A 144,179-nucleotide genomic window follows, 5' to 3' on the forward strand; every position below is an offset into this window, starting at 1 on the left:
TGCCTCCTGTCACTACTACTGTAGGGTGCCTACTGTCACTAATACTGTAGGGTGTCTACTGTTACTACTACTATTGGGGGCCTACTGTCAAAACTACTGTAGAGTGCATATTGTCACTACTACTGTAGGGTGCCTCCTGTCACTACAACTGTAGGTGCCTACTGTCAATACTATGGTAGGGTGCCTACTGTCACTACTACTGTAGGGTGCCTACTGTCATTACTACTGTAGAGTGCCTACTGTCACTACTCCTGTAGGGTGCGTACTGTCACTACTACTGTTGGGTACCTACTGTCACTTCTTCTTTAGGGTGCCTACTGTCACTACTACTGTAGGGTGCCTACTGTCACTACTACTCTAGGGTGCCTCCTGTCACTACTACTGTAGGGTGCCTACTGTCAATACTACTGTAGGGTGAATACTGTCACTACTAATGTAGGGTGCCTACTGTCACTACTCCTGTTGGGTGCCTACTGTCACTACTCCTGAAGGGTGCCTACTGTCACTACTCCTGTAGGGTGCCTACTGTCACAACTAATGAAGGGTGTATACTGTCACTACTCCAGTACTGTGCCTACTGTCAATATTACTGTAGGGTGCATACTGTCACTACTACTGTAGGGTGCCTACTGTCAATACTACTGTAGGGTGCCTACTGTCACTACTTCTGTTGGGTGCTACTGTCACTACTACTGTAGGGTGCCAACTGTCACTACTACTGTAGGGTGTCTACTGTCACTAGTACTTTAGGGTGCCTACTGTCACTATTTCTGTAGGGGGCCTACTGTCACTACTAATGTAGGGTGCATACTGTCACTATTACTGTAGGGTGCCTGCTATCACAACTACTGTAGGGCGCATTCTGTCACTTCTCCTGTAGGGAGCTTACTGTCATTACTACTGTAGTGTGCATACTGTCACTTCTACTGTAGGGTGCATACTGTCACTAGTACTTTAGGGTGCCTACTGTCACTATTTCTGTAGGGTGCCTACTGTGACTACTACTGTAGGGTACCTACTGTCACTACTCCTGTAGGGTGCCTACTGTCACTGCTACTGTAGAATGCCTATTCCTAGTACTACTGTAGGGTGCCTACTGTCACTACTACTATAGAGTGCCTACTGTCACTACTACTGTAGGGTGCCTACTGTCACTACTACTGTAGGGTGCCTACTGTCACTACTAATGTAGGGTGCATACTGTCACTACTACTGTAGGGTGCCTCCTGTCACTACTACTGTAGGATGCCTACTGTCACTTCGACTGTAGGGTTCCTACCGTCACTACTCCTGTATGGTACCTACTGTCACTACTACTGTAGGGTACCTACTGTCACTTCTACCGTAGGGTGCCTACTGTCACTACAACTGCAGAGTGCCTACTGTCACTACTCCTGTAGGTTGCCTACTGTCACTACTACTGTCGGGTGAATACTGTCACTACTCCTGTAGGGTGCCTACTGTCACTACTACTGTAGGGTGCCGACTGTCACTACTCATGTAGGGTGCCTACTGCCACTACTACTTTAGGGTGCCTACTGTCACTACTACTGTAGGGTGTCTACTGTCACTACTATTGTAGGGTGTCTACTGTCACTACTAATGTAGGGTGCATACTGTCTCTACTACAGTAGGGTGCCTACTGTCACTACTACTGTAGGGGGCCTACTGTCACTACTTCTATGGGGTGCCTGCTGTCACAACTTCTTTAGGGTTCCTTTTGACACTACTTCTGAAGGGTGCTACTGTCACTACTACTGTAGGGTGCCAGCTGTCACTACTACTGTAGGGTGCCTACTGTCACTACTACTTTAGGGTGTCTACTGTCACTAATACTGTAGGGGGCCTACTGTCACTACTAATGTAGGGTGCATACTGTCACTACTACTATAGGGTGCCTACTGTCATTACTACTGTAGGGGTGCCTACTGTCACTACTACTGTAGGGTGCATACTATCAGTACTACTGTAGGGTGCCTACTGCCACTACTCCTGTTGGGTGCCTACTGCCACTACTCCTGTTGGGTGCCTACTGTCACTACTCCTGTAGGGTGCCTACTGTCACTACTCCTGTAGGGTGCCTACTGTCACTAATACTGTAGGGTGCCTTCTGTCATTACTACTGTAAGGTGCCTACTGTCACTACTACTGTAAGGTGCCTACTATCACTACTACTGTAGGGAGCATACAATCACTTCTCCTGTAGGGTGCCTACTGTCACAACTACTGTAGTGTGCCTACTGTTACTACTCCTGTATTGTGCCTACTGTCACTACTACTGTAGGGTGCCTACTCTCACTACTAGTGTAGGGTGCCTACTGTCACTACTACTGTTGAATGCCTATTGTTAGTACTACTGTAGGGTGCCTACTGTCACTACTACTGTAGAGTGCCTACTGCCTCTACTAAAGTAGGGTGCCTACTGTCACTACTACTGTAGGGTGCCTGCTGTCACTACTACTGTAGGGTGCCTACTGTCACTGCTACTTTAGGATGCCTACTGTCACTACTACTGTAGGTTGCCTACTGTCACTACTAATGTAGGTTGCCTACTGTCACTACTAATGTAGGTTGCCTACTGTCACTACTACTGTAGGGTGTCTACTGTCACTATTAATGTAGGGTGCATACTGTCACAAGTACTGTATGGTTCATACTGTCACTACTACTGTAGGGTGCCTACTGTCACTACTAATGTAGGGTCCATACTGTCACTACTACTGTAAGGTGCATACTGTCATTACTCCTGTAGGGTGCCTACTCTCACTAGTACTGAAGGGTGCCTACTGTCACTACTACTGTAGGGTGCCTACTGTCACTACTCCTGTAGGGTGTCTACTGTCACTACTACTGTAAGGTGCCTACTGTCACTACTACTGTAGGGTGCCTACTGTGACTACTACTGTGGGGTGCCTACTGTCACTACTCCAGTAGGGTGCCTACTGTCACTACCACGTTAGGGTGCCTACTGTCACTACTACTGTAGGGTGCCTACTGTCACTACTCCTGTAGGGTGTCTCCTGTCACTACTACTGTAAGGTGCCTTCTGTCACTACTACTGTAGGGTGCCTACTGTCACTACTACTGTGGGGTGCCTACTGTCACTACTCCAGTTGGGTGCCTACTGTCACTACCACTGTAGGGTGCCTACTCTCACTAGTACTGTAGGGTGCCTACTGTCACTACTACTGTAGGGTGCCTGCTGTCACTACTACTGTAGGGTGCCTACTGTCACTACTACTGTAGAGTGCCTACTGTCACTACTACTGTAGAGTGCCTACTGCCTCTACTAATGTAGGGTGCCTCCTGTCACTACTACTGTAGGGTGCCTCCTGTCACTACTTCTGTAGGGTGCCTACTGTCACTACTCCTGTAGAGTGCCTACTGTCACTACTACTGTAAGGTGCCTACTGTCACAACTACTGTAGGGTGCCTACTGTCACTACTACTGTAGGGTACCTACTGTCACTACTCCTGTACGGTGCCTACTGTCACTACTACTGTAGAGTGCCTACTGCCTCTACTAATGTAGGGTGCCTCCTGTCACTACTACTGTAGGGTGCCTCCTGTCACTACTACTGTAGGGTGCCTACTGTCACTACTACTGTAGGGTGCCTATTTTCACTACTACTGTAGGATGCCTACTGTCACTACTACTGTAGGGTGCCTACTGTCACTACTAATGTAGGGTGCATTCTGTCACTACTCCTGTAGGGTGCCTACTGTCAATACTACTGTAGGGTGCATACTGTCACTACTACTGTAGGGTGCCTCCTGTCACTACTACTGTAGGGTGCCTACTGTCACTACGACTGTAGGGTTCCTACCTTCACTACTCCTGTAGGGTGCCTACTGTCACTACTACTGTAGGGTACCTACTGTCACTTCTACCGTAGGGTGCCTACTGTCACTACAACTGCAGAGTGCCTACTGTCACTACTCCTGTAGGTTGCCTACTGTCACTACTCCTGTAGGTTGCCTACTGTCACTACTACTGTCGGGTGAATACTGTCACTACTACTGTAGGGTGCCTACTGTCACTACTACTGTAGGGTGCCGACTGTCACTACTCATGTAGGGTGCCTACTGCCACTACTACTTTAGGGTGCCTACTGTCACTACTACTGTAGGGTGTCTACTGTCACTACTATTGTAGGGTGTTTACTGTCACTACTAATATAGGGTGCATACTGTCTCTACTACAGTAGGGTGCCTACTGTCACTACTACTGTAGGGTGCCTACTGTCACTACTTCTATGGGGTGCCTGCTGTCACAACTTCTTTAGGGTTCCTCTTGTCACTACTTCTGAAGGGTGCTACTGTCACTACTACTGTAGGGTGCCTACTGTCACTACTACTTTAGGGTGTCTACTGTCACTAATACTGTAGGGGGCCTACTGTCACTACTAATGTAGGGTGCATACTGTCACTACTACTATAGGGTGCCTACTGTCATTACTACTGTAGGGGTGCCTACTGTCACTACTACTGTAGGGTGCATACTATCAGTACTCCTGTAGGGTGCCTACTGTGACTACTACTGTAGGGTGCCTACTGCCACTACTCCTGTTGGGTGCCTACTGTCACTACTACTGTAAGGTGCCTACTGTCACTACTCCTGTAGGGTGCCTACTGTCACTAATACTGTAGGGTGCCTTCTGTCATTACTACTGTAGGGTGCCTACTGTCACTACTACTGTAAGGTGCCTACTATCACTACTACTGTAGGGAGCATACTATCACTTCTCCTGTAGGGTGCCTACTGTCACAACTACTGTAGGGTGCCTACTGTTACTACTCCTGTAGAATGCCTATTGTTAGTACTACTGTAGGGTGCCTACTGTCACTACTACTGTAGAGTGCCTACTGCCTCTACTAAAGTAGGGTGCCTCCTGTCACTACTACTGTAGGGTGCCTACTGTCACTACTACTGTAGTGACAGTAGTAGAGTGCCTACTGTCACTACTAATGTAGGGTGCTTACTGTCACAACTACTGTAGGGTGCCTACTGTCACTACAAATGTAGGGTGCCTACTGTCACTACTACTGTAGGGTGCCTACTGTCAATACTACTGTAGGGTGCCTACTGTCACTACTACTGTAGTGACAGTAGTAGAGTGCCTACTGTCACTACTAATGTAGGGTGCTTACTGTCACAACTACTGTAGGGTGCCTACTGTCACTACTCGTGTAGGGTGCCTACTGTCACTACTACTGTAGGGTGCCTACTGTCACTACTACTGTAGGGTGCCTACTGTCACTACTACTGTAGGGTGCCTACTGTCACTACTACTGTAGGGTGCCAAATGTCACTACTACTGTAGGATGCCTACTGTCACTACTACTGTAGGGTGCCTACTGTCACTACTACTTTAGGATGCCTACTGCCACTACTACTGTAGGGTGCCTCCTGTCACTAATACTGTAGGGTGCCTACTGTCACTACTAATGTAGGGTCCATACTGTCACTACTACTGTAGGGTGCATACTGTCACTACTCCTGTAGGGTGCCTAGTGTCAATACAACTGTAGGGTGCATACTGTCACTAGTGCTGTAGGGTGCCTACTGTCACTACTACTGTAGAGTGCCTACTGTCACTACTCCTGTAGGGTGCCTACTGTCACTAATACTGTAGGGTGCCTACTGTCACTATTCCTGTAGGGTGCCTACTGTCACTATTCCTGTAGGGTGCCTACTGTCACTACTCGTGTAGGGTGCCTACTGTCACTACTACTGTAGAATGCCTATTGTTAGTACTACTGTAGGGTGCCTACTGTCACTACTACTGTAGAGTGCCTACTGCCTCTACTAAAGTAGGGTGCCTCCTGTCACTACTACTGTAGGGTGCCTACTGTCACTACTACTGTAGTGACAGTAGTAGAGTGCCTACTGTCACTGCTAATGTAGGGTGCTTACTGTCACAACTACTGTAGGGTGCCTACTGTCACTACAAATGTAGGGTGCCTACTGTCACTACTACTGTAGGGTTTCTATTGTCACTACTAATGTAGTGTGCATACTGTCACTATAACTGTAGGGTGCCTACTGTCACTACTACTATGGGGTGCCTACTGTCACTACTACTGTAGGATGCCTACTCTCACGACTTCTTTAGAGTGCCTACTGTCACTATGCCTGTAGGGTGTCTACTGTCACTACTACTGTAGAGTGCCTACTGTAACTACCACTGTAGGGTGCCTACTGCCACTACTACTGTAGGGGGCCTCCTGTCACTACTAGTGTAGGGTGCTTACTGTCACAACTACTGTAGGGTGCCTACTGTCACTACAAATGTAGGGTGCCTACTGTCACTAGTACTGTAGGGTGTCTATTGTCACTACTAATGTAGGGTGCATACTGTCACTATAACTGTAGGGTGCCTACTGTCACTACTACTGTAGGATGCCTACTCTCACGACTTCTTTAGAGTGCCTACTGTCACTACGACTTCTTTAGAGTGCCTACTGTCACTACGCCTGTAGGTTGCCTACTGTCACTACTACTGTAGGGTGCTTACTGTCACTGATAATTTAGGGTGCCTACTGTCACTACTACTATAGGGTGGCTACTAACACTACTACTGTAGGTTGGTTACTAACACTACTACTGTAGGGTGCCTGCTGTCACTACTACTGTAGGGTGCCTACTGTCACTGATAATTTAGGGTGCAAACTGTCACTACTACTGTAGGGTGCATACTGTCACTACTACTGTAGGGTGCCTACTCTCACTACTACTTTAGGATGTCTTCTGTCACCACTAATGTAGGGTGCCTACTGTCAATACTAATGTAGTGTGCCTACTGTCATTACAACTGTAGGTGCCTACTGTCACTACTACTGTAGGGTGCCTACTGTCACTACTAATGTAGGGTGCCTACTGTCATTACAACTGTAGGTGCCTACTGTCACTACTACTGTAGGGTGCCTACTGTCACTACTACTGTAGGGTTCATACTGTCACTACTACTGTAGGGTGCCTACTGTCAATACTAATGTAGGGTTCGTACTGTCACTACTACTGTAGAGTACATACTGTCATTACTCGTGTAGGGTGCCTACTGTCAATACATTTGTAGGGTGCATACTGTCACTACTACTGTAGGGCGCCTACTGTCGCGACTAATGTAGGGTTCATACTGTCACTACTAATGTAGGATGCCTACTGTCACTACTACTGTAGTTTGCCTACTGTCTCTACTACTGTAGAATGCCTATTGTTAGTACTACTGTAGGGTGCCTACTGTCCCTAGTACTGTAAAGTGCCTACGTCCTCTACTAGTGTAGGGTGCCTCCTGTCACTTCTGCTGTAGGGTGCCTACTGTCACTACTACTGTAGGGTGCCTACTGTCACTACTACTGTAGGGTGCCTACTGTCACTACTACTGTAGGGTGCCTACTGTCACTACTACTTTAGGATGCCTACTGTCACTACTACTGTAGGGTGCCTACTGTCACTACTACTGTAGGGTGCCTACTGTCACTACTACTGTAGGGTGCCTACTGTCACTACTACTGTAGGGTGCCTACTGTCACTACTACTTTAGGATGCCTACTGTCACTACTACTGTAGGGTGCCTACTGTCACTATTACTGTAGGGTGCCTACTGTCACTATTAATGTAGGGTGCCTACTGTCACAAGTAATGTAGGATTCATACTGTCACTACTACTGTAGGGTTCCTACTGTCACTACTAATGCAGGGTCTATACTGTCACTACTACTGTAAGGTGAATACTGTCACTACTCCTGTAGGGTGCCTCCTGTCACTACTACTGTAGGGTTCCTACTGTCACTACTAATGTAGGGTGCATACTGTCACTACTACTGTAGGGTGCCTCCTGTCACTACTACTGTAGAGTGCCTACTTTCCATTAACAGCCCATTAATTATTTAAGTGATTATGCTTTCTAATATTTATCCATAGACACTAGTTCTTCCTTGTGTTTCTAATTATCACTTTTTATTAGTTTCCCTCTTTTCTTTAAAGTGGGTGGTCCTTCGTAATTGATTTCATTAATTTAATAATTAAATAAATTGAGTCAAGCCCAGATTTCCCACAGGTGGGCATGTGAAGGCGTAGACCAACAATGTTTATGCCTTCACATGCCCACTTGGGGATTGTGCGATAGATCGAATATGAATGGGGAAGACATAAGTCGCGAATGCGAGCAACTTGATGGGCACAAAATAATATGTCGACAGGATGCGATGTGTAAAATGCCAAAAGAAGGCCAAATTATGCCATTGCGGAAAGCATGACGTGTGCAAAGGTTTTGAGATGTCACTTACTAGTGTGTGAGGGTCTGAGAGACAGATCGCACGTCGTCGCTTAAGGGAAAGAACTATATTTTTGACTTGTGGAGAAAATTCCACAGAAATCATTAGGAGTAACGAGTGTTGAAGCAGAAGGAGGACGAATAGTGGCGTGTTCTCGAATAGTTCCAACGAAAACGGGCGACTTTTTTTTTTTTTTTTTTTTTATTTTGATAAAAGAAATATACAAAGTATAGCACAATATATACATGACATGAACCTAAGAACAGAACATAACAAAAACATAATCATAAACAGGCATAGAAGAGAACATTGCATAATAAGACCCCAGAAACTCCAGGGACACAAGTCCGAATACACATAAACATAGAAACGGACACACAACAAACGGACGCATACGGACATGGAAAGACAACTAACATATAAAGAATAAACCAGACACATTATAAATACACAATGCACACAATTACAGAAATAACACAAAGCATAAGCACATCGCACACAAATCATATAAGTAACATAAAAACAAACCATGGCCAAGGCCCAGGCACCACTATATGACAACCCCAAGAAAGAATCCGGGGCGAACAATGCAACACAGAGATACATGTACCCTAAACAAACACACTTCCAGGAAGAACAGCAATCAAACCAACAAAATGAGTAACAAAACAGCCGCATGCAACTCACTCAAGGTACAAGCAACGGCCCACGCAGGAGCCAACATAGAAGCAAACCCACACTCACACTCAACCCCACACACCAAACCGAACACACAACCACAGGAGCAACCACACACACACCCAGCACGACTCCCCCGAGGAGGCCCACCGGAGGGCCGGGGATCTAGGATGAAAACAGAAGACCACTCACCCAAAAGCAACCCCACGCACATACCCACCCGTGAACCAACCACGGAACTCGCTCGGAAACGCACGCTGCACCCACCACCACGTGAACCGCAAACGACCCCTCAAAAACCCCAAAAGCCTAGCAACCCCATAACCCTCCCTCCGACCCACCCACACACAATACACAAAGTCAGCAACAAGAAGACAAAGCGTATTACGAACACGGCGCGACCTCCGCGGAAAGGACAAAAACAAAAATCTCAAAAGGTCACCCCGACACCCAGGTCCACAAACCCCAACCAACACGTCCCGAAACCAATCAAGCAAACCCCGCAACCGCCCGCAAAAATAAAAGACATGCAACTGCGTCTCAGGGAGCCCACAGTGCACACACGCACGCAAACCCAGCATGCACAACCGTGCATTAGTCGCCAACGACAAATGCAAGAGCCGAAACAACAATTCCCGCTGTTGCGGAGCCAGAAACCGAGCCCCCAGCGCCGCCCACACATCCCCCCAATCCCAACACGGGAACAAACCCTCCACCCGCGGTGGAACACGACGAAACAAAACCCGATACACCGCCTTGACCGACAAGGACAGGAACCCCGGACAACGGCATACCTCCCGAAGAATTGCCACCGCCCAAGAGTAAACCGGGGGGGTACAGACCGCCGCCTCCCGACAAACACCAAAATCCACCAAATAGCTAAACCTAACAGAGCAAAAATAAACACACCAACCATTGAGGCCCCCCACCCAACTCAAACCCCTGACACAACGAGACCCAAAAGAGCGCCCGAGCCCTCGTGAACACATCAGGAATGCCCACCCCACCCTCCCGCACAGCCAACACCAACGTCGACCGGCGAATTGGGTGGTAACGACCACACCACACATAACGATAAACCTGGCGCTCCAACCCGAAAGCCAGCTTACGATCCAGGGGGAAAACCCGAGCCACGAACCAGACCCGGGACAAAACTTTGCAATTCACAAGCAACGCCCGTTGATAAAGCGTCAACGGGCGCACAGCCAGCAACCCAATCGCAACACCGACACTCCGGGAAACCATATCTCAATTGCAAGCCAAGGACCTCTCAAAGGAAGCGAACCAGGTAAGCCCCAAAACCCGCATAGAAGTGACAACCGGAAACCATGACCCCACCCACACAAGGCGAGAGGACCACCCACCAAGACCCATAAGACCGGACTTCGCACGATTCACCTGTGCCCCAGTGGCCAACTCGAACCTCTCAACCACAACCTGGACCGCCCCAACCGACCCCTCCGAGGCCAGGAACAGTAAGGTATCATCTGCATAACCGCAGATAGGCAACCGAAGACCCGACGGCAAACGGGGGGGGACGATCAACGGGCATCCCTTGATCGCCCGAAAAAACGGCTCCTGAAAGACGATATACAGGAGCATCGAAAGCGGACAACCCTGCCGCACCGAGCGACGCACAGGGAAAGAATCACTCAAAAACCCATTTACACAGACCCGACTACAACATTGAGCGTACAACATACGCACCCAACGAACAAACAAGGGCGGAAATCCCAGCCTCCCCAACACGCGAAACACAAAATCGAGCGACACACGGTCGAAAGCCTTCGACCAATCCAGACAAAGCATCGCTGCCGACATGCGAGCGTCGGACACGTACAAGAGCACATCTTGAAACAATGAATTGCAATGCAACAAGGAACGACCCGGAACACCACAAAACTGCTCCACAGAGACAACAGACGCAACAACACTGCGACACCGACCAGCCAAGACCTTAGACAGGATCTTGTAGTCGACATTCAACAAGGTAATGGGCCGCCAGTTTGAGAATAACCGTAGATCGCCCGACTTCGGGAGAAGCCGCACAATCCCAACGCACTGAGACATAGGCAGAACGCACTCCCGAAGACAAGACTGGACCACCTCCAGCAGGACATCCCCCAACACATCCCAAAAGGCGACATAGAACTCAATAGGAAGACCATCCGAACCCGGCACCTTCCCGGAACGAAACGACCGCACCACCACAAGCAGCTCCGCCAAGGAGACCTCTTTCACCAGACCAGCACACTCCGCAACCGACAACCCAGGAAGGCACCGACCCAAGAAATCCTCCGCAAGTGCGGCGTCCCCAGCCACCTCTGCATACAGCGCAGCCAACTCCTGCCGAACATAGTGCAACACCCCACCAGTGTCCGAAACAACCATCCCATCAGGCCGTTGCAAGGCCGTAAAGAACAGAGTCCCGCGCGGCCCGTACATTACTTAAAAGAAATGGAGAAATCCGTTCCCCGTCGACCCTCTCACTTACACGAGCCCTCACACGCACACCCTCCGCCCACTCACTCCGCAACCCGCATATACGCGCCTTGCAGTCCACAATCTTATCAAAACAATCAACACCAGCATCGTACCTTACATACAACCTCGACAGCTGCGCCTGCAACAACCGCAGCAACCCAAAGCGCCCAGCAGCCTCGCGCTTAGCAACCACGCGAAAAAACAAACGACACTGCTCTTTACACCACTCCCACCACTCCAAGAGAGAGAGAAACTCACAACGCCGGGCTCGAATCCCGACCCACCAACACCGAAACTGACGACAAACACGCGGAGAACGCAACAACCCACAGTTTAGCTTCCACCACCCCGCACCGACCCGCACCTGACTGGGTACCCCAACCCGGACCACCACCAAACTGTGGTCGGAGAATGCAACCGGGACAGTGCGAAAATCATACACCGTACATTCCCCACCATTGACATACACCCTATCGATGCGCGAACGCACCCCACGTGCAGCAAAAGTAAACGACAACCCTCCACCAAAGAGCACGGCAGCGTTCCGGAAACCACATGAACGCACCACCTCCAGCAGCGCACCCGAGACATTCTGCGGACGGGCGCTACAACAATCCCGCGCACTCGTCACACAATTGAAGTCCCCTCCAAAAATCATGCCCCGCGTATCATGGCGCAAGAAAGGAAGAAGCCCCACCCGAAAAAACTCCTCCCTCTCCCGACGACGCGCTGCACCCGAGGGGGCGTACACCGTCAAAAACGGAATCACGACCCCCAAAAACTCCACCCGCACAAACAACACCCGCCCATCCTCGTCCAACTCCGTGTGAAGCACGGAGAAGGAGGCTTTACGAGAGAATAACATAAGGGTCCCCCCGAAAGGCGTCCTCGGCGAGTTGAGCACCACATGATAATGCACGCTTAGACACTGCAACACAGACACATCATGCACATTATGCTCCTGTATGAGAGCCACATCCACACGTTGCTCCTGCAAAACATCCAACAGGCCCAACTGGACCCCAAGAGCATTCAAACCCCGAACATTCAAGGACGCACAAACTACAGAGGGCGCCATCGGAACAACCTCAGGACACCCCCAACCCGTCGCGACACACAGGCCGCACTTCATCCTGGACCCCAGGGCGATCACAATGAACACCGTCAGTCGCCGTACCCAGCCCCACGGACGAACCCTCTGCTGGATCCGCAGAGCCCCCACCAACCGGAACAAGGGCCGAAGACCCCCGACAGGTACTCTTAGACAACACGACCACCAGGTCCCGGTCACCGCGATGAGCCACCCACCCAGAGGTGCCACCATCAGGAGGCGCAGCTGCCGTCACTGGAGGCACCACAGAAGAAACCTCCTTGATGTCCTCGCCCGCAACCTCCATCGCAACACCGCCCTCCGCCCACAACCGACGAGGCGATGTATCCTGAGCCGAACGACGGCGCTTCACATGAGGCTGCTGATCGTCGGTACAACGACCCCCAGCAAGGGGTGCTCCAGAAGAACCCGACGCGGGCGGGCCCAAAGCCGAAGCAGCACGGGCACACACAGCAGCAACCTCCACAGCATGGGGCCACAGCTTACCACCACGCCCGGAGACCGGAGCAGAAGGAGCAGGTCCAGAAAGCGGGAGAGCACACTCCAGCTCACAGGGGGCATCCACCACGGACGCCGAGGCAATCGCAGCTGACGAACCACTGGATAAGGCGACCTTCGTAGACGACAAGGGAGTCGACGCAGAGTCAGAGGGCAGGGAGGAGGACACACACCCCACCACCCCAGCATCCCCGGGCAGCAGACAATCGTCAGCAGGGGAAGCAGGCACCACACCAACAGCAGCAGCCGAGGACCGCACAGAAGCCTCCGGCCGGGGATGCACCTCCGCCACCACCGAACGAGGAACCCCCGAGGTAGGAGCTTCCGTTCCCACAGAGCACACTGGGGAAGCAGACGTACTATGTCCCGACCAAACAGGGACCGAGGGAGCACTCGCTGAACCCGCCGCAGGAACCACCCCAGGCACCTCGCCAGGGCGAGAAAGCGATGAGGAAGCCCCCCGCGTCTCCAAAGGGGGGAAGTCACCCTCCAAGAAAACGGAGGGAGCCTCAGCCCGAGGAGCATCACAGCTCGCTGCCACATGGACCTCAGCACCACACCGGAAACAAGTACGAGTCTGTCCCTGATAGAATACTCTGAGCGAGAGCCCACGATACAGAAGACGAGCTGGTACCGGTGACGTAATCTTCATACCTAGCGTACGAATGCCCATACGCAGCCCGCTCAGCCGACCTGTACGCAGATGGTTGAAACGATGAAACTGCACCTTTCCATATTTTCCAAACACAACCCGCAGCTCATCCTCAGAGAACGTCACCGGTACACCATGCACACTCACGTACTGCACGGCCCCCCAGGGATCCGAAACGGCCACAGACACAGCCGCGTCGGTGACTGGAACAGAGTGGCCGGCCCAACGCGCCACAAACTCCTTGTACAGCGAGCTCCTGCAGAAGGTCATCGCCACTCGCGTAGGGGAAAGCTTTTCCAGCCCTATCAAATCCTGGACATCCGCTTGAAGCACATCGACGACAGCAACTTCTACAATCGCCCAGTCCACATCCCCTGAGAAGTCAAGGCACGCCGTGTCCACCCGCCGTACGCGGGACACTCCACCAACCACCATACCACCAGCCGGGCCCTCCGGCCAGCGGGCGCACCACACCACAATCCACACCCGCCCCCACTCAGCACCAGGCGACAACTGGCAGGTCAAACGAGCACGTCCTGGCCCTCTGGCGGCCAGTGAGCGAATCCAAAACGGGCGACTTGAAGCCTGTTGGGTGGTTGTTCCCTGATGATCCAGTGTGTGTGTTTATTTCATGAGGACCGTTTGAGCAGGTGTGCCCAGATAGGTACCTGTGTTCTGACCCTCCGCACTCAAGTCAAGACTTAAAAAGAGTCAATAACGACAGTCAGAAGGAAGTTTTGTGGGCGACTTGGCAAAGTGCTAAATACAGGAACGACGTCGTGTCACAAACGTCGTTCCTGCAGTTTTTTTTGCAGTAAGAACCTTTTTAACTATCGTAGGTTGCTTGTTGCAGAAAGATCAAGTGCCCAGTTAACTTATGTGATGTTCAGAAGTGTAAATTAGAAATGTTTGCAGAAATAATGAGATGATATAAGGAGTTTAAAATGAAATGACATAATGAAGGCCGAAGCGGAACATATTCGCACAGCAGTGGTTGTTGATTGACTAAAGGGGGCTCACAGCAGATGGGGCTTGTAACCCTCGCACTGCAGACCTGAGAGGAGGTATATGGGTTTCTAGGAGGAATTTAATTTGACAAATATTATAGTTGTTTTGATGGAAGATTATTTAATTACTTTTGTTGTGATAAAACTACAGGTTCATGTATGGTGAAATTACAGGCTCGTCCATGGATGATGTAGCAGCGATATGTGGGGAGCTGAAAGGGAATTGAATGTACTTGGGAACCCACTGAGGGATAGTGCTAGTGTTGATTTGCAGGAAGATAATCACTAAAGTTGGTTAATAATAGAAGATGACCTTCTGTGAGAGTTTTTGAACTTGTGAGTTTGGAATACAATGAAATTGGTATAAGGAATTGAGCTCGGAAAATTTCTAAGAATTTTCTTTATTCTTTAACCTTTATTCCTGTCGTGATATTCAATTAGGTCGCCTGAGGAAGGACTTGCTTAGCTAACACACCAGTGTAGTAAGCAGCTCATTCCTCACTTTGGGACCATGTATGAACAATTGACTAGGCGCGAGCAAACGCCGAGACCCCAATGAAAATTGAAATCCCCTCCACTTTGGCCGACAAACTTCGCTATTCGCCGAAGCGAATCTAACGAGTAGGTCAAAGGCTCTCACAACAATAATTTATTGTTGTGTGGTGCCGTATATTTTGTCCAAAACTCAGAATCAGTCTCAATATTATTAGTCGAGTGTGAAGAACACATGCATAACAATAATAATGTGTGGGGTGTAACGAAAAGACAGTGTTAACTATAACAACTTAGTTTATTCGATAAAGTACTAACTACTACAACAAAACAAAAAGAAATGTCAATGACGTTACTCGAAATCCTTCCTGTGACACTATCAATGACAGCTAGACACCAGCCCCTCGGACTGCATAATGAACTAACTCGAACATAAGCGTGACCACAGAGGAAGCAACAAGAAACAAGAACTAACAGATCTATAATGACAACTACAACAAATGACACTGAAGGTTCTGAAACACGTCTCCAGTAACCTCCTAACTGTTCTACGCCTCAGTGCAGTCTACACCTGCAATGGCAGTTGCAATGCAATCCAATCAGTAGTCTTTCAATGACAACAATAACTAATGGGTTCACTGGCAACTCCAGCACCCTTCCTCAAATTAATCCTTACGTTAACACTCCGTCCCACGGACGATCAACAATCAATAACAATTGATTTACGTTAATAACACAATAATATTTACGTTTATTTAATAACTCTTACAACTGTCACTAGTAACGCGGAAATTACACAACACTCTACCCGTCGAGCATTCAGTGAGAAAATTCCATGAGTCTGGCCCTAGCTTCGGTAGGGAACAGACGTGTTGCTTCGGCGCTCCAGCAATTGGTGTTGTTTGCCAGTTTCGGCCGGTTGGGGGCGGGTGTGTCTCTGCCCGAATGTGCTGACGTGGCGTTACGATGGGGGTCCCTCTACCCCCTGTCGTCCGGGCTCAGTCTGTGGGACTAGAGTTCTCTGTGCGGGCTGGTTACCCGGAGATTGCGCTGGCTTGTGATATGCTCTCTGTACCTGTGTTTGAGATTTATGGGGTCGAGTTGGTAACGGCCCGTAGGGCGATTGTGAAGTTCACAGAGGAGGTGGCGTATCGCGATTTTCTCCGGCGATACAAGGGGCGGACACTACCCCTGCCGGATGGTGCGGGCACTGTAACCCTCTCTGATAGAAGTGGTGCACTTACTTACATCAGTGTGCATGGAGCTCCCTTGAAGTTTCCAGAGGCTCTGCTACGGCGGTATTTCGGCCGGTTTGGCGCGGTAGTTAGTGTGAGGGTGAACGTGGTGTCTTCTAGTCCTCTTAAGGGTGTGCGGTCTAACATTCGCACCCTGGGCAGGAGACTCCGGGCGGATATTCCGTCCTCTGTGTGCCTTATGGGGTACAACGTTCGGGTGTTTTACGGCCGCCAGCCGCGGACGTGTTATCGATGTGATCTTTTGGGCCATCAGGCTGCTGCTTGTTCTGTGCCTGCTGTGGCACCAGTGAATCTTTTCAGTGAGGAGGATTTTCCGCCACTTCCTGTGGGGGATGATTCGGTGGATGTGGACGTCTCTTCGGCTGAGGAGGTGCAATCTGTTTCGGCTGTTGCTACGCCTGTTGCGCCCCCTGTTGTTGTCACCTCTCCCCCGGTGGTTGTGTCCTCACCTGGTGCTCCGCCTGTTCCGGCTGGTGTTCCTGAGCCTCTTCCGTCTGCCGTTCCCGAGCCTCTTCCGTCTGCCAGCTGTTCGGGCCCCTCGTCTTCCAGTTCTTCCTCTGCTGCGTCTGTCCTGGTCCCTGCACCCTCGCCGTCTGTGCTAGGTGATGGGGTGGCTGCGGTGCCACCTGCTGTGTGTGGTCTGGTTCCCCCTGTGGTAGAGGCTGCTGCCGTTCTGCGTCGGGCGTCGGTTCGTCCGACTGGTGGTGCCCGTGTTTCTGGGTCCGCTTCCGGCTCTGACGATATCTGGCAGGAGCTCAAACGTTCCAGGCGTTCGTCTACGGCCTGGGCTGATGTTGGGGACTTCGGTGACTGTGGGTCTTCTAGTGTTGATGGCGTGGATCCGGCTGAGTCGTTGTCTACGCAGGTGGTGGTGGGGGAGGTTCATGTGCCTGCTGGTGCTGATGCCCGTGTCTCGGGTGTGTCTTCTGTTTCTTCCCCATCCGGGGACTCTCCGCTATGGGGTGTGGTGGCTTCTGCTGCCAGGGATGGTGCGGATGCTGGTACTGGGCGTGGCCCGGTGGTGACTTTACGTAAGGATCCGCCCCGCCATGATTCCCTGCAGTCGTCTGGTGGTGTTCCCGTGGCCGCTGATGCCCCTGTGGTGATGCCCTCTGTCGGGCCCCCTCCTGCGGTGTTGTGCTTTAAGGACCTGGAGGCCCGGGTTGCAGAGTTCCTGCTGCTTGCCCGGCCAGAGGATTTTTCTGATGGACGGGTTCCGTGTTTATGGGATAGGGTGGTGGTTACTCGCGTCCGGAGGGACACCGTGTGGGTCCCTTTCTGCGGGTGTTTGTTGCCAGGGTTCCGGTCTGCATGGCGCCCCCGGTGTTGGGTCGAGCCTCCTGGACGACGTGGCTGCTTTGGGAGGCGTTCAATATGCGGTTCCCACCGGACAGACTCACGGGCCTGCATGTACACTTACCGTAGTTGTTGTTTTTGTTGTTGTTCATGGCTTGTTGTGTGCTGTGCGTATTGTCTTGTTTTGTGTTTTATTCTCAGTTCTTCAGGCCAGTGCATGTATGTTGTTGTGTTTGGTTTTGTTTAATTCTTATTATTGTTTATTTTGGCCTCGCCCTTTGGTTGCGGGGCGGATAGTATAGGTATATTTTGTTTTATGCAGTGTTTTTTGTTTTGAGTTGTTACTGTGCTTGCTTGTTTGCCATTGTATAATGTTTTGTGTCTTGATGTGTGCTGTATTTTTCTATGAGTTTATCATGTTTGTGTTTTGTTGTGCTATGCTGTCGGCCCTTCTGGCTGGTGGTCTATTGTTTTATTTTGTTCTGTTCTGTATTCTGTGTTGTTTTTATTGTATTTAATTTGCATGCTTTGCATGTAAAAATAAAAAAAAAAGTGAGAAATTTCCATTAATCCCTGTACTACCAGACAGCTGATTAATCTCTTTACTAGTTACGTTAATTTACGTTAATCGGTTACTAATCACTCAGCGATGGTAAACTCTGATTTACAATGTCCAAAGTGCTAAGAGAACGGTAATCACTCGTGATTACCTTTAGAGTAATTAATTACTATCCTCAAGATCAATAATTAAACAATTAAAATACGCAACCTTTCACACTGGCTCAGCAATTTACATTAAGGTATGAATTCCGTCTGAGCCTTCCATACTCAGACCAATTCAGGTGGCTAATAACAGTAATTAGCACCACGTTTACGTTATTCTAAAATGACGTTACTTTTCCCACGAGTCAATCAAGTGCCGGTACTTCCGGGCAGATAAATAACGACGTTACGTTAATGGAACAATGTAGCCTTCGTGTGAGTCGATCAAACAAGGATCGAGGTTAATTACTTTGACTTCCTGAAACACGTCAATTACCAGGCCCACTGACCGTTAATTACGACAGACAATACTCTAATTCTTATCTGGCTGATGGCTAGGCTCCTTGAGACTACCGTAGCTGCTTGCAGGAAAGTAAATTAACCCAAACGTATTCTACGTTACTCAAATTGTCAAAGAACAAATTCTCTTAAAGCAATGGGCGTTCCCTTGGTTACGTTATATTAATTGCCTGCAATCACCCCACTGAATACTGGACTTCGATGTCCTACCAGATAACCAGGAGAATATATGTGTACCCAAGTACTCGTCTACAGCCGAGTTCACCCACGACAATGACAAATAACACTAACAAATCACAGTGATTTACGTTACAATCCGGTTGCAATGACAATACTGCAGAACCTAGTAAAATAACATACAGGACATGAACCCTCTAGAACACTGCCCCACGATGACTTTACTGAACTGCAATCACATACGGTGATGCTCAACACTAGCAACAATCACCATCAAATAACAACCCCTTTGCAATAACACACACGGCAAGTACTCTAATTTCCAAATATTAGAATACTGCACACACTTACTGTTGCAAATGACCCCAGTGCTCTCAATAACCCCTAGAACATAGGTCCCAAATTTGCAATCACCACACAGTAAATAACACATTAACACTGGGCACCGTGACACTACGATTATATATATATATATATATATATATATATATATATATATATATATATATATAATTACTGCCGACACATGTATCCTACAGCTATCAAACGTTATTGGGAACACTAAGGAGATCTCGCACTTCTAAATCACATGGGTGAGTGATTTATCGATCACGCATGTCGATAAACACCCTCGAGAGTTACATTACTCGACAGAGTGATGGCGGTCTCTCCAGACAGCCTCGTCACTCACCAAATTCTACCAAAATTACGTTAATACTGCAACCACAATACATATATATATAAATCACACTTGTCACCGCCCTGGGAACAATACTAGAAATTTAGACTACACTGTGGTACACTCCACAATAATCATTGCCAGGAGTCACTGACGTTACACACATACTCAGTGTTGGAATTCCACACCTGCAAGACTACACATGGAAATGATATCACTCCGTCCCACGGATGATCAAAAATGATTTAATTACCACAATGGAATAATATAATTATTACATGGCCATCCTCTTAGTCGTTGGTTAATCTATGTATACTCTGTTCTCGTGTGTACCCACACACACACACTGTACGTCTGTGTACACAAGACATAAGTCCCTCTGGACTGACAAGATGACAATAAAGGGTGATTATCTCCTCACCCACACTTCACTTCACCCCACAGGTGCTGCGTGACAATGTGACGGAACACTTGACCTCGAATTCAAGCTTTTAGGGACTAACTGATCACCAGAAATACACACATAGGTACTTACTCATTCATACTGCCGGCTTACACACCATTCCCATACATCAGGCACCCCGCTACGGGTGGCTGGCTCACTCACAGCAGTAGTAGGTGGCATAGGCGGCGGTAGTACCTCACGTGGTATTTTACGTACAATTGGCGCGCACTCGAGCTCTCCCCTCACAACACGGCTCGGTTCGCACCCTCCACCCACCGGTGAAGTGAAGCGTTCGTACCCAAGTGATGCACACAACGATAGCGTCTCACACAAACATGGGAAATCTGCCTTAACACTGACACGAATTTCCCCGTTCCCATCGACTGCTACAGAGCACTAGTAAGTCTAATCATCACTGGTATGGGATCTACGAGTCTGTTACTGCTCGTATGCACATTACCCCACAATCCCAGATCACTGTACTTCTTCCCACTGTACACAATGTCTTTCTCCCCTCCAAGCGACGACTTCGGCCGGATTCTGTGACGACCGCTGTCGTTGGTGAAGCAGTTGAGTAGTCCAGCCACCACGGAGCCCTATACTCAATTTGGCCGAATTGAGTACAGGAAGCGTCTTGACAGAGTGGCAGCTGGGTTCAGAATGACGCTCACACCGACGGTTCCCGCGTCCTCCTCGAAATAACCAATGAGAGGAAGGCATACAGCGGCCTACCCCTCTCATCCAATCAGCGACGGTGTAGCATAGCCCCTAGGGCAACTCCAAGATGGCCGACCAACATGGCGGCTCAAGATGTTTACTAAGATGGCGGCTGTTTCCATGACGACGACTCAAGTGGCCAGCGAGCGCGGGAGGCCCACAGCTCACCCACGCCTGCGGCCTAGCTGTTCCCGCGCAAATTGGAGTCTCGCTCCAAGCCATACAAGAGATGATGCTATCGGTTCTAGCACTGTCCACAGACGTGCTACACCGGCCAGGGTAACATTTCTGGACTGCTGATGACTGGGGCTCTCACGTGAGCGCAAACACTAGATGTTTCGGTTGCTGGTTACCAAATTTAAGTCCGCCCACTTAACAAGTGCACTTAACAAGTGTACTGGCTCCCACAGGCATAAGAGCACTATTGCAAGTGAGCTGGTGAACCATCTCCTCACACCTTCAACACAAAATAAAGAGAGTTGAGAGGTCGTAAGTATATGTTTGCAAGCAAAACAGGTACATGTGGTATGTCTGACGCGGTGAAAGGTGACAGCGTTGATTCTTTTTAATGTTAATTTACATGTAAAAGCCTAGCCCAGAGGGCGAGGTGACTGTTGAACAGAAAGTTGCTGAGGAGGAGCCAGCAGCAGCCTAGTAGAGACAATTATGTTGGGTACTAATTATGTGGAAGTATAATATCATATGCATTAACACCTGGGAAAGGAGAGAGAAATAGTTGCAGGCCTGACAACACCGCACATAAAACAAATGGGGACTAGAAGGAAGTCACCCAAGCTAAGGAGAGAGGGCGTAAGACATTGTTGCTCAATTTGTGTGTGAACACATGATGATGGGCCAGTTCTGAGCCAAGTCCCAATGATTGTGACGTTAAGCTCCTCCGTATTTTCGGATTTTTACCAGGTGGCTCTCCAGTCCATGCTCCGCTGGTGCTCTGGTGTTAGTAGTAGTGCAGAAAATATTACTCTATTTTATTTTATAAGTAGCTCCCTGATAAGATGGAAGTCCTTTGATAATTTGGAGGCCCTCATACGCACCCCTGTTTTTGGAAAATATATATATTAATAAATGGAACTCGAACTAACACGTGAAAGGGATTCAAATTCGAAACAGTGTGTCCGGCAGTCACATGGTTCCAGTGTTATCCACCCGCAAATATAATATTCTCAATTGATCTCAGTGTGGGAATTAGAAATATCACAGTCATATTATCAGTGTGAAAAATATAAGAAGCTCATAATATACTCAATATATCACGAGTCGTTTCTTTTACCTTAAAGGTCAACCTGATCCCGGATTAATTCGTTTGTGTGAATTTTGGCTCCCATGACAGAAACTGACATTTACCTATAATTTGTCTGGCTTCAACAAATGATTTATATAATGTTGCAGTATTTCACATGAATTGCTCTGAAACAGTTTCTTCTATAGTTATTACAGTACATATTTCATAACATAATTCCCATATGCCTCATTTACTCCTGTCTGAGTATCCACAACAGTATCAGTTCCGTCTCACCCTCTCCGTCCCAGGACACAACAGTACCAGCTCCCGTCTCACCCACTCCGTCCCAGGACACAACAGTACCAGCTCCCGTCTCACCCACTCCGTCCCAGGACACAATTGTACCAGATCCCTTCTACCCTCGCCGTCGCAATACAAAGCAGTATCGGATCACGACTCGCTGTACCCGTCGTTCAACTCGACATTACCCACTCTTGTCTTACCCTCTACATCCCAGTAAAAACACGTAGCGGCTCCTGTCTCACCATCTACGACCTAGGCTAGAAGAGTTGCTGTTCCTGTCTCTCCATCCATTTCCCAGGACACAAGCGAACCAGCTTCTGCCAAACTTTCTGTCCCTGGACACAACACTATGGTGAAATGAGAGCCACAAATTTTGAGTCCAGAGACAGGGATGACAGAGACGGTCCAGAACTGCTACAATTGTACCGAGGATGCTTTGAAGGTTTAAATGCAGGAAGTTATTTCTCTCACAATTCAGCAGCGGAAGTCAGTAATGAATGACTCTGTTGGAGTCATCTTGTTGAAAAATACATAAATAAATGTTTATTCAGGTAAGGTACATACATACAAGAAATTTTACAAAAATAGATAGATTTATACATAGAGCTAATACATACAATGCCTAAAGCCACTATTACGCAAAGCGTTTCGGGCAGTACAGGTAAAAGACATCTGGTACAATCTGGGAACAGTATTCCTTTACCCCTCAAGTCTGAGGAACGTGCAAAATGGCCACGCCGCATTACTGGATAACACTGGAACCTTTAGACGTCGGGACACATGGTAGGACATAACACTTAAACCATCAGACTGCTGAACACATAGTGGTAGATAACACTGAAACTATCAGACTGTCGGACACATTGAAGTTAATAACACTGGAACCATCAGACTGCTGGACATATAGAGGTGGATAACAATGGAACCATCAGACTGCTGGACACATAAAGGTGGATAACAATGGAACCATCAGACTGCTGGACACATAGAGGTGGATAACAATGAAACCATCAGACTGCTGGACACATAGAGGTGGATAACAATGGAACCATCAGAACACTGCTTTGACATACGTGAAGATCATCGTTAATACGTATTGGACCGAGTGACATACTGACTCGCTGACTCTACAACAATATTATTGTGATAGAACCCTCTGACACTACAACCAATTATGTTGCAATAACACTCTGACACTACCATCTAGGCACTACCATGTAGGCACAACCCTCTGACAATACCACCTATTATCTAGACCAAACCCTCTGACACTACCACCCATTATATAGGCACAACCCTCAGAAACTAACACCCATTAGGTAAGCTCAAGCCTGTGACAATACCATCCATTTTCTAGGCACAACCCTCTGACAGTACCACCCACTATATAGGCATAATCCTCTGACTCTACCACCCATTATGTAGGCACTCTCTGACACTAACACCCATTAGGTAGGCACAACCCGCTGACACTAACACACATTATGTAGGCAAAACTATTGTGGTTGGTGTTGTCGTTGATCCTTCTTTATGGACAACCCAACCCAAAACTCGGTAGAGTGCTTTTACTTTACCAGGAGATCACCCTAGGTGCCTCTGGCTCTTGGAGAGGGGCTCAACGTCACACGTTTAGGGGATGCAGCTCCAATACTTAGCCTCGTTGTCACGTGCACACACCCACTCAAGCCGCTGTGACTCCCCACTCTCTCCTTATGTGATATGATCTCCTCAATACCCTTTGATTTATTATTATTTCGTTCTACCCTGTCCACAACTGTGGTTCTTGGTTCTTTCTCTCTCTCTCTCCTTCTTTCCTACTTCCTGGGAAGCCTCACTAGGACAAGGGCAAACACCAGCAAATTTGAATACATTTACTGGACAAAGCACATACACAACACATATAATAATAATAGGTCGTTATCTAGCAGATACTTTACTTCTGCTCTCATCGCTGCTTCTTTCTCCGGGTTAACTCTGTGCGGGTGCTGCTTGATAGGGTCAGCACTCCCTACATTTACTTCGTGCACCGTTCCGCGGTGTCTTCTGGGCACATCTGTGAATAGCGACTTATTCCTCTGGAGGATCTCCACTAGTTCCTGGCGTTGGTCATCCTCCAAATGACCCAGACGCTCACCTATCTTGGCCAGGCTTTCCGTATTCGATATCTTCGCGCCATCGGCCCTCTTTAACTTACAGTTCTCCTCTTCTATTCCTTTGCCGTCTCCCACACAAAGCTCAGTCATCAGTGACGGGGTTTCCATCTGTTCTTCATCGCCTAGAGGCTTATCTCTCTCATAGTACCTCTTTATCATGTTCACGTGGCAAACCTGTGACTTCCTCGGACGATCTGGCATGTGTATTACATAATTCACATCCCCTAGCTCCTTCTGGATGGTATATGGTCCACAAAATCTCGACTCGTATATACTTCCTTTCACCGGCAGTAGGACTTACACCTGATCTCCTCCTTGAAATCTCCTGCCCTTCGCCTTCCTGTCGTGAGGCGTGAGGCTATCTCACCATCTCTGCCTGGGACGTTCTCAAATTTTCCTTGGCCAAATCTCTGGCCCTAGAGAGTCGCTCTCTAAAAGTTTTCACATATCGTCCCACATCCACCTTAGGCCTATCCACAGTGAGCTGCTCCTTCAGCACGCCCACTGGGCTCCTCACGGAGTGCCCGTACACCAGTTGAAATGGGGTGAATCCAAGCGATTCTACTACCGCATCCCTGATGTTGAACAACATGGATGGTAATGCCTCGTCCCAACTACTCCCTCACCGCAGTATATCCTCAACAAGCTCTTTAGCATTCCTTGCAAACGTTCCAATGCTCCCTGCGACTGAGGGTGATACGGTGACGAGTGCACTTGCTCTACCCTCCATCCTTTCACAGTTTCCCTAAACAACTTCGACTGGAAGACACTCCCCTGGTCTGTCTGGATAACCTTGGGCATTCCTACCCATGCAATGTAGTTCTGTAGTCTATCCAGAATGGCTCTCGACGTCACTCTTCTCAGGGGGATCGCTTCGGGGAAACGGGTGGCTGTGCACATTATGGTCAGTAAATACTCGTGGCCTTTTCTGGTCCTTGGCAACGGACCTACACAGTCTACCAAGACTCTCTCAAAACGCTCGCCAAATGCCGGTATTGGCTTTAAAGGTGCCTTTGGTATAGCCGGAGCCAGCTTACCTGCACGTTGGCACGCCAAACATGTCCTACAATACTTCTTTACATCCTTCCACACGTTCGGCCAGTAGAAGTGCTCCTGCACCTTATTTAAGGTCTTCTTCACCCCTAAGTGCAATGCCATATCTACGGAGTGGGCTAGTTCTAGCACTGCCGCCCTAAATTCCTTCGGCACTAACACTTTGTGCTTCTAAAACCATACCTTATCTGCGCCGGCTTTGTCCGGTCGCCACTTCCTCATTAGTACGTCATTGTCTATGTAGTAATACACGGGGGACTCCAGACATGAGTTTCCCCCTTTCGCCTCCTTGATTAGGTCTATAAACTCCTCTTTCTGTGCCCTAATCAGGTCCGCTCGGTTCATGCTGAACCTTTCAGGTAGGGTCATCTTCACTTCCTGTCTCCTCGAATCCTCATTCTCCTGGGCTGGATCTTCACCGAACAGCCCAGACATGTCCACGTTGACCTCCTCCCTTAGTTGAGTCGACACTGCCATATCATCTTCAGTGTCGACCTCGGCGGCTACTTCCGACTCTGTCACTACACAGGCCGGGTATACAATGACTTGATTGCCCTCTGTTTCTCCTTCGAGGATGCTGGCTTGATATACCTTGTCCGGTGTCCCCCACTCGTACCATGGTCCTTCTGGTACTCCTCCGGCACAGCTTTTACTATCAGCTCTGGCAACACCTTGGACCCACACAAGTCATTCCCCAGGATCACTTGGACTCCTGGAACAGGTATGTTGGGGCACACTCCCAACATCACCTCCACCGACAAATAATCTGACTTCAACTGGACAGTACACACGGGCATGTCACTCTTAGACAACAACTCATGTACCTTTATCCTCCTACTGCCAGCTAACAGTCGATCGTTTCCGATTAGGCCTCTCATAATCAAACTCTGATTGGCTCCAGTATCCCTGAGGATACTAACCTCCACCTCGGGTTGACCCTTTATGCCTACCCAACTTTTACTAATGAACGGCCTATACCGCTCGTTCATCAAATCTACCTTCTGTGGTTTGTCTTGTTGTACATCAACGTACTTCTTCCGGAGATCACACGTGGTCAGGGTCACGACTCTCTTGCCCTGCCGACAATCGCGCATCATGTGACCTGATCTGTTGCACTTGTAGCACCTCATTTGGGAGAAATCTCTCCTATACGCCCCCGAGTGGCTCTGACTCTGCCCACTCGTATTGGAGTTCCTCGGGCCAGACGTACTACTCGTACTCTGTGGAGCTTCATTGGACTCTTGTCTCCTCTGCACATTTTTATTTTCCTGCTTACCTCCAGTAGGCAGACTCAGCAACTTTCCTTCCTGGGGCTTAAAACTAGCTGGTCTGCTTGTCTGCTCCCCAAAACTTCTTCCTCCCCAGACTCCACCATGTCTGCTATTGCTGCGTCTCACCTCGCTTCTCACTCTGTTCTCCCTCAAGCTCTTGTATGCTTCAGTAATCATATGTGCTCTATCTGCGGCATCTTTCACTTCCTTTACCCCCGCTCCTTGGATCTTGAACTTTGTTTCGGGATGCATCATTTCTAAGAACTTCTCCATGACCATCAATTGCTTCAGGTCAGCGTAAGATCTAACTCTGGCAGCCTCAATCCATTTCTGGAATCGTCTTTCCAGATCCCTTGCTGTCTCAGCAAAAGTACATGCTCCAACCTTCACCATCTCTCTGAAGCGTTTCCCATAAGCTTCTGGGGTTAGCTGAAACGAACGCAGTATGCTGCTCTTTACTGTGGCATAATCCTGGCACTCTTCCAGTGACAATTGGGTGTATGCCACCCTGGCTGCACCGGTCAATCTTAACTGGACCAGCTAGGCCCATTCCTCCTGTGGCCACTCCTTGATGCTGGCTACCTTTTCAAAGTGCTTAAAAAAGCTCTCTGCCTCTTTGGGAACAAACAAGGGAATGTCCTTCTCCCTAACCCTAACATCTGGTGAGTGTGATACCTGGGTGGTGCTCTCTGGCAACTCATTTTCAATCCTTTGTTCAGCCAAGGTTCTATTCGCTTCTATGTGCATTTGTTTTGTTCTCTCTTTTTCTTTTTCGACCTGGGCTTTTTCTTTCTCCACCTCTAGTCTTGCTTTCTCTTTTTCTATCTCCAGTCTGGTTTTCTCTTTTTCCCTCTCGGCTTCATTTTTCATCTGGAGTTCTAATTTCATCTTTTCCAGCTGGAACTGTCTCTCCTCACGCTGTTGTTGCATCTGGAGCTCTAACTGGAACCTTTCCAGAATTCTATTCCTGCTACTGCGGCTACTCTTACTGCTCCTACTCGATCACTTCATCCTGCCCATCATCCTCCTTTCCACTTTCAGCTCTGTGGTGTTTGTGTGTTACTGAGGAAGTCTTGGTTGTAGGGTGATGTAAAGTCATGACTTGGTTACTGACTTTAATACTTAATATGATTACATGACTAGTAGCTACCAAGCTTGGCGGGCGTCCTGTACGCTCTTGTTTACCTTCACTCTCTCTGGCGTCTGCTCCGCCACACATAGATAACGGATGGTACCATTTTCTGTGAACATGACATCCCTCCTTTTCTTTAAAAAGAATGAATACAGGATGTCTACCATGCTTGTAGCACAAAGCAAAGTTATTGACACAAAGTAAGTTATTACCATATCAAGAGATACTGCATACATTTAACATTAATTAAGCACACAAAGAATTTAAACAACTTAATCTTTTCCACAAAGGATTTCAATGTTAAAAATACATATGCAATGTTAAACAAACATGAAAGAAACTGTACTAGAAAGTTACAAAATATTGAATGAGATATCTGCATTATTCAAACAATATTAAATTTAGTTTAGCATAAACAGTAAATACTTTTCATTACATAGGAACACAATTAATCATCAAATCGTGTAGGGCGTTTAACATGACGTTTAGGACGAGAGTCCTTAAATGCAATAACATCCCTTGATGAATTGTTTGTCAGGTTATAACTATTTTTTCTTTTTCTTTTGCACGACTTTGCACTTCATCATTTTCTACACTAGTTGGAATCACTTTGAAATAAGCCATATTACGTGTTATACTATGATCTCTATTTTTTTTTTTTTTTTTTTTTTTTTTTTTTTTTTTGAGATATATACAAGAGTTGTTATATTCTTGTACAGCCACTAGTACGCGTAGCGTTTCGGGCAAGTCCTTAATCCTATGGTCCCTGGAATACGATCCCCTGCCGCGAAGAATCGTTTTTTCATCCAAGTACACATTTTACTGTTGCGTTAAACAGAGGCTACAGTTAAGGAATTGCGCCCAGTAAATCCTCCCCGGCCAGGATACGAACCCATGACATAGCGCTCGCGGAACGCCAGGCGAGTGTCTTACCACTACACCACGGAGACTGCTCCGTGTATAGGTAACAGCTATTACTAGCTGTTACCATAGTTCCTTTTACACTAATCACTTTATATGGTTTTGTATCATACGGCATATCTAACTTTCCCTCTTTTTTCTTTTTAACGAGAACAGTGTCTCCAACCTTTATGAACTGTTCCTTTGCACGTTGATCGTGAGCAATTTTCATTTTGCCCTTGGCTAGTGCATCCTTCTGAGCGAGACGTTTATCCGTTACCTCGGCTGGCATGACGGGTAGTGCGATTCTCATAGGACGTCCAAATAAAAGTTCGCCAGGCGACTTGCCCAGTGTTCCATGTGGTGTTGCACGGTAGTTCCTGAGAAAAGCATACATAGCTTGTTTCCAGGATCGTCCTTCGGCATGAGCACAGCGTACCGCTTTCATGAGAGGTTGCATGAATCTCTCAACTTCTCCATTTGCTTGGGGATGTAGTGGCATCACACGGCGGTGTTTGAATCCAATATGCTCAGAAAAGTTGACAAAGTCTTGTCCATTGAATGGCGGTCCATTGTCCGTCTTGACAACTTCAGGAATGCCAAAGTTTGAAAAGATCTTGTCAAGTTTCGGGATGACGGCCTTTGCAGATGTGGAATTGATGATTTCTACTTCTGGATAACGTGAGTGATCATCAATGACTACCATCAAGTACTCTCCAGTTGGTAGTGGTCCGCAGAAGTCCATTGATACTTCCGTCCATGGTGCAGCAGGTAGTGGTGAAGGTTGTAGAGGTGTTGGTCTTGAAGTATCCACTGCAGCTTGGCAAGGGACACAGGCATCATGCATATCCTTTGCTTGACGATCAATGCCAGGAAACCACACCTTTTCTCGTAGCAGCTGTTTCGTCCTAACAAGACCTTGGTGTCCTTGATGTGCAAGCTTCAGAGCACGTTGCTGGAGAACAGCTGGAATCACGATACGAGTACCTCGCAGCACAGTGTCGCGTTGTTGCGTAACACTTAATTCTGTCTGGATGCGTTCAAGTGCTTTGAATGCATCTTGGTCAACTCCTGAGGGTGGGATGCGTGGAAACTTTTTCTTAGTCAATGCATCCACTGTTGCTTGCAGAGTTGGGTCCTCTAGGGTTGCAGTACGGATTTCATCAAGAGTAAGAGCCTTAGGGACTGCATCACAGGTTACAGAGTGTACATATTCCTCGGCAACTTGCTGATGCTTGGTGATGGTGAAACTGTTGGCAGGATGTCGACTGATGTAATCAGCGGGATTGCCTGCACCCGGCTTGTATTTCACCGTAAAGTTGTATGGTTGCAGACGAAGAGCCCATCTCTCAATGCGAGCTGGTGGTTTGGACTTTGGATTATTGAAGATGGTCTCCAACGGTTTGTGGTCAGTGACTATCGTGGTGAAGGGTGCACCAAGCAGATACACATTGAAGTGTTCACAGCCCCATACAAGAGCAAGAGCTTCCTTCTCTGTCTGACTGTATCGTTGCTCAACATCTGTGAGAGAACGGCTGGCGTAGGCAATTACTACTCTGGAATCTGGTTGACCAGGTTTGTGTTGGGCTAAAACAGCACCTAAACCAACAGGACTAGCATTCACCGTTAATTCAGTGTCCATTGATGGATCAAAGTATGCAGCAGTCGCATTCTCTACTAGTGCATCTTTCACAGCATCAAATGCATTTTGCTCGATATCGCTCCAGTACCATGATGCATTTTTCTTCAGGAGCTCACGTAGAGGCTTCGTAATGGTAGCAAAATCTGGAATGAAGCGAGAACAGTAGTTTGCCATTCCCAGAAAACTATGTACTTCAGTGGACGTTGAAGGAGGTGCAGCATTCTTGATATCTGCAACTTTCTTAGGATCTGGAGACAGACCTTTGTCACTAAGTACATGTCCAAAGAATTCAATTTTATGTTGATTGAACTCACACTTTGCTCGGCTTAACGTCAAATTCTTTTCTCGTAAGCGTTGCAATGTTGCACGAAGAGCTTTGTCGTGTTCAGCTTGGGTACGGCCATAAACAATGATGTCATCAGACATGTTGTCAGCATTAGGTATGTCTTGCAATACCTGGCTGATGATGTGCTGGAATACCTCGGCAGCACTGTTAATACCAAAACTCAGGCGCTTGTACCTATACAGACCTCGATGTGTCGTAAACGTTGTGATGAAGCGGCTCTCATCATCAAGTTCAAGCTGATGATAGCCCTTGTTTAAATCTAACTTGCTGAATATTGTTGCACCATTCAAGCGGTAGATCATATCATCTACAGTGGGTGTAGGATGGCGTTCACGCATTATTGCCTTGTTGGGAACACGCATGTCCACACAAATGCGTATCTCATCTGGATTCTTCGGCTTTGGTGGAGTGACAATTGGGCTTACCCATGGTGTTGGGCCTGTTACTGGTTCAATGATATCTAGTTCTATCAGCCTATCCAGTTCAGCATCGACTTTCTTGCGAGTATGGAATGGTTGTCGGCGATGTGGTTGGGCAACTGGAATTACATCTGGGTTGATATGCAGATGTACTTTGCTATCAGTATAACAACCTATGGATTTAAATCGATCAGAAAATTCAGCAACAATACCATCAACATTGTTTGCAGATTCCACTGCTACAGCATTAGAAAGCTGAAGTAGCCCCAATTTGGTTGAAGTCTTGTAACTGAGTAAAGACTCCTTTGCATTCCTAACAACATGGAATGTAGTAATGAGCATTGCATTCTTTGACTTAATCTCTGCAGTTAAAGTTCCAATCACTGGCAAGGCTACCTTTGAAGCATAGGCAGTGGCTTTGCCATTATAGTTCTCAAGCTTTGGGAACTGTTTTTTAAATTTCTTATAGTGGCACTCAGCAATGGTATCAATGTTTGATCCAGTGTCAATGAGAACCTTGAGACAAATACCAGCAATGTATACACATGTCTCTGGGTTGTTTGGAAGATCATTCCATTCTGTGATTGCTTGTACTCCATAAGTATAATCACATTCACTGTCATCTGAGACTGGTTGTAATGAAATGTTGTCTTGTACATTGTTAACATTCTTGATTTGAGGTGCAATATTGTGTTTACCACCTCGACCCCTATGACCTGATCCTCGTACAGTGCTTTTATTCATTGACTGTGGTTTCTTTAGTGCTGAACGACACATAGCACCAAAATGACCTAGTTTTCCACACTCATAGCACTTCTTACCTTGAGCAGGACAAACATTATCTTGGTGTGGGTAGTCTCCTCCACAATTGTAACATTTATTGTTGACACCCTCTGATGTGGGTCGTTGTGACTGCTTGAGCCTTGTTCCTTGACCCCAGTTGTGACGTGGTTCTCGGCTAAATTTACTGTTAGGTTTGCCATGATATCTTCTTTGATCACGGTGTCCTCCCTGAACCTTACGTACCTCATCACTGTTAGTAACAGTGGCAGCACCGTTATTGGCACTGCACTCCATGACACGAGCATCACGTGCAGCATCTTCCATTCGACGAGCAATATCCAGTATCTTGGTAAGAGAACTTTCATCATCAACAAGTTCTAGAGCTCTTCGACGGAGACGTGTAGATGTGCATGTTTCAATTATTTGCTGTTTGATTTCTTTGTCAACATCAGCAAACTCACAATGGGCTGCTAAACCCTGCAGACGTGTGTGGTATTGATCCACAGTTTCATTAGAGAGTTGTTTTGCTCTCCTGAAATGCATAATTTCCATAGCAGTATTTTGCCTTGGTTTTAAATGCTCTGTTAGTTTGGCTTTGGCAGTGTCATAATCTTTGGCACCACCAGTGTCTTTCAGTGTGTCAAAGATGTCACAAACTCTATCACCTGCATAATGAAGTAGAAAGGCACGCTTTCTTTCAGCACTTTTGATGTCAGAAACTATCAACAAATTTTCAAACTTTTTAAGCCATTTGACCCACCTCTGTGACAGGTTTGTCTGGTCACAGTCAGGATCAAATGCAGGAAACTGAGGTATATTTGCCATTTTTACTGAATAAATGTAACTTATCACTTAAATGTTCCTCAGAATATTAAACACTTACTGCACTGTATATGTTAGTCAAGAATTCACTGTAATTACTTTAATTTTGCAAAGCACACAAGCATTTTAATGCAAAAGTTCACAACAGTGCACAATATAGCAGCAACTGACTTCTTACCTAGCCCTTGTGTACATGTGTTGTTCCTACTCACAGCAGCAGCACAGCAGTTGGCACAGCAGTTGGTACAGCAGCAGTTGGTACAGCAGTTGGTACAGCAGTTGGTGCAGCAGTTGGTACAGCAGTCAATTCAGTGTGATGAATTTTGTAGCACGAAGCGTCGTTTCGTAACCAAAACATCAGGTTTTGTACACATCAATGCGTCGTTTCGTACACAACGTCGGCAGATTCCTCAGTACACAGTTTCTTCAGCACAGCTTGGGTAGCACACAGCATTGGTTAGCACACAGCATCGTTTAGCACACAGCATTGGTTAGCACACAGCATCGGTTAGCATACAGCATCGGGTATGGCGCTCACAGCTTCTCTTCCTCCTCCAGGCAGCATGCTTCTCTCTTGTGTTTGAAACTGAACAAATACCTGCGTTCACAGTTCATCCTCGTCGCCAATGTGGTGTTTGTGTGTTACTGAGGAAGTCTTGGTTGTAGGGTGATGTAAAGTCATGACTTGGTTACTGACTTTAATACTTAATATGATTACATGACTAGTAGCTACCAAGCTTGGCGGGCGTCCTGTACGCTCTTGTTTACCTTCACTCTCTCTGGCGTCTGCTCCGCCACACATAGAAAACGGATGGTACCATTTTCTGTGAACATGACAAGCTCCTTTCTGGGCTCCTTGTTCTGTCGCTTCACTCTTGGCTCTAAACTGCCTCAAGATCTCATCCTTCATCCCAGCTACTTTAGATGCTTTCAACCTGATGCCACATTTTTCCACTATTTGTTTTAATTGATCCCTCGTGCAACCTTCCAAGTCCTCAGGCTTTCCTGACTCCACAAACGCTTGCACCTTATCCATCTTGTCCCGTGAGTCTTCCCAAGAGAGGGAATTTACACCTGCGGTCACACAGTTTATCTATCTCAACAAAGGGTGTACGAATCCACTCTTGCACAGGGTGTGGGTGTGTCAGTTCACTCTCCCGGACAGGCCCCCATTTATTATTGTGGTTGGTGTTGTCGTTGATCCTTCTTTATGGACAACCCAACCCAAAACTCGGTAGAGTGCTTATACTTTACCAGGAGATCACCCTGGGTGCCTCTGGCTCTTGGAGAGGGGCTCAACGTCACACGTTTATGGGATGCGGCTCCAATACTTAGCCTCATTGTCACGTGCTCACACCCACTCGAGCCGCTGTGACTCCCCACACTCTCCTTATGTGATATGATTTCCTCAATCTCCTTTGATTTATTATTTTTCCATTCTACCCTGTCCACAGCTGTGGTTCTTGGATCTTTCTCTCTCTCTCCTTCATTCCTACTTCCTGGGAAGCCTCACTAGGACAAGGGCAAACACCAGCAAATTTGAATACATTTACTGGACAAAGCACATACACAATACATACACACATATAATAATAATAATAATGAATCCTACACTCTATACTATTTCAGTCAGGTTGCACACCAACACCATCAGAACCCTATCATCTGCTTATCAAGTGGTATCCTATCTCCTGACTCTCCACTCCAGGAAACAATTCAAGGTTGCCACAACGTATCTGGAAAGTGTTTGAAAGGATTGGAAACGTTTGTTTTCACGCATCATATACGTTCTTTGGTGTGGAATTAAATAGGTTACCAAAACTTATAACCAAAACCTACGTATCTAACACTAATTTGAAACGTTGTGACGCCTTTTGTACCCTAATTTGAAACGGTGTGACAGCTATTGTACCCTAATTTATAACTTTGTGACGCCTTTTGTACCTAATTTGAAACTTTGTGACCCCTTTTATAAAGTGTTTCAAGTTAAAATGCGCATATATAAATACAATAGGAAATATAAAAATATATTTCTACATTTGGTAAAATAAAGCATCATAATAAAGGTGGGTTCATCATTGTTATTCATTTATCATTTGTAGAAGCGTAGTGTATATACAAGAGCCCGTCGGGCGTCACGCCTCTATACAAGAGCACCGAGCGTCACTCCTCTATACAAGAGCCCCTATACGAGAGCACTGGGCGTCACGCCTCTATACAATACCCCAGGCCGTCACGCCTCTATACAGGAGCCCCGGGCGTCACGCCTCTATACAAGAGCCCCGGGCGTCACGCCTCTTTGCAGCAGCCCCAGGCGTCATGCCTCTATACAAGAGCCCCGGGCGTTACGCATTTATACAAGAGCCCGCCGGGCGTCACGCCTCTATACAAGAGCACTGGGCGTCACACCTCTAAACAAGAGCCCCGGGCGTCACGCCTCTATACAAGAGCACCGGGCGTCACGAGTCTATACAAGAGCACTGGGTGTCACGCCTCTATACAAGAGCCCCTGGCGTCACGCCTCTATACAAGAGCCCCTGGCGTCACGCCTCTATGCAAGAGCCCCGGGCGTCACGCCTCTATACAAGAGCCCCGAGCGACACGCCTCTATACAAGAGCCCCGGGCGTCACGCTTCTATACAACAGCCCGCCGGTCGTCACGCCTCTAAACAAGAGCATCGAGCGTCACGCCTCTAAACTGTATAGGTGCTCTTGTATAGAGGCGTGACGCTTGGTGCTCTTGTATTGAGGTGTGACGCCCGGCGGGCTCTTGTATAGAGGCGTGACGCCCGCTGCTCTTGTATAGACTCGTGAGGCCCGGTGCTCTTGTATAGAGGCGTGACGCCCAGGGCTCTTGAATAGAGACGTGAGCCCCGGGGGTCACGCCTCTATACACGAGCCCCGGGCGTCACGCCTCTGTGCAAGAGCTCGCCGGGCGTCACGCCTCTATACAAGAGCACCGAGAGTCACTTCTCTATACAAGAGCCCCGGGCGTCACGACTCTATACAAGAGCCTCGGACGGCACGCCTCTATACAAGAGCCCCGGGCATCAGGCCTCTATACAAGAGCACCGGGCGTCACGCCTCTGTACAAGATCCCCGGGCGTCACGCCTCTATACAAGAGCGCTGGGCGTCACGCTTCTATACAAGAGCGCAGCTGGCGTCATGTCTCTATACAAGAGCACCGGGCGTCACGCCTCTGTACAAGATCCCCGGGCGTCAGGCCTCTACACAAGAGCGCCGGGCGTCACTCCTGAATACAAGAGCCCCGGGGTCACGCCTCTATTCAAGAACCCAGGGCGTCATGCCTCTATGCAAGAGCCCGCCGGGCGTCACGCCTCTATAAAAGAGCCCGCTGTGCATCACGCCTGTATACAAGAACCCCGAACGTCACGCATCTATACAAGAATCTCGGGCGTCACGCCTCTATAAAAGAGCGCCGGACGTCACGCCTCTATAAAAGAGCGCCGGACGTCACGCCTCTATACAAGAGCCCCAGGCTTCACGCCTCTATACAAGAGCACCGAGCGTAATGCCTCTATACAAGAGCCCCGTTCGTCACGTCTCTATACAAGAGGCCAGGGCGTCACGCCTCTATACAAGAGCACTGGGCGTCACGTCTTTATACAAGAGCCCCGGGCGTCACGCCACTATACAAGAGCTCCGGGGTCACGCCTCTACAGAAGAGCCCCAGGCGTCACACCTCTATGTAAGAGCGCACCGGGCGTCACGCCTCTATACAAGAGACCCGAGCGTCACGCCTCTATACAAGAATCCCGGGCGTCACGCTTCTATACAAGAGCCCCTACACAAGAGTCCCGGGATTCCCGTTTCTATATAAGAGCCCCGGGCGTCACGCCTCTATAGAAAAGCCCCGGGCGTCACGCCTCTATTCAAGAGCATCGGTCGTCACGATTCTGTACAAGAGCCCCGGGCGTCACGCCTCTGTACAAGAGCCCCGGGCGTCACGCCTCTATACAAGAGCCCCGGGCGTCACGCCTCAATACAAGAGCACCGGGTAACACGCCTCTATACAAGAGCCCCGATCGTCACGCATCTATACAGGAGCACCAGGCGTCACGCCTCCATACAAGAGCCCCGGGCGTCACGCCTCTATACAGGAACCCCGGGATTCATGCCTCTATACAAAAGCCCCGGGCGTCACGCCTATATACAAGAGCCCCGGTCTTCACGACTCTATACAAGAGCACCTGGCGTCACGTCTCTATACAAGCAACCTGTCCTCTTAAAAAGAACGTCAACATTTGCCGTTTGACTCTACGGCTGTTTTTGGACGTTATTTTGTGTATTATCGCTTCCATGGACTATCTCTTGTTATACAATGAAATACCACACTCTTATTATTCTATAACTCACTGACTATGCTCTGATATTTGTTCTTCAAGTAAAAATATATATATTTTTGCCTTAATTAGGCTATAATCCAGAAAATTCCAGCCAATCGATCTTTATATTTAGGAAAACATCTAATAAATTTGGAAATGAATTTTTCGTTCGCCGACAGTTGCCTGTTACTATTTAACCCTCTATGCTTTAATGTCGCTGGTCATTGTGACTTTCCCAGGATTTATATAGGTTTCGTAGTAGCATTTAGTCAGACTACAGTAATTTAACTAATGGGAAACCTCTATAGTTGTCGTAAATTAATAATAATCATTTATCAAATAATAAATTAGCAAACATATGCAACATTTTATGTTACGACTTTTCGGGTAGGCCGTTCTGTTTGTTTACAACCCCAATGGTTCAAAATACACAATACTTTTAATATATAAGTGACTAAGTATGCTCTAATATATGGTCCTCAATTAAAATTATCGTGTTTTTTTGTTAATTTGTCCATAATGAATAAGATTCCTTACTGTTGATCTTTATATTAAGAAAAACATCTAAACAAATTGGTATTGTGTTTTCGTTCAGATAAAGTTTCCAGATACTATTTCCTAGTTATCAATTAATGTAGGTGGATATTTTAATTCGCGGCTACCAGGGGCTTTCTCCCATTATACAATATAAATGTACTCACTAACTATTCTCTGGTATCTGTTCTTCAAGTAAAATTACCTATTTTTTTGTTTAATTAGTCCATAATTCATAAAATTCCTTCAGGTCGATCTTTATATTTAGAAAAACATCTAATCAATTTGGAATTTAATTTTTCGTTCACCTACAGTTACCAGCTACTATTTCATTGTTATATTTTATGTCGCTGGTCATTACAATTTTCCAAGAATTTAAACAGCTAAACAGCAAGTAGCATCTTGTTAGAGTACAGGAATTTACCTATGGAGAACCTCGATAGTTGCCGAATATTATTTATGATTATATATGTAATTTAAAATAATGAATTATATACCATTTCTTATGTTACGTCTTTGGCGGTTCTGCGGGTTTACAACAGAATTGTTTAAAAATCACACTGTTTTAAATGTATGAGTCACTAGTATGCTCTGATATATGTTCTGCAATGAAAATAAAGATTGTTTTGTTGTTAATTACTCCATAAATGTGTAATGTGTTAATTCAGTCTAAAATCTTTTTGCAACGTTTATATGCGATATACGTAGCTGGAAACTACCTAATATTTAAAAAGAATAGTTACAACATTCTATTAATATATAATGTTGAAATAAATATCACACAAAGTCTGTATATCTTTTTTAGATGTCTTATAAATTTTCTTTTAAAATAGTATTAATAATTTTTATGAATCTTGAGTAAAAATTATGTTAATTATTATTAATCTAATTGTTATTATTTTAAATAAAAGAATTGCAAGTATTCGCATAACCACGGGATCTCTGTGTATGAATGCACGGATTTGTTTTTGTTATAAGATGGACGCCTTAGAAAGCATGGTGTAGGTCACCTGTGGCTCGCATCCGATCCCACGATCGTCGTCGCCCCTAAATCAACACAACAGGTATTTAGTATTTACGATTATAATAAGTAATATTTCTTTTATAATAATATTGCAGCAGGTGGTGTAGTGGTAGGACACTCGCCTGGCGTTCCGCGAGCGCTATGTCATGGGTTCGTATCCTGGCCGGGGAGGATTTATTGGGCGCAATTCCTTAACTGTAGCCTCTGTTTAACGCAACAGTAAAATGTGTACTTGGATGAAAACACGATTCTTCGCGGCGGGGATCGTATTCCAGGGACCTGCCCGAAACGCTACTCGTACTAGTGGCTGTATAAGAATGTAACAACTCTTGTATATATTTCAGGTTAGGGGCTAGGCATTTACACTCTTAGGTCAGCAAACTAGCTAGAAGGTTAGACCATTAGACTCCACTGGTCAATCGGGGCCCTGCATGACTCAGCTTATCCTAACCTAGCCCAGCTTAAACCATCTTAGCATAGTTCATTCTAGCTGTGCATAGTGCTTGCACAGCCTTGCTTATCCTAGCTTACCTCTTCCTAGCCTACCGTAGCCAAGCCTATCCCAGTATACCCTTACCTAGTCTTGCCTAGCCTAACCCTGCCTTGCTTTTAAACATGACTAGTCCTTCCTACCCTAGCCAAGCCCTGACCAGCTTAGCCAAGCCAATCCCTGCCTAGATTTAGATTTAGACTGCCTAGATTTAGAGCTCTGGCCTTGCCTTTTTATTAATATATAGAGGGTACCACCTCTGGTTGAGTTTGTAGGAACCCTCCACTTATAGGGTTGAGGGTTCCATATATATATATATATATATATATATATATATATATATATATATATATATATATATATATATATATATATATATATATATATATATATGTCGTACCTAGTAGCCAGAACGCACTTCTCAGCCTACTATGCAAGGCCCGATTTGCCTAATAAGCCAAGTTTTCCTCAATTATTATTTTTTCTCTAATTTCTTCCTTATGAAATGATAAAGCTACCCATTTCATTATGTATGAGGTCAATTTTATATTTTTGGAGTTTAAATTAACATAGATATATGACCGAACCTAACCAACCCTACCTAACCTAACCTAACCTATCTTTATAGGTTAGGTTAGGTTAGGTAGCAGAAAAAGTTAGGTTAGGTTTGGTTAGGAAGGTTAGGTAGTCGAAAAAACATTAATTCATGAAAACTTGGCTTATTCGGCAAATCGGGCCTTGCATAGTAGGCTGAAAAGTGCGTTCTGGCTACTAGGTACGACATATATATATATATATATATATATATATATATATATATATATATATATATATATATATATATATATATATATATATATATATATATATAATATAAATAATGTGTGTGTAAACATGCCACGTGTGTGTAAATCACAAAAATTAACACTTGATGAAAAATGTGACAGTGTCAGACCACGGAGGAAGAATTGAAACAGGAATTTCCTTAAGTACTTTTATATATTAATACATCTTCAGAAGGAATAATTTTTTATATAAATTAAATTAAAAAAAATCATTCCTCCATGGTCTGACACTCATATATATATATATATATATATATATATATATATATATATATATATATATATATATATATATATATATATATATATATATATATATAATGTGTGTGTGTGTGTGTACTCACCTAGTTGTGCTTGCGGTGGTTGAGCTCTGGCTCTTTGTCCCGTATGTATATTTATATATATATATATATATATATATATATATATATATATATATATATATATATATATATATATATATATATATATATGCCTGAAATGCTGCGTGTACTAGTGGCTTTACAAGATAGTTCTTATAAAGATAGCATTTTGTGGTTATTCTCTATATCTGGTTCACCTAACAGTAAATAAGTACCTGGGAGTTAGACAGCTGATATGGGCTGCTTCCTAGGGATGTGTGTGTGTGTTTGTATTCATGTTGAATTTTACAAAGTAGCAAGAGATGTTTGTAAAAAAAAAATCAAATATTTTTGAAAGTATAAGTAGATTTGATATTTTTCTTTAATTGTTTATGTCTGCTGTCTTGCCTCCTTTATAAAATGGCATCATTCTTGCTTTTTTAAGGATATCAGGAAAAGTAAGGCACTCCAGAGATTTGTTAACTCCTTCCTAGTGTTGCCTAGCCCAGCCCAGCCTAGACAAGGCAGGCTGGGCATCCTAGCCTCACGCAGCTTAGCCCCAACCTACATGTAGCATCCCAGTCCATCCTAAGTGATCATTACCTTACTGGCTGTGTTTTCTCTTCAGCCCTGAATGTAATGTGATGGAACATAAGCAGATACATATCAGGTCTTAGAGAATCTGTACTTCATACATTTCTTAATAATGTCTCACAAATATTTATATAATTAAAAAAAATTGTATAATAACTTCATATTATTCTTGCAATTTATTTTTGCATTTTTTTTATACAAAATTTACATTTTAAAAGATTACCTCTATTTTTAGATTGATGACTTGAAGACTACAGTGCCATCCACAGCAAATCATGGTCTTAAAATATCTCCTAGCAATGACAAGACCAATTTTCACAGAGATCAAATTTTTGCTAAGCAGTAGTCACAGGTAAATATATATTATATATATAATATTATATATATAAAATTAATTACTTCATTGCTCAAAGCACCTTTAGACATTCTGAGAGTTGTGCTATTTTATTAATTAATTAATTAGGCTATATTTTAATGTTTTGTAATGTTTTCATTACTTTTTTTGTTTTGAAATATAAATTGTTGAGTTTTGAAACATTTTAACATTAATTATACCTGAATATTTATAAACAAAAAAATACCAGAACTATGTCCTTGACAATTGCACTAAGAAGTCTTTGCCAAAATCAGGTGCTCAGTGCAGTAGTTAAAAACTTAAAAGTTGTACCACCTCTGGTGCAAGATTAGGGACCCATAGCCTCAGAGAAGAAAATAAAGAGTACTCAGAGAAGGCCTTGAATAATAGGCAGGCTGTTTGTGTGTGTTTCGACGGTAAGCTTGCTGACACCATATGTAATTACCTAAGTGTAGTTACAGGATTAGAGCTACGCTCGTGGTGTCCCGTCTACCCAGCACTCTTTGTCACATAATGCTTTGAAACTACTGACGGTCTTGGCCGCCACCACCTTCTCACTTAACTTGTTCCAACCGTGTACCACTCTGTATGCGAAAGGAAATTTTTGTATATTTCTTTGGCATCTTTGTTTAGTTAGTTTAAATCTATGACCTTTTGTTCTTGAAGTTCCAGGTCTCGGGAAATCTTCCCTATCGATTTTATCAATTCCTGTTACTATTTTGTACATAGTGATTTTATCACCTCTTTTTGTTGTCTTCTAGTTTTGGCATATATAATGCCTCTGACCTCTCCACATAGCTCTTGCCCTTTAGTTCTGGGAGCCACTTAGTAGCATGTCTTTGCACCTTTTCCAGTTTGTTGATGTGCTTCTTAAGATATGGGCACCACACAACCGCTGCATATTCTAGCCTTGGCCGAACAAAACTCGTGAACAATTTCTTTAGTATTTCGCCATCCATGTATTTAAACGAAATTCTGAAGTTAGAAAGCGTGGCATAGGCTCCTCACACAACGTTCTTTATGTGGGCCTCAAGTGATAGTTTTCTATCTAGAATCAACCCTAGACCTCTTTCTTATATCAGAATTATATAAAGATTTCTCACATAATTTGTAGGTTGTGTGGGATCTATGTTCTATTCCACATTCCATAACATGGCATTTATTCACATTAAATTTCATTTGCCAAGTGGTGCTCCATATACTTATTTTGTCCAGGTGTTCTTGAAGGGCATGACAATCATCTAAATTTCTTATCCATCCCATTATCTTAGCATCATCAGCAAACATGTTTATATAATTCTGTATTCCAACTGGTAGATCATTTATGTAGACAATGAACATTTCTGGTGCATGTACTGTGGTACTCCACTTGTGACACTTCTCCAGTCCGATTGCCTCTGATTACTGCCCTCATTTTTCTATCAGTCAGAAAATTTTTCATCCATGTTAGAAGCTTACCTGTCACCCATCCAAAATTTTCTAGTTTCCAGAACAACCTCTTATGTGAAACTCTGTCGAAAGCCTTTTTTATGTCTAGATAGATGCAGTCGACCCAACTACCTTTTTCCTTTAAAATCTCTTTGGCTCAATCATAGAAACTGAGTAAATTCGATACACAGGATCTTCCAGATCGAAAACAATACTGTTTGTGTGATATTATATAATTTCTCTCCAGGTGTTCTACCCATTTAGTTTTCATTATTTTTTTTTCAATCTTTTCACTGTTACACTTGTCAATGATTCAGGTCTATAACTGAGAGGGGTGGGGTCTTCCCTGTTGCCACTTTTGTAGATTGGAACTATGTTAGCCTTTTTCCACATGTTTGCTATGACTCCTGTATACAGGGATGCCTGAAAGATCAGGTGAAGTGGAAGGCTGAGCTCAGATGCACATTCTCTCAGAACCCATGGTGAACCTCCATCTGGACCAACTGCTTTGTTCTTACTTAGCTCCTTTAGCATATTTTCCACTTCATCTCTAGACACCTCTATACGCTCTATGATGTTCTCAGACATTCTTATTGTGTCTGGTTCTCTTAAGATTTCATTTTGTATAAACACACTTTGGAACTTTTGGTTTAATGTTTCACACATTGCATTATCATTTTCTGTGAATCTGTTTCCTATTTTCAACCTCTGGATATTATCCTTTACCTGCAATTTGTTGTTTATGAATTTGTAGAATAGGCCCAGTTCTGTTTTACATTTATCCATTATCCCTTTTTAAAAATTTCTTTCTGCCTCTCCCCTTACTGCTGTATAGTTGTTTCTCGCATCTTTGTATCGCTGGTATGATTGGGGGTTTGGCTTCTTTCTATATTGATACCTGCTTGATGGGGTTCTGCTCTTCTACTCCCCAAGCCCGGCCCGAGGCCAGGCTCGACTTGTGAGAGTTTGGTCCACCAGGCTGTTGCTTGGAGCGGCCCGCAGGGCCACATACCCACCACAGCCCGGCTGATCCGGAACTTCTCTTAGAAAACAGTCCAGTTTTTTCCTGAAGATGTCCACGGTTGTTCCGGCAATATTTCTTATAGTCGCTGGGAGGACGTTGAACAACCGCGGACCTCTGATGTTTATACAGTGCTCTCTGATTGTGCCTGTGGCATCTCTGCTCTTCACTGGTTCAATCTTGCATTTTTTTCCATATCGTTCACTCCAGTACGTTGTTATTTTATTGTGTAGATTTGGGACCTGGCCCTCCAGTATCTTCCATGTGTATATTATTTGCTATCTCTCTCGTCTCCTTTCTAGAGAGTACATTTGGAGAGCTTTGAGACGATCCCAATAATTTAGGTGTTTTATCTCGTCTATGCGTGCCGTATATGTTCTCTGTATTCCCTCTATTTCAGCAATCTCTCCTGCTCTGAAGGGGGAAGTGAATACTGAGCAGTACTCGAGACGGGACAACATAATTGACTTGAAGAGTACAACCATTGTGATGGGATCCCTGGATTTGAAAGTTCTCATAATCCATCCGATCATTTTTCTGGCTGACGCAATATTTGCTTGGTTATGCTCCCTAAACATTAGATCGTCGGACATCATTATTCCCAAATCCTTGACATGCTGTTTTTCTACTATGGGAAGATTCGATTGTGTTTTGTACCCTGTATTATGTTTCAGATCCTCATTTTTGCCATACCTGAAATTTATCACTGTTAAACATCATGTTATTTTCTACTGCCCAATCGAAAACTTTGTTGACATCTGCTTGTAGTTTTTCAATGTCTTTCATTCCATTTTTGTGTCTTTTGGTCTGTGGCCCTCTCTCAATTTCTGTTGAACCAATCCTGTTTTCTGGCCCTGCATCTCTGTTTTGGTATGAATGTTTGTGTGCCTTCATTGTATATTTTGCAAAATTTGGCATACATTTAATTTACTTCCCGGTCTAGCAACAAGTCTGCCTAATTACTTATTAAAAAAAATTTGAAGTTCCCCATAGTGACCTCTCTCTCTCTTGAAATCAAGTTTATCAACTGTTTCAATGTCCCCATTTTCTGTGTGTGTGTGTTTGGAGGCTAAGCTTCCTGATACCATGTGTGTGTGTGTGTGTTTGGAGGCTAAGCTTGCTGATACCGTTTGTGTGTGTGTGTGTTTAGAGGCTAAGCTTGCTGATACCATGTGTGTATTTGGAGGCTAAGCTTGCTGATACCATGTGTGTGTGTGTTTGGAGGCTAAGCTTGCTGATACCATGTGTGTGTGTGTTTGGAGGCTAAGCTTGCTGATACCATGTGTGTGTGTGTTTGGAGGCTAAGCTTGTTGATACCATGTGTGTGTGTGTGTGTTTGGAGGCTAAGCTTGCTGATACCATGTGTGTGTGTGTGTGTGTGTGTTTGGAGGCTAAGCTTGCTGATACCATGTGTGTGTGTGTGTGTTTGGAGGCTAAGCTTGCTGATACCATGTGTGTGTGTGTGTGTGTTTGGAGGCTAAGCTTGCTGATACCATGTGTGTGTGTGTGTGTGTGTGTTTGGAGGCTAAGCTTGCTGTTACCATGTGTGTGTGTGTGTGTGTTTGGAGGCTAAGCTTGCTGATACCATGTGTGTGTGTGTGTGTGTGTTTGGAGGCTAAGCTTGCTGATACCGTTTGTGTGTGTGTGTGTTTAGAGGCTAAGCTTGCTGATACCATGTGTGTATTTGGAGGCTAAGCTTGCTGATACCATGTGTGTGTGTGTGTGTTTGGAGGCTAAGCTTGCTGATACCATGTGTGTGTGTGTGTGTGTGTGTGTGTGTGTGTGTGTGTGTGTTTGGAGGCTAAGCTTGCTGATACCATGTGTGTGTGTGTGTGTTTGGAGGCTAAGCTTGCTGATACCATGTGTGTGTGTGTGTGTGTGTGTGTGTGTGTGTGTGTGTGTGTGTGTGTGTTTGGAGGCTAAGCTTGCTGATACCATGTGTGTGTGTGTGTGTGTGTGTGTGTGTGTGTGTTTGGAGGCTAAGCTTGCTGATACCATGTGTGTGTGTGTGTGTGTCTCTGGTCATGTCCCTCTGAACATATATCTCTTTGTAGTTCCTTGTATACCTCAGTTTGCTCTTCTTTACTAGGATGTCCTCTTTGATGTCCTCGCTCTTGAATACTACCTTCATCAATCTCTTTTTGTCTCTGTTGTACTGGCAAATCCGGAAAAACTGATTTTCCGGATTTCTCGTTCAGCCCCTTCCATTCCTATCTCCTTTAATACCCCTGCCACTACTGTGTGGCAGAGATAAGCCTACTATCTCCTTTAATATCCCTGCCAACTACTTTGTGTGTGTGTGTGTGTGTGTGTGTGTGTGTGTGTGTGTGTGTGTGTGTGTGTGTGTGTGTGTGTGTGTGTGTGTGAGTGTGTGTGTGAGTGTGTGTAATTACCTACTACCTTCATCAATCTCTTTTTGTCTCTGTTGTACTGGCAAATCCGGAAAAACTGATTTTCCGGATGTCTCGTTCAGCCCCTTCCATTCCTATCTCCTTTAATACCCCTGCCACTACTGTGTGGCAGAGATAAGCCTACTATCTCCTTTAATATCCCTGCCAACTACTTTGTGTGTGTGTGTGTGTGTGTGTGTGTGTGTGTGTGTGTGTGTGTGTGTGTGTGTGTGTGTGTGTGTGTGTGTGTGTGAGTGTGTGTGTGAGTGTGTGTAATTACCTAAGTGTAATTACCTATGTGTAGTTACAGGATGAGAGCTACACTCGTGGTGTCCCGTCTTCCCAGCACTCTTTGTCATATAACGCTTTGAAACTACTGACGGTCTTGGCCTCCACCACCTTCTCACCTAACTTGTTCCAACCGTCTACCACTCTGTTTGCGAAAGTGAATTATCTTATATTTCTTCGGCATCTGTATTTAGCTAGTTTAATGACCTCTTGTTCTATGACCTCTTGTTCTTAAAGTTCCAGGTCTCAGGAAATCTTCCCTATCGGTTTTATCAATTCCTGTTACTATTATGTATGTAGTGATCATATCACCTCTTTTTCTTCTGTCTTCTAGTTTTGGCATATTTAATGCCTCTAACCTCTCCTCGTAGCTCTTGCCCTTCAGTTCTGGGAGCCACTTAGTAGCATGTCTTTGCACCTTTTCCAGTTTGTTGATGTGCTTCTTAAGATATGGGCACCACACAACCGCTGCATATTCTAGCTTTGGCCTAACAAAAGTCGTGAACAATTTCTTTAGTATATCGACATCCATGTATTTAAAAGCAATTCTATAGTTAGAAAGCGTGGCATAGGCTCCTCGCACAATATTCTTTATGTGGTCCTCAGGTGATATATCTAGAACCACCCCTAGATTTCTTTCTTTATCAGAATTCTTTAAAGATTTCTCACAAATTATATAGGTTGTGTGGGGTCTATGTTCTCCTATCCCACATTCCATAACATGGCATTTATTAACATTAAATTCCATTTGCCAAGTGGTGCTCCATATACTTATTTTGTCCAGGTCATCTTGAAGGGCATGACAATCATCTAAGTTTCTTATCCTTCCTATTATCTTAGCATCATCAGCGAACATGTTCATATAATTCTGTATACCAACTGGTAGATCATTTATGTAGACAATAAACATCACTGGTGCAAGAACTGAACCCTGTGATACTCCACTTGTGACATTTCTTCAGTCTGATACATTGCCTCTGTGTGTGTGTGTGTGTGTGTGTGTGTGTGTGTGTGTGTGTGTGTGTGTGTACTCACCTAGTTGTACTCACCTAGTTGTGTTTGCGGGGGTTGAGCTCTGGCTCTTTGGTCCCGCCTCTCAACCGTCAATCAACAGGTGTACAGATTCCTGAGCCTATCGGGCTCTGTCATATCTACACTTGAAACTGTGTATGGAGTGAGCCTCCACCACATCACCCCCTAATGCATTCCATTTGTCAACCACTCTGACACTAAAAAAGTTCTTTCTAATATCTCTGTGGCTCATTTGGGCACTCAGTTTCCACCTGTGTCCCCTTGTGCGTGTTCCCCTTGTGTTAAATAGACTGTCTTTATCTACCCTATCAATCCCCTTCAGAATCTTGAATGTGGTGATCATGTCCCCCCTAACTCTTCTGTCTTCCAGCGAAGTGAGGTTTAATTCCCGTAGTCTCTCCTCGTAGCTCATACCTCTCAGCTCGGGTACTAGTCTGGTGGCAAACCTTTGAACCTTTTCCAGTTTAGTCTTATCCTTGACTAGATATGGACTCCATGCTGGGGCTGCATACTCCAGGATTGGCCTGACATATGTGGTATACAAAGTTCTGAATGATTCTTTACACAAGTTTCTGAATGCCGTTCGTATGTTGGCCAGCCTGGCATATGCCGCTGATGTTATCCGCTTGATATGTGCTGCAGGAGACAGGTCTGGCGTGATATCAACCCCCAAGTCTTTTTCCTTCTCTGACTCCTGAAGAATTTCCTCTCCCAGATGATACCTTGTGTGTGTGTGTGTGTGTACTCACCTATATGTACTCACCTATATGTGCTTGCAGGATCGAGCATTGACTCTTGGATCCCGCCTTTCTAGCTATCGGTTGTTTACAGCAATGACTCCTGTCCCATTTCCCTATCATACCTAGTTTTAAAAGTATGAATAGTATTTGCTTCCACAACCTGTTCCCCAAGTGCATTCCATTTTTCTACTACTCTCACGCTAAAAGAAAACTTCCTAACATCTCTGTGACTCATCTGAGTTTCCAGTTTCCACCCATGTCCCCTCGTTCTGTTATTATTACGTGTGAACATTTCATCTATTTCCACTTTGTCAATTCCCCTGAGTATTTTATATGTCCCTATCATATCTCCTCTCTCCCTTCTTTTCTCTAGTGTCGTAAGGTTCAGTTCCTTCAGCCGCTCTTCATATCCCATCCCTCGTAGCTCTGGGACAAGCCTCGTCGCAAACCTCTGAACCTTCTCCAGTTTCTTTATGTGTTTCTTCAGGTGGGGGCTCCATGATGGCGCGGCATACTCTAAGACGGGTCTCACGTAGGCAGTGTAAAGCGCCCTAAAAGCTTCCTCATTTAGGTTTCTGAATGAAGTTCTAATTTTCGCCAGTGTAGAGTACGCTGCTGTCGTTATCCTATTTATATGTGCCTCAGGAGTTAGATTAGGTGTCACATCCACTCCCAGGTCTCTTTCTCGAAACGTTACAGGTCGGCTGTTCCCCTTCATTGTGTACTGTCCCTTTGGTCTCCTGTCACCTGATCCCATTTCCATAACTTTACATTTACTGGTGTTAAACTCCAGTAGCCATTTCCCTGACCATCTCTGCAGCCTGTTTAAGTCCTCTTGGAGGATCCTACAATCCTCGTCTGTCACAACTCTTCTCATTAATTTTGCGTCATCTGCAAACATTGACATGTATGATTCCACTCCTGTAAACATATCATTTACGTAAATTAGAAAGAGGATTGGTCCCAGCACCGATCCTTGAGGTACTCCACTTGTTACTGTTCGCCAGTCCGACTTTTCGCCCCTTACCATTACCCTCTGGCTCCTTCCTGTTAGGTAGTTCTTCACCCATACTAGGGCTTTTCCGCTTACTCCTGCCTGCCTCTCAAGTTTGTATAGCAGTCTCATGTGCGGTACCGTATCAAAGGCCTTTTGGCAGTCAAGAAATATGCAGTCTGCCCAGCCTTCTCTGTCCTGCCTTATCCTTGTTACTTTATCATAGAATTCTAAAAGGTTTGTTAGGCATGATTTCCCTGTCCAGAACCCATGTTGGTGCTTGTTTACAAACCCAATGCTCTCCAGGTGCTCAACAAGTCTTAGCCTAATTATTCTTTCAAGAATTTTGCAGGGGATGCTTGTCAGTGATACGGGTCTGTAGTTAAGTGCCTCCTCCCTATCACCCTTTTTGAAAATCGGTACGACATTTGCCTCCTTCCAGCAACTGGGCAATTCTCCCGACATAAGTGACTCATTAAAGATCATTGCCAGAGGCACGCTGAGAGCCTGCGCTGCCTCTTTGAGTATCCACGGTGATACTTTGTCTGGTCCAACAGCTTTATTTGCATCCAGTGTTGTCAACTGTTTCATTACATCCTCTGCTGTCACCTCTATATCCGATAGTCTTTCATCTTGGGTAATCTCTTCTAACAATGGGAGCTGCTCAGGCTCGGTTGTGAACACTCCATGGAATTTTGCATTCAGTACCTCGCAGATTTCCTTGTCGCTTTCTGTATATGCCCCTTCTGTTTTCCTCAGTCTTGTCACTTGGTCATTTACCGACATCTTCCTTCTTATATGGCTATGTAGTAATTTTGGTTGCTTTTTCGCTTTGACTGCAATATCGTTCTCATAATTCCTTTCCGACACTCGTCTTATGTTAATGTAATCATTCCTAGCTCTGTTACATCTAATCCTGTTGTCCTCTGTCCTTTGTCTTCTGTACTTCCTCCACTCCCTCCTGCTTCTCACCTTTGCTTCCTGACACTGTCTATTAAACCATGGGTTATTATATTCCCTCCTGCTTTTTTCCTTTATTGTTGGAATAAATCTATCTTCAGCCTCCTTGCATTTCAATATGACTTGGTTCATCATACCTTGCACTGTTTTTCCTCTAAGTTCTTCCTCCCACTGCACTTCTCCCAGGTAGTCCCTTATCCTTCTGTAGTCCCCTTTTCTGTAATCAAGTCTCCTTTCCCGGACCTCTTGTCCTTTGGTCACAATTTTAAGCTCCATCATGTAGTCAAAGACTAGGACACAATGGTCACTAGCTCCTAGTGGTATTTCATGTTCCAACTGCTCGATGTCTTCTACATTCTGAGTGATAATGAGATCTAATAGGCTGGGCGTATCCCCTCCTCTTTCCCTAGTATCTTCTTTCACATGCTGTGTTAGGAAATTCCTGTCAATAACGTCTACCAGCTTCGCTCCCCAGGTCTCCTCCCCGCCATGGGGATTCATCGTTTCCCAATTTATCTCTCCGTGATTTAGGTCCCCCATGACCAGCAGCTTCGCTCTCATTCTATGCGCTAAAGTTGCTGCCCTCTGCAGTTCATCCATACATGTCTTGTTGCTGTCCTCGTACTCCTGCCTGGGCCTTCTACTGTTTGGTGGGGGATTGTAGAGTATCAAGATTACAATCTTCTTCCCATCCACTGTCAGAGTTCCATGTATGAAGCTTGTGCTTTCATTGGTACCCGGATTTTCCAGCTCATCAAACTTCCATTTCCGCTTTATTAGTAGTGCCACTCCTCCTCCCTGTCTCTGTGTCCTTTCTTTTCTTATCACCTGGTACCCCTCTGGAAAGATTGCATCCGAGATCATGCCATTTATTTTAGTTTCCACTATTGCCACTATGTCTGGGTCTGCCTCACTAACTCTTTCTTTTATCTCTTCTGCTTTATTGGCTACCCCATCAGCATTGGTGTACCACCCCTTGAGACTCTTCTTGGAAACTCGGGTGTCAGAGTTCCCCCTTTCACCAGGGGTCTGGGGGGAACTGTGGGGTGTCTGGGGGGCAAGTGGGGGCTGTGGGGGTGAGTGGGGGGGTGCTAGGGGGGTGCCTGGGAGTGCCTGGTAGGCGAATGGGGTCTGGGCATCTAGGGGGGTAGGAAGGGCATAATGGGTCTGAAAGTTAGGGGTCTGAATAGCATAGGGGGGTTGAGAAATAGAGTGAGACTGAGAGTCAGATAGAGGTTGAGAGGTTGGGGGGAAGAGGGATACAGAGGGCGGAGAGCTGAGATGAGAATGGAGCATGGGTGCTGGGAGTGGAAGAGAGGGTATATTAGTTAGGGGGGAATCGGGGGTAGGTGGGGGTTTTGGGGTAGAAGAGGGGAAGAGGGAGATGGGGGAAGGTGTTAGGGGGTCACAAGGTGAGGGGGTTAAATGTGGGCTGTAGGTGCATAGGAGGGGTGAGGGTTGGGTGGGGTTTCGGGGTGAGTGGAAGAGGGGTGCAGTGGAAGCTGGGATGGAGTAGATGGAATTGAAGTCAATGGGGTAGAAGGGGCAGGGGAGTGGGAAGGGGTATTTGGGGAGGGGGGATGGGAAGGTGGGTTTGGGGAGGGCATGGCTTGACCCACTGGGGTCGCTGACAAGTGTGATGTAGCAGGGGCAGGGGAATCGTTGTGGAGGTGCAAATGTGGAAGGGACAGGGGGGTTGTGGGAGGCTGAGGCAGGGGGGATGTATAGGAGGGCTGAGTTGGGGAGGATGCGACCTGGGAGGTGACCTGGGAGGTGCCCTGGGAGGTGACCTGGGATGTGACCTGGGAGGTGAGACTATTTCGGTGTCGTTGTTGCCATCTATTTTTGTGGGTTGTTTGCTCATCTTTCGTCATAAACCTCTCTATAAACACATTGTAATGGGTTTCACTTCCTCTGAGTAAATGCTTGCTCCTCATTATGTACTCCACTGCCTCCTCATTGGAGAATTGCACCAGAACAGGTCTATTCTTGGTACAATTGTAAGGTCCAACCCGTCGATTGATATCCACCTCGCGTTCTGCCATCTCTGCTCCAATACACCTCAATATCTCGTGCAATTCGTATTTTTCTGTTTCTATTCTCTCTTGTCTTGTTGGTGCCCTAGATTCGAATAATCCATGTATTATAATAGACCGTCTCCTCAGTAATTCATTGTCATGCTGGTAGCCTGTCCCCTGGGGATTCCCCATCCCAACCGCAGTCACTAACCCATCCCCCATTACTCCTCTATCCTTAGCCATGCTGCTAATCCTTCCTAATTCGTTTGTGATATGAGCACATTCCCTCTCCCAGTCCTCTCTTCCCTTCCTAATCTCTTCCTGAACATAGAGCATAAATTCTTGTTTCTGCCTCTCTACCGCATCCTGTATTTGCTGAAATACCTCACTTTTAATCCCCTGGATTAGATCCTCCAACCAATCACTCCTTCTCTCTACAAATTTCCCTATTAATTTGTCTATAAATCTGTCCTCCTCCTCATCCCTGCTGGTGATTGACCTTGAACCCCTTCTAGTCATTGCAGTAACAATCTAGCCAAAAAGGCGCTCCTCAATACCTTGCACAATCTGCCAACACAATAGGTGAGTGAATCTCCAATCGTCGTCCCACGTGGTGATAGAAGGGTTGCTGCGAGGTGAGGTCACGCGGTCAGAGGTCGGTGATGTCTGCTGCTTCCACACTGCACAGTATTTCCTCACTATTTTGAATTACGCTAATTAAACTGTTTTTCTTCACTACCTTATGGCTCTGGTCAAAACCCAAGGTTTTTTCATTCACTTGTACATTCACTTATAGTCTTTTTCACTTCGAAGTTGCCTGATTACCCCTCCCACTCCACTAGTGACCCAGGAGCTCCCAACCCACGTCCACCCAACACGATGGTCACAAGACAAGTGTGTGTGTGTGTGTGTGTGTGTGTGTGTGTGTGTGTGTGTGTGTGTGTGTGTGTGTGTGTGTGTGTGTGTGAGTGTGTATGTGTTTGTGTGTGTGTGTACTCACCTAGTTGTGATTGTGGGGGTTGAGCTCTAGCTCTTTGGTCCCGCCTCTAAACCGGCAATCAACAGGTGTACAGATTCCTGAGGCTATTGGGCTCTATCATATCTATACTTGGAACTGTGTATGGAATCAGTCTCCACCACATCACCTCCTAATGCATTCCATTTGTCAACCACTCTGACACTAAAAAAGTTCTTTCTAATATCTCTGTGGCTCATTTCGGCGCTCAGTTTCCACCTGTGTCCCTTAGTGCATGTGCCCCTTGTGTTAAATAGCCTGTCTTTATCTACCCTATCAATTCCCATGAGAATCTTGAATGTGGTGATCATGTCCCCCCTAACTCTTCTGTCTTCCAGCCAAGTGAGGTTTAATTCCCGTAGTCTCTCCTCATAGCTCATACCTCTCAGCTCGGGTACTAGTCTGGTGGCAAACTTTTGAACCTTTTCCAGTTTAGTCTTATCCTTGACTAGATATGGACTCCATGCTGGGGCTGCATACTACAGGATAGGCCTGACATATGTGGTATACAAAGTTCTAAATGATTCTTTACACAAGTTTCTGAATGCCGTTCGTATGTTGGCCAGCCTGGCATATGCCGCTGATGTTATCCTCTTCATATGGGCTGCAGGAGACAGGTCTGGCGTGATATCAACTCCCAAGTCTTTTTCTTTCTCTGACTCCTGAAGAATTTCCTCTCCCAGATGATACCTTGTATTTGGCCTCCTGCTCCCTACACCTATCTTCATTACATTACATTTGGTTGGGTTAAACTCTAACAACCATTTGTTCGACCATTCCTTCAGTTTGTCTAGGTCTTCTTGAAGCCTCAAACAGTCCTCTTCAGTCTTAATCCTTCTCATAATTTTGGCATCGTCAGCAAACATTAAGAGAAATGAATCTATACCCTCCGGGAGATCATTTACATATATCAGAAACAAGATAGGACCGAGTACAGAGCCCTATGGGACTCCACTAGTGACTTCACGCCAATCGGAGGTCACCGTAACTCTCTGCTTCCTATTGCTTAGATACTCCCTTATCCACTGGAGCACCTTACCAGCTATACCTGCCTGTCTCCAGCTTATGTACCAGCCTCTTATGCGGTACTGTGCCAAAGGCTTTCCGACAATCCAAGAAAATGCAGTCCACCCAGGCCTCTCTTTCATGCTTAATCTGTGTCACCTGGTCGTAGAATTCTATTAAGCCTGTAAGGCAAGATTTACCCTCCCTGAACCCATGTAGGCGATTTGTCACGAAGTCCCTTCTCTCTAGATGTGCTACCAGTTTTTTTCTCACGATCTTCTCCATCACCTTGCATGGTATACAAGTCAAGGACACTGGCCTGTAGTTCAGTGCCTCTTGCCTGTCGCCCTTTTTGTATATTGGGACCACATTCACCGTCTTCCATATTTCTGGTAGGTCTCCCGTCTCCATTGACTTACTATACACTATTGAGAGTGGCCAGCAAAGTGCCTCTGCACACTCTTTCAGTACCCATTACGAGATCCCATCTGGACCAAGAGCCTTTCTAACATCCAGATCCAGCAGGTGTCTCTTGACCTCCTCTCTCGTAATTTTGAACTCTTCCAAGGCCGCCTGGTTTACTTCCCTTTCTCCTAGCACAGTGACCTCACCTTGTTCTGTTGTGAAGACCTCTTGGAACCTCTTGTTCAGTTCATCACACACCTCTTTGTCATTCTCTGTATACCTCTCCTCGCCTGTTCTAAGTATCTCTACCTGTTCTTTCACTGTTGTTTTCCTTCTGTTGTGACTGTGGAGTAGCTCTGGTTCGGTCTTGGCTTTGTTTGCTATATCATTGTCAAAACTTTTCTCTGCTTCTCTTCTCACCCTGACAGACTCATTCATGGTTCTCTGGTATATTTCTCTGCTTTCTGGTGTTCTGTTATTCCGGAAGTTCCTCCACGCCCTTTTGTTCAGTTTTTTTGCTTCCATACATGCCCTATTATACCATGGATTCTTCTTTTGCTTCTCGGATTTTTCCTTGTGGGCCGGGATGTATCTGCTTACCTCCTCCTGACACTTTTGGGTGACGTAGTCCATTATATCTTGTACAGACTTAGCTCTGAGGTCTGTGTCTATTATAGACTGTGGGTTGGTTGGTGTTGTCGTCGTCGATCCTTCTCTATGGACAACCCAACCCACAACTCGGCAGAGTGCTTATACTAGGAGATCACCCTTGGCGCTTCTGGCTCTTGGAGAGGGGCTCAACGTCACACGTTTAGGGGATGCGGCTCCAACACTTAGCCTCGTTGTCACGTGCACACACCCACTCGAGCCGCTGTGACTCCCCACTCTCTCCTTATGAGATATGATCTCCTCAATCCCCTATGACTTACTAGTATTACCTCTTACCCTGTCCACAGCAGTGGTTCTTGGTTCTTTCTCTCTCTCTCTCCTTCTTCACTACTTCCTGGGAAGCCTCACTAGGACAAGGGCAAACACCAGCAAATTGTGACACATTTACTGGACAAAGCACATACACGATACATACACACATATAATAATAATGAATCCTATACTCTATAATATCACAATCAGGTTGCACTCCAACACCATCAGAACTCTATTATCAGCTTATCAAGTGGTATCCTATCTCCTGGTTCACCACCTGATACTATTAACCTCTTCAAGTTGGTCAAGCCTACATACACTGTTGCACTATCAGCAAGATAACATATATATATAGAAAATCAGCATTTGAATGCAATAACATATACCAGTATAAATGTTCATTGATACTTCAGTATAAAAAACTCCTTGACGTAAGAATGCCAACAGTCACTCACCTCTCACTGCGTCTTGCACGCTACTGACAACCAAACACTATCAACTCCCTACAAGTAATCCACCAGAACTTCCCCTTCCACCTCTGGAAGTTCACAACCCTAATATCCTTAGGTTCTTCCGGGCTTCACTACCAGGATCCTCTGCAGCTCCTCCAGGCTGCTATCATGAAGTTTCCTTGAGTAACTACGGTGCTTCACCCTTCTGCTAGGTTCCTCCACAGCTCTCTTGGCTGCTACACCATGAAGTTTCCCCGAGCAACTATGGTGCTTCTCCACCTCTGCAGAAGCACGTGACACTCCTCTTCACTGCTGCTTCTCCTCACAGCTCGAGGTCCTCTGCTCCGCTACCTTGGAGTCTCATCAGCTACTTCATCTGCTGGCTTCGAAGTTCTCAGCAACTTCTTCCCCAAAGAACAAACCTGCAACCCATCGACACTCCAATAAAATGTTCCCCTTTAACACATAAACAAAAAATATTCACACAATATGTTTGCCTCAAACCTCTATCTGTTCTCTACATACAGTGAGAGTGGACTCCCCCGTTTTGGGCGGGTCCATACTCCACCTCGCCTGGCGGCGGTCCTCACTCGCTGGGAGGGTCTTCCTCCGTCAAGAGCCAGGCTCCCTCAGTCGTCCGCCAGCGCTCAGAGGGGGCGGACGTCGCTCCGTGCTCCTCCCTCTCCTATTTCAGGCTTTCTGCCTTATTAAAACATGTCTAACTTATAAATAAACATCGCTACTGTCGCTGGGCACACGACCAACTATAAGCAATCACTATGAACTGGCGTATATCGTGCTTACCACAGATTAACTGGTCGAGGGTGCTTTCCCTCTGACGGCGTCTGGTCAGGGCGCTCCACACAGCCCACGAAAATGCCTCTGAGTAGCTTATTAACTCTGCTCGTCGACCAGGACTTGATACCACAACGTTCCCAGCTCGGTTCCACAGCTGGCACGTCTACACACTTCTCTTCTCTTCGAGATATATCACTAGGGGTTCCCTTCTGGCGGGAGCTCACGGAGCGCAGCTTTCCCCTGCGATGTCTGGCACTCAAGTGAGGTCAAGGTCCTCCGGAAGCGAGCCTCACGCCTCCAGCATAATGTCCACATCTCCTAGCCAGTCATTTATCTATTTCCTTACTTACTGCCCATAATCTTAAATTGTTTTACATATCCAACCAGCCATTTTACATATGGGTTATCACCTCAATATTTGTTAGACCTTCTAATCAGGTCAGGCTTGCTGAATAACTCTCAAGAAGGGAGACTCGTTTCTCCTGCAGGCTGAGATCATAACACTCCCCTCCCCTTATTTTTGAGAGTTATTCCAGTGGCAAAGCTCGGGATAATACATCCGCCACCACACTGTCTCGTTCTTCAACCGATATACTCTCTTAGGAGTCTACAATTAATTCGTTGCACCTTGCAACATCCGGCTCACAACTCTCCAGAAACATGGTCTTCTCACAAACGATTTGACTTCTCTGGCACCTCTTGGCTAGGCTGTCCCCCTTGGACGCCTGCAATCCATTGGTCCACTCTACTTACTGTCTCCACCCTCCGTTTCCTCGTCTTCTTCTCTTCACGTCCAGAGTCAGACATCTGCTGTCTGTACCTCCTCTGTCGTCTTCACACTTCCATCTACTGCCATTATACTTTCGTCTCCTGTCATCATACTTCACTCCCTCGTCTTCACCGACGCTCCTCCCTTTCGTCTCCTCATATATCCGAGACCTCATCCTGTTTGACTTCCATCGAGTCCTTGGCTTTCTTCTATCCATCCATGCTTGCATCATCATCCTCTTCCCACACTTTTCACCTCTATACAACTCCATTTCTTCTCCTTCAACTCTTCTTCGTTCCCTAAAAGTTTCTTCGGGCACTGTACTACCACTAACAGCACTCGACTGTACATGTCGCTTTACCTCTCCTTGTGTGCTCGTAAGCATCTCTCCACACATACTGTCTCTTCTCCTTTCATTTCCTCGGTTATTACTCTTCTTCACTATCTCTCCTCCACGTTGTCTGTGAAACATGTCAACTCTTGACATCTCAAACAACTTAACTCCACTATCCCTATGCCTCTGTGCTCGTGGACCACTTGACGCTCTATTTCCGTCCTCAGTATGTCCACATCTTTCCTCATTCCTACTCAGCACAGTTGCATTCACCTTCCGACTCTTAATTTCAGCAGTCTGGGCTCTACTCAGGTCCGCTCTCTTCACATGATTCTTCTTCGGCTGGGTCATCCTCACTTTTGACCTCACCAAGACTTCATTTTCCTGGGCTGGACCTTCATCAAATAGCCGTGCTATATCTACATCGATCTCTTCCACCGGCTGAATCGACACTGTCTCACCTTCTCCAGTGTCTTCCTCGTCGGCCACTTCTGCCTTCGTCACTACCGAGACAGGGTACTCAATGGCTTGGCGGTCTCCTGACGCATCTCCTCGGATGTCAGTCAGGTTCACACTCTCAGGTGTCCCACCCGTGCCGTGGCCTTCTGGGCACTCCTCTGGCACAGTCTCCGCCATGACTCTTGTCAACACCTTTGTCCCGCACAAGTCATTCCCCAGGATCATTTGGACTCCTGGAATAGGTATGTCGGGGCAAACTCCCAACATCACCTCCGCCGACACATATTCCGACCTTAGCTGGACAGTACAAACGGGCATGTCACTTTCAGACAATAACCCATATACTTTCATCTTCCCACTGCCAGCTAACCGTCGATCATTCCCAATCAGGCTTCTCGCAATCAAGCACTGATTAACTCCGGTATCCCTTAAGATACCAACTTCTACCTCAGGTTGGCCTCTTATACTGATCCAACCTTTGCTCATGAACGGTCTATACCTCTCGTTCACTAAGTTCGCTCTCTGTGGTTTGTCTTGGAACACATTAGTATATTTACTTTGGGGGTCACACATGGCCAGGGTCACAACTCTATTGCCCTGCCGACAATCTCGCATCACGAGACCCAATCCGTTACAATTGTAACATCTCATCTGGGAAAATTCTCTTCTATATGTACCAGAGTAGCTCTGACTCTGCCCACTCGCATGAGAATTCCTCGGGCCAGGTACACTACCTGCACTCTGTGGGGTTTTACTGGACTCTTGATTTCCAGGATAACGATTAGTTTCTCGTTTAGCTCCTCCATCTTCACTTTCAGATGAAGTGCGCGACCTACTCTTCTGAGTTTTAGGGTACTTACTTTTATGTGCCCATTTATCAAAATTTTTCTCACCCCAGACTCTTCTGGGTCTCTCATAATTTCTTCCTCCCCAGACTCCATTGGATCTGCAATTGCTGCGTCTCGCCTCGCTTCTCACTCTGTTCTCCCTCAAGCTATTGTATGCTTCAGTAATCATATCTGCCCTATCTGCGGCATCTTTCACCTCCATTATCCCTGCTTCTTGGATCTTGAACTTTGTTTCGGGATGCATCATCTCCAAGAACTTCTCCATGACCATCAGTTGCTTCAGGTCAGCGTAAGATCCAACTCTAGCAGCCTCAGTCCACTTCTGGAATCGTCTTTCCAGATCTCTTGCTGTCTCAGCAAACGTACATGCTCCAACTTTCACCATCTCTCTGAAACGCTTTCTATAAGCTTCTGGGGTTAACTGAAACGAACTCAATATGCTGCTCTTTACCGTGGCATAATCCTGGCACTCTTCCAGTGACAATTGGGTGTATGCCTCCCTGGCTGCACCGGTCAATCTTAACTGGACCAGCTGGGCCCATTCCTCCTGTGGCCACTCCTTGATACTGGCTACTTTCTCAAAATGCTCGAAGAAGCTCTCTGCCTCTTCGGGCACAAACAAGGGAATGTCCTTCTCCCTAACCCTAACATCTGGTGGGTGTGATACCTGGGTGGTGCTCTCTGGCAACCCATGTTCAATCCTTTGCTCAGCCAAGGTTCTATTCGCTTCTATCTGCATTTGTTTTGTTCTCTCTTTTTCTTTTTCGACCTGGGCTCTTTCTTTTTCGACCTGGGCTTTTTCTTTTTCTTTCTCCTGTTCCAACTCCAGTTCTCTTACTCTGGTTTTCTCTTTTTCTATTTCCAGTCTGGTTTTCTCTTTTTCCTTCTCGGCTTCATTTTTCATCTGGAGTTCCAATTTCATCTTTTCCAGCTGGAACTGTCTCTCCTCACGCTGCATCTGGAGCTCTAACTGGAATCTCTCCAAGCTCCTATTTCGGCTACTCCTACTACTGCGGCTACTCTTGCTGCTCCTACTCGATCCCTGGGATCTCACTTCATCCTGCCCATCATCCTCCTTTCCACTTTCAGCTCCTTTCTGGGCTCCTTGTTCTGCCGCTTCATTTTTGGCTCTTAACTGCCTCAGGATCTCATCCTTCATCCCAGCTACTTTAGATGCTTTCAACCTGATGCCACATTTTTCTGCTATTTGTTTCAATTGATCCCTCGTGCAACCTTCCAAGTCCTCAGGCTTGCCTGACTCCACAAATGCTTGCACCTTATCCATCTTGTCCTGTGAGTCTTCCCAAGAGAGAGAGTATACACCTGCGGTCACACAGTTTATCTCAGCAGGGGTGTACAAATCCACTCTTGGACAAGGTGTGGGTGTGTCAGTTCACTCTCCCGGACAGGCCCCCAATTTATTATAGACTGTGGGTTGGTTGGTGTTGTCGTCGTCGATCCTTCTCTATGGACAACCCAACCCACAACTCGGCAGAGTGCTTATACTAGGAGATCACCCTTGGCGCTTCTGGCTCTTGGAGAGGGGCTCAACGTCACACGTTTAGGGGATGCGGCTCCAACACTTAGCCTCGTTGTCACGTGCACACACCCACTCGAGCCGCTGTGACTCCCCACTCTCTCCTTATGAGATATGATCTCCTCAATCCCCTATGACTTACTAGTATTACCTCTTACCCTGTCCACAGCAGTGGTTCTTGGTTCTTTCTCTCTCTCTCTCCTTCTTCACTACTTCCTGGGAAGCCTCACTAGGACAAGGGCAAACACCAGCAAATTGTGACACATTTACTGGACAAAGCACATACACGATACATACACACATATAATAATAATGAATCCTATACTCTATAATATCACAATCAGGTTGCACTCCAACACCATCAGAACTCTATTATCAGCTTATCAAGTGGTATCCTATCTCCTGGTTCACCACCTGATACTATTAACCTCCTCAAGTTGGTCAAGCCTACATACACTGTTGCACTATCAGCAAGATAACATATATATATATAGAAAATCAGCATTTGAATGCAATAACATATACCAGTATAAATGTTCATTGATACTTCAGTATAAAAAACTCCTTGACGTAAGAATGCCAACAGTCACTCACCTCTCACTGCGTCTTGCACGCTACTGACAACCAAACACAATCAACTCCCTACAAGTAATCCACCAGAACTTCCCCTTCCACCTCTGGAAGTTCACAACCCTAATATCCTTAGGTTCTTCCGGGCTTCACTACCAGGATCCTCTGCAGCTCCTCCAGGCTGCTATCATGAAGTTTCCTTGAGTAACTACGGTGCTTCACCCTTCTGCTAGGTTCCTCCACAGCTCTCTTGGCTGCTACACCATGAAGTTTCCCCGAGCAACTATGGTGCTTCTCCACCTCTGCAGAAGCACGTGACACTCCTCTTCACTGCTGCTTCTCCTCACAGCTCGAGGTCCTCTGCTCCGCTACCTTGGAGTCTCATCAGCTACTTCATCTGCTGGCTTCAAAGTTCTCAGCAACTTCTTCCCCAAAGAACAAACCTGCAACCCATCGACACTCCAATAAAATGTTCCCCTTTAACACATAAACAAAAAATATTCACACAATATGTTTGCCTCAAACCTCTATCTGTTCTCTACATACAGTGAGAGTGGACTCCCCCGTTTTGGGCGGGTCCATACTCCACCTCGCCTGGCGGCGGTCCTCACTCGCTGGGAGGGTCTTCCTCCGTCAAGAGCCAGGCTCCCTCAGTCGTCCGCCAGCGCTCAGAGGGGGCGGACGTCGCTCCGTGCTCCTCCCTCTCCTATTTCAGGCTTTCTGCCTTATTAAAACATGTCTAACTTATAAATAAACATCGCTACTGTCGCTGGGCACACGACCAACTATAAGCAATCACTATGAACTGGCGTATATCGTGCTTACCACAGATTAACTGGTCGAGGGTGCTTTCCCTCTGACGGCGTCTGGTCAGGGCGCTCCACACAGCCCACGAAAATGCCTCTGAGTAGCTTATTAACTCTGCTCGTCGACCAGGACTTGATACCACAACGTTCCCAGCTCGGTTCCATAGCTGGCACGTCTACACACTTCTCTTCTCTTCGAGATATATCACTAGGGGTTCCCTTCTGGCGGGAGCTCACGGAGCGCAGCTTTCCCCTGCGATGTCTGGCACTCAAGTGAGGTCAAGGTCCTCCGGAAGCGAGCCTCACGCCTCCAGCAAAATGTCCACATCTCCTAGCCAGTCATTTATCTATTTCCTTACTTACTGCCCATAATCTTAAATTGTTTTACATATCCAACCAGCCATTTTACATATGGGTTATCACCTCAATATTTGTTAGACCTTCTAATCAGGTCAGGCTTGCTGAATAACTCTCAAGAAGGGAGACTCGTTTCTCCTGCAGGCTGAGATCATAACAGTGTCCCAAGGTATTTCCCTTAGGAAGCTTCTCATCTCCTAATAATTTCCCTTTCGGTATGCCAGCCTTTTGTTTCCTAGTTCTTTTTCGGGGGGGATAATTTCAATAAGTTCAATACACTGTGATCACTCATTCCCAAGGGCGCTTCCATCTTAACTTCCCTTATATCCCACTCATTTAGGGTAAATATCAGATCAAGCATTGCTGGTTCATCCTCTCCTCTCATTGTTGTTGGATCCTTGATGTGCTGGCTTAGAAAGTTTCTTGTTGCCACATCCAGCAGCTTAGCTCTCCATGTTTCTGGTCCTCCATGCGGGTCTTTGTTCTCCCAATCTATCTTCCCATGGTTGAAGTCTCCCATAATTAGTAGTCCAGATCCATTCCTGCTAGCAACAGAAGCTGCTCTCTCTATTATGTTAATGGTGGCCATATTGTTGCTATCATATTCCTGTCTGGGTCTTCTGTCATTTGGTGGTGGATTATATATACTACGACTATATTTTTTTGCCCTCCAGTTGTTATTTTTCCTATTATGTAGTCACTGAAACCTTCATATCCATGAACAACCAACTCCTCAAAATCCCAGCCTTTTCTTACCAGCAGGGTTACACGTCACCACCACACCAGTGTGTGTGTGTGTGTGTTTGTGTGTGTGTGTTTGTGTGTGTGTGTGTGTGTGTTTGTGTGTGTGTGTGTGTGTGTGTGTGTGTGTGTGTGTGTGTGTGTGTGTGTGTTTGTGTGTGTGTGTGTGTGTGTGTGTGTGTGTGTGTGTGTGTGTGTGTGTATACTCACCAATTTGTACTTACCTATTTGTGTCTGCAGGATCGAGCATTGACTCTTAGATCCCGCCTTTCGAGCCCTCGGTTGTTTACAGCAATGACCCCGGTCCTATTTCCCTATCATATCTAATTTTAAAATTATGAATAGAATTTGCTTCCAAAATCTGCTCCTTAAGTGCAATCCATTTTTCCACTACTCTCAAGCTAAAAGAAAACTTCCTAACATCTCTGTGACTCATCTGAGTTACCAGCTTCCATCCATGTCCCCTCGTTCTGTTACTATTCCGTGTGAACATTTCGTCTATGTCCATTCTGTCAAACCCCCTGAGTATTGCCAGTGTAGAGTATGCTGCTGTCGTTATCCTATTTATATGTGTTTACTAGTTGTGTTTTTTACGGGGGTTGAGCTTTTGCTCTTTCGGCCTGCCTCTCAACTGTCAATCAACTGTTTACTAACTACTTTTTTTTTTTTCACACCACACACACACACACACACCCCAGGAAGCAGCCCGTGACAGCTGACTAACTCCCAGGTACCTATTTACTGCTAGGTAACAGGGGCACTTAGGGTGAAAGAAACTTTGCCCATTTGTTTCTGCCTCGTGCGGGAATCGAACCTGCGCCACAGAATTACGAGTCGTGTGCGCTATCCACCAGGCTACGAGGCCCCCTTGCCTCAGGAAATATGTTAGGTGCAACGTCCACGCCCAGGTCTCTTTCTCGCGTCGTCACAAGTAAGCAGATCCCCCTTTATTGTGTACTGTCCCTTTGGTCTCCTGTCACCTAGTCCCATTCCTATAACTTTACATTTGCTCGTGTTGAGCTCCAGTAGCCATTTCTCTGACCATCTCGGCCACCTGTTCAAGTCCTCTTGGAGGATCCTACAATCCTCATCTGTCACAACTCTTCTCATAAACTTTGCGTCACCAGCGAATATCTACATGTATGACTCTACTCCTGTAAACATGACGTTAACATATATTAGAAATAGGATTGGTCCCAGCATCGATCCTTGAGGTAATCCACTCGTTACTATTCGCCAGTCCGACTTCTCGTCCCTTACCATAACTCTTTGGCTTCTTCCTGTTAGGTAGTTCCTTATCCATGCATGGGCCTTTCCTCCCACCCCTGCCTGCTTCTCGAGTTTGAACAGCAGTCTCATGTGCGGCACTGTATCAAAGGCTTTTTGGCAGTCCAGAAATATGCAGTTTGCCCAACCTCTCTGTCCTGTCTTATCCTTGTTATTTTATCATTGAATTCCAAAATGTTTGTTAGGCACGATTTCCCTTTCTAGAACCCATGTTGATGTTTGTTCACAAACCTAACGTTCTTCAGGTGTGCAACCAGTTGTAGCCTAATTATTCTTTCAAGAATTTTACAGGAGATGCTTGTCAGTGATACAGGTATATAGTTAAGTACCTCCTCCCCTATCACCTTTCTTGAAAATCGGTACAACATTTGCCCTCTTCCAGCAATTGGGCAATTCTCCCGAAATAAGTGATTCATTTAAGATCCTTGCCAGAGGCACGCTGAGGGCCTACGCTGGCTCTTTTAGTATCCACGGTGATACTTGTCGGGTCGAACCGCTTTAGTTGCATCCAGTGTTGTCAACTGTTTCATTTCCTCCTCTGCTGCCACCTCTATATCTGATAGTCTTTCATCTTGGGTAATCTCTTTTAAGAATGGGACCTGCTCAGGCTCGGGTGTGAACACTCCATGGAAACTGGCATTCAGTGCCTTGCAGATTTCCTTGTCACTTTCTGAATATGCCCCTCTGTTTTCCTTAGCCTTATCACTTGGTCGTTCACCGATATTTTTCTTCTTATATGGCTGTGTACTAATTTAGGTTGCTTTTTCGCTTTGATCGCAATATCGTTCTCATAGATTCTTTCCGATGTTCTTCATATGTTATGTAGTCGTTCCTAGCTCTGTTACATCTGATCTTGTTGTCCTCTGTCCTTTGTCTTCTGTACTTCCTCCACTCCCGCCTGCTGGCCATTTTTGATACCTGACACTGTCTATTAAACCATGGGTTATTATATTCCCTCGTACTTTTCCCTTTACTATTGGTATAAATCTCTCTTCGGCCGCCTGGCATTTCTGTATGACTAGGTCTCATATCTTGGGCTGTTTTTTCTCTAATTTCTTCCTCCCACTGCACTGCTCCCAGATAGTCCCTTGTCCTCCTGTAGTCCACTTTCCTGTATTCAACTCTCCTTTCCCAGACCTTTTGTCCCTTGGTCACAAGTTTGAATTCCATCATGTAGTCAAAGACGAGGACTCAATGGTCGGTGGCCCCTAGAGGTATTTCATGTTCCAAATTCTTGATGTCTAATATATTCTGGGTGAAAATCAGGTCTAATAGGCTCGGTGCATCTCCTCCTCTTTCCCTTGTGTCTTCCTTCACATGTTGTGTTAGGAAATTCCTGTCTATAACATCTACTAACTTTGCTCCCCACTTTTCGTCCCCTCCATGGGGATTCCCTGATTCCCAATTTATCTCTCAATGATTTAGGTCCCCCATGACCAGTAGTTTCGCACTCATTCTGTGAACTAATGTTGCTGCCTTCTGTAGTTCATCTATGCAAGCCTTGTTGTTGTCATCATACTCCTGCCTGGGTCTTCTACAGTTTGATGCAGGATTGTAGATTACCAAATTCACAATCTTCCTCCCATCTGCTGTCAGAGTTCCATGTATGGAACTTGTGCTCTCAATGGTAACCCGATTACACAGGTCTTCATACTTCCATTTCCGCATTATTAGGAGTGCCACTCCCACCCCCCCCCCCCTCCCTGTCTCTGTGTCCTCTCTTTTCTTTTCTCCTCCCTTGGTAGCCCTCTGGAAAGATTGCATCCAAGATCATGTCATTTATTTTAATTTCTACTATTGCAACTTTGTCAGGATCTGCCTCACTAACTCTTTCTTTTATCTCTTCTGCTTTATTAGATACCCAATCAGCATTGGTGTACCATTGAGATTCTTCATGGAAACTCCGGTACCAGAGTTCGCCCGTTCTCTGGGGATCTAGGGGGATCTGGGGGGGGATGTCTGGGGGGAGGGGTGTTTGGAGGGTGAATGGTGGTTGGGGGATCTGGGGGGGGGGGAATGGGCTCTGTAGGAGTGTCTGGGGGTGAATGGGCTCTGTAGGGGGTGCTTGGAGGGCTGGGCATCTAGGAAGGAAGGTAGGTAGGAAGGTCTGGGGTAGGCCCTGGGTAGGTAGGTATTGGGTAGGAAGGGCATACTGGGTCTGAAGATTAGGGAGGGTCTGAGAGGCATAGGGAGATTGAGAGGTAGCGTGAGGTTGAGAGTCAGATTGAGGTTGAGATGTTGGGGGGGGGGGTGGAAGAAGGATAGAGGGAGTGGGGGGAAGAGGAAAGACTGGAGCATGGATAGTGAGAGTGGAAGAGAGGTTGTATTAGTCAGGGGGAACTCAGGGGTAGGTGTGGGCATTGGAGCAGAAGGGAGGAAGAGGGAAATAGAGAAGGAGGTGAGGGGGGTCCCCCCATACCCCACGGGGGGTCCACGTGACCTCCCTCGCAAGGGGAGGGGGTCACATGGAAGGAGAGAGGCTAAGGAGGGGTGAGGGCTGGGCGGATTTTGGGGGTTGAGGGGATGAGGGGGTGGGCGGGTTTTGGGGGTGGAGGGGATGATGGTTGGGGGGGTTGGGGGGTTGAGGGGATGAGGGGTTCCTTGGAATGTGGGATGAAGCAGATGGATTTGAATGCAATGGGGTCAGGGAGGTATTGGGGAGATAAGCAGGGGCTGGGGATGGGAGGGCTGATTTGGGGAGGGCTTGACCTGGAAAGCAAGTGTGAGCTGGTTAGCACGGGGTGAGTTAGCACTGGGGTGGGTAACTATGTCCGAATGGGAAGAGTTGTGTTGTGGAGGTTGGCTCGCCCTGTGGGCTATCTGTTCATCTTTTGTCATGTATCTGTCAATATACATGTTGTAATAGTTTCCGCTCCCTCTGAATAAGAGTACTGCCTCTTCGTTAGTGAACTGTACCAGTACAGGTCGTTTCTTGTTACAGTTGTAAGCCCCAATGCAGCGATGAATTTCCACTTCACTCCCCACCATCTCGGCTCTAATATCTCTCAAGATCCCCTGTAACTCAAAATTTCAATCGCCATCCTTTCCAGCCTTGGCTTCGAGTAACCCATGAATTATGATTGACCTCCTCTTCAGTGAAACGCTGTCATGCTGGTCGCCCTTCCCCCTGGACAATCCCCATCCCTCCCACACTCGCTCCTCCATCCCCCACTACAACCCCTTCCCTTGCCAATGCTTCCCTTATTCCTGCCAAATTCCGTTGCAAGCCTTGTTATTTCACTTTCCCATGCTACTCTGCTCTTTTTTTATTTTTTCTTGAATATAGTCAATAAAAACTAGTTTTTATCTTTGAACTTTTTCCAGTAAAGATTTCACTTTTAATCCCATGGATTAGATCTTCTATCCAAACATCCCTCTTCTCTACAAATTTTCCAATCATTTTCTCTACAAATCTATCCTCTTCTTCAATCATAATACTGCTGGTCCTAGACGCCCTTCCTGATCTAGTCATTGCTATAATCCAACCTTACCCACAGGGGTTCCAAGTACCTTGCCGACCTGCTAACACAATATAGGTGAGTGAGTCTCAGAGCGTCTCCCCGTGCAGTGTAGAAAGGGTTGGTGCCGGGGTGAGGTCATGTCGGTCCCAGTTTGAGGCTATGAGGTCTCACATTCAGTGTGGGGTTTGCTCCACTCTTCACACTCCCACAATGCGTTCAAAACCTATTTTCAATTACACTATTTCTACTGTTTTTCTTCACTACCTTATGGTTTTAGTCAAAATCCAAGTCTTTCATTCACTCTTATACACTTTTTCACTTCGAAGTAGCCTGATTCTCCCTCCTACTTCACAAGTGTCCCAGGAGCTCCCAATCCACTTCCATCCAACACGACAGTCCCAATACAACTGTTGTGTGTGTGTGTGACCACAACACTTGGTCACAATCCAAGTGTTGGGTTGGGTTGGGTTCACAACCCTTGATCGTGTGGCCACAACACAACTGTCGTGTGTGTGTGTGTGTGTGTGTTTACTAGTTGTGTTTTTACGGGGGTTGAGCTTTGCTCTTTCGGCCCGCCTCTCAACTGTCAATCAACTGTTTACTAACTACTTTTTTTTTTTTCCACACCACACACACACACACACCCAGGAAGTAGCCCGTGACAGCTGATTAACTCCAAGGTACCTATTTACTGCTAGGTAACAGGGGCATTCAGGGTGAAAGAAACTTTGCCCATTTGTTTCTGCCTCGTGCGGGAATCGAACCCGCGCCACAGAATTACGAATCATGTGCGCTATCCACCAGGCTACGAGGCCCCCCCCCCCCCTGTGTGTGTGTGTGTGTGTGTGTGTGTGTGTGTGTGAGTGTGTGTACTCACCTAATTATGCTTGCAGGGGTTGAGCTCTGGCTCTTTGGTCCCGCCTCTCAACCGTCAATCAACAGGTGTACAGGTTCCTGAGCCTATTGGGCGCTATCATATCTACACATGAAACTGTGTATGGAGTCAGTCTCCACCTCATCACTTCCTAATGCATTCCATTTGTTAACCACTCTGACACTAGAAAAGTCCTTACTAATATCTCTGTGGCTCATTTGGGCACTGAGCCCAAATGAGCCACAGAGATATTAGAAAGTGTCCCTTAGTGCGTGTGCCCCTTGTGTTAATAGCCTGTCTTTATCTACCCTTTCAATTCCCTTGAGAATCTTGAATGTGGTGATCACGTCCCCCCCTAACTATTCTGTCTTCCGGCGAAGAGAGGTTTAATTCCCGTAGTCTCTCCTCGTAGCTCATACCTCTCAGCTCGGGTACTAGTCTGGTGGCAAACCTTTGAACCTTTTCCAATTTAGTCTTATCCTTGACTACATATGGACTCTATGCTGGGGCTGCATACTCCAGGATTAGCCTGAAATAGGAGGTGTACAACGTTCTGAATGATTCCTTATACAAGTTTCTGAATGCCATTCTTATGTTGGCCAGCCTGGCATATGCCACTGATGTTATCCTCTTGATTTGGTCTGCAGGGAACAGGTCTGGCATGATATCAACCCTCAAGTCTTTTTCTCTCTCTCTGACTCTTGAAGAATTTCATCTCCCAGATGATACGAAGTATCTGGCCTCCTGCTCCCTACAGCTATCTTCATTACATTACATTTGCTTGGGTTAAACTCTAACAACCATTTGTTCGACCATTCCTGCAGTTTGTCCAGGTTTTCTTGAAGCCTCAAGCAGTCCTCCTCTGTCGTAATCCTTCTCATAATTTTGGTGTCGTCAGCAAACATTGAGAGGAATGAGTCTACACCCTCTGGGCGATCATTTACGTATATCAGAAACAATATTGGTCCGAGTACAGAGCCCTGCGGGACTCCACTGGTGACTTCACGCCAATCTGAGGTCTCACCCCTCACTGTAACTCTCTGCTTCCTATTGCTTAGGTACTCCCTTATCCACTGGAGCGCCCTATCAGTTATTACTGCCTGTTTCTCCAGCTTATGCACCAGCCTTTTATGGGGTACATTTTCAAAGGCTTTCCGACAGTAAAAAAAAAAAAGCAGTCTGCCCATCCATCTCTTTCTTGCTTAATCTTTGTCACCTGATCGTAGAATTCTATTAAGCCTGTAAGGCAAGATTTACCCTCCCTGAACCCATGTTGGCGATTTGTCACGAAGTCCCTTCTCTCTAGATGTGTTACTAGGTTTTTTCTCACAACCTTTTGCATCACCTTGCATGGTATACAAGTTAAGGACACTGGCCTTTAGTTCAGCGCCTTTTGTCTGTCACCCTTTTTGTATATTGGAATTACATTAGCCGTCTTCCATATTTCTGGTAGGTCTCCCGTTTCCAATGACCTACTATACACTATGGAGAGTGGCAAACAAAGTGTTCCTGCACACTCTTTCAATACCCATGGTGAGATTCCATCTGGCCCAACAGTTTTTTTCACGTCCAGCTCCAATAGGTGCTTCTTGACCTCATCTCTTGTAATTTTGAACCCTTCCAAGGTCGCCTGGTTCGCTGCCACCTCTCCTTCTTCTATTGTAAAGACCTCCTGGAACCTTTTGTTGAGTTCTTCACACACCTCTTTTTCATTCTCTGTGTACCTGTCCTCACCCGTCCTAAGTTTCATCACCTGTTCCTTCACGGTTGTCTTCCACCTAATGTGACTGTGAAGTAGCATGGTTCGGTCTTGGCTTTATTAGCTATATCCTTTTCATATCTTTTCTCAGCTGCTCTTCTGACACTAACATACTCGTTCCTTGTTCTCTGGTATCTCTCTACTTTCTGGCGTTCTGTTATTACAGAAGTTCCTCCATGGGCTTTTTTTCAGCTTCTTTGCTTTCATACATTCCATATTAAACCATGGATTCTTCTTTTGCTTTTCGTTTTTTTTCCTGTCGGGCCGGTATAAACCTGCTTACAGCCTCCTGACACTTTTGGGTGACATAGTCCATCATGTCTTGTACGGACTTGGTTCTGAGTTCTGTGTCCCTAATGTATATCCCTTAGGAATTTATTCATCTCCTCATAGTTTTCCTTTCGGTACACCAGCCGTTTGTTTCCCAGTTCTTTTTTTGGGGAGATAATTCCTAGCTCAGTCAGGTACTCACAGCTCAATACACTATGATCACTCATTCCCAAGGGGGCTTCCAACTTAACTTCCCTTATATCCGACTCATTTAGGGTAAATATCAGATCAAGCAAAGTTGGTTCATCCTCTCCTCTCATTCTTGTGAGTCCCTTGAGGTGTTGACTAAGAAACTTTCTTGTTGCCATGTCCAGCACCTTAGCTCTCCATGTGTCTGGTCCTCAATGTGGGTCTCTGTTTCCCCAATCTATCTTCCCATGGTTGAAATCTCCCATGATTAGTAGTCTGGATCCGTTCCTGCTAGCCACAGAAGCTGCTCTCTCTATTAAATTGATGGTGGCAATTTTGTTTCTATCATATTCCTGTCTGCATGTTCTGTCGATCGGTGGGGGGGGGGGGGGAGGGGGTATATAAGACTACTACTATCATTTTCTGTCCTCCAGTTGCTATGGTGCCTGATATGTAGTCACAGAAACCTTCAAAGTTCTGAATTACCATCTCTTCAAAACTCCAACCTTTTCTTATCAGCAAAACTATACCATTTCCTCCTTTCCCTTCTCTCTCTTTCCTCACTACATAGTAGTCCTATTGAAACACTACATTTGTTATGATTTTCGTTAGCTTTGTTTCTGTGAGTGCTATTGTGTCTGGGTTTTCTTCTAGTGTCATTTCTCCGAGTTCATTTGTTTGATTTCTAATCTCATCTACATTAGTGTATATTGCCTTGAAGCTCATTTTCTTCTGTTCATTTTCTTGTCCCCTTCTTGGCGAGCGTTCTGCTGGTGGGGAAAGCTGTTCCCTGGGTGAGAAGATCTGTGAGGTGGTTTGCAGGGTCTCAGAGGATTTTGTGGTGGAGGGTGGGGATTCAAGGGAAGGGGGGATAGCTAGGGTGTGGGGTAAGGAGATAGGGGGAACATGGAGGATACGGGGTGAGGGGGGGGGGAGGAGGGATAGGGAGGGTATAGGATGAAGGGAGAGGGGGGGACACGGGGGAAAGGCGGGAGGGGGTACCGTGGAGGGAATGGGGGAGGGGTAACAGGGTCAGAATGGGGTGGGGAGGGGGGGGGGGAGCATTTGGGTGGGGGCTGGTAGGGTGAGGGGAAGGGAGGGTTACCATGTAGAGGGGTGTGGTGGTGTTGCCCTCCCCTCTGGTGTTGCTTGGGTGTTGGTTGTGGTTCCCCCTCTTGTCTCTGGGACTGTTGTGTTGGTGGTTGCGATTTCCTGGTTTACTACTTTCTTCCTGCGCTTCGTGCTTGCCTCAGGTGCCCTGGCTCTCTCCTCCTTCGTCCCGTCCCTCTGCAGGAATACTTTTTTTTATTCCTCCACATACTGCAGATGACTCTTCCTTTCTAGAATAACCTCCCTCGTGGTCTCGTTTGTAAACATCACCTTTACCAGTTGGTTTCTGTCCTTGTTGTAACAGCTCAACCTGAAAACCTTCTCAATGTTTTGTTTAGCCCCTTCCATCTGTAACCCATTCAGAATCCCATGTACTGCCTCTCTTTACTTGCTATTCCATTCCTGCCTGTTGGATCCTTCCTGTTCTTTGATGTGTGTGTACTCAGCTAGTTGTACTCACCTAGTTGTGTTTGCAGCGGTTGAGCTCTGGCTCTTTGGTCTCGCCTCTCAACCGTCAATCAACAGGTGTACAGATTCCTGAGCCTATCGGGCTCTGTCATATCTACACTTGAAACTGTGTATGGAGTCAGCCTCCACCACATCACTTCCTAATGCATTCCATTTGTCAACCACTCTGACACTAAAAAAATTCTTTCTAATATCTCTGTGGCTCATTTGGGCACTCAGTTTCCACCTGTGTCCCCTTGTGCGTGTTCCCCTTGTGTTAAATAGACTGTCTTTATCTACCCTATCAATTCCTTTCAGAATCTTGAATGTGGTGATCATGTCCCCCCTAACTCTTCTGTCTTCCAGCGAAGTGAGGTTTAATTCCCGTAGTCTCTCTTCGTAGCTCATACCTCTCAGCTCGGGTACTAGTCTGGTGGCAAACCTTTGAACCTTTTCCAGTTTAGTCTTATCCTTGACTAGATATGGACTCCATGCTGGGGCTGCATACTCCAGGATTGGCCTGACATATGTGGTATACAAAGTTCTGAATGATTCTTTACACAAGTTTCTGAATGCCGTTCGTATGTTGGCCAGCCTGGCATATGCCGCTGATGTTATCCGCTTGATATGTGCTGCAGGAGACAGATCTGGCGTGATATCAACCCCCAAGTCTTTTTCCTTCTCTGACTCCTGAAGAATTTCCTCTCCTAGATGATACCTTGTATCTGGCCTCCTGCTTCCTACACCTAACTTCATTACATTACATTTGGTTGGGTTAAACTCTAACAACCATTTGTTCGACCATTCCTTCAGCTTGTCTAAGTCTTCTTGAAGCCTCAAACAGTCCTCTTCTGTTTTAATCCTTCTCATAATTTTAGCATCGTCCGCAAACATTGAGAGAAATGAATCGATACCCTCCGGGAGATCATTTACATATATCAGAAACAAGATAGGACCGAGTACAGAGCCCTGTGGGACTCCACTGGTGACTTCACGCCAATCGGAGGTCTCACCCCTCACCGTAACTCTCTGCTTCCTACTGCTTAGATACTCCCTTATCCACTGGAGCACCTTACCAGCTACACCTGCCTGTCTCTCCAGCTTATGTACCAGCCTCTTATGCGGTACTGTGTCAAAGGCTTTCCGACAATCCAAGAAAATGCAGTCCGCCCAGCCCTCTCTTTCTTGCTTAATCTGTGTCACCTGATCGTAGAATTCTATCAAGCCTGTAAGGCAAGATTTACCCTCCCTGAACCCATGTTGGCGATTTGTCACGAAGTCCCTTCTCTCCAGATGTGTTACCAGGTTTTTTCTCACGATCTTCTCCATCACCTTGCATGGTATACAAGTCAAGGACACTGGCCTGTAGTTCAGTGCCTCTTGTCTGTCGCCCTTTTTGTATATTGGGACCACATTCGTTGTCTTCCATATTTCTGGTAGGTCTCCAGTCTCTAGTGACTTACTATACACTATGGAGAGTGGCATGCAAAGTGCCTCTGCACACTCTTTCAGTACCCATGGTGAGATCCCATCTGGACCAACAGCCTTTCTAACATCCAGATTCAGCAGGTGTCTCTTGACCTCCTCTCTCGTAATTTCGAACTCCTCCAAGGCCGCCTGGTTTACCTCCCTTTCTCCTTGCACAGTGACCTCACCCTGTTCTATTGTGAAGACCTCCTGGAACCTCTTGTTGAGTTTCTCACACACCTCTCTATCATTCTCTGTATACCTGTCCTCGCCTGTTCTAAGTTTCAATACCTGTTATTTCACTGTTGTTGTTGTGTGTGTGTGTGTGTGTGTGTGTGTGTGTGTGTGTGTGTGTGTGTGTGTGTGTGTGTGTGTGTGTGTGTGTGTGTGTGTGTGTGTGTGTGTGTGTTTGTGTGTGTGTGTGTGTGTGTGTGTGTGTGTGTGTGTGTGTGTGTGTGTGTGTGTGTGTGTGTGTGTGTGTATTAGTCAAGTTATGCCAGCGTAACCAAGAATTACTTAGTTTGAAGCTATTTAGCCGCCAGTCGTCTAATACAATAACGTCCACATAATCTTTTATTATATTCATATTAAATGAATTGAGTGTGTTGTTGCCAGCACTCGAGAGAGGCCAGGAGCCACTTGGTTGTTGTTACCAGCACTCGAGAGAGGCCAGGAGCCACTTGGTTGTTGTTGCCAGCACTCGAGAGAGGCCAGGAGCCACTTGGTTGTTGTTGCCAGCACTCGAGAGAGGCCAGGAGCCACTTGGTTGTTGTTACCAGCACTCGAGAGAGGCCAGGAGCCACTTGGTTGTTGTTACCAGCACTCGAGAGAGGCCAGGAGCCACTTGGTTGTTGTTACCAGCACTCGAGAGGGGGCAGGAGCCACTTGGTTGTTGTTGCCAGCACTCGAGAGGGGGCAGGAGCCACTTGGTTGTTGTTACCAGCACTCGAGAGGGGGCAGGAGCCACTTGGTTGTTGTTGCCAGCACTCGAGAGAGGCCAGGAGCCACTTGGTTGTTGTTACCAGCACTCGAGAGGGGGCAGGAGCCACTTGGTTGTTGTTACCAGCACTCGAGAGGGGGCAGGAGCCACTTGGTTGTTGTTGCCAGCACTCGAGAGAGGCCAGGAGCCACTTGGTTGTTGTTGCCAGCACTCGAGAGAGGCCAGGAGCCACTTGGTTGTTGTTGCCAGCACTCGAGAGAGGCCAGGAGCCACTTGGTTGTTGTTGCCAGCACTCGAGAGAGGCCAGGAGCCACTTGGTTGTTGTTACTGTGAGATTTTTTTCTACGCCTACCTCCCTTAGGAGGTGGACTACAAGTTTAAAGGCTGCTCACGGCAGTTAAGCATGAGTCCAATAGAAAAAGGAAAAGCGGGAGCACACCGCCAGGCCTCCACCACTAGGGGTGAAAACCTGTCCACAATAGGCCGCTGGCTCCTCCTAGTTAAACAGGACGTTAAAACTAATAAAGGGTAACCGACGGGTTCTCACAATCAAATATTTATATTTGATGTGGCGCTATGAATTGGAATTCGAATTCCCAAGAACAGCCGTCATATCAAGATCACATCAACATTTAATCGTAATAAGCAGAAATATGTGTGGAATAATATGGTTGAAGGGTTGACATCAAAGACCGTTTTCTATAACATAACAATTTATTAATAACAAGAGACTAACTACTACATTACCGAGTTTACGTTACGTTAATGTCCATCCAGTGGCTCGATAACAAACAGCTAACTAGCAACCCTTGCTGTGAGGCTGCATACTGAACTAACCTGAACACAGGTGTGCCCACTGATGACGCAATATTGCAAATCAAAGAAAAATATCACAGACTAAGTTACACCACAGTGAATGGTTACGTTATTGTACATCAAGTGGCATTTGCAACACAGCTATTCAACAGCCCCTCGAGAAGTGACAGCAGGCTCCATCTTGCTGACACTTCGGGCTGACAACATGAACTAACTGAACAAATGAAGGATATCCACTGAAGACACAAGCATGCAATCAATAGTGTCACGGTTTCCCTGACGGCTACTATAATCACAAGCTTAGGGGTCCTCCCGCCCCCCAGGAGAGACCCACATAACTAGGCGGGTAGTCCAACAGTGACTCCCCCTATCACAACCCAGTGTGAACACTCTTTGCAACTCCCTACAAGAAGTTGCCCAGGAAATAGTAACAAAGACAGGCAAGGCGGGTTTCTGGGACACAGCTCCACAAATCCCTAGATTACTCTACTCTCGTCACCAGACGACAACCAAAAGAAATTGCATTAAGTGATCAATTACGTTAATTGACTGATCGCAGCAGTCAGCAACAAAGTACTACGGTAATCACAAACAATTGTCTCACACTAGACAACAACATGATGATACTCTACGTTAATCATTAACACTTGTCTCTCTTGTTAACAATAACTCAAACTTATATTACATCACACTTGACTCTGAGCAAGTATTCAGTGAGTAATCCTCAATTAAGGTCAAACGGACCACTAATATCATCCCCATTGAGTTACGTTAACTAAGCCTACCCTAACTTGGTAGCTTCTCAACAGTCTGTGTCAAAAAATTACTAGTGAGTGTTAATTACCCTAATTAACTCCGAGCAATTAATTAACTGTCACCAGGACCGATAATTAATCATCCATAAATACGTCTCACTCCGCACTGCCTAAGCAGGTCTCATCAAACACTGTGAATTCACGGGAAAGGAGTTAATTACCCCTAATTAACAAGAGTGCCATTAATCCACTGTCCTCAGACAGGATATGATTAATACAACGATTTATGCTAGCTTAATGACCTCGCTTTACCGAGTCATCTGAGCCCTCCAGACGTTAATTACTCCACTAATTAACATGAGCCACTAATTGCTATACCGCAGAAAGGTAATTAGTCTCGAGCAAATTACGTTAACACAAATACTGACAGACTCTGACAGATCCTCTCCCACTACGTGAATTCATGATGAGAAGGCTAATTACATAATTAGCTAGAGTGGTCAATTAGTTGTCACACGGACAATTAATTGCTCCCGAGACGTATCTCACTCAAGCTCAACACTGTTCTCTCATAACAGCACTCACTCAACAATAAGTGTGCACCCCTTATCCAGTTAATTCCCCAATTATTAACTCACTGAATCCTTAAGTCCTCAACACAACTAAAAGAAACAAAGTAACCCCAGTGTTACATAGGTCACACTACAATGGCATGCAACAACACAAATGCACTGCCCACATACGGTTGCGGCTACTGCAACTCGTTAATTACTATGCAAACACAATAATGACACACGGTTGTGCAACAACAAGAGAATACCAATATTACTGCCCCCCTTTTCTTGCAAAGGACTACTGTGAACATACACTTACCTCAGCAAGGCAATCAACCAATCAACTGCCTGCTCTCATTAAGTACTGTGAATTCCCCTGAATAATCCTAGAGGTCCCTTAAACCATCAACACAGCTTCCAGGGCAGCAATATTGTATAAACTGATAACAACACTGCACAAACCTGCAACATAATGATGCTGTCAGCATACCCCACATGCTAATGACATCATTAGGCAATCAGTCAGCAATCACATCTACTGACTCACCACACAGCACAGTACATAAAGCATGCAAATGAACACATAGAAATGGCATTCACATAATCAATGAAAATTATATCATCAGGTAAATGTAACTCTAACTACACAGACCTCAGGGTATCCACTGACATCCCTGCAACATAATGATTATAATTATTCATGCTGGTACTCCATCGCACTAATCCAGTCTGACCGATTATATAGAATCGACAACTGGATCATTTATATGGTAAATCTCTACGCTGACTGGTTACATACTCGAGTCAGTCTACACACTTATACATTATAATACTACAGTGTGGTCCCGTGTACAACATCCATCTCCAGGTACCGCCCTACCAGTCACCTGGACATGCTACAGACAGCTGTCTCTCAGCTGCTTCCCTAGCCTGGCAGGGCTATGAGACAACTCGTACCGGGAATTTCCACTGGTACTCATCACACTGTACACAATGATAATTGTACTCACGTCTACACCGCCTCATTTCACTCATTTCCCAGGTCACTACCTCTCTGGCTGTCAACACTTAGCTTGCTCCTCATGCGTCGACAAGATGTGGCCCTAGGCTGTCCCGGGAAAGTGGCCAAGTGGCCCAAGGGGGTGGCCAAGGCATGTGGCCACCGCATGGCCCACAGCGCCCCTCCCGAGCTGAGAGGGGGGGGGGGGGGGGTAGATGGCGCGCGGGTGGCCTGGGGTAGCCGGCACGCGGGCAGGCGGGGTGGCCGGGCCGGGCCGAGCGGGCTGCCGGGGTGGCCTGGGGGTAGCCCCCGGACGTACACACGTGGATGGGGAATCACCAACAACCCCATCAAACCAGAGCCTGCCTTGCTCTACACTGGGGTGACAATGGCCGGCGGCGTCACCACCAAGTGGACCAACAGGGTGGAATTCAAAGTCCCACAGGGGCCTGTAATCTCACCACAATTACACTGCCCTGATTCCACGAATTGTCCATCAACACTAGACAGGTTATTCAAACCACCTGTTACACCATGAGGCTCTGCCAGCTGCCTCATGGATGCCCACTGTCTCTGAGGCTATTTTACTGGTACTTCCGTACCTCATCGGCCCCAAATTTCACGAAAATTGGGCCTAGACACAACCCGGGATGGCAGGAGTGCCATCCCTGCTGGACAACACGGTAAGTCCGCAATTAAAGGTGGTGGAGGGGGTGAGACTCCCCCCTCCACCCAGCTACGTCCTCGTCCACCTGCTACCCCGCTCAAACTGACGATTTCGCGGGCTAAGGAAACTCAAAATGCCCATACCTCCCCCCCTACTTTGTCTTGACCAATCAGCACGAAGCCGGCACTGTTCCCTCGTGCCGCTTCCAATCACAGCCGTTCGCGCCAAAACACAGCTCGGAGCAGACATGCCTACCCGAATCACAGGCCTCACTCACCCTCAGGCGTCCCATGACGTCACAAGGAGGGGGAGGCCTAAAGACAAGGGGCACACTGTCTCACATGGTGGGGGGGGGGGGGCAACGGTCACCCCACTTTCCCCCCCACCTCTGTAAAACCGTTGGGAGAGTCAAGTATCTCCCTACACCACTTCACACTCAACTCCTATCCTATTTCACAGAACAGAAAATTTCTGTAATTCTCTCTAGAGAACAATCACAGTCCTCTAACCCGTCCCAAACGACAGTCCATAAGCTTTCATTCAACACCCCACAAGTATATGTTAGTTTGAAAGCTTCAGTTTCTAGAGTCCCTAGAGCGACTAGCCTAATCTAGAAACTAGGAAAACTAGCTGAGGGAATCTAGATTCCCTCACAGTTACCAGCACTCGAGAGAGGCCAGGAACCACTTGGTTGTTGTTGCCAGCACTCGAGAGGGGGCAGGAGCCACTTGGTTGTAGTTACCAGCACTCGAGAGGGGCCAGGAGCCACTTGGTTGTTGTTACCAGCACTCGAGAGGGGGCAGGAGCCACTTGGTTGTTGTTACCAGCACTCGAGAGGGGGCAGGAGCCACTTGGTTGTTGTTGCCAGCACTCGAGAGGGGGCAGGAGCCACTTGGTTGTTGTTACCAGCACTCGAGAGGGGGCAGGAGCCACTAGGTTGTAGTTAGCACCACTCAAGAGGGGGGGGGGGGCAGGAGCCACTTGGTTGTTGTTACCAGCACTCGAGAGAGAGCAAGAGTGACTTACCGTGTCATAGTGGTGTATGAGAGAATGATGGTGATGCTGGGTGTGAACGTTGGAGAGTGAACTCACGCATCTACTTGTTGCCATATATCAACCTCCCACACACTCTCCCCCCTCCCGTCTCCACTCCTGTCTTCCCCCGACAGTCCCATGTGACCGAGCAATTTTTATCAATTTTCAGAGGCAAGATAAGAAGGTCAAATGTCACAGCTCATCTGGACGAGCCTTGATACATTTGTCACTTTAATGGCCAAATTTTGGCTTAGATTTCTTTCATATAATTGTGGCAAGAAGTCACACCTCCCTCCTACTGTTCCTCCAATTTACGAACCACTTATCGTCCTTTCTCATCTGTTTATATGTCTGTATGTCAGTCTGTGTATGGCGGTGTCTGTCTGTCGGTCTTTCTGGCTGTCAGTCAGTCAGTCAGTCAGTCAGTCAGTCAGTCAGTCAGTCAGTCTGGCTGTGTGTCTGGCTGTCTGTCTGTCTGTCTGTCTGTCTGTCTGTCTGTCTGTCTGTCTGTCTGTCTGTCTGTCTGTCTGTCTGTCTGTCTGTCTGTCTCTCTCTCTCTCTCTCTCTCTCTCTCTCTCTCTCTCTCTCTCTCTCTCTCTCTCTCTCTCTCTCTCTCTCTCTCTCTTTCTAACTAAGGCTATGGTTCATTAGGCTACCGGTTGAAATACCTAGTGAAACAACTAGCAAGAGCTGTTATCCTACCTCAGCTAATCTGAAGCCTGCTCCAAGAAACTCATTTATGTCAATAAAATGTTTTTTGAAGCTAACTATCATATAGGAAACCCAGTGAAACTGCAAGCAAGATCTGTAATCCTACCTCAGCTTAGTTGAACCCTTATCCTATAGACCTATTTATCTCGTGAGGCTGTTATATGCATCAATAGGAATAAACTTTATTCCTTAACATCATTAGGTAACAATCATATAAGGAAAAGGATGAGCCCGTAGCCAACTGTGTGCAAGAGCCTTCATGTGATCAGTTGACCTGATCTTCCATATATCAACCTGTTGAGCGAACACGTTCCAGATGCGAATCAGCCTAGGAATGAAAGATCGCTGATTCAGTGAAGTTCTTGTTAAAGCCAACTCCAGGAAGAGTCTGTTGAAGGTTGAGAGCCTAGTGCTATGGGTGCCAACTACTAGTTGTCCAAGGAGTTGGAACAGGTGCGGAACTTTGAGAATGTTGGCCTTGTACGTGGCAGTAAGACCAGCAAAATCACGACAGTGTTTTAGACTCTTACGTTCAGACCTTTCCCACCAGACATGGTCATGCCTAGAGATAAGCCTTCTTGCACGTTTTTCCACTTCATCAAAAAGTCTGATGAATGATGTTGGGCAGGCAATCCAGGAAGGGATGTATACTCTAGATGAGAGCGAACATATACTTCATATAATGTTTTGCAGCCTCTGTTGTCCAGAAGGTGTGAGATGCGCCGTAGGGCTGTTACTTTCCTGGTTGCCTTTTGGGTTATATTAAGTGGCTCTTCATTGTCACTGAAGAGTTGAACTTCATTTTCTAAATGTAAATTTCATCCGTGAACTCTAGGGTTTTGCCACCCATTTGCAAGCCTGTCCACAATGCAATGTTCAGCCTAGTTATCATCATTGCTTGTGTTTTCTAAGCCGCAAGTGTAACCTGCCATCTCCTACCACAGGAAGAAATCGCTGAAAGTTTGTAATTGATGAGACCTGTAGCAGTTAGCATTTCTTTCTTTTTGCATGGAAAGGTTAGAGTGCAGCATCATCATAAGCTTGAACTTCAGAAAAAAGATGAAGTAGATGATTGACATAGACATTCCACAGCAGAAGGCCAAGCACACTACCCTGTGGAACGCTGGCACCAATAGAGTGGCTTTCGAATTCTGCCCAGATTACATCGGCCGTTCTTCAAGGTATTGTTTTATTAACTCTAAGATGAAGCCTGAGATGCCTAGTGCCTGAAGCTTCAATACTTATAAGAACATAAGAACAAAGGTAACTGCAGAAGGCCTATTGGCCCATACGAGGCAGCTCCTATTTATAACCACCCAATCCCACTCATATACATGTCCAACCCACGCTTGAAACAATCGAGGGAACCCACCTCCGCCACGCCACGCGGCAACTGGTTCCATAAATCAACAACCCTGTTACCATACCAGTATTTGCCCAAGCCTTTCCTAAAACTAAATTTATTCAATGTTTACCCATTATTTCGTGTTCTGTCTTGTGTTGATACTTTTGTGTTGATACCCTATTAATATTCCCTTAGTTATGTCCATTCATCCACTTGTAAACCTCAACCATGTCACCCCTAACTCTTTGCCTTTCCAGTGAATGCAATATAAGCTTTGTTAATCTCTTTTCATATGACAGGTTTCTAATTTGAGGAATTAACTTTGTCATCCTACACTGGACATGTTCAAGTGAATTTATATCCATTCTATAGTATGGCGACCAAAACTGAACTGCATAATCTAAATGGGGCCTAACCAGAGGAAGATATAACTGAAGAACAACAACAGATGTCTTCTTACTAACGCTTTGATTAATAAATCCCTGTGTCCTATTTGCTTATTTCGAGCATTCATTCATTGATCCTTTGGTTTTAAATACTTACTAATCATAACTCCCAGTTTGACCAGACCACACACTAGAAGGTGAAGGGACAACGACGTTTCGGTCTGTCCTGGACCATTCTCAAGTCGATTGTGACACCTCTCAGATCCCTTTCGCAATCCGACTTCGCAATTTCAACACCATCTAGCTCATATCTTGGAACTCTATCATCATTACCTAGCCTCAAAAATTTACATTTATCAGCATTAAACTGCATCTGCCAATCTTTTGACCATTTCAAAACCCTATTTAGATTGACTTGAAGTGACAGTGAGTCTTCTTCAGTGTTTATTTCTCTACTGACTTTTGTATCACCGGCAAATGTTTAAGCTCTATTCAGTTAAAGTTGTGTTTGTTTGTGTAAACTAAAGTCTTTGAAAATGTAATAAGTTTTACGAAACGCGCTCAAGTGTCGCGACAGACTAGAAATAAAAATGAATTTTGGAGAATTGATCTTTGAATTACCATCAACAGTGAAAAGAAACGTAAGAAAGATACAGACTATATAATGGGTATATACAGGAGGGTTCTGTTCCCTCCTGTTCTGTCTTGTGTTAATGCCACATCACCCTTCCCACCTCACTCAAATGTAGATATAAAATCAGAGATACGTTCTAATCAGTTGTGTATTTGTGAAGTCTTTGAAAATGTAATAAGTTTTACGAAACGCGCCCGTGTCGCGTCAGACTAGAAATAAAAATGAATTTTGGAGAAGTGATTTTTGATTTACCTCCAACAGTGAAGCGTAATGTACGAAAGATTGAGAAAATTCGTGTTAGAATTATTAATCTTACTTTTTCGGTCATATTTAATAATATATGTCTACAGGAAAGACTGCTACCAAAATATATTAATATTAAAGTGCACGACCCAGCAGCAAGGAATCAAGCCTTCACGATAAAATATCGCCAGGATCTGATTCGTGATCAGATATACAAGGCAGAGAATGAAATCAAAGACAACAAAACGCAACTACTTCATGCTACAAACGAGTGGAGAAATAGCAACATCGACCATAGTATCCGTACCCGCATTGAACAACACCTCGACATCCTCACAGACCAACATCACCTCAGCACTGAAACAAGGATTATCAAGAAACTAACAACATTATATGGAGGACCTATGGCAATTCCACGACCAAGAGATGGCTTCCTGAACCTTGCAGGAATTAACCTCACTGAGGACCAAGTCACTCTCCTAAATCTGGGCATAAACTGTCATGTTATGTCCAGACCGAGTGAAATGGCCCGGAAAGTAGAGTTGGAAATTCTGTTGGACGACATATTCGACCTGGAGACACAAAAGAAGGTCACTACCAAAGATACCTTACAAGCAGAACTTATTACAGAAGGAGGAAAGAATCGAGGCAACTACAGAAGCACCATACTGTCCCCCGAGCTTAAAGCGGCAGCTAAAAGCCTTCGTGAGAACAAGGAGATAGTTGTCAGGAGAGGTGACAAGTCGCCAATATATGTCATTCTTAAAAAAGACGAATATCTGGCGAAAATGAACATCATACTCTCTGACCAAACTAAGTTCCAAAGGGTAACGAAGGACACTACAGCCGAATTAAAAGCAAAGGTCAACAAACTGATCGAAACTGTAAACGCCAAGAAATCCGGACTCCACCTGCCAAAGATCATTGGGGAATATAAACCTGGATATGCGTATGGAAATGTCAAGACGCACAAGCCTGGAAACCCACTTCGGCCAATCATTAGCCAGATACCCACACCCACGTACAGACTGGCAAAGCGACTCAACGGCCTGCTGACTCCTTATGTTCCTTGCGCCTTCAGCCTGAAGTCTCCAAAGGAATTTGTGGACTTACTGCGGGGCACACGGGCCACAGGGATAAGAGCCTCGTTGGACGTAGAATCGCTGTTTACCAACGTACCTGTGGACGAGACAATCGGAATGATAGCCGACAGAGTGTATCGTGATCCAGCCTGTACTCCTCTTGACATGCCAGAAAGTATTCTGAGGAAACTACTCCAAGCTTGTACTAAAGAGGCACCCTTCTTGAGCCCGGATGGGCACATGTATAAGCAAGTAGATGGGGTCGCCATGGGTTCTCCCCTAGGTGTCCTGTTTGCAAACTTCTACATGGGTACCATCGAGCAAAAAGTCTTAGTCGACATGAACTTGAAACCGGCCATATACTGCAGGTATGTTGACGACATTTTTACACAGGTACCGGATGTCAGACATCTGCAGAAGCTGAAGGAGGCATTTGAGCAGAGTTCTGTGCTGCGTTTCACTTACGAGACGGAAAAGGATGGGAAGCTGCCTTTTCTAGATGTAACAGTCATGGAAAAGGGCGGAGGTTTCCACACTGCAGTCTACACTAAGGAAACAAACATAGGAATGTGCCTAAATGCCAACAGCGACTGCCCTGACAGGTACAAGAGGAGTGTTGTTAACGCATACGTCGACCGTGCTCTCAGCCACAGCTCAGAATGGAAGCAAGTCGACGAAGAACTCTGTAGGGTAAGGCAGGTCCTAGTCAATAACGGCTTCTCCAATGGTTTCATCGAAGACATCATAAGAAGGAAAGTGAAAAGCCATGCAACCTCTGAAGAGACAACTAACACAACACCTATACCCCCTATTAGACTATTTTACAGGAACTTCTTTTCCACAGCTCATAAAACGGAGGAAAGGGTCCTGAAAGATATTGTTAATAGAAACGTTATCCCTACAGACAAAAATCAGAGGATACAACTGACGATTTACTATAAAACCAGAAAAACGGCCAGCCTACTCATGAGAAACTCTCCAGACACAAAACAGAACGCTTTAAAAGAGACTAATGTCGTCTATGCCTTCAAATGCCCACTTGGGGACTGTAAGCTCCAAAAAACCCAGTATATAGGCAAGACAACAACATCTCTTTCTAGGCGTTTAACGATGCATAAGCAACAGGGCTCCATTAAGGAACATATAATCTCTTCCCATAACCAAACCATCGCCAGAGAAATCCTAGTAAACAACACAGAAATCATCGATAGAGACAGCGATAGCAGGCGGCTTGACGTTTGCGAGGCACTACACATCAAGAAGTCAACACCAGCAATCAACAGCCAATTATTGCACAACTATATTCTACCCACCTCAAGACTCTGCTCCAATATAGAAGCATCAAGAAATATGGACCAATAGGCTTTCTACAAACACTTCTATTCAATACCCATTGTTTCTGTTCTGTCTTGTGTTGATACCTTTAATACCCTATAAATATTCCCTCCTGTTCTGTCTTGTGTTAATGCCACATCACCCTTCCCACCTCACTCAAATGTAGATATAAAATCGGAGATACGTTCTAATCAGTTGTGTATTTGTGAAGTCTTTGAAAATGTAATAAGTTTTACGAAACGCGCCCGTGTCGAGTCAGACTAGAAATAAAAATGAATTTTGGAGAAGTGATTTTTGATTTACCTCCAACAGTGAAGCGTAATGTACGAAAGATTGAGAAAATTCGTGTTAGAATTATTAATCTTACTTTTTCGGTCATATTTAATAATATATGTCTACAGGAAAGACTGCTACCAAACATACTAATATATATATATATATATATATATATATATATATATATATATATATATATATATATATATATATATATATATATATATATGTATATATATATATATACATATATATATGTCGTACCTAGTAGCCAGAACGCACTTCTCAGCCTACTATGCAAGGCCCGATTTGCCTAATAAGCCATGTTTTCTCGACTACCTAACCTAACCTATAAAGATAGGTTAGGTTAGGTTAGGAAGGGTTGGTTAGGTTTGGTCATATATCTACGTTAATTTTAACTCCAATAAAAAAAATTGACCACATACATAATGAAATGGGTAGCTTTATCATTTCATAAGAAAAAAATTAGAGAAAATATATTAATTCAGTAAAACTTGGCTTGCATAGTAGGCCGAGAAGTGCGTTCTGGCAACTTGGTACGACATATATATATATATATATATATATATACAGAGCACCACTTGGTTTCCGAACCCCTTGGGGACGAGACCCGTCGGTTAACATGTAAGTTCGTATACGAGAAATAGAGGGGAAAAAATAAACTAGAAATGTAAAAAGAAGTTGTTCTGAAAAGTTTACGAAAAACTCTAGGGGAAAAATCGACAGGTTCATAGCGTAAATGCGACCGTGTTTTGTTTGTACTCACCAATAAGTGAAGTCCTGGTCCGCTTTATAAAAGTCCTTAATTGTTCCTAACTGATTATTAAGACGACTGGCAAACATCCTCTAGATGTTTCCTGCCAGCCTGCAGGAACATCCTGCCACCCTGCCTGCCAGCTTGCCTGCCAGCCTGCAGGCACATCCTGCCAGCTTGCAGGAACATCCTGCCAGCCTGCAGGAACATCCTGCCTGCCAGCCTGCAGGAACAGCCTGCCAGCTTGCCTGCCAGCCTGCAGGCACATCCTGCAGGCACATCCTGCCAGCCTGCAGGCACAGCCTGCCTGCCAGCTTGCCTGCCAGCCTGCAGGCACATCCTGCCAGCCTGCAGGCACATCCTGCCTGCCAGCTTGCCTGCCAGCCTGCAGGCACATCCTGCCTAAAATATACGATGATGTACTGTACATTTAAGAAACAAATCTGGGTCACAGGTCTGTGGAGTGTGGTTAGGCTTACGGAGTCAGCCGGTCCCTCCCCCACCACCGACACACCTCCCCCTCTCCCCCCACCCCAAACCCATACACACACACTCTCAAAGGTCACGTGGTTCATGGTTCACTTCAACACCCATATATCGCTTCCTGCCTGCCTGCCTCCTTCCCAGCCTGCAAGCCTGCCTGCCTGCCTCCTTCCCAGCCTGCAAGCCTGCCTGCCTGCCTGCCTCCTTCCCAGCCTGCAAGCCTGCCTGCCTGCCTGCCTCCTTCCCAGCCTGCAAGCCTGCCTGCCTGCCTGCCTCCTTCCCAGCCTGCAAGCCTGCCTGCCTGCCTGCCTCCTTCCCAGCCTGCAAGCCTGCCTGCCTGCCTGCCTCCTTTCCAGCCTGCAAGCCTGCCTGCCTGCCTGCCTCTTTCCCAGCCTGCAAGCCTGCCTGCCTGCCTGCCTCCTTCCCAGCCTGCAAGCCTGCCTGCCTGCCTGCCTCCTTCCCAGCCTGCAAGCCTGCCTGCCTCCTTCCCAGCCTGCAAGCCTGCCTGCCTGCCTCCTTCCCAGCCTGCAAGCCTGCCTGCCTGCCTCCTTCCCAGCCTGCAAGCCTGCCTGCCTGCCTCCTTCCCAGCCTGCAAGCCTGCCTGCCTGCCTCCTTCCCAGCCTGCAAGCCTGCCTGCCTCCTTCCCAGCCTGCAAGCCTGCCTGCCTGCCTGCCTCCTTCCCAGCCTGCAAGCCTGCCTGCCTGCCTGCCTGCCTCCTTCCCAGCCTGCAAGCCTGCCTGCCTGCCATCATGCTAACGGGTAGTGTGTGTTAGGCTTATCTTCGGGAATGAGCCGGTCTCGCCCCCACCACCCGCCCCCTACATCCCATACTCTCTTTTAAAGGTCACGCGGTTCAACCGCGTGACTACCACTCACTCCCTGCCTGCCTGCAAGCTAGCCTGCCTGCAAGCTAGCCTGCCTGCCTGCCTGCCTGCCTGCCTGCCTGCCTGCCTGCCTGCCTGCCTGCCTGCCTTTCCCTCCCTAATTCTCACTACTTCCATCTCTTCCTGCCTACCTCCTAGCATCTCTCCCTACCTCCCCCTCCCTCTTAGCATCTCTCCCTCCCTCCTAGCATCTCTCTCTCCCTCCTAGCATCTCTCTCTCCCTCCCTCCCTTTCTGACTAATTCTCCCCCCCTCTCTCATACTGCCTCCCACCTAAGCTCCCTCATCCATCCACCCACTGGTCAGCCATCACTGACGCAATGTGTGCATTTGGAGCCGACATGGTGCACAGATGTTTCTTGATTGTGCAGATATGTAAAACAAAAGCACAGAATGAACATTCCAGCCTTATGGCAATTCAAAATAATAGGAATAATAGGCCGTGAATCTGTGAAGTCACAGTGGGCAAACTGGACCATCTCCCACCCACCACAACAAGCCGGCATGACGCTTGGCAGACCCCTTCCTACCCGAACTTTGTTCGGGTAGCATGACTCCCCAACCCCAATCGGGAAACTGGAAGTTTCGGATAACTAAAGTTCGGAAACCAAGTGGTGCTCTGTATATATATATATATATATATATATATATATATATATATATATATATATATGTCGTACCTAGTAGCCAGAACTCACTTCTCAGCCTACTATTCAAGGCCCGATTTGCCTAATAAGCCAAGTTTTCCTGAATTAATATATTTACTATAATTTTTTTCTTATGAAATGATAAAGCAACCCTTTTCTCTATGTATGAGGTCAATTTTTTTTTATTGAAGTTAAAATTAATGTAGATATGTGCCCGAACCTAACCAACCCTACCTAACCTAACCTAACCTATCTTTATAGGTAAGGTTAGGTTAGGTAGCCAAAAAAAGCTAGGTTAGGTTAGGTTAGGTAGGTTAGGTAGACGAAAAAACATTAATTCATGAAAACTTGGCTTATTAGGCAAATCGGGCCTTGAATAGTAGGCTAAGAAGGGCGTTCTGGCTATTAGGTACGACATATATATATATATATATATATATATATATATATATATATATATATATATATATATATATATATATATATATATATATATATATTTATATATATATATATATATATATATTTATATATATATATGTATATATATATATATATATATATATATATATATATATATATATATATATACATATATATATATATATATATATATATATATATATATATATATATATATATATATATATATGTATATATATATATATATTTATATATATATATATATATAATTTATATATATTTTAATTTATACTCAATTAGTATTAAGCTTTAGTCATTAATGTTTTTCATGCCCGAAACACTTTGCGTAACAGTAGCTTTAGGCATTGTATGTACTAGCTCTATCTATAAATCCATCAATCTTTGTAAAATCTCTTGTATGTATGTTCCTTATCTAAATAAACATTTATTTATTTATTTATTTATTATTTCGTCAAGTGGAGAGGATAGCCAGATTCTAGCAATAGCTGGATTAAAACTCAAGACATTGTCAAATTTAACAAAAAATGACAGTTCATCAGGACTCTCTCGTAGAGAAACACCATCAACTGTTATTTTTATTAAACAATTTATCACCCAAGAAGCGGAATAAACTAATCAAGGCTTTAAAAGACAGGAAATTGAATCAATTTATGAAATTTTTGCCAATTTTCTAAAACAAAACATCCCAGTTCAACCGCAGATAATTAATGGCTTACAGAGGTATCAGAATGACATTCGTTCTGTAGCACGTAAGAAAACTCCACTGTACAAAAAGAAGAACATTCTAACCTCTAGATGAGGTGGGGCTATATTGGCAGCTCTGTTACCTTTGGCTTAATCGTTAATTTCCTCATTAATAAAGTAATTACGTAAATAAGTAACGAGAGAATAAATGGTGAAAGAATATTGTCTGGTACCACGACTCATCGCCAAAAAATATTAATTTAATAAAAACCAGAACACACCATTACCTATTAATGTGGTGGGTCAGCCCTCTTCCACCGGGGGTGATGGTGAAATTAAGTCCTTCTCTTAAAAAAATTAAAACAAATGGTGCAATTCAGGTAATAATGTTGGTGGTAGCTGTAACCACCTCGGCTGTGACTCTAGCGGCGGTGATGGGGGAGTGGGGGAAGTGGACACTCCCCCCACTCGCCCGGCAACAACAGCTTATAGGCAGTGTTGCCACGATAACTCCTGTGATCCTTATAACCCCACCAGACGGGCCGGGCTGGTCAGACAAACATTAAATGTCATTGACCCCGCCGCCGTTGCAGCGCCGCCCTTTAAAGAAAAAACGCGGGCTGGGCGGTGTGACCGATGCCTTTTTTTTTTTTTTTTTTAAAAAGAGAACATTTCATTCTACCAGCCGAAATGCGGGTAGTTGTTGCTGGGCACACTCCTCATAAAGCTACCATCACACCCCAAAACCCAAGTATGGACAACTTAATTTATGTGAATTGAGGAAATTCCACATGTCAAAACATTATTGAACATGTTTGAACAAAACAGCCAACAGGTGATATGGGAGAGCCATGGAAATTTATTAAAGCCTGTGCAAAATTTAAATATTTTAGATATAATTAAAACTTTAGCCTTTGCTAAAGGACAATTTAGGACAAATGACAAGGAGGTTGTAAGGATTTTACTGAAGGTGGCTGGCATAGACCCGACCTTCATACATAATTATCGCATCAGATCGCAGTTAAAAGGGGGGAGGGGTATCCATAGGAGACCCCATTGGGAACCGTATTGAAGACCTATATGAACCACATCTTAAACGCCATTATATTCAGTTGTGTATTCACCATGGAGCAAGCTTCTACACCCCCTCCCCCTCCAGCAGAAGAAAAATCCCCCATATTAAAAAAGTTGGTTGCTACACAACGATACCACTAGTATGTCGAGCACAAATGTAGATTGATATATGTATTGTGGGATTGTTATGACCGTCTTGAGTTGAGCGCTCTTCCAGAACGGGTTTTTAAGTCATTTGGTGAAACGGTGAAAAGTTATGAAGAGTATTCATCTCAGGAAATCCAGACGGAGATATGGCAGATGGAAAAATTAACCTTCCAACATCGAGACATGATTACAACCTTCAAGTCTGGGCGGAGTGTCTATGGGCTTATAAGGTGAGAAAGGTGTTCTCTACCCCACATTCTTCTACCCTCCAGGAAGGGCACAGGTGTATTTAAAGGCCCCCCACCATCGCTCCTGGTCACTATAGTTGTCGACACGCTCCTCACAGCCGCCCTTCGTCATGTCGTTGTCGACTATCAAGACCATCACGGACGACATCACTGACACCCACACCTTTGGGGTTCGGTGATGTCATAGTCTACAACCTCCCTGCTGGCACTGTGCGTCCCTATGGACTAGCCTCCGTAATATGGAAAAGTTACGGTTACGCTCGTGTGGAACGTATTGGTCTGGCTAATGTCAATAGAGCCATAATTCGTTCTCGGGCTACCCCAGGGGACATTGAAGTGAGTATAGCCCCATACCCCTCTGACGGACAAGACCTAGTCGAAGAACTTGTACTCTTCTTTAGGCCCAGACAAACAAACCCACCCTAGCACTCACCGGCGCTAGTGGGTGACCATTAGGCCCACCCTAGTGGCCCTAATTTCTGTGTTCGGTGCAGGTGCACCCATCGAGTCCAACCCAATTGCACAGAAGCAAGTGCAGACTTCCGCCGACACCCACTACGTCACTAACGTCACCCTGAATACCGCCAGGAACAGAGCCTTCTGGCTCAAGATTGCCCTAACAAACGTGGGCAATCTAATGGTGAGAACCCCAATCATGTTTCGATTGGTGGTGCCCCATGGGTTAGGGGCTTCCCGTGATGGTATAGACAACTGGCACAAGGACATCGGACCCATGTAGATCTCACTACATCACGAACTATCCAAGCATAACAAGGAACTTGTTATCCTCAAACGCCCTGCTGCTGTTACCCCATCAATGGTACCCCTCCCGATCGACGACCCCAGAGGTGAAGCCTGGACACCGTGGTGGGGGAGGGTGCTACCACCCCAGGAAGCTCTTCTCATTCTACACAACCAGCTACTCCCAGGAAGAAAAGACATTTGCAGGAATACTCATCCAGCACCACCATCACCACCGCCCCACCTCCACCCACAACATCAACCACAGCCAAATGATGGATCAAAACCACCATCGACTTCGATTCCCACTCGAATCGTCGTATTGATACCATCCTCGATGGGGAGTCACAGGAAATATTCCTGTTATCCTCCCCTCCGAAAAAAAACAATGAAAGCTGTAACCACATCCAGGAAAGAAGAGGTGGCAGCACCAACAGCGGCAGCAGCTCCAGTGGTAGCGACAGCAGCAGGGTCAGCGGTGCCAGCAGCTCCATCATCAGCAGCAGCAGCCAGCTGAGGTTAATCACTGTTCTTTAAAATGGTTATTTGTTGAGGGGAATCTTTCCCCTGTTGTAGTTCTTTGAAACAAACAAACAAACAATATAATTTCCTTTTTGTAGTTTAATAAAATAAAATATAAGTAATGTTGTTTATTTTCCCCTTCATACAAAAACCTCTCCCCCGTATATCCCCCAATCAGTACATAACGGGACAATGAGTGAGGAACGTTACTTATATCTTACTAGTCTCGACCAAGGAGATATATACAACAACACGAGTTCAGCATTTACAAACACCATCCCCACACTACATTTAAACCCTTCCATAAAACATGAAGTGGCTTTAGTCAACATACGCTTACCCAGGCGAATTAATGCCATCATCAAGGATGAGGAGGAGTCTGGCATAGATATCTATGCTACTTTTAAACATGGAATTCTTTCTAAGAGTCCAGAACACTTAACCCTTCCTCTGCTCAGGGGTCCTGAGGACATTTGTACCCCTGTGCGCAAGAAAAAAAAATAAAAAAAATTATTTCGTCTTATTAAAATGTTAATTTGTATTCCCTGAGCACAGGAAAAATAATAAATAAATGGTTGGTGACATATTTTGGGCGCAACTGACCGAGGAAGTCTGGCAAAAAGTGGGCGTTGACATAGCAGTCATCAGAGCCGGTCAGCGTCACCCGCGCTGACAGGTGGGAGTTGCCACGAAGATATTATCACTTAATTATTTCTATGTTTCTGATTAATTTTTTCTAAGTTTTTTTGCAGTAATATTATTCAATAGTGTGTATTGTAATATATTTATATAATAAAAGTGGTGAATAATCGCTATACTCAAAAATATGGAGTGCATATTAGTGATTCAATTATTATGTTCATAAAACAATAAACAAATAGTTTTGCTGCTATTACACTCTACACACAGGTTATATATAAGTATCTGCATATTTTGTTCACCATAACGAACCACTAAGTTTGTATTGAGAGTCGAAAAGCAGCGAGGAGTTACCGCCACACACCAGCCAGCCACTCATTGCCACTCCCTCAACAACGCCTCACTCGCCCACTTTTTCCTCCCACCATCCAGTTTTATATTTTATTCGCAATATAAAGACGTTATATATAAGAATCTACATATTTTGTTCACCACAACTGTAAAACTAAGCTGATATTATTAGTTCAGGCACTAAGAGTCGTCGCTATACATAGTCAGCTGGCGGCTCCCTCACCCATTCAAGGTCACACGCACTAAACTTTCTCCCCCAACAATACCGTTTGTGGTGTTATTACACTATATACAGACATTATATATAAGTATGTATATGTTTTGTTCACCACAACTGTACAGCTAAGCCGATATAGTTAGTTCAGGCACTAAGAGTCGTCGCTATACACACAGTCCGCTGGCGGCTCCCTCACTCATTCGAGATCTCATGCACTAAACATTTTCCCCCAACAATACTGTTTGCAGTGTTATTACACTATATACACACATATTATATATAAGTATCTACTTGTTGTATACACCGTAACTGTAGACCGAAGCTTGTAGAGTGCCCAAAGAGCATAGTGGCCACCCTCTGCACAGCCAGACAAATCATGCAGACGACGTCACCTCCGTCACCCAAATGGCTCCTCCCAGCATAATCCTTTTACTGTTATTGCACTAATACACACATTATATATAAGTATCTACATTTGTGTTCACCACAGAGAACCACTGACCTGGTATGGTGAATGGAGACAACAACAGGTGACCACACAGTCAGTAAACGATGCTGTCTCCCTCCGTTCCTCAGCATCACTCCTCTTACAGCGCTAATTATTACAACAATCCTGCTATTATCACAACCTTGGTTATTTATATCTCAGTCAGGGGTCATCTGTAATATTGTCATCACTAAATAATAGTAATTATATATTTATTTTGACATTTTTTGGCGATGCTGTGGTCACAAGCTGAACAGTAATGCTGTTCACCCATGCTGCGTGCGCCAACCTTGGTTGCTCCAACAGTACTGTGCCTCTCACACCTGAGAATATTGCCCACGATTTTTTTTTAAAAGGGCATCTGTTTACAAGAGCCCTGAGGGAGCTAATGTGAACCCCGTGTAGCCGCGGGCATTTGAATCGTGCCTGGCACCCATGGGCGTATATATACACCATGTGCAGTTTAAGGGTTAATATATTCCTTCCTGCCGAAAACCAACATATTATCAAGAAACATCAAATTCATTACAGCTGAGCTTAGCCGGCAAATAACCACCGACATGAAACTTAGTTTTAGGGATGATTTCAAAATATACTTCACAGATAAAGAACCAATCTTTAGAGTGGGTATTACAGAGCACCACTTGGTTTCCGAACCCCTTGGGGACGAGACCCGTCGGTTAACATGTAAGTTCGTATACGAGAAATAGAGGGGAAAAAATAAACTAGAAATGTAAAAAGAAGTTGTTCTGAAAAGTTTACGAAAAACTCTAGGGGAAAAATCGACAGGTTCATAGCGTAAATGCGACCGTGTTTTGTTTGTACTCACCAATAAGTGAAGTCCTGGTCCGCTTTATAAAAGTCCTTAATTGTTCCTAACTGATTATTAAGACGACTGGCAAACATCCTCTAGATGTTTCCTGCCAGCCTGCAGGAACATCCTGCCACCCTGCCTGCCAGCTTGCCTGCCAGCCTGCAGGCACATCCTGCCAGCTTGCAGGAACATCCTGCCAGCCTGCAGGAACATCCTGCCTGCCAGCCTGCAGGAACAGCCTGCCAGCTTGCCTGCCAGCCTGCAGGCACATCCTGCAGGCACATCCTGCCAGCCTGCAGGCACAGCCTGCCTGCCAGCTTGCCTGCCAGCCTGCAGGCACATCCTGCCAGCCTGCAGGCACATCCTGCCTGCCAGCTTGCCTGCCAGCCTGCAGGCACATCCTGCCTAAAATATACGATGATGTACTGTACATTTAAGAAACAAATCTGGGTCACAGGTCTGTGGAGTGTGGTTAGGCTTACGGAGTCAGCCGGTCCCTCCCCCACCACCGACACACCTCCCCCTCTCCCCCCACCCCAAACCCATACACACACACTCTCAAAGGTCACGTGGTTCATGGTTCACTTCAACACCCATATATCGCTTCCTGCCTGCCTGCCTCCTTCCCAGCCTGCAAGCCTGCCTGCCTGCCTCCTTCCCAGCCTGCAAGCCTGCCTGCCTGCCTGCCTCCTTCCCAGCCTGCAAGCCTGCCTGCCTGCCTGCCTCCTTCCCAGCCTGCAAGCCTGCCTGCCTGCCTGCCTCCTTCCCAGCCTGCAAGCCTGCCTGCCTGCCTGCCTCCTTCCCAGCCTGCAAGCCTGCCTGCCTGCCTGCCTCCTTTCCAGCCTGCAAGCCTGCCTGCCTGCCTGCCTCTTTCCCAGCCTGCAAGCCTGCCTGCCTGCCTGCCTCCTTCCCAGCCTGCAAGCCTGCCTGCCTGCCTGCCTCCTTCCCAGCCTGCAAGCCTGCCTGCCTCCTTCCCAGCCTGCAAGCCTGCCTGCCTGCCTCCTTCCCAGCCTGCAAGCCTGCCTGCCTGCCTCCTTCCCAGCCTGCAAGCCTGCCTGCCTGCCTCCTTCCCAGCCTGCAAGCCTGCCTGCCTGCCTCCTTCCCAGCCTGCAAGCCTGCCTGCCTCCTTCCCAGCCTGCAAGCCTGCCTGCCTGCCTGCCTCCTTCCCAGCCTGCAAGCCTGCCTGCCTGCCTGCCTGCCTCCTTCCCAGCCTGCAAGCCTGCCTGCCTGCCATCATGCTAACGGGTAGTGTGTGTTAGGCTTATCTTCGGGAATGAGCCGGTCTCGCCCCCACCACCCGCCCCCTACATCCCATACTCTCTTTTAAAGGTCACGCGGTTCAACCGCGTGACTACCACTCACTCCCTGCCTGCCTGCAAGCTAGCCTGCCTGCAAGCTAGCCTGCCTGCCTGCCTGCCTGCCTGCCTGCCTGCCTGCCTGCCTGCCTGCCTGCCTGCCTTTCCCTCCCTAATTCTCACTACTTCCATCTCTTCCTGCCTACCTCCTAGCATCTCTCCCTACCTCCCCCTCCCTCTTAGCATCTCTCCCTCCCTCCTAGCATCTCTCTCTCCCTCCTAGCATCTCTCTCTCCCTCCCTCCCTTTCTGACTAATTCTCCCCCCCTCTCTCATACTGCCTCCCACCTAAGCTCCCTCATCCATCCACCCACTGGTCAGCCATCACTGACGCAATGTGTGCATTTGGAGCCGACATGGTGCACAGATGTTTCTTGATTGTGCAGATATGTAAAACAAAAGCACAGAATGAACATTCCAGCCTTATGGCAATTCAAAATAATAGGAATAATAGGCCGTGAATCTGTGAAGTCACAGTGGGCAAACTGGACCATCTCCCACCCACCACAACAAGCCGGCATGACGCTTGGCAGACCCCTTCCTACCCGAACTTTGTTCGGGTAGCATGACTCCCCAACCCCAATCGGGAAACTGGAAGTTTCGGATAACTAAAGTTCGGAAACCAAGTGGTGCTCTGTACTAGCTTCAACTCTGAACAGTGAAGGTACTGGCTCGTTATATTCTCTCAGCTTTCAATTTAAACACAGAATAGCTAATGTACTTGGTTTTGAGCATCCAAGGTTGTGGCCTGATTCCCTCCAGACAATGACGGGGGTTGTGACTATTTACTCATTTATAGTGACGTCATCGAGCCGGAGGGCAGATTGTAAATATCTTAGATGCAATCAATTATCATGACTCATATTCTAGAGGAGCTCATCTCCTAGTTTACAAGAAATTAAATACTAACACGTTGGAGAAAGTAAGTATTAAAATAACAGATCAGTTTGGGCGAAGGGTTAGTTTTGGAGATGGAAGATCGGTTACGGCAGTCTTACATATCCGCCCTAAAGTATAGCAATATATAATATATATATAGAAGTGTTTTCCCACGACTTCGGTTATTATAAGAAGAGGTGTCGGGATGCATGTACCATTCCAACCGCCTTCTCAAAAGGAATTCGGCGAGATATTCACACCTCTCTCTAGGAGATATGGGTTGAGAGGGGGAGCGATGAATGACATACGCACATTCCATGTACCTTATTTCAGATTTGGTGGCAGTTTCTTTGGAACCTTGGCTGGCATGGCCAGACGAGCCATACCATTTTCATGAAAACTGTAACGCCGACTGCTATCGATTTTGGGAAAAATGTTCTTGGAGATTTAACCAGTGGTAGACGGGATGTAAAGAGCGCTCTGAGAACTCACAGTATTGATGCTCTTAAGACGGTGGGGAAGAAATTGGTAACAGGGGAGAAAATTAAAAGACTCTCTAGGAGAATAAAAAAAAATGTAAACGAGGCCTCGGGTATAAAAATGACGTATATTCACTATCGTAAGCAGTCATACTTCATCTTTTGGAGGGTATCATGGCAGAGGCTAGTGGAGCTGTGGTGAAAATGTCATTAGAATATTATAGCTCCAGTATTATTGACCAATTTCCTAGAAGTAACAGAATACGCAATGTGGAGAGTTCAATTGCCTCTACACAGCAAATAGACATTCTACCTGTCAACCTCCCCATTAATCAACGTTTTTGGGATAATTACTTAGAATTCCGCATTCCTGGAACCCAGGGTGCCTTCTTAGATCTAGCCAATTTTGTTATAGGTTTTAAGGTATCTTTAACGAAAGATGATGATACCACAAAATTGGAAGAGGATGACTATGTGGAATTTGTGAATGGGTTGTCAAATACCATGTTTAAAGGTGTTCAGTTTTTTTTAGGAGAGCAAGTAGTTGAAACAAATTCTAATTTTAATTATTGGTCGTTTATTAAATTAATTACCTCCTTGCCTCCATCAAAAATGTCTTCGTTGGGGAGAATTGGAGCCTTTCGTAGGGACTGGAGTGATGACGATAGTATAATCAGTAATGAATTCACTAATACTTAATTTACTGGAGCAACCACCAAGGATAACAAAATTATGACTGATTTAAAAGGTAGAGGTTTGTCAATGTGTTTCCCCCCCTAGTATTGGATGTAACAACCCTAGACCAATACATATTAGATAATATAGATGTGCGTCTAAGATTGGAGCTTTCTCATACTTGGGTGCTAAATACAAGCTGGTCGATGGCTTTAAGTATCGCTTGAATATGGATTATGCTAAGTTATGGGAAACGCGGGTGTTCGCCTACCCAAGTGCTTACCTAGCCTTAAATAGCTCACTGATAGCATCCCCTGACCCCATAAGCTATACTTTCAATAGAACCATTTCTAAAACATATGTCCTAGCGGGGAATCAAACTAGTCTCTTAATTGATCAGCCTTGGGCGCAAGTAATTCCACGCAAGATATATATGGTAATTGTTCCAATGAATTATTATGCAGGTCTTCACCAAGGTAATGGATTATATTTTGAAAATGCAAAACTGAAAAGTATCGCCATGTATTTGAATAATAATGCAATTTACCGAATTGGTGGTGATTTCGACAACCATTATTCCCTTTATTACGAAACTTTGAAGACATTAGGCTTAGAGCGTGATTCACTACTAGGCTATGACACTTTTAATAAAGGAAGATCAATATTCGCCTTTGACTTAAGCACCATTCAAACGAAGGATTCATTCCCTGTGGAGAAATCTGGCAACTTGCGTATGGAGCTTGAAATTGGCGGTGGCGTTACATATAACAGACTGGTTTTATTGTTTGGAGTACATATAACAGACTGGTTTTATTGTTTGGAGAAACGACCGGGGTACTATCCATCGACGGACAGAGAACTGTTCTATGCGACATGCGGGCTTAAAAACATAATGAACTGTTATGATATAAATATTAATTTAAAAAATAATCTAGGGGTTCGAGTGCTCTACTTAGGTTGTTATAATGTCGATGAGATAGAATATTTAAATATCTCATCAAGAAAACCTATTGTCCTCATAACTAATATTTTACCATCACACAGTACAATAACTATGGGACATTGGGTAGGTATTTATGTTGATAAAGTTAAACATCGAATGTTTTTTCGATAGTTATGCAATGTCACCGGTTACTTACGGTCATTATTTTAAGGGATTTATTAAAACTAAAAGAATAACAGAGGTGTTTGGAATGTGCTACAGACTCCAGAGTGACTTTACTCTTGCCTGCAGCTTATATTGCACCATGTTTGTTCACAGAATAAGCCATCTGGGCTTGCCTTCAACAGTACATTACATACATAATGTATTTTCCAGCGTTACTTTAAAATTAAACGATAAATGAGGCCTTGCTTATGCGAGACGATATTTTCCTATGAAACGTCATTGTGTTAGAACATTTTGTAGAGGTGTAGGGGTTGGGTCTTATAGGTGGTGTAGAGAATATTTTTGTTAGCTAGGCAACCTACCTAACAAGGGGGGAGGGGATTACCCCCTATAAAAACCCCTCTCACCCCACAACCTCCCCAGAAGACCGTCAACCTCCTCCTCCTACAAAATGCAAGGTGTCTCTCCAAAAACACCCACAGGGAAGATTGAAGTCCTTGAAGGGCCTGGTTAGTATTACCCTCACTTTCTGGTAAAGATTTATTTTATTTTTATTTTATCCCCACAATAAAAAGTTTGTATATCCTCAATTTTTTCCCTCTTTATTTTTCTTCAGTACAGTTCTTGGGACCCGTCCACATTTGTAGAGTAGTTTTATCTATGTGGGGGTCTGCCCCAAACAAGATGCTGTTATGTAGCCAATTGACGATGCCTGCTGTAGAGGACACAAGGCCGCTCCTTCAAGGGGGGAGGTATGTACTAGTTGTTCTTAGAGAAAATATAATATTTTTCTAATAAAAGATATAATCATATATAAAACCTTTAATCACTATAAATTATTTCTCCCATCTCTTTCCAGAACACTTCAGATGTGGGGGAGAAGGAAACTCAGCCAAAAGGCTACCACCCATCTCACCCCACATCCCCAGGAGAGGAGGATGGGGTTCAAGACCTTCCTCCACTCACCACTGAAGTATTCTACTCATATGAGGATGAGGAAGACGTCAGAATTCTACTCATATGAGGATGAGGAAGTGGAGGGGGGTGAGGAATAAGAGTGAGGAAGCCATAACTACAATTATTAACTATCATAATTAACTTCTTATACATTATTTGTGGTTTTTACCTAATAAAAGCATTAATAAATTATTTGATGTTTTTTTTAACCCCAGGGGAGATTTATAATTTAATACTCCTTAAATACTCTTATATAAGGCCCACACAGCTCCACTGGGTGTGGAACTCTGTTATGGTACATTCAAGGCCATTAGGTACGAGGAAGGGTACGGGGGGACCACCCCCACTGAGAAAAAACCTGTTTTTACTCCTGCTCCATAGAGGGATGCAGGCGTAACTGGCACTCTCCTATGTGTGTTTATTATATAAATATATTTATTTTTTTTACTTAGATATATTGTCATACTTTACTGTATAAAGAACATGATCATAGTGGTACATAATATATACCTATCTTCACTGTTTTTTTGACTGCTACCACACCCACCTCTGATGACCAAATATGGAGTGGCTCTATGTGGCTCTCTGCTTCTGATTTTTATCTGATCAACGTACATAGGTGGCTCTGTCTGTCACCAAATCCCCCTACTAACTTAGTATAGCACTCCCAATACCATGAGCTTCTATCTTTTTAATCAGTCTTTCATGTGGCACTGTTTCAAAAGCTTTGCTACAGTCAAGGTACACATCTTCACAATCTCTATCAACTTCCTCAATTATGCTGGAATGAAAAGATAGGAAATTTGTTAAACATGAATGTCCATTTATAAAACCATGTTGAGAATCATTTAATAATTTATGTTTTTCAAGATGAAAACGAATTGTATTTGCTTTATCTAAAAATTGCTATAATTTTTTACCTAATTAGCCTATAGAAGTTAGGCTCATTGGCCGATAGTTTGACGCAAGTGATCTATCTCTCTTCTTAAAAATTGATACCACATTATCAACCTTCCCTGACTCTGTCACTCTGCCTGACTATTGATTTATTAAATACTAGCTGTACCCGGCCACAGCAACCTTCCCTGTCTGCCAGTCCTCCTCACCATTCCTCCCCTCCTCCGTCCCCTCGCCATCTCCACCATTCCCACCACCTCCGCTCCTTTGTTCTCCCCACCGTCCAATACTCCACCGTTCTCTAGTCCTCCTAACCATTCCCCACTCCACCATCCCCTCGTCGTCCCCACTCTTTAAGCACCCTGGCAAACCCGGCCCCGGGGATACGTTTGGTTTGTGTTTTACTATTTGTTTAATTACATCCTCCCTGGTAACTGCTAAACTAGTCAACCTGTCCTCGTCGACACCCACAGAGTCTTGTTTGTCCATGTGGGTGGAGATAAATACAGATACTAAATTTAAAATACTATTTTCCCATGTTGGTACTTTAATGTGTTGCATATGAAAGCAATCATCACTTAAATCTAGAAAATCTTCTGCTTCATTACTTCCTGTTGGTTTAACCAGTTTATTCTACTAAAATAAAGTCTCCCATGACACTAATACTGTTAGACCTAAATGCTCAAATTATTTCATCCCATAGACGCTTTGCTTTCATTCTGTCTATGTTTGGTGGTCTGTATATAACTCCTATTACATGATTATTTGCTTTTTCGTTTAATTGTAGCCAAATAGTTTCTTTGTGGGGCTCAGTTTTGATTCTCTCTTTGAGACAACATTTTAGATTTTCCCCGTAACATATATTGCTGCTCCCCCTCCTCGTCTAATATATCTATCTGTGTTAACTAGTTTAAATCCATTTATTTGATATTTAGCTAATAGTTCTCTATTTTCTACATTCATCCACGTTTTGGTAGGTCCAATAATATCTGTTTTTTCTGTTTGAACAAGAGCATTAAAATCGTTAATTTTGCTTCTTAGACTCCTATTGTTCGTGTAATATACCCTAAGTGTATTGCTATTTGGAGGCCCTTTTCTTTTCCTGATCATTTTACCAATTTGTTTCTCCCACATACACATACTCTTTTTACCTCCTTTCTCCACATCAATTCTCATACCACTGTCTACTATCAGTTTAGACCCAAACAAAACCCTCCCACCACAGGTTCCAAGGAGTTGGCAACAACAACAACCCCAGCCCTAGAAAGATGCATCCCATCCCGAGCATACATGTCATTTCTTCCATTGAAGTGTTCCCAGTGAGCTATGAATGATAGTGCATTTGATTTGCAATATTTGTCCAGTCGGCAATTGACACCAAGTGCCCTCGACAACCATTCATTTCCAACTCCCTTTCTTGGAAGAATGCCTCACATGATCGGGATTCCTCTCCTGCTCCTAACTAATTCTATGTCTGTCTTAAACCTCTGTATAAGTTCCTCACTCCCAACTCATCCAACATCATTTCCACCTGCACTGATACAAATAATGGGTTTGTTACCATTTCCAGCCATAATATCATTCATGATGTTAACAATTTCACTAATTCCTGTTCCTGGATAGCAAACCCTTAACCTGTTTCCCCCGATTGTGCACAAATAGCTTTATCTAGATATCTCACCTGAGAAACTCGAACAATCCAATTTGATTGGTTGTTAGAGTTTCAACCAAATCTCTCTCTCAACCAAATTTGATTGGTAGAGAGAGAGAGAGAGAGAGAGAGAGAGAGAGAGAGAGAGAGAGAGAGAGAGAGAGAGAGAGTCTGTGTGTGTGTGTGTGTGTGTGTACTCACCTATATGTACTCACCTATATGTGCTTGCAGGATCGAGCATTGACTCTTGGATCCCGCCTTTCCAGCTATCGGTTGTTTACAGCAATGACTCCTGTCCCATTTCCCTATCATACCTAGTTTTAAAAGTATGAATAGTATTTGCTTCCACAACCTGTTCCCCAAGTGCATTCCATTTTTCCACTACTCTCACGCTAAAACAAAACTTCCTAACATCTCTGTGACTCATCTGAGTTTCCAGTTTCCACCCATGTCCCCTCGTTCTGTTATTATTACGTGTGAACATTTCATCTATTTCCACTTTGTCAATTCCCCTGAGTATTTTATATGTCCCTATCATATCTCCTCTCTCCCTTCTTTTCTCTAGTGTCGTAAGGTTCAGTTCCTTCAGCCGCTCTTCATATCCCATCCCTCGTAACTCTCGCAAACCTCTGAACCTTCTCCAGTTTCTTTATGTGTTTCTTCAGGTGGGGGCTCCATGATGGCGCGGCATACTCTAAGACGGGTCTCACGTAGGCAGTGTAAAGCGCCCTAAAAGCCTCCTCATTTAGGTTTCTGAATGAAGTTCTAATTTTCGCCAGTGTAGAGTACGCTGCTGTCGTTATCCTATTTATATGTGCCTCAGGAGTTAGATTAGGTGTCATATCCACTCCCAGGTCTCTTTCTCGAATCGTTACAGGTAGGCTGTTCCCCTTCATTGTGTACTGTCCCTTTGGTCTCCTGTCACCTGATCCCATTTCCATAACTTTATATTTACTGGTGTTAAACTCCAGTAGCCATTTCCCTGACCATCTCTGCAGCCTGTTTAAGTCCTCTTGGAGGATCCTACAATCCTCATCTGTCACAACTCTTCTTATTAATTTTGCGTCATCCGCAAACATTGACATGTATGATTCCACTCCTGTAAACATATCATTTACGTAAATTAGAAAGAGGATTGGTCCCAGCACCGATCCTTGAGGTACTCCACTTGTTACTGTTCGCCAGTCCGACTTCTCGCCCCTTACCATTACCCTCTGGCTCCTTCCTGTTAGGTAGTTCTTCACCCATACTAGGGCCTTTCCGCTTACTCCTGCCTGCCTCTCAAGTTTGTATAGCAGTCTCATGTGCGGTACCGTATCAAAGGCCTTTTGGCAGTCAAGAAATATGCAGTCTGCCCAGCCTTCTCTGTCCTGCCTTATCCTTGTTACTTTATCATAGAATTCTAAAAGGTTTGTTAGGCATGATTTCCCTGTCCAGAACCCATGTTGGTGCTTGTTTACAAACCCAATGCTCTCCAGGTGCTCCACAAGTCTTAGCCTAATTATTCTTTCAAGTATTTTGCAGGGGATGCTTGTCAGTGATACGGGTCTGTAGTTAAGTGCCTCCTCCCTATCACCTTTTTTTAAAATCGGTACGACATTTGCCTCCTTCCAGCAACTGGGCAATTCTCCCGACATAAGTGACTCATTAAAGATCATTGCCAGAGGCACGCTGAGAGCCTGCACTGCCTCTTTAAGTATCCACGGTGATACTTTGTCAGGTCCAACAGCTTTATTTGCATCCAGTGATGTCAACTGTTTCATTACATCCTCTGCTGTCACCTCTATATCTGATAGTCTTTCATCTTGAGTAATCTCTTCTAACAATGGGAGCTGCTCAGGCTCGGTTGTGAACACTCCATGGAATTTTGCATTCAGTACCTCGCAGATTTCCTTGTCGCATTCTGTATATGCCCCTTCTGTTTTCCTCAGTCTTGTCACTTGGTCATTTACCGACATCTTCCTTCTTATATGGCTATGTAGTAATTTTGGTTGCTTTTTCGCTTTGACTGCAATATCATTCTCATAATTTCTTTCCGACACTCGTCTTATGTTAATGTAATCATTCCTAGCTCTGTTACATCTAATCCTGTTGTCCTCTGTCCTTTGTCTTCTGTACTTCCTCCACTCCCTCCTGCTTCTCACCTTTGCTTCCTGACACTGTCTATTAAACCATGGGTTATTATATTCCCTCCTGCTTTTTTCCTTTATTGTTGGAATAAATCTCTCTTCAGCCTCCTTGCATTTCAATATGACTTGGTTCATCATACCTTGCACTGTTTTTCCTCTAAGTTCTTCCTCCCACTGCACTTCTCCCAGGTAGTCCCTAATCCTTCTGTAGTCCCCTTTTCTGTAATCAAGTCTCCTTTCCCGGACCTCTTGTCCTTTGGTCACAATTTTTTAGCTCCATCATGTAGTCAAAGACTAGGACACAATGGTCACTAGCTCCTAGTGGTATTTCATGTTCCAACTGCTCGATGTCTTCTGCATTCTGGGTGAAAATGAGATCTAATAGGCTGGGCGTATCCCCTCCTCTTTCCCTAGTATCTTCTTTCACATGCTGTGTTAGGAAATTCCTGTCAATAACGTCTACCAGCTTCGCTCCCCAGGTCTCCTCCCCGCCATGGGGATTCCTCGTTTCCCAATCTATCTCTCCGTGATTTAGGTCCCCCATGACCAGCAGCTTCGCTCTCATTCTATGCGCTAAAGTTGCTGCCCTCTGCACTTCATCTATACATGTCTTGTTGCTGTCCTCGTACTCCTGCCTGGGCCTTCTACTGTTTGGTGGGGGATTGTAGAGTATCAAGATTGCAATCTTCTTCCCATCCACTGTCAGAGTTCCATGTATGAAGCTCGTGCTTTCATTGGTACCCGGATTTTCCAGCTCATCAAACTTCCATTTCCGCTTTATTAGTAGTGCCACTCCTCTACTAATAAACCTCAGTTTGTTGACCTCAGCAAAGGTCAACAAACTGATTGAAACTGGGAACGCCAAGAAATCTGGACTCCACCTGCCAAAGATTATTGGGGAATATAAACCTGGATATGCGTTTGGAAATGTCAAGACACACAAGCCTGGAAACCCACTTCGGCCAATCATTAGCCAGATACCCACACCCACGTACAGACTGGCGAAGCGACTCAACGGCCTGCTGACTCCTTATGTCCCTTGCGCCTTCAGCCAGAAGTCTCCAAAAGAATTTGTTGACTTACTGCGGGGCACACGGGCCACAGGGATAAGAGCCTCGTTGGACGTAGAATCACTGTTCACCAACGTACCTGTGGACGAGACAATCGGGATGATAGCCGACAGAGTGTATCGTGATCCAGCCTGTACTCCTCTTGACATACCAGAGAATATTCTAAGGAAACTACTCCAAGCTTGTACTAAAGAGGCACCCTTCTTGAGCCCGGATGGGCACATGTATAAACAAGTAGATGGGGTCGCCATGGGTTCTCCCCTAGGTGTCCTGTTAGCAAACTTCTACATGGGTACCATCGAGCAAAAAGTCTTAGTCGACATGAACATGAAACCGGCCATATACTGCAGGTATGTTGACGACATTTTTACACAGGTACCTGATGTCAGACATCTGCAGGAGCTGAAGGAGGCATTTGAGCAGAGTTCCGTGCTGCGTTTCACTTACGAGATGGAAAAGGATGGGAAGCTGCCCTTTCTAGATGTAACAGTCATGGAAAAGAGCGGAGGTTTCCACACTGCAGTCTACACTAAGGAAACAAACATAGGAATGTGCCTAAATGCCAACAGCGACTGCCCAGACAGGTACAAGAGGAGTGTTGTTAACGCATATATCGACCGTGCTCTCAGCCACAGCTCAGAATGGAAGCAAGTTGACGAAGAACTCTGTAGGGTAAGGCAGATCCTAGTCAGCAACGGCTTCTCCAATGGTTTCGTAGAAGACATCATATAAAGGAAAGTGAAACGCCTTGCAACCTCTGAAAAGACAACTAACACAACACCTATACCTCCTATTAGACTATTTTACAGGAACTTCTTTTCCACAGCTCATAAAACGAAGGAAAGGGTCCTAAAAGATATTGTTAATAGAAACGTTATCCCTACAGACAAAAATCAGAGGATACAACTGACGATTTACTATAAAACCAGAAAAACGGCCAGCCTACTCATGAGAAACTCTCTAGACACAAAGCAGAACGCTTTAAAAGAGACCAACGTCGTCTATGCCTTCAAATGCCCTCTTGGGGATTGTAAGCTCCAAAAAACCCAGTATATAGGCAAGACAACAACATCTCTTTCTAGGCGTTTAACGATGCATAAGCAACAGGGCTCCATTAAGGAACATATAATCTCTTCCGACAACCAAACCATCGCCAGAGAAATCCTAGTAAACAACACAGAAATCATCGATAGATACAGAGATAGCAGACGGCTTGACGTTTGCGAGGCACTACACATTAAAAAGTCAACACCAGCAATCAACAGCCAATTAATGCACAACTATATTCTACCCACCTCAAGACTTCGCTCCAATATAGAAGCATCAAGAAATATGGACCAATAGGCTTTCTACAATCACTTCTATTCAATACCCATTGTTTCATGTTCTGGCTTGTGTTGATGAAATTAATACCTTATTAAATACCACCTCACCCCATCCACCTCACTCAAATGTAGATATAAACAAATCGGAGCTGTGTAAGTTCTATTCAGTTGTGTATGTGTAACTAAAGTCTTTGAAAATGTAGTAAGTTTTACGAAACGCGCTCAAGTGTCGCGTCAGACTAGAAATAAAAATTAATTTTGGAGAATTGATTTTTGAATTACCACCAACAGTGAAAAGAAATGTCCGAAAGATTGAGAAAATTCGTGTTAGAATTATTAATCTTACTTTTTCAGTCATATTTAATAATATATATATATATTTTATTTTTTTCCGTTTATCAGGGGATTTGTATCGAACTTACACATCTTGCTGAACGGATGCCTATCTGTAAGGGTGCCAATTATGAACGAAATCGGTCGAAGTCAAGCTCAGCTACTGGTAACCAAACTTTAATCTTATTTTACAGAAGTAAGTAATTTACAAATTCAAGGTGTTTCACAGCTTTCATTTATTAATGAATTTACATGCAAATTACACCTTATATGTAGAGTTTATGCATCTACGAAACAATAATGACATTTTAGTCCAAAGTCCATTTATTGATTTTATAAATATTTATAAACTTCATATATTGCATATTTTTGGAAGGGGAACTTTGAATCATTGTATTATTGCACTAAACACTTTTTTATAAAACTGCTTTGGGAAATTCTTTATTATATGCTAATGTGATATCTGAGTGTTATAGAAATGATTTTAGTTGACACATGTGCTCCATGAAATTTTTTGAAAATGTTGAAAATTCGTTGCATAATACGTTGTGTATTTTCTTCTTCCTTTCTATTTAGGGTGTGAGGCTGAAACTTGGACCAGTTGCAGCCCTTTCCATTACCATTAATAAATAAAGTTTTAACAAAATTGAACAATTTTTACTCTCCCTGTAATATACCCCTAATGGGATGCTGCCGTCCTCGGTCATCCACTTGAGCTACCACACTGCCTATTGCAGTGCAGATGCATCAACATAGGCCAGAAATTGTGTATTAAGGGGGCATTAGGTTCCAATTTGCCCCAAAAATGCAATAAATGAAAACTCGTTCGATTTCATTCAAACTTTTTTTGTAAGTTGTATATTAAAAGTATTTCATCTGGTCCAAGTTTCAGCATCGTAGCATAAATAGGAAGGAAGAAAAAAATATTGAAGTAGGTGTCAAAATTATTCCAAAATGGTAAAAAACGATTATCAAACAAAAGTGTCAACTAAAATCATATCTATGAATCTTTGCTATCACAATAGCATATAATAAACAAATATTATAATTAGTTTAATTGGAAAAAAAATTAATTTAAAAACAAAATTGATTTTTTTTTTATTTTTTTTTTTTTTTATCTGACGATTTGCATGAAACTTATACACCTGACTGCACGTAAGCCTATCTGTAAGGGTGCCAATTTTGGAGAAAATTGGTTGATGTTAACCTCAGCCACAGATTGTATAACCTTAGACTTTATTATTTACTTTTTTTTTAATTAACTTAAACGTTCAAATACCTTTTTCATTTTTTATTCAATTTACATGAAACTTACACAGTATATGTAGAGTGCATGTTTCTAAATGTGGGGGACAGCTTTTTTCTACAAGTTCATTTATTGATTTTATAATAGCAATAAACATGCCATATTTGCATAATTATTGGGGGAAATTTGAAAATTTGTATTAGGAAAACTAAAGATGTTTTGGAAATTATTTATCTCCTGATCCTTTATTATATGATAATGTGTCAGAAACGTGTCACAGAATAATTATATCTGAAACGTGTGTTTATTTATTCAGACTTGAAAATGGGTAAAAGTCGTTTAAAAAAATATTCTCCCTTTCTGTTTACGCTGCAGTACTGAAACTTGGGACAATTGCAGCCCTTTTCATATACCACTAGTCAAAAAATATTGGTTGACATTGAACAACCTTTCTGTAACCGACCTATTGGGTCCCTAAAATCTGGGTGCGCCAAGATACTGCGAGAGCTTACAGCAGCCCTCAGTACCTGGAATGCCTGCTGTTGTTCTGTCCCCCACACGAACCCTGCAATTTAACCTTTATATCGTAAAATTAATCGGTTTGCACCACAGTGTTGCCAGAACTACGTAGTATTTTTATACATATTTCATAATCTTATGATTTTTTTCCCGAATTCTTTCGTAGTATACCACCTAATCTGATGTAATGGTCTCACAGTTTTGGAAATAGCTTTAATAAACCGCTGATAATAGCTAACGAGCCCCAGGGAAGATTTGCACTCTTTCTTGTTCCGGGGAGCTGGGAACTCTTGAATATTCCTGGTTTTATCTGGCAATGGACTGAATCCAGCCAATGGTATGACACAGGAATGTTACTGATTCTCAAAAAAAAAAAAAAAAAAAATAAGAATTCGTTTTGAGGTTTTGTAACCTCAGCCTTAGCTAGAGTTTCCTCAAATTGTGCATGTCCTCCTCTAATGACTTTCCCAGCACGATTACGTCATCGAGATATAGCAACGCTGTGGGACCTATAAATCCTGATAACACACTCATTATTATCCTACAGAACACAGCATGTGCTGACCTCATCACAAATGGAAGTCGTTTATAATGCCGGAGCTCATTGCACACACTAAAAAGCTGTGATTTCCCTCCACTCTTCCTCCATCGGTATCTGGTGATACCCATTGAGCAGGTCTAATGTGGTAAAATATTGTGATATCATCATCACCATCATAATATTAATATTGTAATAATATATAATTATAATTTTATTGTAATAATATATATAATATATTATTACAATATTAAAACCAATTTATATATTATTACAATAATAAGGTTATGATGGTGATGATGATATTATTATTATATTTGAGTTGTGTGTCCCTGGGAGGACAACCAGTCCTCCGGGGACTGGGAGTAACAGTAAATGCTATTATATGTGACAACACTTAATATGAAGCATCGTAGTTGGCCTACGTATCACAATAAGGTATTCAGAGATCATATTATAAGACAGGGGATTTGGATTAGTCGTATAAGACCTAACGAATATCACCCAAAATTCCTCAAATTAGTTTTTCACGTTCCAGCGTTATATACATTCTCTGTACTGATGTTTCCTTCAGCACCTCACACTATCCTATACCAGTCATTACTGTCCTCCTCCAACACTGTAACACACACCATTACCTCTGCACATTTCAGCATCATAAGCCAGTCGTTATTTTCCTCCTCCAACACTATAATATACATACTCAGACCTCTGCACCTCTCACCATCCTAAGACAGTCATAACTGTTCTTCTCCAACACTGTAACACACATACCTAGACCTCTGCCTCTCTCACCATCCTAAGACAGTCAAAACTGTCCTCCTCCAACACTGTAACACACTCTATGACCTCTGCATTTCAGCATCATAAGCCAGTCATTATTGTCCTCCTCCAACACTGTAACACACACACCCAGACCTCTGCACCTCTCACCATCCTAAGACAGTCATAACTGTCTTTCTCCAACACTGTAACACACACCCAGACCTCTGCACTTCTCACCTTCCAACGCCAGTCAATATTGTCCTCCTCCAACACTCTTTAACGTTTAAACCCAGACAATTGCCCACATCTCTCTGTAATTTCCCACTGACCTTCAAGTACTGCCTGCTCCTCCTTCTATCATATTTACCTCAAGCTGTTTATTCCTCATTCTTTCTTTTCCTGCTGTCTACTCATACTCCTGCTGTATGCATCCATCATACTTCTATTTATTTGTTTACTTCAGATTATAGACACGAATATATTTGTGAATAAGCTCATCAGAAGATAACAGCTACATTTAATAATATGTTGTTGTATTAGATTCACCGACTCTAAACAAAATTTCCCTTTAGCATGAGGCTATAGTGAGCCCGTAATTGAGTTCAGTTATTTATTGAGTCCGTTACTGAATTCGGTAACAAGGTTCGATAGTACACGCAGAAATCACTATAGCGTGATACATCGAATGAACAAATCCACAATGGCCATGTAGATGGTTCGAACTTACATCCGAGATGATCCCAGACGCGCCTTAGTAACTGCGCCACGACATGGTAAAAAGAAATGCAACCGTGAGTGCTACTGTCCTCACACGAATCCCGCAGTCTCTCCGAGACACAAACCGGAGTTTTACATAATTCCCCTTGCACCCGGGCTCTGTCAACAAGCTATTCTACGAACAAATCCACAAGGAGCCGTGATGAGGGTTCGAACTTACGTCCGAGAGGAACCCAGACGCGCCTTAATAGATTGGGCAACGACATGGTTAAAAGAATTTTAACCCGGGAGTTCTACTGCTCTCACACGGATCCTGCAGTCTCTCCGAGACACAAACCGTCATTGCACTTCCCGGATGCAATTATTTTAACTCCAGGGAGTTCAAAAATGCTGGGTGCTCCCAGCATTGTTCTGGGGGCATCATTTGTTGACACTTCGAGTTCCTCCCTCTGGTTATCACTAAGAGACGTGTGAGCAGGAGCAACATAGTCAATAAATGACCTAACTACTTGAACGAAGTACATTTTGAGTACAAGTAGAGTTGCACCATTTCTAAGACTTGTCAGGGAGTGCATAGCTGAGTTTCTGGCTTTGCAACGTTGATGAAGATATATAATTTCATCTGTGAATTTAATATTGCTGTCTATAATGTCTCCAACGCATTGAAAAGAGGCGACTCACTCAATTTCGTTTCCTTGTATTACGAGTTGGATATCTTGAGTTCTGATTTTAACAGCAATTGCTTTTTTTTATTGCAGTTTATTTTCACTGCTATGCGTTCCGAATCCCTGCTGATGATGTCAAGGAATTTTTGTGCATGATTTCTACCATGTATGCTATTGATAATGAACACAAAGTCAACTGCATAGTTAAGCAGTTCGATTTTTTATCATCTACATATATTATTTTTATGTCTACTTGAGGAACAGAGACATAAATTCAAAGCAGACTCCAAATATGTCTACTAAAAAAGTGTACTTTACATGGGTGGTTCCTACCATGGAATTTAGCTAGCATGGAACTACTTACTGGAAATACTTAGCAAAGCATGAGAGATTTGGCTGGAGAAATACCACTCGCGAAAGACTCGACACTTTGAATATTTCAAACACATACTAATATTACCTATCATAGGAAGGATCTTATACAATATGTCTGAAAAACTCATATGCTGGCACCTGGGAGCAATTTATCACAGTGATAGTGTCTAGCACATGGGATCCCCGCCAAACACATGTCGAAACTACGACGTTGGTACAACGTTCGAACAAGTTTTAACATCTAACCAGTTATTACAACCAATATAGCAAGTTATAACAACGTTCTAATACGTCATAAACACGTTAAGCCAAGATGTAACAACTTTATTACAAGTTGTAACAAGCAGAAAATAGACAGTTTCGGTTTGTCGACTTAACTAGCTCCATTATCAAATCAAATCAAATCAAATGTTTATTCAAGTAAAAGTACATGTAAACCAAATCAAATCAAATGTTTATTCAAGTAAAAGTACATGTAAACCAAATCAAATCAAATGTTTATTCAAGTAAAAGAGCTGGTACATACAATACCTAAAGCCACTAATACGCATAGCGTTTTGTAGCGACACATAGCGTGTCTCTACCTTGTTAGAGCCCAGTAAATGAGACTCATCAGCACTTCGAAGATTATTAGTACATTCAATTTGCATAAAACTACTGCAGTAACCAAACACAATGAGATGCCCTGTACATCAGTCACCACTACCATGCGATGCACTGAACCAGAGTCAACACCACATTGAGATGCCCTGAACCTGAGTCTCCACCACCATGAGATGCCCTGAACCTGAGTCAACACCACAATGAGATGCCCTGAACCTGAATCAACACCACAATGAGATGCCCTGAACCTGGTTAAAGTGGTTAAGGTTTGTAGATAACAGTCACAACTTGGTTGATTTTAATTTTGGTTCCACACTCTGCGCATATAAATCTCTACTTATTTGCTGGATAAATTCGCGAACACATAGTACTGGGTTTCAGTGCTTTTACATTCACCAGTATATTTGTTTGCACATATTTTGCTCCTTGGAACAATGTTGGAGCTAGTTAATTGTTTTGCAGGAACACTTTTATGTGCAATACTATCTGAGGTTTACTGATTTAGGCCACAAGTGTTTTATAGCAGTTTAATTTACCTGTTATTAGCTGATAATTAATACACTGATTCTTATATTATTGATCCTAATCAGAATCTAGGTACGAAGGACCGTAAACATGTGGAGAAATCTCCCAGCAGGAATTGAATGATTTATTTGATATTTATTTAATTATTTAATTTATTAATTTATTTCTTAAGTGTTTATTTGTTAATTTAAGTGCACTGTATTTTCTATTTTATCCTGCTAAGAGCCTCCTTTCACAGTTTTTTTGTGGGGGTTATCAATATCATAATCGAAATTAATCGATAGGTATAATTACACCATGAAGGGTTAGTCTACTAATTATTAACTTAATGGGTTATTCAGAAGGAAGTACAACTTAACTGTAGTTTAGAATGTAGCTTATTTAATAAACTATGCACATGTCCTGATCAAGTAATCCGTATCTTTTCATGGTCGAGCAAATATGACGTCAGGGCATGCTTCGAGTAGAACCAAATGATTCGTTGCCAATACCTTAAGTCGTCACAGCTTACCTGCCGGGTGAATACACCGTAAATGATTCAACAACACCCTATGATAGATATAACATGAAATTTGATTATAAGATAAATGTGAGACGCTCACCCGTTTGGGTATCTCGTGCTTATCGTAACCGAAATGACATTAACAAATATTATCTGGCCCGAATTTATCTAGAAAAGAGGTCAAAATGGAAACAAGGTATTACTCAGCAAGAAGTGGCTTCTTCTGAGGTGGCTAAGCAGGTGGCTATGCAAGTATAACTAAGGTGAGGTGAGGTTGCTATGCAGGTATAATTTGTGGTATTTGATTAATGGTAGCACTGCGAAGCCTGTGTCTCACGGATACGTTTTCTAAATGTTTTTTTGTTGTTGATCTAGTGGCGACGACGATCGTGAGATCGGATGTTCCCAAGCATACCCCGTATAGGATTAATCGCAAAACCGAACGACAGGCAGATGATTGGGAAGTCTCAGGAGTACCTCAGGATAACGAGCACCGACTCTGCCCCACACAGAGAGCACTGGGTGGCAAAACCAAATACTCGACCGGCAACTAAAATGCAAAAAGTCATCCGGTACTCCCCAGCAAAGCAGAAGCCAGCGCCTCCCCAAGGCTTAGGCCCCACGAGGAGCCCACCAACTCCCGGCACCTATCGGCGAAGCCGGCGCTGGAAACCATCACCCTGCTCAAAGGAACAAGCTAGAAAACGTTCAAAATCTGTCAACAATCCGATGACCCAAGGCGATATGTTCGCCAGGCGTCGGAGAAACCGGACCGTTAAATAAGAATGGCAAACGGCAGTATCATCCAAAATCGCGAAAACAGAACGTGATCCGGCGGCTCACAAGCGAAGGAGGTAGGTGTCCAGACGTCCGCTCGTCATCGTCAACGTTGAACCAGGAGTTTGTTTTCTTAATGGCGGCGACATGCCAGTTTCTTTCCAAAGGACGTCCATCCTCTCCCCATGCCTAGATGCGTCCATAACGGTTCGAGTTTCATTTCATCAGGATTTATATTTATTTTATATATTTTTTGTATTATATACAGTCATCAGACAGCTTTTTTTAAGATTAAGATTGTTTGGTAAGCAGTCCCCGTAGCATAGTGATAAGACACTCGCCTGGTATTTCGCAAGCTCTTTGTCCTGGGTTCATATGCTGGCCAGGGAGGATTTACTACTCGCAAATCCTTAACTGTAGCCTATGTTTAACCCCACAGCATAATAGGTACCTGGTTGTTAAACGATTTGGTGGGGGTCGTATTGCGGGAAATATTAGGACTAAGGATTTGCCTGAAACGCTATGCATACTAGTAGCTGGACAAGAATGTAAGATCTCTTGTATATATAAATAAATAAAATTACTTTATAGATAAATAGAGATCTGTTGACTTGGCAAATATCCCATTCTCTATGAGAAGCCTCGAAATCCCAATTTCTTTGAATGATTCACTAAGGGGTATTTCCCTAATGGCCAAAACGTTGTTCAATGTCAACAAATATTTTTTGACTAGTTGTATATGAAAAGGGCTGCAATTGTCCCAGGTTTCAGTACTGCAGCGTAAATAGAAAGGGAGATTTTTTTTTTCAACGAATTTTACACATTTTCAAGTGTGAATAAAAAATCACACCATTCAGATATAATCATTCTATGACACTTTTCTGACACATAAGCATATAATAAAAGATCAGTACTTATAAATATTTCCAAACATCTTTAGTTTTCCTAATACAAATATTCAAAGTTCCCCGAAAAAATTATGCAAATATGTCATGTTTATTGCTATTATAAAATCAATAAATGAACTTAGGCAAACAACATAAGTGCCGATTGTAGAGACGTACACTGTACATATAAGGTGTAAGTTTCATGTAAATTGAATGAAAAATGGAAAAGTTATTCAAATTTAGAAATTGAAAAAAACAAATTTCAAAATTTTGAAAATAATAGTCTAAGGTTCTGCCATCTGTGGCTGAGGTTGACATTAACCAATTTTCTCCAAAATTGAGACCCTTACAGATATGCTTATGTGCAGTCAGGTGTATAAGTTTCATGCAAATCGTCCAATAAAAAAAAAAAAATGAAAAAAATATATATAAATATTTTTTTTTTTAACTTAAATTTTTTTCTAATAAAACTAATTTTAATATTTTTTTAATATATCTTATTGTGATAGCCGAGAGTCATAGATATGATTTCAGTTGACACTTGTGTTTGATAATCGTTTTTGATCATTCTGGAATAATTCTGACACCTACTGCAATATTTTTTCCTCCCTTCCTAATTATGCTACAATGCTGAGACTTGGGGCAGATAAAACTCTTTTCATGTACAACTCCTCAAAATAGTTTGATTGAAATCGAACCAGTTTTCATTTATTGCATATTTTGGCCAAATTTGGAGGTAATGCCCCCTAAGCTATTTTAGTGTTAGTAAGTGTTAGTATTTGCCTAACATGATTATGCTAGGCGTTAGTATTTAGTGTCGGAATTTCCGACAGCTCTCATGTCTTATTAATGTTAAGTAAAGACTTGTACATATTCGCCTCCAATGGTGCCTTGAACATTATAATTATTTAATACCAATATTTCATGCTGGAATTCCACCGCAATGTTTTTTCAATACTTGATCATATATTGTGATCAAATACTCTAATCACTTGATCAAATAATTCGCCTTGAACGTGAAATCCGCACGAACATTAGGCTTCAACACATGGAATAAGACATGGGTATAACTCTTGTTCAACCTACACTAGTGACCTGCTTCCACAGGTCAGTGAAGTTCGGCCGGTCCGAACCGAACCGGTCCTGTCCGAAACTGAGTTCGGTCCCTCGTTTTTGCTTTTTGCATCTGTTTATGTTTGTATGTCTGTGTGTACCTAGTGCATGTGCACATAATAGAGACAAACTTGACCTCCTGAATTCAAGAATACACTCACACTTACAGAAACAGACATAATGATGGTTCATTTTTACCCTCGACAAGCAATTGATTGTAATATAAGCAAAAAATAGGGCATATGCATCCAATAGCAGCGAGATGACCTATGATCCATAAACCTCACATCTTGCAATTCACACTTAATAAGACAACCTTGCCACTTGGGAGGCTTACTGAATGTGGCCGCAACCTGCCAGAAATAGAATGGCTATTGACCCGAAGGGTGGGACTGCGCCGGGCAGTGGATGTGGGTGGGGTGGATGGTGGGAGGGTGGATGTATGGGAGGTTGATAAAGGGAAACAGTGGAAGAGACGGCGCACTCTGGCACCAACACTCATCCAGACACATCATCAGAAATTCAACTTCTATCATGATAATGTAAGTCACTCATTCTTACTCTCCAGTGCTGGGATCATCGAGGCAATATTCACTCTGAATGATAAGAACTACCATAACGACAGATGACTTGTCTTTGTCTCCAGTATACTGGTGACATTCAATGAGCCAAACCAATATGGTAGATAACTCCTGAATACTAGGGGGCTATGAAGCTGGTAGTGACTCATGATCTGGGCATCTCATATGGTAGTGACTCATTTACAGGGCATCTTATGGTGGTAGTGACTCATGTTGAGGGCATCTCATGATGGTGGTGACTCATGTTGAGGGCATCTTATGATGGTGGTGACTCATGGTGAGGGTATCTCATGATGGTGTTGACTCATGTACAGGGCATCTCATGATGGTGGTGACTCAATCTCATGGTGGTGGTGACTCAAGTATTGGGCATCTCATGGTGGTGGTGACTCATGTACAGGACATCTCATGGTGTGGAGACTCATGTGCAGGGCATCCCATAGTGGTGGTGACTCATATACAGGCAATATCATATTGGTGGTGACTCATATACAGGGCATCTCATGGTGGTGGTGACTCAGGTTCAGGGCATCTCATGGTGGTGGAGACTCAGGTTCAGGGCATCTCATTGTGGTGTTGACTCAGGTTCAGGGCATCTCAATGTGGTGGTGACTCAGGTTTAGGGAATCCCATGGTGGTGGTGAATCATGTTCAAGGCATCTCATGATGTTGGTGACTCATGTACAGGGTATCTCATGGTGGTGGTGACTCTGGTTCAGTGCATCTCATGGTAGTGGTGACTGATGTACAGGGCATCTCATTGTGTTTGGTGACTGTAGTAATTTTATGCAAAATGAATGTACTAATAATCTTCGAAGTGCTGATGAGTCTCATTTACTGGGCTCTAACAAGGTAGAGACACGCTATATGTCGCTACAAAACGCTATACGTATTAGTGGCTTTAGGTATTGTATGTACCAGCTCTTTTACTTGAATAAACATTTGATTGTATTTGGTTTAAATGTACTTTTACTTGAATAAACATTTGATTGGATTGGATTTGATAATGGAGCTAGTTAAGTCGACAAACCGAAACTGTCTCTATTTTCTGCTTGTTACAACTTGTAATAAAGTTGTTACATCTTGGCTTAACGTGTTTATGACGTATTAGAACGTTGTTATAACTTGCTATATTGGTTGTAATAACTGGTTAGATGTTAAAACTTGTTCGAACGTTGTACCAACGTCTCACGTCTCTTAGTGATAACCAGAGGGAGGAACTCGAAGTGTCAACAAATGATGCCCCCAGAACAATGTTGGGAGCACCCAGGATTTTTGAACTCCCTGGAGTTAAAATAATTGCATCCGGGAAGTGCAATGACGGTTTGTGTCTCGGAGAGACTGCAGGATCCGTGTGAGAGCAGTAGAACTCCCGGGTTAAAATTCTTTTACCCATGTCAATGCTCAATCTATTAAGGCGCGTCTGGGATCCTCTCGGACGTAAGTTCGAACCCTCATCACGGCTCCTTGTGGATTTGTTCGTAGAATAGCTTGTTGACAGAGCCCGGGTGCAAGGGGAATTATGTAAAACCCCGGTTTGTGTCTCAGAGAGACTGCGGGATTCGTGTGAGGACAGTAGCACTCACGGTTGCATTTCTTTTTACCATGTCGTGGCGCAGTTACTAAGGCGCGTCTGGGATCATCTCGGATGTAAGTTCGAACCATCTACATGGCCATTGTGGATTTGTTCATTCGATGTATCACGCTATAGTGATTTCTGCGTGTACTATCGAACCTTGTTACCGAATTCAGTAACGGACTCAATAAATAACTGAACTCAATTACGGGCTCACTATAGCTTCATGCTAAAGGGAAATTTTGTTTAGAGTCGGTGAATCTAATACAACAACATATTATTAAATGTAGCTGTTATCTTCTGATGAGCTTATTCACAAATATATTCGTGTCTATAATCTGAAGTAAACAAATAAATAGAAGTATGATGGATGCATACAGCAGGAGTATGAGTAGACAGCAGGAAAAGAAGAAAGAATGAGGAATAAACAGCTTGAGGTAAATATGATAGAAGGAGGAGCAGGCAGTACTTGAAGGTCAGTGGGAAATTACAGAAAGATGTGGGCAATTGTCTGGGTTTAAACGTTAAAGAGTGTTGGAGGAGGACAATATTGACTGGCGTTGGAAGGTGAGAAGTGCAGAGGTAATGGTGTGTGCTACAGTGTTGGAGGAGGACAGTAATGACTGGTATAGGATAGTATGAGGTGCTGAAGGAAACATCAGTACAGAGAATGTATGTAACGCTGAAACGTGAAAAACTAATTTGAGGAATTTTGGGTGATATTCGTTAGGTCTTATACGACTAATCCAAATCCCCTGTCTTATAATATGATCTCTGAATACCTTATTGTGATACGTAGGCCAACTACGATGCTTCATATTAAGTGCTGTCACATATAATAGCATTTACTGTTACTCCCAGTCCCCGGAGGACTGGTTGTCCTCCCGGGGACACACAACTCAAATATTATAATGATAATAATAATATCATCATCACCATCATAACCTTATTATTGTAATAATATATAAATTGTTTTTTAGTAATAATATATTATGTATATTATTACAATAAAATTATAATTATATATTATTACAATATTAATATTATGATGGTGATGATGATATCATTATTATTATAATATTTTAGTTATGTGTTGAAATGTGTGGTAATCCCCATAGGACTTGCAGTCCTCCTTCGTGGGGTTTTATAGGGTCCTCAGTGAGGCTACCAGCCTGCTACAGGAGTAGTTCCAGGGGCGGTCCTTCAGGTCTTCGTCCTCGTCCTCATACATGAACCCCGTGCCTGTAGCGCCTTACAAACACCTGCCCTAGTTAGATGGGACTCGATAGCCTGGGAAGGCAGCTCATCAAAGGGTGAAGGAAAACCGTAACTTCTAACCTCCGCTGCCTCGCGGCTGTACCCACTTTTGGAAAAAACTTCAGAAGTCAACCTCGAAGAAAGATCTGGAGTTGGAACCCCTAAGGCAGTTCGTTGTTGACTTCAACCTCGTTCTGACACCTCCTGAGACGGCGCTGAAACTAAACATATTGGCGTTTGCCTTTCCATTGGAAACTTTCAGTAACTTGGCGCTGGGGGGAGGGGGGGGGGGACCTGCTGCATGGGTAACAGATTCTCCTCCATATCGACCTACCCTGGCGTTACGCCTTGGAGAGAACACTCCAGCCTCAACAACCAGAGTGCAACTCCATAGTCTGCTGAGACTGCAGGATTCCTACTACTACTACTACATATAATACAAGAGTAGTAGTCCACGCCTTCGAGTAATTATAACCCAACAAAGACCCAAAGGCAAATAATGTCTCTGCAGAGTTATACAAGAATATAAAGCAGTGAAGGATTCAAAATGTGGATTCTATTTTGAAGAAAAAAGATAGATCACTAGCACTGAACTATTGTCCACCTAAATTCATTTCTTTACTGGGACATTATTACTTAAATTGATAATGTTTTAAATGACACAGTCGTGCATATATCCTCTTTGAAAACCGTTGGTTAATGAGGATTCAAAACAGGGTTTCAATATGTGGCACTGGTCTTTACCAAATTACATCTTATTAATTTCCAGTGTATTTCAAGTTGTTGATAGCAAACAATGACAACTTTCTACTCCTTGACTTTAGCAAAGTTTTTGATGCTATGTCTTGGAAGAAACTCATTAGAATGTTAGAGGCTCATGAAATACGGTTGGGGGGGGGGAGGCGGTTAAGATGGATTTGGATTATTTCAAAGAAAGCAGAGTTAATATCAAAGGAGTTAAGTCCCAGTAACCCTTAATGACCTTTATATTTGTAAACGATATAGGCAGAGGATGGAATATTAAAATTATAAATTTTGCAGACGAGTAATATGTAATGCACAATTATACGGCATCAACTAAATAACACCCAAATATATATTTCCAGAAGGGTTCGCAAAAAGTCATGGTTGGAAAGACTTCATATTTTTATGAGTCTACTCTGAGTTTACTTTTATGTCGGGCTAGATTCGGGACAAAATAAATTCTTGCAGGTGGTCAGGAAGCTCTTGTTCCTTCCTGGCACACTTTTCTTTCCCTGTTTTCCTGAGTTTACACAGTTCTAGCAAGATAAAACAGACAAGACACAATGACCAGCTTACCTCTCTCTCCCCCAGGTCGTGGGACATACCTACAACATCCTGGATGTTACTAGCAACATTTACCTTGTGTTCCTTGACCCACACTGCCCAGGCTGCCCCAGCACCGCCCGTCCCAACCGCCCTCAGACCGCCCTCTCGCCACCCCGGCTATAACACCGGTGACGACGACTCCGTAACCATGATAGAGCAGAGATTTCCTAAATATTTCTTCCCAAAAAGCGGTGCCAGAGATTTGTCCCTCATCAACGAGAAGGCCGCCACGAGTGGCTATGGCGACAGGAACTTCTTGAGGTAAGTAGTAAAAGGACATGTTGAGGACGAGGTGAGAGAAGTTAGATGAAGTTAAAGATTACTCAAGAGAGATAGAGAGAGAGGAAACTGATGTTAGGTATTATAGTGTAAACAATTTAAGATAATGAATGAAAAGAGGAACTTAGTTTTAATATGAAGATTAATTTAAGATAGAGATGGGAAAGTTGCTATAGAGGTTAATAGGAAACAACGAAGAAAGTTTAAATACAGACCTAAATATATTATTAGAAAAATTTCAAAAGCACAAGCAAAATTATTTGTATATTATTCTTTATAAAATGAATTCAGCAAAAAATGGAGTCAAAGTATTTCTGTAAAGTTCAACATCTTGAAAAGAACAGCAATAATATTAAATAAAGCTCCTTTACACAACAATTAAAAACATGTGTTTATAACTCTTAATTCATGGTAATAACGTTTCATCACTAATTCAGCATTTTAAAATTTGAAAAATCAAATCGTTATCCTAACATATTACATTACTTATATATTTTAAGAGTCAGAATATTTTGATCCATTCCTCATTATTAATAAAACATACAAGCGAAATAATATTTATCTAGGAAAATTCATATCTGAATTATCTCAGCAAGTAACCCTATCGCCACAATAAACCTGATCATTTGAATGCTGAACATTAACAAATAAAGACAATCTTTATCTGTGTTCTAAAGATTGCAAACATTGTGAGCCATTCTCATGCATGTCATCAGATTTATACAAGAGAATTGTCTAAAATATTGCTCATGTTTAGAACAGTTCTGTGGTGTCTCTCAGACCTTGTGCGAATGACATGTCTGAAGTGAGCCAAGTATTAGGAAGTGCAACAGAGATAATGTACCGTCATCTTGAATTTCGAGAGAAAGAAGTTTGGACAGAGCGGGAAAGGGCTTCATGCAACTTGCCCCTGGGCTCCTTCTCTTGGCACTCATTATAGAATGAAACTCATTATACTCATTATAGAATGAAAATCAAACAAACAATAATATTATACCAGGAAATCTCTTGGGACAAAACCAACCATAGACTAGAAAACTGCTTAGATTCTGTGACAAATTTTCACTCAACCAGCAGATATCAGAGCCAACAAGAAGTGAAAATTTTCTCGATCTGGTCTTCACAAACAATGAAGACATAATCATGGACATTACTATCTCAGATATCACATACTCAGATCAGAAGTTCATTGAAGTGCAAATTACCATCAGTACTCAGAATGGACCTAAAACAATGATCAAACGAGAGGGGTTATTCAGTAAATTCAATTTTAACAATAAAAGGATAGACTATGAGAAAATAAACAGGGAACTTACAAACATTCCATGAGAAACTGTTCTAGGTAATAAAAGACCTACTGAAGGAATAGAAAAACTGACTTCGGAAGCGTATCAAGTCTGTCTGAAACTTGTTCCTTTGAGAAAAGCCAGAAAGAGGTCCAACGTAGAACGAGAACGAAGGCGTCACTATAAAAGAGGGAGAAAAATAGCGGAAATGCTTAAGCAGACATAACTTTCCAGTCAAAGAAGGAATAATTTAAATAGGAAGATTGAAGAAATCAAGCGGAAATTGAAACACTCCTATCAGACTGAAGAATGGCAGTTAGAACAGAAAGCAATTCAGGAAATAAAGAAAATTCCAAAATACTTCTTCACATATGTGAAACCAAAGTCTAAAACCACTGCCAATATTGGACCTATTCGTACGAGTGAAGGTTAATACACGGAGGATGACAAATAAATTAGTGAAATCCTAAAAAAGCAGTATGAGGACATGTTTAGCACTCCAATAAACAACATGAAAGTGGAATATCCAGACAATTTCTTTATGCATGATATCCAAACCCCTGTAAATATAACTAATATGAACACGAGCATACTAGATTGTGAAAGAGAAATTGAAAACATGCCCATGCACTCAGCTCCAGGTTCAGAATCATGGAATTCAATATTTATAAAGAAATGCAAGGTGCTGGTAGCACAGGCACTCAGTATAGTGGAGAAAGAGCTTAGACACGGGGAAAATACCAGATGCACTAAAAGTAACAGACATAGTCCCTCTACACAAGGGTAATATTGCCACCCATAGCACAGGGTAATATTGCCACCATTGGCATAGCAAAGCAAACAAAGTAATACTCTTTGCCACCCATAGCAAAGCATTGGTAAAGAATAATAGACCAGTTGCACTAACGTCCCACATAATAAAAGTATTTGAGAGAGTGATTAGGAGTCAGGTCACCAGTTTCATGGAGACCAATGACCTTCACATCTCAGGCCAACATGGATTTCGAGCGGGAAAATCGTGCCTCTCGCAGCTACTTGACCATTACGACAAAGTCACTGAGGCATTAGAAGGAAAACAGAATGCTGATGTGGTATACATGGACTTCGCAAAGGCAGTCGATAAATGTAACCATGGATTGATAGCACACAAAATGGATCAATGGGAATAACCGGTAAAGTAGGACGCTGGCTTCTCAGTTTTCTGTCAAACAGGACACAACGAGTAACAGTCAATCATACAAAATCGAGTCCAAGCGCAGTAAAAAGCTCTGTACCTCAGGGTACAGTCCTTGCTCCAATACTTTTCCCTATTCTCATATCAGATATAAACAAAAAAAACAAGTCACAGCTTCGTATCATCCTTTTGAGATGACAAAAAAAATAGCATGAAAATTACCTCGGCTGAAAACATTGAAAACCTTCAAGCAGATAATATTAAAGTTTTCGAAGGTTCAACAGAAAATAACATGAAGTTTAACAGTGATCAATTCCAGGTACTCAGGTACGGTAAAAATGAGGACCTTAAACATAATACAGGGTTCAAAACACAATCAAATTTGCCCATAGTAGGAAAGCAACATGTAAAGGATTTGGGAATAATGATGTCTGACGACCTAACTGAGCATAACCAAGCAAATATTGCGTCAGCCAGAAAAATTATCGGATGGATTGCAAGAACTTTTATATCCAGGGATCCCATCACAATGGTTGTACTCTTCAAATAACTTGTGCTGTCCCGTGTTGCGTACTGCTCAGTACTCACTTCCCCATTCAGAGCAGGAGAGATTGCTGAAGTAGAGGTAGAAAGATGGCATATATGGCACATATGGCAGAAAATGCAGAATAGAATCAGTGAAGAGCAGGGGTGCCATAAGCAAAAACAGAGAACACTGTATAAACATCAGAGGTCCGCGGTTGTTCAACATCCTCCCAGTAAGCATAAGAAATATTGCCGGAACAACCGTGGACATCTTCAAGAGAAAACTAGATCATTTTCTCCAATGAGTGCCGGACCAACCGGGTTGTGATGAATATGTTGGCTTGCGGGCCGCTGCAAGCAACAGCCTAGTGGACCAAACTTTCACAAGTCAAGTCTGGCCTCGGGCCGGGCTTAGGGAGTAGAAGAACTCCCAGAACCCCCATCAACCAAGTATCAACCAGGTATGTACCAGAATGATCACCCGGAGGCTGCTAGTGGTTGTTGCTATGGTATGATGACGTGAAATGATCAATCAGAAGTGGTTTCTTTTCACTTGACACTTTCGTCAGTTTTGAAAGCTGTTTCTAGAAATATAAATATAAATAACACTGGTACCCAAGAACCTGCATGAGCTCTTAATATGCTTGCAAATATGACTGTCACTACTGAGACATCCTCTCATTCAACACTACACTCTACATATGCTTCTTCCGGAGATATTGGATGACTACTGTATGATTTGGGAATCCTGGATGTGTGTATTTGACCGGTGGCAGAGACAGAAACTAGCTTCATTTTCTGTCTTCGCAATCCATGCAAAAAGGATTGCATGGATGTAATGGCTACTGTGACTTATTGATTAAGGTTTAAGGAAACGGATGGTTGTGCGTCAGCTGGATGAATGTGTCATTATGTGAGGGAGTGCCCACTACCAAGTGATCCCCGATGGGACGGAGAGCAGACGGGTTCATTGAGTGTGCCTGTGCTGGGTAGAGGGGAAGGAGGCAGTACCCATGCCGGACGGAGGTGTAGTCAGCTGGTTGTAACACGTTAATACCAAATGTGCCAACACGAATGTTCACTGTAAAGCATAGGCTTGTTTATCTTCATCACACGTACAAAATTTAATAAGACACTGAAATAATATAAAATATTTTTTCCATGTGGCTCAGAAACTTGTAATAACTTTTCAATCATGGTGTTGGTACGCTTATGGGAGATGGAGGCACTGACGGAGGAAAATTCTGCCCCTGACCTTTCCTTGTGACTCTACAGCCCTATACTCAGTATCATGCAAGTGCTATCTCTCCGTCCCCACCCATCCACCGTCACGACCTGACCAATGGCTGTTGAAAACTTAGAATCAAATTCCTTTTTAATCACAGATTCACTTGCCTGTAGAAGCGTAGAACCTCAGGTGCTGCTGCTTCTATATATAATACTTCTGTTCATATATATGATTAACACAATAATTATTTTGTAATAATTCGATTGAAACTAACTGATGTGTTCCTGCTGAAGCCTTCATCTCTGTTTCTCTCCTCTTCCTATATTATCCTAAAGGTCGTATTCAAATACAAACAGTTTTTTAAAAAAATCAAATCAAATTTGTGTGATTCTCTTCAACATTCTTTTTTTTTATTATCCTTGCCATTGCATTCATCTTTATTATATTTTGTGTATATATTCCTCTTCTTAAGAATCGTCTTCATTTGACTTTTGTGTTTCTCATCATCCAATTCTTCATCTTTCTGTCTTTGTTCATCTCCCACTAATTGATACCTTTATATTCATTGTCAACCTCATATTTAAATTCTCATATTCATTGGCTTCATATTTTCTTGTCTACATTTTCTTATCATTCCTCTCTTCTTCACAGATATCTTCTTTGTATTACAAATCATCACTTTCAATAGCTATTACTGATATATGACTCACCTGAACAATTACAAGTGAAGAAAAATACCAATGATGTGTAACAATAATATGTACCACAGGTTTGGAAGCAGAAACCTGGGTGGCTACGACAACAGCGGGTTACGAGGACGTAACTTCCTCAGGCTCGGAAGCTCTGACTTGGGCGATTTGATTCTCACTGGAGGACCCATGGAGTTCGCTGCTGGCCTCCAGGGTGAGGTGGAGGAGGAAGATCTTCCTTTTAACACTAATCTTCCCTCCTTCAAGGATAACAGTATTATCCGAAGGTAAGAGGACGAGGGTCAATGAATCAAAATATAATTTATTTTGAAAATTTACATAATAAAACTTGTTATAAAATGTAGTATTGCACAACAAGTGCAGGATGGTGTGTTGTGTAACATTATTAATACACTGTTGACTGTTGCACTGCATTAGTTGTGAAGAAGCCCTCGTGGATGCATGTAATGTAGATACAAATAATGAATATATTAATTTTAGGCCTAAATATCAGGAATGTTTTTCTTGAGTTGTTGATCGCATTAGTGTTAACAGACTGATTATTTGTTTCCAAAAAGTATTGTATAAATAATTCGTTATCTTGCACTCATAAAATAAATATCTCCTAGATTTGGCCATCGTGACCGCACCTTCCTACGATTCGGTCACTCTGTTGACCGTCAGCTGAGTTCCCTGCCTCAGGAAAACTGCGATGAAGACCTCCAATGTCAAGAATTAATTTCCACCCCCTTCCCCATAGCTGGCACCACGCAAGACATTTCCACCAAGGCCATTGAGCCCTCAGAATCAAGGGGAAGCTCTTCTCATTACAAAAAGAGATCGGCAGCACTATCCATATATGACCATAGATCAATGTCATCCTACAGTCCAGTCTCCTGGGCCAGAGGATTCAAGTCTGAAGAAGAGTTATCCAAGATGTCCTCAGAAGGCCCTTCGTCTTTATCAGAATCTCAGCAGTCCAAAGTGATGGAGATGCCAGCCGTGTACTCTCACAACGTGAGAATTCCCAGGAGAAATTATCTCAGGTTTGGGTAAACTGGAAGATGAACCTGACCTCCACACTTAAACCTCCAACATTCAGTTTGTTCCCTAATGACCTTGTTGTTACCTCATCCTACACAAATATTACACGTCCTTTTTTCACAATCACATCATATAAGATTATGATGCATTATTCATCCTTACCCTCTTCATTTACAATACAGTTGTGTGTCTTCATTATTAATTCTTAATTTACCGTCCTTATTTAAATTAATTTCTTATCAGTGATGAAGAACAGCGCAAAGCAATTCTCTCCAGAAATCCGAATAGTACACTTGGCTATATATTGATGTAACGTTCGATGAACCAAAATTTGTATGACCACTATTAAGCTTCCAAGAAGGTTGACATGCCACTTATAAGTAAGAGCTCCAAAATAACAATGCAGAAGATTAACAATTCTAGACACCATTCCCTTGACATAATATCTGACCTAATGTAATAAAAACAACTTTCCCTCACTACCAACAATTAGGCCTAGATTCGAACCAATGGAAGAGGACATCACAACAAAGGAAACTTCTCTGGCACCTGAGCTCGGCAGTTTGTGTCAAGTAACCTCTACTTCATGTCTACTCGACTATTACCTTACCATGCGTGTAAAATACTCACACTTTATGTGCATATCTCACATAAAGATGTTCCAGGCAGGAACAAAATTTTGTGCATTAAATACATCATAGTCATTTTTCTTGTGTTATATTATCCTCAACCCAGACTGACCATGAATTTCAGAAACCTAATCACCCAACTCAGGTACCGTTCTGGCTACCTAGTAGCCAGAACGCACTTCTCGGCCTACTATGCAAGGCCCGATTTGCCTAATAGGCCAAATGATTTTCTTTATTTTCAATATTTTTTTTTCCTATTAGTTAATTTTTAAATATTATTATTATATTATATCAAATTAAGAACATAAATTATTTATTTAATTTTGTTAGTTTAGGTTAGGCTAACGTAGGTTAGGTTAGGTTAGGTAGAGTTAGTTAGGTTCGGTCATATATCTACGTTAGTTTTAACTCGAATTTAAAAAAAAATTAGCTCATACATAATGTAATGAATAGCTTTATCATTTCATAAGAAAAAAATTGAAAAATATTGAAATTCCGGAAACTTGGCTTATTAGGCAAAACGCCCCTTACAAAGTAGTCCAAGAACTGCGTTCTGGGTATTAGGTACAACATATATATATATATATATATATATATATATATATATATATATGTCGTACCTAGTAGCCAGAACTCACTTTTTGGCCTACTATTCAAGGCCCGATTTGCCTAATAAGCCAAGTTTTCCTGAATTAATATATTTTTTCTAATTTTTTTCTTATGAAATGATAAAGCTACCCATTTCATTATGTATGAGGTCAATTTTTTTTTATTGGAGTTAAAATTAACGTAGATATATGACCGAACTTAACCAACCCTACCTAACCTAACCTAACCTATCTTTATAGGTTAGGTTTGGTTAGGTAGCCGAAAAAGTTAGGTTAGGTTAGGTTAGGTAGGTTAGGTAGTCGAAAAACAATTAATTCATGAAAACTTGGCTTACTAGGCAAATTTGGCCTTGCATAGTAGGCTGAGAAGTGAGTTCTGGCTACTAGGTACGACATATATATATATATATATATATATATATATATATATATATATATATGCGAACAAGCCTGAATGGTCCCCAGGACAAGTTTAGGTTATGCCCAAGATTACTATCCGAGTGCCGGCGGTAGGGTGGTTCAAATAGCCTCGGCTATCACCTCATTTTGTCCGGTCGTGATGGTCAAGTGGATTAAGGCATCTTGTACATACCAGTTGCGTTGCTTCTGGGAGTATGGGTTCGAGTCACTTCTGGGGTGTGAGTTTTCAGTTATATATATATATATATATATATATGTCGTACCTAGTAGCCAGAACTCACTTCTCAGCCTACTATGCAAGGCCCGATTTGCCTAATAAGCCAAGTTTTACTGAATTAATATATTTACTCTAATTTTTTTCTTATGAAATGATAAAGCTACCCATTTCATTATGTATGAGGTTAATTTTTTTTTATTGGAGTTAAAGTTAACGTAGATATATGACCGAACCTAACCAACCCTACCTAACCTAACCTAACCTATCTTTATAGGTTAGGTTAGGTTAGGTAGCCAAAAACGTTAGGTTAGGTTAGGTTAGGTAGGTTAGGTTGTCGAAAAAACATTAATTCATGAAAACTAGGCTTATTAGGCAAATCGGGCCTTGCATAGTAGGCTGAGAAGTGAGTTCTGGCTACTAGGTACGACATATATATATATATATATATATATATATATAAATATATATATATATATATATATATATATATATATATATATATATATATATATATATATATATATATATATATATATATATATATATGTCGTACCTAGTAGCCAGAACGCACTTCTGAGCCTACTATGCAAGGCCCGATTTGCTTAATAAGCCAAGTTTTCATGAATTAATATTTTTTCGACTACCTAACCTACCTAACCTAACCTAACCTACCTTTTTCGGCTACCTAACCGAACCTAACCCTATAAAGATTGATTATGTTAGGTTAGGTAGGGTTGGTTAGGTGCGGTCATATATCTACGTTAATTTTAACTCCAATAAAAAAAAAAATTGACCTCATTCATAATGAAATGGGTAGGGCCTTGCATAGTAGGCTGAGAAGTGCGTTCTGGCTACTAGCTACGACATATATATATATATATATATATATATATATATATATATATATATATATATATATATATATATATATATATATATATATATATATATGTCGTACCTAGTAGCCAGAACTCACTTCTCAGCCTACTATTCAAGGCCCGATTTGCCTAATAAGCCAAGTTTTCCTGAATTAATATATTTACTTTAATTTTTTCTTATGAAATGATAAAGCAACCCTTTTCTCTATGTATGAGGTCAATTTTTTTTTATTGGAGTTAAAATTAACGTAGATATATGACCGAACCTAACCAACCCTACCTAACCTAACCTAACCTATATTTATAGGTAAGTTTAGGTTAGGTAGCCAAAAAAAGCTAGGTTAGGTTAGGTTAGGTAGGTTAGATAGACGAAAAAACATTAATTCATGAAAACTTGGCTTATTAGGCAAATCGGGCCTTGAATAGTAGGCTGAGAAGTGCGTTCTGGCTATTAGGTACGACATATATATATATATATATATATATATATATATATATATATATATATATATATATATATATATATATATATATATATATATATATATATATATATATATAGGATAGTCGCCTTGACTATCCTATGGCTTAGGATATGCCTACGGCAATGTTAAGACGCATAAACCAGGTAACCCACTACGCCCTATAATCAGCCAAATACCAACCCCAACTTATCACCTGGCAAAGAAACTAAATGAACTCCTAACTCCATACACTCCAAGTAAGTTTAGTCTACAATCATCAGCAGATTTCCTAGAATTGATCAAATCTACCCAGCCCGATGGAATCATCGCTTCCCTGGACGTTGAATCCCTTTTTACCAACGTCCCAGTCGACACAACCATAGGAATGATACTGGACAGAGTATACAGAGACGAGAGCACCCCCAAATTAGACATACCTGAGCCACACTTGAAAAGTCTTCTCGAAGCATGTACAAAGGAAGCCCCTTTCATCAGTCCACAAGGAGACATGTATTTACAAATAGACGGAGTAGCAATGGGCTCCCCCTTAGGAGTTTTATTTGCTAATTTTTATATGGGAACCATCGAAGATAGGGTCTTCAGTAGCAGACAAAAACCAACTGTATACTGCCGTTATGTAGATGACATATTCGTAATAGTAAAAGACTCAGATGAACTAATTGACCTAAAAAGACACCTAGAGAGAGAGTCAGTACTCCGATTTACACATGAAAATAGTGAAAATAACAGTCTGCCATTCTTGGATGTACTAATAACAAAAACAGGAACCTCTTTAAGCACCAACGTATATACCAAGCCCACCAACATAGGATTATGCCTGAACGGTAGAAGTGAGTGCCCCCAAAGATACAAAGCCAGTGTTCTCAATGCTTATATTCGTCGAGCGCTTACCCACTGCTCTGAATGGAGCAACGTGAGTAGAGAGTTTGAAAGAGTAACTCAGGTATTGGTGAACAACGGATATAGCAACGCGGAAATAAACGCTGCTATAAGAAGACACTTGGACCGTTGGTATAATTCAGAACCTAGAACAGAAACCACAACACCCCCAGTAAAATTATATTACAAATCAACCATGCACAGTGAACATATAAAAGAGGAAAGAATAATGAAAGAAATAATCCGTAAAGGAGTAAAAAGCACTACTCCTAACCAAAACATAAACCTGATAATATTCTACAAAACCAAGAAGACTTCCGAACTCCTTATCAAAAACAGCCCGAAGCCGACGGAGAACCCTCTACAGCAGTCAAGCGTTGTATACATGTACACTTGCCCCCACGAAGGATGTAACCTTCAATGTAAGTACATAGGTATGACGTCGACCAAGCTGACGAGGCGTTTGACATGCCATCTTCAATCTGGTGCCCCTAGGAATCACATGAGACAAGCCCATGACATTACTCTAACAAGAGAAATGTTGAACAAGAATACTTGCATAATAGACAAAACCCAAGATTCAAGAAGATTACAAATTCTTGAGGCAATTCACATAAGAATAGAGCGACCTACCATGAACACCCAAATCACGGAACTATTTACTCTACCCACCATGAGAGTAAGGACAAGACAAGAACATATCGATGCCAACACAGAAGACAATGTCCAACATAACAGGCCAATTACACTGGATTAATCTTTGTGTTTGGATAGGAGATGCCTCGTATGGGCCAATAAGCCTTCTGCAGCCCCTATGTTTATCCCTTATGTATCCCCCCATGTTTTCACCTTCATTGTATTATCACCTGACCTAATGCGGGTATAAAATCAACTAGTATTGTAAGAACTGTTCACTTGAGAATGAACCATGGAGGTTCGAAACGTCGTGCAAATTATACAAATAAGTGTAATACACTCTATAGTAAATCACTTCTTTTCTTCACCTTAAAAGTACGAAAATGAGTTTTGGAGAACTCCTATTTCAATTAAGCCCTGATGCTAAGAAAATAGTTAGAGGGATAGAAGCCCTAAACCAGAAAATAATAAATACAGAATATGCGGTCATATTCAATGAAAACATGTTTGAAAGAAAACCTGCTGCCAGTATACACCAATATATATATATATATATATATATATATATATGAATGAAAACTCACACCCCAGAAGTGACTCGAACCCATACTCCCAGAAGCAACACAACTGGTAACTACAGGGCGCCTTAATCCGCTTGACCATCACGGCCGTCAAAAGGAAGTGATAGCCGAGGCTATTTGAGCCACTTCCCCGACGGCAACTCGGATGGTAATCTTGGGCATAGCATTTCACCAAATCACCTCATTCTTTGGGGCACACGTGAGGAACACAAATGCGAACAAGCCTGAATGGTCCCCAGGACTATATGCGAATGAAAACTCACACCCCAGAAGTGACTCGAACCCATACTCCCAGAAGCAACACAACTGGTAACTACAGGGCGCCTTAATCCGCTTGACCATCACGGCCGTCAAAAGGAAGTGATAGCCGAGGCTATTTGAGCCACTTCCCCGACGGCAACTCGGATGGTAATCTTGGGCATAGCATTTCACCAAATCACCTCATTCTTTGGGGCACACGTGAGGAACACAAATGCGAACAAGCCTGAATGGTCCCCAGGACTATATGCGAATGAAAACTCACACCCCAGAAGTGACTCGAACCCATACTCCCCAGAAGCAACACAACTGGTAACTACAGGGCGCCTTAATCCGCTTGACCATCACGGCCGTCAAAAGGAAGTGATAGCCGAGGCTATTTGAGCCACTTCCCCGACGGCAACTCGGATGGTAATCTTGGGCATAGCATTTCACCAAATCACCTCATTCTTTGGGGCACACGTGAGGAACACAAATGCGAACAAGCCTGAATGGTCCCCAGGACTATATGCGAATGAAAACTCACACCCCAGAAGTGACTCGAACCCATACTCCCAGAAGCAACACAACTGGTAACTACAGGGCGCCTTAATCCGCTTGACCATCACGGCCGTCAAAAGGAAGTGATAGCCGAGGCTATTTGAGCCACTTCCCCGACGGCAACTCGGATGGTAATCTTGGGCATAGCATTTCACCAAATCACCTCATTCTTTGGGGCACACGTGAGGAACACAAATGCGAACAAGCCTGAATGGTCCCCAGGACTATATGCGAATGAAAACTCACACCCCAGAAGTGACTCGAACCCATACTCCCAGAAGCAACACAACTGGTAACTACAGGGCGCCTTAATCCGCTTGACCATCACGGCCGTCAAAAGGAAGTGATAGCCGAGGCTATTTGAGCCACTTCCCCGACGGCAACTCGGATGGTAATCTTGGGCATAGCATTTCACCAAATCACCTCATTCTTTGGGGCACACGTGAGGAACACAAATGCGAACAAGCCTGAATGGTCCCCAGGACTATATGCGAATGAAAACTCACACCCCAGAAGTGACTCGAACCCATACTCCCAGAAGCAAACACAACTGGTAACTACAGGGCGCCTTAATCCGCTTGACCATCACGGCCGTCAAAAGGAAGTGATAGCCGAGGCTATTTGAGCCACTTCCCCGACGGCAACTCGGATGGTAATCTTGGGCATAGCATTTCACCAAATCACCTCATTCTTTGGGGCACACGTGAGGAACACAAATGCGAACAAGCCTGAATGGTCCCCAGGACTATATGCGAATGAAAACTCACACCCCAGAAGTGACTCGAACCCATACTCCCAGAAGCAACACAACTGGTAACTACAGGGCGCCTTAATCCGCTTGACCATCACGGCCGTCAAAAGGAAGTGATAGCCGAGGCTATTTGAGCCACTTCCCCAAATAGCAAATGGAAGTGGCTCAAATAGCCTCGGCTATCACTTCCTTTTGACGGCCGTGATGGTCAAGCGGATTAAGGCGCCCTGTAGTTACCAGTTGTGTTGCTTCTGGGAGTATGGGTTCGAGTCACTTCTGGGGTGTGAGTTTTCATTCGCATATAGTCCTGGGGACCATTCAGGCTTGTTCGCATTTGTGTTCCTCACGTGTGCCCCAAAGAATGAGGTGATTTGGTGAAATGCTATGCCCAAGATTACCATCCGAGTTGCCGTCGGGGAAGTGGCTCAAATAGCCTCGGCTATCACTTCCTTTTGACGGCCGTGATGGTCAAGCGGATTAAGGCGCCCTGTAGTTACCAGTTGTGTTGCTTCTGGGAGTATGGGTTCGAGTCACTTCTGGGGTGTGAGTTTTCATTCGCATATAGTCCTGGGGACCATTCAGGCTTGTTCGCATTTGTGTTCCTCACGTGTGCCCCAAAGAATGAGGTGATTTGGTGAAATGCTATGCCCAAGATTACCATCCGAGTTGCCGTCGGGGAAGTGGCTCAAATAGCCTCGGCTATCACTTCCTTTTGACGGCCGTGATGGTCAAGCGGATTAAGGCGCCCTGTAGTTACCAGTTGTGTTGCTTCTGGGAGTATGGGTTCGAGTCACTTCTGGGGTGTGAGTTTTCATTCGCATATAGTCCTGGGGACCATTCAGGCTTGTTCGCATTTGTGTTCCTCACGTGTGCCCCAAAGAATGAGGTGATTTGGTGAAATGCTATGCCCAAGATTACCATCCGAGTTGCCGTCGGGGAAGTGGCTCAAATAGCCTCGGCTATCACTTCCTTTTGACGGCCGTGATGGTCAAGCGGATTAAGGCGCCCTGTAGTTACCAGTTGCGTTGCTTCTGGGAGTATGGGTTCGAGTCACTTCTGGGGTGTGAGTTTTCATTCGCATATAGTCCTGGGGACCATTCAGGCTTGTTCGCATATATATATATATATATATATATATGTATGTATGTATGTATGTATATATATATGTATTAGTATATTTTGGTAGCAGCCTTTCCTGTAGACATATATTATTAAATATGACCGAAAAAGTTAGATTAATAATTCTAAAACGAATTTTCCTCGATCTTTCGTACGTTTCTTTTCACTGTTGGTGGTAATTCAAAAATCAATTCTCCAATATTCATTTTTATTTCTAGTCTGACGCGACACTTGAGCGCGTTTCGTAAAACTTATTACATTTTCAAAGACTTTAGCTTACACATACACAACTGAATAGAACTTACACATCTTCGATTTGTTTATATCTGCATTTGAGTGAGGTGGATGGGGTGAGGTGGTATTAATAGGGGTATTAAATTCCTAAACACAAGACAGAACACGAAACAATGGATATTGAATGGAAGTGATTTTGTAGAAAGCCTATTGGTCCATATTTCTTGATGCTTCTATATAGGAGCGGAGTCTTGAGGTGGGTAGAATATAGTTGTGCATTAATTGGCTGTTGATTGCTGGTGTTGACTTCTTGATGTGTAGAGCCTCGCAGACGTCAAGCCGCCTGCTATCGCTGTATCTATCGATGATTTCTGTGTTGTTTACTAGGATTTCTCTGGCGATGGTTTGGTTGTGAGAAGAGATTATATGTTCCTTAATGAAGCCCTGTTGCTTATGCATCGTTAAACGCCTAGAAAGAGATGTTGTTGTCTTGCCTATATACTGGGTTTTTTTGGAGCTTACAGTCCCCAAGAGGGCATTTGAAGGCATAGACGACGTTGGTCTCTTTTAAAGCGTTCTGTTTTGTGTCTGGAGAGTTTCTCATGAGTAGGCTGGCCGTTTTTTCTGGTTTTATAGTAAATGGTCAGTTCTATCCTCTGATTTTTGTCTGTAGGGATAACGTTTCTATTAACAATATCTTTCAGGATCCTTTCCTCCGTTTTATGAGCTGTGGAAAAGAAGTTCCTGTAAAATAGTCCAATAGGGGGTATAGGTGTTGTGTTAGTTGTCTCTTCAGAGGTTGCATGGCGTTTCACTTTCCTTTTTATGATGTCTTCGACGAAACCATTGGAGAAGCCGTTGTTGACTAGGACTTGCCTTATCCTACAGAGTTCTTCGTCGACTTGCTTCCATTCTGAGCTGTGGCTGAGAGCATGGTCGACATAAGCGTTAACAACACTCCTCTTGTACCTGTCTGGGCAGTCGCTGTTGGCATTTAGGCACATTCCTATGTTCGTTTCCTTAGTGTAGACTGCAGTGTGGAAACCTCCGCTCTTTCCATGACTGTTACATCTAGAAAGGGCAGCTTCCCATCCTTTTCCATCTCGTAAGTGAAACGCAGAACGGAACTCTGCTAAAATGCCTCCTTCAGCTCCTGCAGATGTCTGACATCAGGTACCTGTGTAAAAATGTCGTCAACATACCTGCAGTATATGGCCGGTTTCAAGTTCATTTCGACTAAGACTTTTTGCTCAATGGTACCCATGTAGAAGTTTGCAAACAGGACACCTAGGGGAGAACCCATGGGGACCCCATCTACCTGCTTATACAAGTGCCCATCCGGGCTCAAGAAGGGTGCCTCTTTAGTACAAGCTTGGAGTAGTTTCCTCAGAATGTTTTTTGGTATGTCAAGAGGAGTGCAGGCCGGATCACGATACCCTCTGTCGGCTATCATCCCGATTGTCTTGTCCACAGGTACGTTGGTAAACAGTGATTCTACGTCCAACGAGGCTCTTATCCCTGTGGCCCGTGTGCCCCGCAGTAAGTCAACAAATTCCTTTGGAAACTTCAGGCTATATATATATATATATATATATATATATATATATATATATATATATATATATATATATATATATATATATATATATATATATATATATATATATATATATATATATATATATATATATATATATATATATATATATATATATATATGTTGTACCTAGTAGCAATAACGTCGTACTCGGCCTGCTATGTAAGGCCCGATTTGCCTAATAAGCCAAGTTTTTCTGAATTAATATATGTTCTCTAATTTTTTTTCTTATGAAATGATAAAGCTACCCATTTCATTATGAATGAGGTCAATTTTTTTATTGGAGTTAAAATATTCCTCACTCTACTCTTCTCAAATTATACTATGCGCTAAACTATTCCTATCTTACATATGGTATGTGTACATGGGGGGTTCAAACAATGCAAATTACCTCTAACCCATCACCACTCAGCAAAAAACCTATATATCATAACTATATCAGAACTATAACAAGCTCTGTTTTCTAACAACACACAGCCCCTCTGTTTAAGTCCCTTAACATGCTAAGCATACACTCACTCCACATATTATCATGTGATATTTACATGTATAAATCCTTGTTCCTAAATGTTAATCATGATCAGAAACATTTCGTTGATAGGTGTAATAGCACCAAACATGATCACAACACATGAGCACTGTCAAGGTTTGTGTAAGGAATTTGGTGGTGGTGGACCTTTTAAATGTTGTCTAGGGGAATAGATGATTTTACTTGAGCCTAGGGGGAAACAAGGTGTAAGGACACTGCCTATTACAAACACAATTTATATATATATATAAGACACAAGATAAAATATGACATGATATACGACTTCTTATAACTCAAGGTCATTCTGTAGTAATAAAACTCGTAAGCGTGCTCTGGATACCCTGTGGCTCACAGTCTCAAACCTGAACCATGCACACAGCCACCACATCTACCAACCGGTGACACAAATATATACACCACTAGGAAACCTGGACTCTCTCTTATAAAACATCACCAAAGACTGCCTAAGTACTCTAACCTATCTTGCAACCCTGTGAAAATAATTTGTTGGCATATCTGTCTGTACGGCCGGAGGAGAAAAAGTAAGCAAGATCTGGTCGTCAACGATCCACCTCCCCTCAAGTCAAAATGGCGCCCACCGCTCTTGCGCCATCGCCACTTAATACTCTATTTTTTTACATTTCTAACCAAACCTTTATTGGTTTTATTTACCATATTCCCAATGCATGTTTTTTGATTGAATCCATTTTTCCCTCACATAGTTAGGATATTCCGGTTCACATAATTCCTAACAATCTCCAGCTGAGAATGTACTACTCTGCTTGGCGGAGTATTATTGGTGACTTGCGGCCTCACTGATATCAGATGTAGATTTATTCCTATCAAACATTGTCCACTGTGTCCACCATTAATTTATAATTGAAACCTATCTCCACAGGTGGTGAGGTTCGTAACACCCTTCCAAAGCCGTTGCGAAAAAATGAGAAATTCATAAATGAATTTCAATTTTTTTTTCACATAGGCTCAACACCTCAAACATATTTCCTACTAATTTTAAACAAACAATAAATGATATATAATAAACATTAGGTACACAATAATATATACATCTCTGTGCAGTAGTACACCCCTAAGTCACCCCAGGTTTTGGCAATCTGGAAAGTGCATCAGCTACTATTTTTAATTTTCCTGGAATATGTTTGATGACCAGATTGTAATCTTCTAACAGTAAAGACTATCTTAATATTCTCTGATTGGAATTCTTCATGCAAGCAATAAATGTTAAGGGGTTTTGGTCCGTAAACACTTCAACAGTATTGGCTGATACATATGTAAATTTTTTTTAACAGCTAGTAATGTTGACAAAGCCTCTTTCTCTACTGTGGAGTAATTCTGTTGACATTTAGTAAACTTTTTACAATAATAATGTATTGGATGATTAATACCCTCATCATCTTCTTGCATTAGTACAGAACCAGCAGCCCAACCCGAAGCATCTATATATAGTTTGAATGGCTTAGAGTAGTCAGGAGTAGATAACACTGGACCAGATGAGTACATTCCTTTTAATTTAGTAAATCCATCCTGACATTCCTGAGATCATCTAAACTTTACACTTTTACATAGCAAGTTTGTCAAAGCAAAGAAAGTTTGTCAAAGGAGCAGCAATTGCAGCAAAATGTTTACAGAACTTCCTATAATAAGCACACATTCCAATATATCTTTGTACCGCCTTCTTAATAGTCAACACTAAATACTCTAATATAAAATCTATTAAATTCTTGAGTTTTAACACCTTCCCATTTCCTACTTCATATCCTTTGTAGCAAATAGTACCTCTGGCAAAAGGATATTTATGTAAGCTTACAGTTAAATTAGCCTCCTTTAAGCATTTTAATAGTTTAGCTAAACCTTTCATATGGTCCTCTAAACTATTGTGATAAATTACAATATCATCCAAATAAGCTCTACATTGTGGCATGTCTTTTAACACTAAATTCATAAGACGCTGGAAAGTTGCTGGGGCATTTTTCAGCCCAAAAGGCATTACAGTGAATTCATAAAACCCATCTGCAGTTTAAATGCACCCATCTCCCGTTTTCTTGGTGGTTAAAGGAATTTGCCAGAACCCTTTTGACAAATCTAGTTTGGTTACAAACTTAGCCTTACCAACACTGTCTATGCAATCATGTAATTTAGGTATTGGAAAATTATCATCTACAGTCATTACAGTTAGCTTACGGTAATCAATAACCAACCTGTGAGTTCCAGCTTTCTTTGGAATTAAAATACAAGGACTACTACAAATGCTGCTGCTAGGTCTCTCCAATTCATGTTGAAGCATGTAGTGAACTTCTTTTCGGATGAGATTCAACTTTGCAGGTTGACTCTATATGGGGTGTGACTTGACAGGTTGGTTGCCTGTCATCTCGATGTCATGGTGAATAATTGTAGTCTGTAGTAGGAATATCGTCAAAAATGTCTGCATGAGAAGTCAGCAACTGCTCCAAGTCCTGCTTCTGCTCTGATGACAAATGATCCACCAACTTCTGAATGTTTGACAACCACTCCCCATTGCTAAAATAAGGTACATGAGCATTAGTTATATTATCAAAATCACATTCCCCATTATTCTCATCTACACGGACTACACTAAGCACCTGGTTGGTATTGGTAGTTCCCTTCTGTGTTAGTTTAATTCTATTCACATACACCATCTGTTCCTTTCTCTTGACATCAGGTGTCTGGATTACATAATTGGTGGGACTGATTTTTTTATCACTGTATTGGGACCTTGAAATCTATGCAACAATGTTTGTCCCTATCGTGCCATTAGTACCACCACTTTATCACCTGCCTCAACATGTCGTTACTTTGTCTTTTTATCATATTGTGCCTTCATTCTGCCTTGAGCTTCTTTAAGATGAATTAAGGCTTTAGCCCTGTTTTTGTTTACCTCGTGTTGTAGTTTATCAATATAATTTACCGGAATAACACTTTTGGGACTACCGACCAACTTATCTCTTAAGATGGTTAGTGGACTTCTCACATCATTGCCAAAAACTAATGAGTTGGATGAACTCCCTCCAGGGATTCCTGATAAGTGTCCCTCAGTGCCATGAGCATCAGTGGAAGACCATCATCCCAGTCTCTGCCAGTTTCCATGTAACTGGTTCTCAGCATTTGTCTAAGGGTTTGATGCATCCTTTCCAAAGCACCTTGGCTCTCAGAATCGTAAGTAATGGATGTCTTATGGAGGATGTCAAACTCCCACACAACTGCTGAAAACCTTTGGAAGTGAAATTGGCCCCATTATCTGTCTGTATTACTTTTGGTAAACCAAAAATAGTACAAAATTTCATTATGTGTCTTACTACCACTTTCGTTGTAGCATTTTTCACAGGGAATGCCTCAGGGAAAGCGTGAAAGCTGAAACATTATGGTGATGATATACTTATTACCATTCCTGGTTCTAGGCAATGAGCCTACTACGTCAACACTAATATGAGTAAAGGGTTCCTCAGCCACCATAAATGGGTGTAAAGGGGCTTTTGGTATTACCTGGTTTGGTTTGCCAGTTTTTACTCATACAGGACATTCATTACAATCCTGGATGACATCTTTCTTTAATCCTGGCCTGGTAAAATACTTGCTTATTTTATTATTTTTTTTTTTTTGCAATATCCTGATGACCGCGTATTTGTGAATCATGGGCTACACTTAGCACCTTTTCTCTATAAGCCCTCGGTAAGACTTCTTGTTTAACTACCTCCAAAGTGTTTGACACAGGTGACCTCCTAGGTCTCCACTTCCGCATCAACACCTCTTTAGTGCAGTAATAAGTCATAGCCTCCGAGTCTGCCTCTAGTTCAGTTACTGCCTTATTATGCAAGTCAGTCAATGTAGGATCAGTTCTCTGCTGATAAATAAAATTTTAGAAGAGTCAGATGTGGTAACTGGACTTCACTCTCCCCTACCCCTTTTCCTAGGTGGTTTGGTGGAGGTGCTCCCCCATCCTGTTCCCATCTGCTTCTTCCAGCTTGGACACAAAAGTGTCACAAAGATCCACTTCACTATTTGATTTGTTAACCTCTACTTTTGTCCCCTGTCTTACATTACTGGAAGTTTCTGATATTTGAGATTCTGATTTTGACTGGGCCATGGCACATATTGGGGTACATTACCTTGTCCTCAGAATCTCTTCGTGCCCTAATTACCTCTGGCTTAGTTAGCATTATTGGGTGGTCATCTCTTTAAACTCGACTACCAGCAAGATCATTCCCCACAATTAGACCAACGCCAGCAACTGGTAATTTAGGACTAACATCTACTAAACTTTTGCCTTTAATAAAATCACAATCAAGGTTTACTTCCCTCAAGGGTACAGTCTGGAAATCTCCAGTGATTCCCTGTATAATTATTAGCTCCCCAGTCTCTATATACTGTAAAAAACTCTCTAATAGTAAAGATTGGGATGCCCCTGTATCCCTCAAAATTTTAAGATGATGCCACGAACCATTTACACACTGTAATTTTCAATTTGATATAAACTCTCCAAAATGATTTATAGCAAGTGTTTTTTTCCAATTATTTTTGCTACACATTTGGTTTTCCTTCCCTCACGCATAATAAGTGCCATAGGCCTCTCTTCTGGGTGAAGAAACCAACAACTCTTTACAACATGACCCTTCCTATTGCAGCAGGAACACTTTCAATTCTGGATAAGGTTTATGACTGGTGTGATCCTGTTTGGGTTTCACATTACTCTCTTTACCACCTGGCTCCTTTGAAAAAGTGTTTCCTTGACCTGCTGTTGGGTACATGTGGGGCCCAAATCTGATGGAGGAGTTTAGTGCTCGACCAGATCCTTGTATATTTGATTCAATTTTATTTTTATAAGCTACTTTATGCATCAACTCATACTCATCTGCTAATTTAGCCAAGTCATAAATATATCTGGGTAATTTCTGTGCCAAATATTAAGCCACATTAGAAGGTATGCAAGATAAATATTCTTTTAATTAGAGTAAATTTTTAAGAGATTGTCCAGATCCCTAATTTTTTCAGCATCTAACCATTTATTAAACATCTATATAAATAAAAATGGAAATGTTCGTTCGTTCAAAATCGCTAATCTCCGAAAGTTCTTTACCGATTGCCTTGAAATTTTCACACAACGTTCCATTCGCTTCCGAGCGGATTTTTATATGCATACTATATAGATGTTCCGTAGGTGACAGGAAAAAACATGCTTTTTTTTAAAAAGCTCTGTTTTTCATGTCAGGGAAATCTCGAAACATATTTACTGATAGCTTTAAAATTTTGACACAACATTGCATTCGAATAGGCGAGTGTTTTTATATACTTACTATATACATGCCTCGCCTGTGACAGAAAAAAACATGCTTTTTTTGAAAAACCGCGCCATCTGTCGGACGTAAGAGCAACATAAGTTGTAATCTCCGAAAGTTCTTCACCAATTGCTTTGAAATTTTGACACAAAGTTCCATTCAAATACGTGCATGTTTTTATATACATACCATTTAGATGTCACGCCTGTGACAGGTGAAAACATGCTTTTTTTTCTAAACAGCGCCATCTGTTGCATGTAAGAGCAAGACACGATATACAAAATATGTTATGATTCCATTTCAATGT

The 144,179-nt window shown here is 43.8% G+C and overlaps 1 long non-coding RNA gene across 1 annotated transcript; it reads left to right on the forward strand.

Moving 5' to 3' along the window:
* The first annotated feature begins 38,741 nt into the window (after window positions 1–38,741).
* Window positions 38,742–100,765, forward strand: LOC138362952 (uncharacterized). Its single transcript, XR_011227932.1, has 4 exons — window positions 38,742–38,846; window positions 41,312–41,428; window positions 100,233–100,368; window positions 100,476–100,765. It is a non-coding gene; the product is annotated as an uncharacterized lncRNA (long non-coding RNA).
* Window positions 100,766–144,179: the final 43,414 nt, after the last annotated feature.

This window comes from Procambarus clarkii, chromosome 9, assembly GCF_040958095.1.
Source record: "Procambarus clarkii isolate CNS0578487 chromosome 9, FALCON_Pclarkii_2.0, whole genome shotgun sequence".
NCBI classification, from domain to species: Eukaryota; Metazoa; Arthropoda; class Malacostraca; order Decapoda; family Cambaridae; genus Procambarus; species Procambarus clarkii.